The sequence below is a fragment of the Nannobrachium achirus genome (genome assembly GCF_963921795.1).
Source record: "Nannobrachium achirus genome assembly, chromosome: 5".
Classification (NCBI taxonomy): Eukaryota; Metazoa; Chordata; class Actinopteri; order Myctophiformes; family Myctophidae; genus Nannobrachium; species Nannobrachium achirus.
The window spans coordinates 71,130,502-71,274,680 of NC_137814.1; the positions used below are offsets into that span (position 1 = coordinate 71,130,502).

Here is a 144,179-nt window from a genome sequence, read left to right on the forward strand (position 1 = left end):
ATCCTGGGATCTGACTGTGGTGTTGGACTCTCTTTGTAAGCAGCCCTTGGAAGCGTTGGAATCAGTGGATTTGAAAATCCTCTGCACTCCAGAGCATGAAAAGCTCTAAATGAGAAGAATGATCAAATGAGTGCATGAGCAGAGTGAAACATTGCATAAAACATGAAAGAGAAGAAGACATTAGAATAACATTAGGATCACATGAGGACATAAAGACTAGCAAATCATCTGTCAGGTGGAAACCTCATATGTCCACAACTGGTACTTTTCAGGATTCTATTTAAAAGAAACAGCAGAAGTAGCAGATCTACAAGTTCAAAAAGACGTCGAGTCGCTCCACGCTTTGAGCTTGTAGATCTGCTACTTTTGACATTAATATGAAAAACACAAACAGTTAACATATGGAGATAAGAGGTTTCTGCCAGACAGCATGGATATCCTTTAAATCACTTCTGAAAACGTCTATGTTCAGAAAAAGCTTCTTTTAAATCACCTGTCCATGTTAGGCCTACAAAACCTCTTTCTCTTATGACATCACTATTTAGATATTTATAATGTCTTTATGTAATATTTATATCAGCATTGTGTGATTTAATCAAAGTAAGATTAGTTTTTTTCTTATTCAAAGTCAACCATTAACTATTGATCCGTTGCTGTGTAACCGTGTGTGTGTGTGTGTGTGTGTGTGTGTGTGTGTGTGTGTGTGTGTGTGTGTGTGTGTGTGTGTGTGTGTGTGTGTGTGTGTGTGTGTGTGTGTGTGTGTGTGTGTGTGTGTGTGTGTGTGTGTGTGTGTGTGTGTGTGTGTGTGTGTGTGTGTGTGTGTGTGTGTGTGTGTGTGCGTGCATGCGTGTGTTAAGGCTATGGAGGGGTCGTATCAGGACACAGTGTCCTCTTGTCTGGGACTAACGTTAAGATCGTTCAGGTCAATGACCCTTTAGCTGAGAGAGAGATGAAGCAGGGACCCCCACTACATATTGTATAGATGAGAGATGAAGCAGGGACCCCCACTACATATTGTATAGATGAGAGATGAAGCAGGGACTCCCACTACATATTGTATAGATGAGAGATGAAGCAGGGACCCCCACTACATATTGTATAGATGAGAGATGAAGCAGGGACCCCCACTACATATTGTATAGATGAGAGATGAAGCAGGGACCCCCACTACATATTGTATAGATGAGAGATGAAGCAGGGACCCCCACTACATATTGTATAGATGAGAGATGAAGCAGGGACCCCCACTACATATTGTATAGATGAGAGATGAAGCAGGGACCCCCACTACATATTGTAGATGAGAGATGAAGCAGGGACCCCCACTACATATTGTAGATGAGAGATGAAGCAGGGACCCCCACTACATATTGTATTGGTGAGAGATGAAGCAGACAGGGGCGTCACAAGGGTGGGGGGGGGGGGGGGGGGGGCTGAGTTACCAGGGCCCAAGGTGGAGGAGGGCCCTTAATTATTTTATACTTTAGCAATTGACAATTAGCAGATAAACAAGCTCACAACGCGGAAGTGCCACGCAGCGAGCTTGTAGATCTGCTATTTTTGAAAAGTCGTGAAAATGTGTGCAAATCTTTGAATATATATTTCTTTGTGAACATCTGTAACTCAAATTTTGCTTCTGGGGGTCCCTGGGACTAAATCTTTTGAGATGGGGGTCCGTGGCCACATTTTGGGGGTCTTTCAGATGAAAAGGTTTGAGCACCACTGACATAGGAACATAGTTTTTTTCAAAAAACCTTAGAAGGATTTGAAATATTCCAAGACTTTCACGATTTAAAAAAAAAATAGCAGATCTACAAGCTCACAGCGTGGCACTCGTTGCAGCGTGGCACTCAAAGCAGGGACCCCCAATACATATTGTATAGATGAGAGATGAAGCAGGGACCCCCACTACATATTGTATAGATGAGAGATGAAGCAGGGACCCCCACTACAAACTGTTAGTTTTCAAGATTATTTTTCAAAAAATCACACCCAGAGTGAAGTGACCTGGGTCCCCCACTACATATTGTATAGATGAGAGATGAAGCAGGGACCCCCACTACATATTGTATAGATGAGAGATGAAGCAGGGACCCCCACTACATATTGTATAGATGAGAGATGAAGCAGGGACCCACACTACATATTGTATAGATGAGAGATGAAGCAGGGACCCCCACTACATATTGTATAGATGAGAGATGAAGCAGGGACCCCCACTACATATTGTATAGATGAGAGATGAAGCAGGGACCCCCACTACTTATTGTATAGATGAGAGATGAAGCAGGGACCCCCACTACATATTGTAGATGAGAGATGAAGCAGGGACCCCCACTACATATTGTAGATGAGAGATGAAGCAGGGACCCCCACTACATATTGTATTGGTGAGAGATGAAGCAGACAGGGGCGTCACAAGGGTGGGGTGGGGTGGGGGGGGGGGGGGGGGGGGGGCTGAGTTACCAGGGCCCAAGGTGGAGGAGGGCCCTTAATTATTTTTTACTTTAGCTATTGACAATTAGCAGATAAACAAGCTCACAACGCGGAAGTGCCACGCAGCGAGCTTGTAGATCTGCTATTTTTGAAAAGTCGTGAAAATGTGTGCAAATCTTTGAATATATATTTCTTTGTGAACATCTGTAACTCAAATTTTGCTTCTGGGGGTCCCTGGGACTAAATCTTTTGAGATGGGGGTCCGTGGCCACATTTTGGGGGTCTTTCAGATGAAAAGGTTTGAGCACCACTGACATAGGAACATAGTTTTTTTCAAAAAACCTTAGAAGGATTTGAAATATTCCAAGACTTTCACGATTTAAAAAAAATAGCAGATCTACAAGCTCACAGCGTGGCACTCGTTGCAGCGTGGCACTCAAAGCAGGGACCCCCAATACATATTGTATAGATGAGAGATGAAGCAGGGACCCCCACTACATATTGTATAGATGAGAGATGAAGAAGGGACCCCCACTACAAACTGTTAGTTTTCAAGATTATTTTTCAAAAAATCACACCCAGAGTGAAGTGAGCAGTGCCTTTTATGAGTTCATTTCATTAAACGTCCAGTGAAACCTGGCCAATGCCCTGCTTTGTGGGACGGACGGACATACGGACGGATGGACTTACATACACACAAAGCCAGATGTAGGAGCGGTTAGCACCGCTCAACAATATCAAAAGTAACCGATCTACAAGTTCAAAAACACGTTGAGTCGCTCCACGCTTTGAGCTTGTAGATCTGCTACTTTTGATGCTGTTGTGTGACTCTGTACAATGATCAAGTAAATGACATTAATATGAAAAACACAAACAGTTAACATATGGAGATAAGAGGTTTCTGCCAGACAGCATGGATATCCTTTAAATCACTTCTGAAAACGTCTATGTTCAGAAAAAGCTTCTTTTAAAGCTCCTATCTAAATCTCCTATCTTCTATCAGCGTGTTTTTGTGTGATTTGATCAAAGTGTTATTTGTTTTTCTTATTCAAAGTCAATCATTAATATTGATCTGCTGCTGTAACCATGTGTGCCTGCCTGCCTGCCTGCATGTGCGTGTTCAGGAAGGCTATAGAAGGGTTGTATCAGGACACAGTGTCCTCTTGTCTGGGCCTAACGTTAGAAAATAGCAGATCTACAAGCTCACAACAAGCTCTATATTAGTATAGAGCCCTGAGGGACCCCTTTTCAACTAACATGGTGTAGGTTTAAGTCAGAGGTCTTCAAGATCTTTCAGGACAATGACCCTTGATGTACAAGTACTGTACTGTACCCCCCTGGACATGACGCTAGTATGTCACAGGGACCCCCAATCCAACCCTTGATGCTGAGTGCCAAGCAGAATCTTTGGTATGACCCGTCCGGGGATCGAACCCTGACCTCCCAGTCTCAGGGCAGAATTTAGATGTAGTTTTTACTTCACTTGAGTATTTCCAGTTTTCAGCGCTAGTGAATCGGGCCCTGGCCCCCCTCCCCTCTTTCAAGCCCGGCGGCTCGCGCAAATTGTATAGGTGCGTGAGAGGGTTAATCTGCGCACTAGTGGCCTTCCCCCTGAAGTTGGCCACTATTCAGTGAGCAAGGGCACCTTCCACCAGGTCCTTATATGACATGAAAAGGAAGGTGTTCGAGAAATGGTGCCTGGAACGGTGGCCACTGGTGGTGTCGTTTCAGGCCTCCGTTGGGGCTCTGATTGGCCCCCACCATCCTTGTTTGGACTATATATGTTGGCTCAGTGCCATCTTGCTTCTTTATGCCTGATGAAGGTCTGAACGACCGAAACGTTGTAATAAATCTATTGTGAGTGAAGACAGTGTGCGGGACTCTTCTTTTCCATTCGTCATTGTCACTGTTCCAACGCACCTGTCCCTGTAGGTGTGCATAAGGCCTTCTCCTCCAAGTTTGCGCCTTTGGCTTCTCTCCCTTTTTGCACCCTATTCACTCTAAGATGAGCTCGTTTCAAGAACTAAACGAGCTCACACAGAACATTGCTACTACCTTTGAATTCTCTAATGAAGACGCACAAAGGATCCTGCTTCCAAACATGGATTTGGACAACGCGCTCTCCTCCAGCGATATGAAAATGAAGCTGGAGAAACTCCACTTGAAAGAAACCAGACTCCTGATGCATGGATCCACACTCAGTGAGTACTGGAGAAATAAAAGGATACCGAAGGGACTGAGACACCAAAAGGCCCCCACAATAGGAAAGTCAAATCCTGATTTCCTAAAAAAATGGGGAGAAATTTTGAATAAATGCTCCCTTGACCTAATGCTACTCATTATTGAATTTGTGTCTACCGAGGCCCAAGAGACACGAGCAGAAATCAACACTCAGGAAGATCTCCACAGTTTGGTGACGATTACGCATCTGTGGATCAATCAATCAAAGACTCAGTTGCGAAATACAAGAATAAACTACAAGTCATCAAACTCAAGAAATACAAGAGAGACATCGAGGATTATCAGAACAACGAAGTGTACGACTGGGAGATACAGACAACGGAACAACAGGAACAACGGCCCGCGCCTTCATCCGACGCACCAAGACGCGCACCGAAGCCACCAGTACCGCCGCCCACACAGCGGGCCAAACCCAAACCCCAGCGGAAAAATGACCGGAGGGGCGACTCATCGATGGAAAGCGACTTCACTTTTGATAGTGACTCATCCTCACAATCGACGAGCAACGCTCCTTTTTTATCCACACGCCGGCATCACTACCCAAGAAGAGGTGCCGACGGGGCAAACGCACATCCAAGCACAAACCAACGGCCATGGATGCGCAACAGCAATGCGAAGAGACGGTAATAAACATTTCATCCAAAGAACTGACAGATACTCAGTTGTCTCTTCTTTCCAAGGGACTTTCGTTTGTACCTTCAAGTGGTGTCAATATGTTTGGTTTAAAGGTGGACTTATTTAAATGTTTTAGGCAAATCAAATTAAGACATTTTTTCTCTAAGAATACAGATTCTGCCAACACCACCACAGACCTTTCCACCACTCCTTTCAAACGAAAAAGTACTTTTTGTCCCTTTACAATTAACCCCTCTATTAACACTTTTTGCAGGATTGTCGAGCAAGATATTATGAAAATACATGAGCAGCCTAACCGTATTTTACATAATTTATCCAAAGCAGAAAAGCAAGAACTTGATATTTTGACAACTGAAAAAGAGATTGTAATTAAACCTGCAGACAAAGGAGGGGCTATAGTCATTCAAGACACTGCTAAATATAAAGCTGAGATTTTGTCCCAATTGTCCAACACACTGTTTTACCGTAAACTTAAGGGTGACCCTACTGTTGATTTCCAAAAAGAAATAGTCACTTTTTTGGAAACTGCTAAAGAGAGGGGATGGATAACTAAATCTGAATTTGATTTTCTGCATTGCCAACACCCCATTAGACCTGTTTTTTACACACTCCCCAAAATACACAAATCCTTAATAAATCCTCCTGGACGCCCTATCGTGGCACAGACGGATTCATTATTATCTCCTCTATCGGCTTATGTTGATTTTTTCATCAAGCCTTTTGTTCATGCCTTGCCGGCATATATTAAGGATTCCACTGACTTTATTAATAAACTTTCTTCTGTAATTGATCTTCCCAGTGATACTTTTTTGCTTACTTTGGACATCACTAGCCTGTATACGAACATACCACATGCAGAAGGCTTAGAAGCCCTGAATCAGTTTCTAAACAACCGGGACCAGACTGTTAATCCTCCTAACAAATTTATTGCTGATTTAGCCACCTTTGTTATGGAGTACAATTATTTTTGTTTTGATGGTGATTTTTATTTACAGACCTCTGGGGTCAGTATGGGCACTATTTGTGCGCCTAATTATGCAAACTTATTTATGGGTTCATTTGAGAATAACTATGTCTTCAACTCAGAGAAGAATGTGTTCCTCCCACGAATTCTAAAATATTACAGATATATTGATGACATTTTCTGCATTTTCCAGGGTACCATAGAGGAGTTACATAGCTTTATAGATTTACTAAATAGCTTTAAGAGACATTTGGTTTTCACTTGTGACTTCAGCCATGAAAAGGTACATTTTTTTGGATATGTGGGTTAACATTGACAATGGCGGCCTATCTACCACTCTTTATAGAAAGGAGACAGATAGGAACACTTTATTGCTGGCCAACAGCGCACACCCAACTACTTTAAAGAGAGGTTTGCCCAAAAGCCAATTCTATAGACTCCGGAGAATATGTCACACCACAGATGACTACTTGAGCAAATCTGTCGAAATGAAGCACAGATTTGCTCAAAGGGGCTACCCCTCAGAATGGGTTGAACAGGGGTTCACTGCAGCTCTAGACAAACCCCGGACTGAATTACTTAAAAAGAGTAAGAAACAGGATAAGAACTTTTCAGTCACCTGTATTACTACTCATTCCCCAAACTCCATCACATCCGATCAGTTTTTAAGAAACACTGGCATCTGTTACAGTCTGATCCTGAATTAACACACACATTTAAATTTCCCCCCCTTTTTGTGAACAAACGAGAGATTCTCTCATAAAAGCACACTTTTCTAGTGGCAGACCAGCGCAACTGACACAGACCCTACTCAGCCCCATTCCGAACGGCAATTATCCTTGTGCACAATGTAACAATACCAACAAAGCATCAGTCTTTTATCATCCTTTAACCGGCAAATCATTCCCTATTAAAAGTATAATCACTTGTGCTTCCACACACGTGATTTATATGTTACGATGCCCCTGCGGTCTGGCCTATATTGGCAAGACCACCAGAAAACTCAAAACACGCATCAGCGAGCACAAAAGCTCCATCCGTAGGAATGACAGGGATTATCCCGTGGCCGTTCATTTTAATGACATGAAACATGACATTTCCGCTTTACGCTTTGTTGGGATGGAGGTGGTTTCTTTGCCACCTAGAGGGGGAAACCATGACCTACTTTTAAAGAGAAGGGAGGCCTTCTGGATTTTCACCTGCAATACCTTAGCTCCTAAAGGTCTAAACGATGAACTGCTATTAAATGTGATGTTGTGATTTTCTAACATTTCTCTTTTTTCTATATAGTTGTTGAGAATGTTTTTAATACCTTTTGTGTGATGTCCATATATGGCACTTGCGATTCTGACCCTTACTCCTGTAATTTTATTTGGTCTGATCCCAAGCACATATTGGATTCTTTTGTTATATCCTGCTTCCCTTGTAGACTGTAAAAGGTTTTACTCTTGATTTTTTATTCTTGATTGTATGACCTTCTTGATTGACTAATTTAATGTTCTTTCTATGAATTATTTGTGGCTATGATATTGTCCTTTCAGAATAGCACTTTTTACTGTGGGCAAAACTACCTTGTGCACCCACCTGTAAAGGCCGCCTCTCAGCCTAGGTATCAGAGTGGTGTGGGGCTCTGATTGGCCCCCACCATCCTTGTTTGGACTATATATGTTGGCTCAGTGCCATCTTGCTTCTTTATGCCTGATGAAGGTCTGAACGACCGAAACGTTGTAATAAATCTATTGTGAGTGAAGACAGTGTGCGGGACTCTTCTTTTCCATTCGTCATTGTCACTGTTCCAACGCACCTGTCCCTGTAGGTGTGCATAAGGCCTTCTCCTCTAAGGCCTCCGTTGGAGACATCCTCTGCTTTCTGCATAGCAGATTGGACCTGGGTTGGTCTCTAGACCACTGTTCCCAGCCTGGGATCTGACTGTGGTGTTGGACGCCCTTGGTAAGCAGCCCTTGGAAGCGTTGGAATCAGTGGATTTGAAAATCCTCTGCTTCAAAAGGTTTCTGCTGAGGGCTCTGACCAGGACTAACAGGGTCAGTGACATTCAGGCTCTCTCTGTGAGCCTGGAGTGCAGGAGATTTGCTGCTGATTACAGTGAGGTCTGGCTTAACCCTTAAGTGCTGTTCGGGTCATTTTGACCCGTTTTAAATTTTCATTTGGAAAAAAAAGGTAGAAGTTAAAAATGTTTCCACCTGAAACTCACTGGCCTTAAAGATTCTTCTGAGATGAACATGTAAAAAAAATATTTTTGCACTACACCCATGCTACACCCCCCTCATATTTTTTGAACCTTAAGTGCTGTTCGGGTCATTTTGACCCGGAAGCACAGAAATACACAGTATTATGCCAAAACACAGACACACAGTCACCCCCACTTCTAACACCCCCCTTCCGAAGCCCCATTCCGAACCCTCCCCCCCTTCCTATAAGCATGAGCAATATTGCCCAGTATTAAATGAAGTGTTTTTTTTTACATGGATTTCAGCTAAATCAGTAAAAACGCCTAGCTCTTTCAGTGTTTAATGTGATATAGCAAAGCAGAAATGCAAACATTTACCAAATATATCATATGAATTGTTTGGTATTGAGTCAAAGTCAATGTATCATGATGATTTGGTAAGTTAAAATTTATATTAGTGTTGTTTTTTTTAAACCAAATATCCACCGGGTCAAAATGACCCGAACAGAACGAAGGTGTAGTGAATCTGAACAGAACTTAAGGGTTAAGCGCCGATTGAACTGGACGCTTTTCACCCATCACCTTTAGCATCACTGGGAGACAGTAACCCTTTACTAGATTCTTTATAGATTCTATCCTATCCTATCGGCCCCTGAACTACACCACATTACAGTCTAAAACACAATATACACATGTTTTACAGTGTAAAACACAACATACACATGTTTTACAGTGTAAAACACAACATATACATGTTTTACATGCTGAAGCAGAGTGAAACATTGCATAAAACATGAAAAAGAAGACATTAGAATAACATTAGGATCACATGAGGACATAAAGCCCTGCAAATCATCTCTGTCAGGTGGAAACCTCATATGTCCACAACTGTTACTTTTCAGGATCAAAAACACATCGATTACTCCACACTTTGAGCTTGTAGATCTGCTACTTTTGATGCTGTTGTGTGACTCTGTACAATGATCAAGTAAATGACATTAATTTGAAAAACACAAACAGTTAACATGGAGATAAGAGGTTCTGTACACACACACCTCCCCGCTCTGCTGCTCAGCCTCAGGTTGGTGGGAGGAACCAGTCACCCTTTGCATCTAGCTATATCTCCCAGTGGGAGCTACACAAGAACGCCGCGGGCGAAACCACTAGTGGCGTTTTTGGAAGTATACAAGGGGGCTGCACTTGGAGCCAAGAGCCCCAATGCAGCCTCTCTGCTGTGGGGTCCTCCACACGTCACAGGTGTCCCTCCGGTGCCACATGCTCCTCTCCAGGCAGACGGGCCACACAGCGGTGCAGCACCATGTGCGGCTCCACGGCCAACCTCCCTGCTCTGCATCCAAGCCGTGTCTCCCAGGAGGAGCTACAAGAGGACCACTAGCAGGATGAGAAGGTTTACAGGCAGGTTGCACGTGGAGCCAAGAGACCCTCACGTATCTCTTCAATCTCTCCCTGAGGACGGGGAGGGTACCACAACTTTGGAAGTCCTCCTGCATTGTCCCGGTGCCTAAGAAGACCCGTCCCTCGGTCCTCAATGATTACAGACCAGTTGCCCTGACATCACAAGTCATGAAGGCCTTTGAACGGCTGGTACTGAACCAATTGAGACTGGCGGTCAGTGAACACCTGGACCCCCTTCAGTTTGCCTACCAGGCTGACATTGGGGTTGACGACGCCATCACCTACATGCTCCACAAGGCATTCACCCACTTGGAAGATCTGGGCTGCACGGTCAGAATCATGTTTTTTGACTTCTCCAGTGCTTTCAACACTATCCAACCTCCTCTGCTGGCAGAGAAGCTTGCGCTGATGGGGGTGGACAAGGGCTTGGTGGCATGGATCACAGACTACCTTTCAGGCAGACCACAGTACGTGAGGCTGCAGAGTTGTCGGTCTGATGTGCTGGTGAGCAATACGGGTGCCCCCCAGGGCACTGTGCTCTCACCTTTCCTGTTCACTCTCTATACATCGGACTTCCGCTTCAACTCCAAGACCTGTCACCTGCAGAAGTTCTCAGACGACACTGTGGTGGTCAGCCAGATCTCGGGTGACAACACGGCTGAGCACGATGGTGTGGTTAAGGACTTTGTGCAGTGGAGTGAGGCCAACCACCTCAGGCTCAACGCGAGCAAGACCAAGGAGATGGTGGTGGACTTCCGCACTTCCAAGAGAGTCCCCCCGGTGCCAAGCACCATTAATGGAGAGGTGGTGGAGTTTGTGGACAACTACAAATTCCTAGGAGTGCACCTGAACAGTTCACTGGACTGGTCGAACAACGCGGAGGCGATTCACAGCAAGGGGAAAAGCAGGTTGTTCTTCCTGAGAAGACTGAGATCGTTTGGTGTGTGCAATAGGATGCTACAGATGTTCTACCAGTCTGTCATGGCAAGTGTCCTCTTTTTTGGAATAACCTGCTGGGGTGGCAACAACAGAGCGGGCGACACCTTTAACCTAAATAGACTGGTGAGGAAAGCAGGCTCTGTCGTTGGGTCCTCTCTGCAGGGGGTGGAGGAAGTTGCCAAGGTGCGAACGGCTAGGAAGTTGGACTCCATCTTGAACAACTCCTCCCACCCCCTCCATCTTGAGATATTCAGTTACTGGAGTAAGAGAGGAAATGACCGTTTTGTCTACCCAGGGCGGAGATGCGAGAGACTAGGAAAGTCTTTTGTACCGCTTTCTCTCAAGCTGTACAATGAGACACACAACGGTCGATTGACAAGGACTACCTTCCTAACGTAAGACGACGGTAGCCTTTTTTTCCTTACTGGAACTATATCTGCACTGACTTTGACCTCTAAGGACCTTCCAGGGAGGGTGTTTTTTTGTGCGTCTTGCCGCATCACCCTTTCTTGTTTTTTTTCATTCTTTTTTGCTAGTTGTTTTTATCGCTCTGACCTTTGGACACTGCACTATTAGGTTGTGTTAGTAATTTTCTTTTAGTATTTCTGCTTGTGTTTGACTTGATGTAGAGATACTTGTTGCACTAACTAGCATTGACTGTATGGTCACTTTGATTTGGGCACTGTATTATTTTTTGATAGTCGTGCTTTAAGACTTTATGTATATATTATTCATTCCCTTTCCTGTTGTACCTTGTTCTTACTGTACTTACTGTACTCTGTTCTTGTTTTTTCTTTTTATCTTTTTCATACTTCTCTGTAACTTTGTAAATAACCTTATACTGCTGTGCTGCCTCTGGGCAACACATTTTCCCCCTTGGGATAATAAAGGTATCTATCTATCTATCTATCTATCTCAATGGAACCTCACTGCTGCATGCAGGGTTCTCTCATAGACATTACCTGAGGAGGTCGGAGGTCAACCGTCCTCTCTGCACGTAGCTGAGTGATGGTGGTCCACCCCGCTCTGAATCCTTCTCACCGGGCAGACGTGCCACACAGCGGTGGGCATGGAGCTGTCTGCTATGCCCCCATGGACCCAGTGCTAGTGGTTGGCATGGGGCTGTCTGCTATGCCCCCAATGGACCCAGTGCTAGTGGTGGGCATGGGGCTGTCTGCTATGCCCCCAATGGACCCAGTGCTAGTGGTGGGCATGGGGCTGTCTGCTATGCCCCCCATGGACCCACTGCTAGCCCAGATCTTCACCGGGCACTTCCGTGGCTCCCGAGACAAAAAAACCTTCACCATGGTAAGCAAGACGTTTTTCTCTACGTTCTACTTACTATGTAAATCTGTTTCAAGTTTTCAAATGTATTACAATCTTTTGAAAATAGCAGATCTACAAGCTCACAGTGTGTCGAATGGCAACGTATCGTCGCACGTATCACGTTGATACTGTAAGTACGTCATGAGCCTACTGTACTTTTAATTGGCTACTGTATATCAGGTCAGTTAGAAGCTCTTCTCCTCATGCTAGCCTGGTGTGCAGACACACAAGAAATAAACTAATTTCAGATGAGGTTCTGTGGACAAATACACATTAATGCGGGGGTCCCTGGACAAATACACATTAATGTGGGGGTCCCTGGACAAATACACATTAATGTGGGGGTCCCTGGACAAATACACATTAATGTGGGGGTCCTTGGACAAATACACATTAATGTGGGGGTCCCTGGACAAATACTACACATTAATGTGGGGGTCCTTGACATGAAAATGTTTGTTTTAAATAACAATACATTTTTTGAAGCAAGCTCAAATAAGCAACTACAAAACAAGCCCAAAAGACCACAACCAATATTTAGAAGCAATTTGACATAAAAAAATAATAATAATAATAAACAAAAAAAACAAAAAAATCCAAAGTCAAAGGGGCATCAGTGCACCAAAGCATTCTGGGCATTGTAGTAAAACAGCAGTCCTATTAAACCCCAGATACAACACACAGACTACATTATCTTTCTGGCCATAGGCACATTTCAAAGCCCAGGAGATCATTATGTCCAGAACTGTTAGATTTCAAGATTATTCTTTTCAAAAATCACACCCAGAGTGAAGTGAGCAGTGTCTTTTATGAGTTCATTTAATTAAATGCCCAGTGAAACCTGGCCAATGCCCTGCTTTGTGGGACGGACATACGGACAGATGGATGTCCATGTTAGGCCTACAAAACCTCCCTTTCTCTTATATAGACTAATCTCCCTGCTTTCATGGTGAATTCTGTGACAACGTTTTATGTTGATGTTTTATTGTTGCTCTTTATGTCTTTATCTTTGTCTCTAGGTGAGGTTTGGACAGAGTCAGTAGGAGTCTGTACTAGTAAGACATGTGTTTTACAAACATTACCTGCAGTCTAAACAGTCTAATATTAAAACATGTATAATCTGTACATTGAAACCATACAAACTATAGGATGTCAGGTCAACTAAAATGATCACATCAACCCGACATCACTATTTAGATATGTATAATGTCTATATGTAAAATTTATATCAGCATGTGTTTTGATCAAAGTGTGTGTTTTTCATATTCAAAGTCAATCATTAATTATTGATCTGCTGCTGTAACCGTGTGTGCCTGTGTGTGCGTGCATGCGACGTGTGTGCATGCGTGCCTGCGTGTGCTTGTGTGTGTTTAGGAAGGCTATGGAGGGGTCGTATCAGGACAGCGTCCTCTTGTCTGGGCCTAATGTTAGAAAATGACAGATCTACAAGCTCACAACAAGCTCTAAATGGTAGCCTAAATAAATGGTAAATGGTGCATTTGTTTAGCGCTTTTATCCAAGGCGCTTTGCATAGATTGTGCATTACATTCACTTATTTAAAAAAACACATTCATACACCGATGGCAGAGGAAACCATGCAAGTCACCAACCTGCTCATCAGGAGCAGTTAGGGGTTCAGAGTCTTGATCAAGGACTCTTCACTGACACTTGGGGAGCCCGGGATCAAACTGGGAACCCTTCGTGCTCTAATAATTCTCTACCACTGAGCTATGCCAGCCCCTGTTCTATACTAGTATAGAGCCCTGAGGGACTACTTTTCAACTAACTGGTTTAGGTTTAAGTCAGAGGTCTTCAAGATCTTTCAGGTCAATGACCCTTGATGTACAAGTACTGTACTCTACTGTACTGTACTGTACTGTACTGTACTGTACTGTACTGTACTGTACCCCCCTGGACATGACGCTAGTATGTCACAGGGACCCCCAATCCAACCCTTGATGCTGAGTGCCAAGCAGGAGGCACTGGCTCCCATTTTTCATAATCTTTAGTACAACCCGGCCGGGGATCGAACCCCGACCTCCCAGTCTCAGGGCAGAATTTATACGTAGTTTTTACTTTACTTGAGTATTTCCAGTTTTCAGCGCTAGCGTTGCGGGCCCCGGCCCCCCTCACCTCTTTCACGCCTGGCGGCCTGCACAAACCTGCCCCCCCCCCCCCCCCCCCCCCCCGGGGGCTGGGGGCGAAGCGGTCGTGCCACACAGCGGTGTACAACCACGGGCGGCTCCACAAAACACCTCCCGGCTCTGTTGCTCTGCCTCAGGTTGGTGGGAGGAACCAGTCACCCTCTGCATCTAGCTGTATCTCCCAGTGGGAGATGCACTAGAACGCCACGGGTAAAAGCACTTGGAGCCAAGAGCCCCAATGCAGCCTCTCTGCTGTGGGGTCCTCCACACGTCACAATGCAGCTTCTCTGCTGGGGGGTCCTCCACACGTCACAATGCAGCCTCTCTGCTGGGGGGTCCTCCACACATCACAATGCAGCCTCTCTGCTGGGGGGTCCTCCACACGTCACAATGCAGCCTCTCTGCTGGGGGGTCCTCCACACGTCACAATGCAGCCTCTCTGCTGGGGGGTCCTCCACACGTCACAGGTGTCCCTCCGTCACCAGGTGCTCCTCTCCAGGCTTGCGGGCCACAGCGGTGCAGCACCATGTGCGGCTCCACGGCCCTCCTCCCCGCTCTGCATCCAAGCCGTGTCTCCCAGGAGGAGCTACAAGAAAAGCGCTAGCAGGAGGAGCTACAAGAGGAGCGCTAGCAGGAGGAGCTACAAGAGGAGCGCTAGCAGGAGGAGAAGGTTTACAGGCAGGTTGCACCTGGAGCCAAGAGCCTCAATGCAACCTCACTGCTGCAGGGTTCTCTAGTAGACATTACTTGAGGAGGTCGGAGGTCAACCGGCCTCTCTGCACGTAGCCGAGTGATGGTGGTCCACGCCGCTCTGAATCCTTCTCACCGGGCAGACGTGCCACACAGCGGTGGGCATGGAGCTGTCTGCTATGCCCCCCATGGACCCAGTGCTAGTGGTGGGCATGGAGCTGTCTGCTATGCCCCCCATGGACCCAGTGCTAGTGGTGGGCACGGCACCCATGTTTCTCCCACACATTTTGCTAGCCTAAACTGGCTCAGTGTTGAAGACAGTGTTAAACAACAAAAAATGGGATTGACTTTCAAAATAGTCAACGCAAATCTTCCCTCCATCCCCTCAGTACCCGCATATCTGACCAAACATCTCCAAAAAGAACACCCACAGCCACAACACCAGAGGGAGTGCACACAACGATCTGATAACACAAAACCACAAGACAAATATGGGTAAATTCTCCTTCTACATCAAGAGACAGCCGCTGGCGGCTCTTGCTGTCTACATCACTGCCACCCAGGTGTGGAATTCATTGACTACCTCAATTAAAACATGTAGCTCGCTGGCATCCTTCAAAACTGCCCTGAAAACTCACCTTTCAGGAGGTCAGAGAAGGAGGTAGTTATTACTTCTCCCATAGACAGGTGAAAACTCACCTTTCAGGAGGCCAGAGAAGGAGGTAGTTATCACTTCTCCCATAGACAGGCAAGAAGTGAGCACCCCTACCCTTTGTTTCCCCTATCCTGTACATAGTGTTTTTTGTAACTGCGATATTATTGAATCATTTCTTTGCTTGCTATTTATTATGTTCATGAATAATAATAATGTCCAATGTAAAAAAGACAGTAAAAAGTCTTATTTGGGATGTTCCTTTTAGGCAGGGTGTTTAACTGTACTTGTACTGTACTACATTTCTATTGTATTGACTATACTTGTACTGTTTTCCATTTTTGTCTAATAAAATAACCCATGCCCTCCATGGACCCATGCTAGCCCAGAGCTTCACAGGGCACTTCAGGGGCTCCCGAGACAACCCTTCACCATGGGAAGCAAGACATTTTTTCACCCCCCTTTGACCTCCTCCTACAGGGAAGCCCGGATCTGGGTCACTGCACCAATGTAACGGAGGTGATCCAAACCTCCCCACACGGGCTTCGAACCCGGGCCTCCCATGTGAAAGTTCAATATCGTAACCATCACTTCCAAAGGGATATCCTTTGGAACGAGGGAGATACTAGACTTTTGAGGCCTCAAGGCTGGGGCTGCGACTCTCTCTGCCACACCAAGGACAAGGCAGCGTCCTGAAGCAGAGTGAAACATTGCATAAAACATGAAAGAGAAGAAGACATTAGAATAACATTAGGATCACATGAGGACATAAAGCCTAGCAAATCATCTGTCAGGAGGAAACCTCATATGTCCACAACTGGTACTTTTCAGGATTCTATTTAAAAGAAACAGCAGAAGTAGCCGATCTACAAGTTCAAAAACACGTCGAGTCGCTCCACGCTTTGAGCTTGTAGATCTGCTACTTTTGATGCTGTTTTGTGACTCTGTACAATGATCAAGTAAATGACATTAATATAATAAACACAAACAGTTAACATATGGAGATAAGAGGTTTCTGCCAGACAGCATGGATATCCTTTAAATCACTTCTGAAAACGTCTATGTTCAGAAAAAGCTTCTTTTAAATCACCTGTCCATGTTAGGCCTACAAAACCTCCCTTTCTCTTATATAGACTAATCTCCCTGCTTTCATGGTGAATTCTGTGACAACGTTTTATGTTGATGTTTTATTAAATTTTTGTCTTGTCATGTTGTATCAGCATGTTTTTGTGTGATTTGATCAAAGTGTTATTTGGTGTTCTTATTCAAAGTTAACCATTAGACATTGATCTGTTGTTCGGGAAGGCTATGGAGGGGGCGTATCAGGACACAGTGTCCTCTTCTCTGGGCCTAATGTTAACAGAAAATAGCAGATCTACAAGCTCACAACAAGCTCTATACTAGTATAGAGCCCTGAGGGACTTTTCAACTAACTATGGTGTTGTAGGTTTAAGTCAGAGGTCTTCAAGATCTTTCAGGTCAATGACCCTTGATGTACAAGTACTGTACTCACTGGGCACTTGATGCTGAGTGCCAAGCAGGAGGCACTGGCTCCCATTTTTCATAATCTTTGGTACGACCCGGCCGGGGATCGAACCCCGACCTCCCAGTCTCAGGGCAGAATTTAGACGTGGTTTTTACTTTACTTGAGTATTTCCAGTTTTCAGCGCTAGTGTAGCGGGCCCCGGCCCCCCTCCCCTCTTTCACGTGGCACGACCGGGGGTCGGTCGTGCCACACAGCGGTGTAGAACCGTGTGCGGCTCCACGACACACCTCCCCACTCTGCTGCTCAGCTGCTGCTGCTCTGGTTCAGGTTGGTGGGAGGAACCAGTCACCCTCTGCATCTAGCTGTATCTCCCAGGGGGAGCTACACTAGAACGCCACTCTTAATCCTTCTCACCGGGCAGAAGTGCACCCATCGACCGCAACACAGTGGTGGGCATGGGGCTGTATGCTATGCCCCCCATGGACCCAGTGCTAGTGGTGGGCATGTCTGCTATGCCCCCATGGACCCAGTGCTAGTGGTGGGCATGGGGCTGTCTGCTATGCCCAATAGCGGTCTGTGGATACACGCACATCCAAAAAGCACTGCGACAGGTGCTGGACCAAAAAAATAATACTAGAAAAGAAGAAAAGGTCCGCACACTATAAGCTCCCCAGATATTTATTAATAGAGCGGAAAAAACACAACGTTTCGGCCTACATTGGCCTTCTTCAGGTGTAAACTGTCTGCTATGCCCCCCATGGACCCAGTGCTAGTGGTGGGCATGGGGCTGTCTGCTATGCCCCCATGGACCCAGTGCTAGTGGTGGGTATGGGGCTGTCTGCTATTCCCCCATGGACCCAGTGCTAGCGGTGGGCATGGGGCTGTCTGCTATGCCCCCCATGGACCCAGTGCTAGCGGTGGGCATGGAGCTGTCTGCTATGCCCCCCATGGACCCAGTGCTAGCGGTGGGCATGGAGCTGTCTGCTATGCCCCCCATGGACCCAGTGCTAGTGGTGGGCATGGAGCTGTCTGCTATGCCCCCATGGACCCAGTGCTAGTGGTGGGCATGGGGCTGTCTGCTATGCCCCCATGGACCCAGTGCTAGTGGTGGGTATGGGGCTGTCTGCTATTCCCCCATGGACCCAGTGCTAGTGGTGGGTATGGGGCTGTCTGCTATTCCCCCATGGACCCAGTGCTAGTGGTGGGCATGGAGCTGTCTGATATGCCCCCATGGACCCAGTGCTAGTGGTGGGCATGGGGCTGTCTGCTATGCCCCCCATGGACCCAGTGCTAGTGGTGGGCATGGAGCTGTCTGATATGCCCCCATGGACCCAGTGCTAGCCCAGAGCTTCACCGGGCACTTCAGGGGCTCTCGAGACAAAAAGGCCTCACCTGAGAAGCAAGACGTTTTTCTCAGACCGAAGGACAAGGCGGTGTCCGCGGGCCTGGAGAATGTGTACTTGAAATGTACTTGAGTGAACTTACAAAAGTATCGAAAATATACCCAAAGTAACACATTTAAGAGTAGGCCGACTCATTACGCAAAATGTCCGTTTCAAAATGTCAAATGTATAAAGATCTTTTGAAAATAGCAGATCTACAAGCTCACAGTGCATCGAATGTTGAAGGTGGAGTGACATGGCCAAAACAGCTAATTAAGGCTATCAAATTAGCCAATTGTTTTTAATGATGTCATGTACCCCCATGTTAAATGACCCAATCAAATTAATTTATTGTAGTTACTGTACTGAAAGTACTACTTTCTGTACAGTAACTGAAATAAATTAATTTGATTGGGCTAATATGGGGGGAGGGGCGGAGTCGATTATCGATATCATTATCTTTTGAAACTGCCCCAAAAAAAGCTGTCCGAGCCATAAGTAGCCTATAATGCAATTGAAATTAAATTAAAAGGTTACATTTCAGGATTCCGATTAAAACATATCAAAAGATAATTCAGGATTCCAATTCAAAAGTAGCAAAAATAGCAGATCTACAAGCTCAAAATGCATCGCAGTGCAGCACATTTTTGAGCTTATGGATCAACTATTTTTGCTACTTTTGTGTGACATAGAATGTAGAGCATTCATTTGTATCAAAAAGTTAAAATACAAGATAACTGCCCGATATTATGTGGCCCTCTGGAGTGGGTGTGGAAATGTAGTGGACCTCTCCATCATTAAAGTTGCCCACCCCTAACTAATCTAATCTAATTTAATTTAATAGGTATCAGACAGACTGCTGACAACGTGGTCAGCGATGGGCGAGGGAGGGGTGCCCTCTCTTAAAATGTTCCTCTTTACGCAACACTGGAAGTTCCCCATGACGCAACAACACTGGTTTCAATCTGACTTTTGTGTGTGTGTGTGTGTGTGTGTGTGTGTGTGTGTGTGTGTGTGTGTGTGTGTGTGTGTGTGTGTGTGTGTGTGTGTGTGTGTGTGTGTGTGTGTGTGTGTGTGTGTGTGTGTGTGTGTGTGTGTGTGTGTGTGTGTGTGTGTGTGTGTGTGTGTGTGTGTGTGTGGGCGGGCGGGCGGGCGGGCGGGCGTGCGTGCGTGCGTGCGTGCGTGCGTGCGTGCGTGCGTGCGCGTGCGTGCGTACCTACATGCGTGCGTGCCTGCATGCGTGCGTGCGTGCCTGCATGCATGTGCGTGCATGCATGTGCATGTGTGCATGTCTCCATCTGGTTTCCAGGCGGTCATGCTCCTTCACAGGGGCGTCAATTGGGTATGGCAGGGTTATGCAGCTGCCATACCCTGGAGCCAGGGGGGGGGAAATAAAAGTTACTTTTAAATATAAATCCATGAATGTCTCTTTGTCCATCTGTGCTAGTTTTATGTTGTTAAATTACAGTAACATTTAATAAAATGGTCACTTTAAGTCTTTAACAAGGTATTACATTATATTATCCACACTTGTATTCTCCCCATCTTGACAAAATGGTATATTCCCAGATTCCGCAGGTCAGCTGCACAGGTGCAATGTATTATTGTTAATTGTGGCACCTTTACTAACATGCCAAGTTTGGCTGCACTTGAACAACCGTTCCAGGCTGCCATATCCAGCCCAAGAAACCATAGAAACCTGGGGAAAAAACTGACAAACCCCATTTTTTTCCCTCACGCCTCATGGTCATCATGGGGAAATTTACCATATTCACACAGTGGCCATCTTTCCATTAAGTCAGGGTTCTTCAACATGTTCAGGCCAAGGACCCCTTAGTTGAGAGAGAGATGAAGCAGGGACCCCCACAAGGTCGCAGTTTCTATCAAAACTCTTCCACCGGCTGTCAGTCTGTCTGGCCGTCACACATCACACGTCACGCCACGTGTCAAGTCACACTTTTGCCCTACTCATATCTCCGCCACCGCCACCCCTATCCATGCCAAACTTTGCACTTGGTTGCCAAACCACAACCTCATTTCTCACATGGCCCTCTTCTAGCACCACCATGAGGCCGAGACACTGCTCCTACAGATTTTGCCTTAAAATCACGCAATTTCATGTCATCAACATGGATCTGTCCCATTTCCCATATTCCCTCCTGATTGCCTACCATTGCCTTCTAGAGTTTGTATATGCAACCTGACGGTCGCTTATGCCCCAATTAGGGAATCTTACTGGTCATAGATTCCATATAATTTCATTGTTTGATGGCACAATTGTCAGTGTATGTTAATTTGTGTTTTCAGATTTTTAGCCACTTGAACCGTCAACACTTAATACACTTGACCTTTCACTCTGTACTTAGTCTTGCAGCATGAGGTGTTGTGAGCTTGTAGATCTGCTACATTTTACTTTCCATTTTCTCAGAATATGGACAGTGGGATTCAAGTGGTTAATGTAAAAAAGGAGAAAAAAGCTTTCTATCACTCAAAGATTTGGAGGACCCCCTGTAGTAACTCTGAGGACCCCCTAGGGGTCCCGGACCCCCGTTGAAGACCCATGCATTAAGTCAATGAAATGCCACCCTAGTTGCCACCCTGTGTATGTACAGTTTTCAATGCAAATTTCAAACACGGCCGCCAGCTGAATATGGTCAATAGCTGAAACAAAACCATGTTCCACATCATCCAAGCAACTGGTGGCCCGTGGGCCACATCCTGCCCCCACCTTCACTTAATGTGGCCCGCAGGTTAATATCGGAATACTGATACATTATTGATTTCAGCTGTTACAATTTCAATTTCATTACTTCAGTCTATATTAGTATTTGATGGACTATAGTATTAAAATGTATATATGTTTGAAGTCCAATGTATTTCTATTTAATTTCATAAAGTTAACATAAGTAGCTCATAACTAAATGCATTTAAACTAAAATGTTACATTTCAGGATTCTGATTCTGAAAAAAAGAACAAAAGATAATTCTGGATTCCAATTCAACTCAGTAGCAAAAATAGCAAGCTCAAAACGTGTCGCAGCGGGGCGCGTTTTGAGCTTGTAGCTAGTCTTACTGGATATAGGAATTTTCTGCTCGACAGAACCAACATACAATGTGGCCCACTGGAGTAAGTGTGGAAATCTCCATCATCAAAGTTGCCCAACGCTGATCTAATTCATCAATGACAAGCGCCAGACTGCTGTCTTTTAATGTTAATGTGAATTAGTGGGAGAAATATGTGAAAAAAGGTGTTCACTTATGGCAGAAAGCGTGAAAATTTGCACCTAGAGGTATTTTTGTGCGCTGAATTCAAAAATGTATGGATCCAAGCACCAAGCACAGAGCCACCAGATCCCATGGGAAAAGTGCTTGGATCCGTACATTTTTTAATTCAGCGCACAAAAATACCCCTAGGTGCAAATTTTCATGCTTTCTGCCGGAAGTGAACACAATAGCCTATTTTTGTTACACATTTCTTCCACTAAATGGGCTCCTCATAATATGGGAATAATATAAATACATTGCATTGTAGTGACTCTTGACTCAAGAGGACTCGGCAGGGGAAGAGTCCCGGATCTCTTTAGTCCCAGACCGAGTCAAGAAAGAGTCAAATCATGGGCGAGACGAGACCGAGTCAATGAAAACATCTATGATAACGTCCCCCAGTGACTCCGGTGACGTTCAGAATGAGGCCAGATCAGGCCTGGGCCACAGGGTAGTGGTCCAGGCACCTAGGTTGGTATTCCAGACAAGCTTTGCAGCGTCGAGTCCCGATCCTGATGAACTTTGCTGCGTGTCACCCCCCATCTCTCTCCCTGTCTCCTGTCAGCCTACTAATACATCTATCAATAAAGGCAGAAAAAGCCCCAAAAAATATCTAGAGAGAGAATTAGGCCAGATCACAGCCCATATGGGGATGATCTTGACATCATTACCAGGACGTTATATGGACTATAGGATTATTGTTATTGTTTGTAATGTTAGTTGAAATATTAGCATGTAAGGTTATATTCTGGGATCTGACTAGATATGATATTTATCTGGCCTCGATTGGACTCTCTCTGCTTAATCCAGGACGTCCGTTTTCATGGGCAGGTTTTATGTTGGTTGAAATCAGGTGACATTCTAGGCCAGATCTGACTAGTCATGGTTTGACTTGATCTGGCCCCAATCGAGACGTCACTGATTGGTCCAGGTCCTGACCGTTCTTGCTGCATGGGTAACACATGCACACGCACGCACGCACACGCGCGTGCACACACACACACACACACACACACACACCTAGCCGCATGGTGGTCATTGCGGCGATAAAGATTATTGCCTTGAGTAGAAAGAAACAGACATTTAGACATGCAGTAGCCTACCGTTGTTTTGGGTTGAGATTGGCACATTTCCTGGGGCAATCTGCCCAGATCATGCATGTCACACGTGCCTTCTTCTTCTTTTTTAATTTTTTTACTCTCAAAAAGCGCCTGCAATGTAGTGCATTTGAAACTACAATGCCGTGCACATCATGGGGTGATCACTGCTTGCCTCCTGTGTATTGTTTTATTTATTTTTATTTCGTTGCTGAGTGAGGTCAGCAGACAAAGTGACATGAGTGAGATGAAAAAATCTGAGTGAAATGTGCCAATGTCAACCAGAAACATCGGTACCTCTGAAAGTCAGAGACGAGAGGAGAGGAGAGGTCCCATTGACTTTAGTTGCTTCATTGTCTGACCACACCATATGAATCCATTGACTTAAGTTGCTAAATTGTCTGACCAAAATGAATTTTCAGGAAATTAAGATATTGTTATTATCAAAAACATTACTATTTCGAATTCTATTTTTCTCTATGAACCAGGCACGTGCAGAGGGCATTGGAGGGGCAGGGGCTGGAACTTGAAAAGGGCACGTATGGCAGTTTTTTTTATATTTCTACCCAAATTTAGAGGAATATCTCATTTTAAATTAACGCGAGGAATAATATTCATACAATTGTTATAAGAAAAGCCACAACCCCCAGCCTGAATTACTGATAACAAAGTTAAATTAGCAGGTGCTGTCATTAACTATTAGCATTTGCTTGATTACCTAGATAGTGCCTGTTAGAAATGTTGAGAGAGAGAGAGAGAGAGAGAGAGAGAGAGAGAGAGAGAGAGAGAGAGAGAGAGAGAGAGAGAGAGAGAGAGAGAGAGAGAGAGAGATTTTATTACAACCATCTTCCCAATTCAGCTCAAGTTACAGCAAAACACAAAGCCAATATTCATACAATTCATATATGACTTTATATTAAAAGCAAAGACAGTAACCAGCTCTCCCCCTTCCTGTGGTAGGCACAACACCCCCCAAACAGCCCAGATGTCATTGAACCCTTGGCAGGTTATTAGTTAGTGTATAGTATGCATGCTCAACTCAAGTGGAGCAGCTACCATCCCTGTTAAAACCTGAACTGGATCTGTGGACCCAACTCCCTTTATCTTGTTTCTCCTTGTGATCCAGATTGCAAGTTTGGCCATTCCGGGCATATAATTGAGTACCTGAGACGAATAACAGTCTAAGTCCGTATTTTAAGATTTTGTATAAAGATATATTTTTTGATTTACCAGACTGTAAAACACAAACTAGACGTTTTTAATCTCTTAAAGTCTTAATTTACTCCCCTCTCATTTTGTTGAATTAGATTTTTTAACTCATATATATTAGGAATTATAAGACATATAGGCCTAATGGAAAGTGGAAAAACAGTATATCTCCAGCAGTTTGTGGAACAACAGTCTAAGTCCGTACAAGCAATATCCAGCAGACAAAGGGAGCAGATAACATTAAAGCCGACAATTAAACAAAATATGGGGGGATATATGTTCTGTCACAGAACAATAGAGACAGAGAGAGAGAGAGAGAGAGAGAGAGAGAGAGAGAGAGAGAGAGAGAGAGAGAGAGCTGTGTCCATGTGATTTCTCGTAAGAGCCGTTGATGATTGCGCAAACTTCCTCAGCCTTGACTTGTATTGCAAAACCAGTGAGTCACAACAGTGCACGCTGTATATCCTGCCACTTTGCACTTTCCCAGTAAATGTATTGTCCATACATGTCATACTATAGTCTACATTCTATATTGTAATAGTTGCATAACAGTTCCAAGCAGTCATCATCAGCTAGAAACCAGTGTTTCTCAACTCTCCACCACATCCCCCTTCACAGACTTATTTAAAGCTGTAAGTGGTCTGTCCCTAATGTCATTTGGAACTCTCTGTCCAACACAATGCATCTCACCATCATCATGCTCATCCTTGGACTCACGCTGTCACCAAAAGGTAAGACCCTTTCAAATTAATGTTTTTAGAGTATGATCGGTTATCTTGTCTGTACACTAGTCTCTCCAGGAGGCGGACTTTTGCTAAACGTTTATTTAATTTTGTTATATTAATCCTTAATTTTGTCCAAACCTCATGCAAATTATTTCTATAGCCATGTGATCATGTGATCATGATGTATCTGTGAGATTTATCATATTCCATTGGCTTCTAAAGTGTGCAGGAGAGGCCTTTTTTTGTGTGCAGAGTGCAGACTGTGCACGCGTCTGCATGTGTTTGGAGGGAGGGCGAGTGCCAAAGTGCGGCATTACTGTGTGTCTGTGTGCATGCAGAATAAGGCTATACATTATATCGTCGTTGTCGGGTGGAAACCTTGTACGTCCAAAACCGTTAGTTTTGTATTTATGATTTTAAAAATGATTTAAACTAGTGAAAACAGCCGATCTACAAGCACACAACGCCTCGCACCGCGAGGCATTGTGTGCTTGTAGATCGGCTGTTTTCACTACTTTTGTGCGACGGCCTAGCTGATGAAGCAGGGTTTTACTTCGAGAAAAAAAAAAAAAAAAAAACACGACAGTGACGATATGTAAGAAGCAAGCGTATAGCCATGGTTAATCAGGCTGGCCCTCAATGTTTAAAGTTACTGAGTGAAGATGAGGAGTTGAGCAATAAGTATGTGTGTTCCAGAGTAAAGAACCTCAGTGTTTAAAGGACAACTTGTTTTTTTTACAGCGAGGGTTCATATTTTAGATAGTAATTAAAGAATATAAAAGATGAGAGTTATAATGTTTTCATTTACTCCTTTCTATTGTTTTAGATATTTTAATTTTTTTGATGTCAGTGGCTGGGGCATGCGCACAAGTGCGAGATTCTATTGTGTTATAACCACTATTATAATCTATTAAAGTGTATTATGATTATCATAGTAATACATTAATACTTTATAGTGTATTATACTCACAGTTATAATTGCTGTGTATTATAATTTAGGATAGTTGTAATACAAATTTATATTATATTATATTCACAGTTAAAATGGTAAATGTGTTTCTTACTGATCGGGGTACTCTTGTGTAATGGAACATGCAGATATTTTTATGTGGTGTAGTGTGGTGTGGTGTGGTGCTAAAGCTGCAGTCGAGAAGGGGCTATAGGCTACTTCGCCCCCGCAGCAGCATTGTCCACGAGAACAGCTGATATACAAGCTCACAGCTCATTGCGGATGCGACTGTTGGGAAGGAAGGAAGAATATTGACGAATGGTTTTACTTTTGAGGACAACTGCTTTGAACATAAGCGGAGGCTGGGCAGCTGGTATTGGTAGGCTACTAGAGGCGGCTGCCCCCCCCAGCACCCCTTCCCTCGTGTTCAATACATTTTAAATCAAAACATATTCGCTTAGTGTTTCCATTGCCCTTTTGCGCATTTAGTTTTTTCAATTAAGCCCCAAAATTCACCTCCTCCAAGCGTAAGTTTTCGCGAAACATTTCGATTTTTGCGAAACTTCCCCTAGGGGGTCCTGGCTCAGAGTCACTACAGGGCGTCCTCCAAATCTTTGTGTGATAGAAACTTTTTATCTCCTTTTTTATATTAACCACTTGATATTCTGAGAACAGCGCAAGGGCGTTTGTGAGCTTGTAGATTTGGAGGCCCCCCTGTAGTAACTCTGAGGACCCCCTAGGGGTCCCGGACCCCCTGTTGAAGACCCTTGATGTAAACAAATCAAATTCAGCTTGTAGATTGGCTGTTTTCTGCAAAGTGGTTTGGTGTAGAGGGGGAAAAAGAGCACACTAAGTACAGAGGGAAAGGTCAAGTTTATTAAATATTGACGGTTCAAGTGGTTAAATATCTGAAAACACAAATTGACATGAATCCAAAATACTCTGACGATTGTGCTGTCAAACGATGAAACTATATAGAATCGAACAGGTTGTGGGGGTCCCTGGCCTGAAAACGTTGAAGACCCCTGCATTAAAATATTCATGCGCAAAAGCCAACATGCGCATAAAAAAGGCTTTATGTAAATGCAGCTTATGAGTGGTAGGGCTCATGTGGTTTTGTGTTCTCTCTCCATGGCCAGAATGCAGAGGAACTGGGCCTGAACTCCAGCCCCAGTGGTACCCTTCACTGGCCAACTCATGGCAGGAGGTCCCATCCACATCTACTCCACCTGCACCATCACCATCTGCATCATCACCCTCTGCACCATCTGCTCCACCTGCACCATCTGCACCATCACCATCTGCACCATCTACACCACCTACACCCCCTGCAGCTGCAGCATCCACACCATCCCCATCAGCACCATCAGCATCACCTGCATCTACAGGTACACCTACCCCTGTTCTTTTTGAGCGCTGCTAACCGCCCCTACATCTGGCTTTGTGTGTATGTACGTCTGACCGTACGTCCGTCCCTCAGAGCTCAGGGATCAATTCATCTCCATACTGTCGTGTGGTGTCAAACGTTTCTGTCACAAAAAGATAAATACAATTTAAATTAAAAAATAAAAATGTCACAGACTGGCCCTGAATGGTCCCTTATGGGTCCATTTGGTTCCAGTACACTCTCAGAGTTAAGGGGCTCCTTGCAAGTTGGACTCCTAATATGCCATAGTGTCATAAATGAGTGTCATAGATATGCAGACTTTTGTTAATTGGGTCGAAATAAGATTATAATATAAGTTTCTGACAAGCCTATATGTTTCTATGTCACTGGTGCTCAAACCTTTTCAAAAAGGACCCCCAAAATCTTCAAAAATAGCAGATCTACAAGCTTGCAGTGCGGCACTCGGTGAAGCGCTGTGAGCCTGTATATCTGCTATGTTTTTCAATAGCTAAAGTATAAAATAATTCCAGGTCAATGAACTCATGAAAGGCAATGCTCACTTCACACTGTGTGATTTTTTTCCTCATTAAACTTTCAGAAAATACAAAATACAGACGGTACATAGAGTAAAGGACCTTTTTTAAATCTAATAGTGTGATTAATCAATAGACTACTCCTTTAAGTACACTTTTTGAGGTACTTTACATGAGTATTTCCAAATTTCAATACTTTTACTTCTACTCCATTAAATCTCAGATGGAAATATTGTACTTACTCCACGTCAATTATATGAAAACCAGTTTGTTTTAGGAGGTTTGGAGGTCTTTATGGCATTTTGATGTTGCAGTACCATGAGTGCTAGCATAGTCAAAGAGGGGCCGGGGGCGTCACAAGGGGTAGGAAAGTGGGACTGAGTTATACCAGGGCCCAAGGTGGAGGGGCCCTAGTAACTTTAGCTATTGAAAAATAGCAGATATACAAGCTCACAGCGCGGCACCGAGTGCCGCGCTGCGAGCTTGTAGATCTGCTATTTTTGAAAAGTCTAGTGAAAATGTGTGCAAATCTTTGAATATATGTATTTTTTTAACTCAAATTTTGCTTCCGGGGGGGTCCCTGGAACAAAATATTTTTAGATGGGGGGGTCCTTCACGTGAAAAAGTTTGAGCATCACTGACATGGAAACATAGGTTTCTTGGCACACATTTTCACGATTTTTCAAAAATAGCAGATCTACAAGCTCGCAGCGCGGCACTCGGTGCCACGCTGTGAGCTTGTATATCTGCTATTTTTCAATAGTTAACATTCATGGGGGGCCCGCAGTGAATCCTTGTACCCAGGGCCCAGAATTTGGTGTGACGCCCCTGAGAGGGGCTGAATGATGGAACCCGGCAAGAGTCCCGAGGGCACTTGTGTTGAAAAAAAGTATCAATTCTTTTTTTTTATGATTTTTATAATTTGTATTTAATTTTTTCTTTTTACAATACAGACATAGGGGCTGACACAGTAGTAGCCAGATCATATCAGTATGGATGGATCATGTCCACATAAAAAAAGACAACAAGAACAGAACAAACAAAACGCATACTCCACAGTCTGACAAGACCAAACCTAGCCTAACCAGTAGGACTCCATAATCGGGAAATAAGTGACCGTCAGGTCACCCCGGTCGCTGGGGGGCCGAGTTACAGCCTTTTTAGCGGGCTGCAGTGGCGGGGGTCCGCCACTAGGCTGTCTCAGTGCCGGTGAGGTGGGTGGGTGGGGACCGGCCCCGGCTCTCCCGGTCGTTCCTAAGCCGAGTTACGGCATTTCATGTGCGCTCCAGTGGCGGGGGTCCTCCACTAGCACGTTTGCATCCGTTCTGGAGCACCAGGAGTCTGTGGTCCCCGGGAATTCCCCGTGAGCAGCCCCGTTGGGGTGGTATTTTTGTACTTTTTAGCGAAGGCGAAAGGGGTCCCTGGGGGGGGGGGGGGGGGGGGGTCGGTCCCTGGGAGGGGTGTAGGTTGTGGTGTGGCAGGCAAGGAGTGTGTGTGCAAAGTTTGGCATGGATTGGGGCAACGGTGGCGGAGATATGAGTTGGGGAAAAGTGTGATGTGACGGACAGACTGACTGACAGACAGGCGGTGGAGGTTTTGATAGTAACTGCAACCCGATGGTCGCAACAAACACATAACACATACCTTAAACACACTTTTGCATTGCACCTCTATCACGATAAAGCGATCGTACAATCAGTCCACAACATTCTTACTTAACAGGATCAATATACATTATTATGTGTCACACCTACGTCGAGCATTAATGCTCAGAGGGGGCTGATATCCCGGACCGGCCTGGGGCCCCTCCGTCTGCACAGAATTTTACTTTTTGTGATCACCTTTGTTGCCATGCTATCCCCAGACAGGTGTTTGTCAAGAATACAGCCCAACATAGGTAATCTCTTGCTAGATATAGACGGGTTTCTTGTTTACAAACATTGAGACTAAATGCACAGCTGACTGTATCATGTAATCAATTCCGTCCAATCCCCAACCTGTTGTTTTGGGGAGCGCTGGTTTCATTGGCTAATTTTGGTACCGGACCCTGCGCACGCATCTACTTTTATCAGTGTAACGTGGACCAGAAACCCGTCTATTACAGTGTCATCAACTTTGACTTTGAAATCGTTTACATTTATCTCACTTAGAGAATGTCTGGTCCAGAAAGGAATGGATTCTCTTTTACCAAGATGTAGTGACAGTTTGTTATCGGTAAGCCAAGTATGGAATTTGGTGACTTCTGAGCTGAGAGCTTCCTCAACCTGTAATTTGTCGTCTCCTGAGATCAGTAGTGCCGAGTCATCAGAGAACAGTTTGCAGTTACAGGCAGCATTCATGTCGTTAATGTACAGAAAAGTGTATAAATGGTGACCCAAATGATGAATAAATAATGGACCTTGACATGTGATCTAATCTACCGCAATTGCTGGACTATTAAGCCGCACCTGAATATAAGCCGCAACAAAAAACAAATGTTTACATGTATATAAGCCGCACCTGACAATAAGCAGCAGGTGTACTTCCTGGTTTCCGCTAGAGCGCCCCTGGTGGCCATTAGCTGTAAAAATCTATATATAAATCCTTGTTAAAGACCATGGTAAAACGAACTAACTGGCCGTTAGCTCTAAATCTCTATATAAGCCGCACCGTTGTATAAGCCGCAGGGTTCAAAACATGGGAATAAAGCTGCAGCTTATAGTCCGGCAACTGGCTAAAAGTTGATCCGGGACGACATAATGGCTGCACTAGAACAACAGTGACTCCCACTTCACACTAGGGCATTAACGAAAAGGTCGACAAGCCGACTCAGTCGACTTCATTACACAAGTCGACTCCCACCAGAAAAAGTCGAAAGTCAAAGTAAAAAAGAAAATAATAATAATAATCTGTTGTGAAAATAGCAGATCTACATGCTCACAACGCCTCGCTTCGAGTAATTGTATAAGTCGTTAATGCCCTACTTCATACTGAGTGTGATTTTGTTTTCTTTCATGTTCAGGTTCAGTGAGGCTGGTGGGTGGTAGTACGCGGTGCTCTGGTAGGGTGGAGATCTATCACAACAACACCTGGGGAACAGTCTGTGATGACAGCTGGGACCTGAACAATGCGGATGTGGTTTGCAGAGAGCTGAGCTGTGGGAGGGCGCAGAGTGCTCATCCCTCGGCCCGTTTTGGCCAGGGGACTGGTCCAATCTGGATGGATGAGGTGCGTTGTTCAGGAAGTGAAAGGTCTCTCACTCAGTGCCCACACAGTGGAATTGGCGCACACAACTGTGGTCACGATGAGGATGCCGGTATGATCTGTACAGGTAAGAATGGATTTTGAATCTTTCATTTCATCAGTGGTGGAACAAGTACTCACATTTTCTACTTAAATGAAAGTATCAGTACTGCATTGTAGAAATACTCTGTAACAAGTAGAAGTCCGGAATAAAAAATGTACTTGAGTAAAAGTACAAAAGTATTGGCGTCAAATTTTACTTAAAATACTAAAAGTTTTTTTTTTTTAAATAGCCGATCTACAAGCTCACAACGCATTGCATCGCGCCACTTTAGCTCTATAAAATAGAGCTAAAGTGGATTCATCATTAATGTATGTTTTATAATATAATAATTTATATCTGAAAAGTAACTATTAACTAAAGTTTTCAAACAATTGTAATGGAGTAAAAGTACAATATTTGGATCCGAGATGTAGTGTAGTAGAAGTAAAAGTATTGGAAATACTCAATTAAAGTACAAATACCTCAACATTTTACATAAGTACAGTACTTAAAGGGGGCGTGACATGGCCAAAACAGCTAATTATGGCTATCAAATTAGCCATTTTTTTTAATGATGTCATGTACCCCCATGTTAAATGACCCAATCAAATTAATTTATTGTAGTTACTGTACTGAAAGTAGCCAATCACTGGAGCCAGTTTTCACGCCGACATGCCCAGGCAGCCGACATGCCCATGGCCAGGCGGTCAGTTAGTAGTGAATCCTCCTGGGCATGTCGGCCCCGCCTCCTTTTCAGACTGTTTGAAGGAACACCATGTGACCTACTGTATCATAATGTTAAATTTTGTCCGGTGTCGCCACTCCTTTAAGTAAATGTACTTACCCGTAATTGCCGGACTATAAGCCGCAGCTTTTTTTCCCATGTTTTGAACCCTGCGGCTTATACAACGGTGCGGCTTATATAGGGATTTTTACAGCTAACGGCCAGTTAGTTCGTTTTACAATGGTCTTTAACAAGGATTTATATAGAGATTTTTACAGCTAACGTCCAGTTAGTTCGTTTTACAATGGTCTTTAACAAGGATTTATATAAAGGCCACAAGGGGTGCTCTAGCAGGAAGCAGGAAGGACACCTGAGGCTTATAGTCAGGTGCGGCTCATATATGTAAACATTTGTTTTTTGTTCTAAATTAAAGGTATATTCAGGACTTCGCTTTCATTCAAATAAAAATAAAATGTGTACATTTTCCACTAATGCACCTGACTATAATGTGCGCTGACCATATAAGGACTTCCACTCTGTCCCCTGTTACGAGCTTAGCTGGATTTGATTTTCAGAGGCGACCAGCCAAACCTCCACCAATCAGGATAGAGTATGGCCTCAGTGCGCGTTCTAGTCTGTTCCTCTGCGCGTCCACCATTAGTGAAGCGCGGGTGCACAGTTCCTCCATTCTGTAAACAATGGCACTGGAGCCACTACGCTACATTCCGCGGCAGTTTTAACTGCTTTAACTTGCTATTTTTTAATTTACTCTTTCTATTTCAAGTCTCTGCTTGTAGACTATGTTTACTTTATTTCGCGTTCGTTTTTTATCGATTAGTGTCTTAGACAGTTTAACTTTTTACAAAGGGAAGAGTTTCAGGAAGCTGAATGTGGACAACAGGCTGAGATGCTGAACAAAGAAAGGAGGTAAATAAGAAATATTTTATAATTGTCATAGTGCAACAATCTATTTCCTAAGTAAACGTTTGTTAGGTGGGTTTGTCATTGGGATCTTTGAAGGGGTTGGGGCTATATTTCTTGTAAAAAGTTTCGTTTTAAAGTTAGCCACATTGTGGGTGAATCCGCCCTAAAAACAATACATTGATCTAATAAACAGGGGCCATTAAATGAGACATATGTCTTGTCTATAACTTGTAAATGATTTCAATGTCCACACAAAGGACAAATAGACTTTACTTGTAAGTTACTTCTAGCCCATAGCTTCAGCCATGAATAAACACAACGTGAGTCACAACATACGGCTGACGTAAAACGCATCTACAGAACTACTTTTAGCATCGTAAGGTACATTCACAACATAGCCCATATTATCAAGTCATCCTATATTTTATACCTCTATGATATCAACGCCGCATTTGTTAGACCCACGCTTGCTATTCCAGAAAGATCTGAACGTTATTCTGTTTGTTTATATATTAGAGCATTTTATAAAAGACGAATTGTTGTCCCAGTGGTGCAGTATAGTGATAGGGGGTCGCTCAACACCTAGCTACTATTGATATGCATAGGTACTGTGCATGCTTGTTTCTTTGTTCAAACATCCCATTGTGATACTAAAGCCTTAGCGAGGTGCGAATTGGGGGGGTTTGCATGTCAATGCATACAAGTCTGTAACTCTGTCTGGACCCTGAAGGGTTCATTTGGTTCCATTTATACACTGTCAGATATAAAGGGAGACCTTGACATCTGCTTTGAGAAACACTGCACTAGGCCATTAGATCAATGTATTGTACTGTACTGTTTTATGACAAATTGTAAAATGTACTTTTGTGTCTATTTTAGTCTCACCAATTCAAATGTACTTCTAGTTTCTACATAAGAGATATACCGATTCTGCAAATCTATTCTGCATGAAAATCTAATCTAAGCATCATCTCCTTTATTTCTATACAGGCAGGGACCCCAATTTGATGTCTGAAGAAGAGCAGCTGTACATCCGATCACACTACAATTATGACACCAATAAACGTTGAACATTTGAAAAATATATATGTATATATAATGAGGCAATCTATACACACAAATAGGGTAGGCTATTCTACAGTCTGGAAGATGCAAGACTCCACTCCACTTCCCATTTTTACCTGCAAACCGTTTCCTAAATAAACAAGTTTGTCAACCTGAAACTTTTGTTTTATTATTACAAATGCCAGAAATGTTATGCAGCTAAACGATATGATATTGCATTTAAATGGGGTTTCATACCAAAATGCTTTAGTGTATGAAACAATACAATATAGCGTTTTCACAATGTTTACAACTTCCCATCATTGTAAGCTTCCAGGTCAGAACACATTCAAATAACTTTGAAACATTTACCATTGACTAGATCAAAATGAAATCGAGACATTACAGTTTATGTATATCAAAGCATCATTTTATTAATCATGTTTAGATCATGTCAGTCTTTCATGCAGATCATTAGTGATGGTAACGCCTGCTCAGAAAATAAAAGCCCTTTAGTTAGCATATGTATGCTTTCTTGTTGTGCTCTTCACGAGCGAAGATCAATCCAGATCAACAGTAACAGCGATGATGAAACAAGCTACCTGTATGAAAAAAAGGGTAAAGAATGATTAGATTAGCAGTCATAATAAATGCCTCAGTCTATTGAATACTGCAGTGTTATTCATTTATCGTTAGACCCACAGCATAGATAATTTAGCAGCTCCAAAGTTATTAATCCAGATACAGGGTCGTCGTCATGTTGGCTTGTGTGGACATACTGTGTCAAATATTTTTTTTTGCCCCAGACATAATTTACCAGACAGTATTATTTACCAGAGAGGCAGAGCGCTAGCCCTGAATGATCAAACAGTATCATACATATTCTAAAGCTGGAGAAGTAGGCCTACCGAATACTCAGTAATTGTGTCTTGTGATCAAAATGAGAACATTATAATGGTGTAATAAATAAATAAACATTTCCGAAGCTGTAAGGCCAGCAAGATGACTATAACACGGCCGCATGCCCAGCGATACGGTAGCGTTAGTTAAATGTAATTGTTACATGTTTGCATTTGTAAATAAAGATGACTTTTTATTTCACTTACCGATTGGAATGTGTAGAGCTTAATCGATCCATGCTGTATAGAGTAAAGATGTTAGTTTGTTTGTTTCAGTTTGTTTATCTGGGCGCCATTACAGGAAACGGCTGGGCAAAGCGCGTCCTTGTGATGGGGCAAAAAACTCCCCTCCCGCGCCCTCTGCTGGAGAGGAGCCACATTTTCATTAAACCTGAATATTCCTTTAAGCTTGTGTGGCTTATATTCAGGTGCGGCTTATAGTCCAGCAATTACGGTAGTTACTTTACACCACTGCATTTCATATACGGGTATGTGTAAATCAATGACATCAACTGTGCTCTGTATACTGTATGTGGGTGGGAAAGTTGGCACTCTGCTGAGGTGCCAACTTGCTCCCTGTATATCACATTTCTTCTCAACATCTAATGCAGGGGTTCAACAGGGGGTCCGGGACCCCTTTGGGGTCCTCAGAGTTACTACAAATCTGTGTGCGATAGAAACTTTTTTTCTCATTTTTTATATTAACCACTTGAACCCTAGTGTCCATATTGGGAGAACTTTAGGCATAGCAGATCTACAAGCTCTCAACGCCTACAAGCTCTCAACGCCTTGCGCTGCGAGGCATTGAGGGCTTGTAGATCGGCCATTTTTGGCAAATAGATTTGGTGTAGCGGTAAAACAGAGCAGACCAAGTACAGAGAGAAAGGTCAAATTAACTAAAAATATGAATCCAACATAGACTGATGACAGTGCTGTCAAACAAGTCTATGAAACCGATGAAAATATACATCACAAATTTATACCATATGTAAAGGGGGTCCCTGCTTCATCTCTCTCTCAGCTAAGGGGTCCTTGGCCTGAAAACGTTGAAGACCCCTGGTCTAATGAATCAAATTAAAATAAGCATCACAGTACATAGAGTATTAATTTGATTCGATGTCCTGATTGATATTTCTACGTTTCATTATTTCGACCAAGGGTTAGGGTTAGGTTTTAGGGTTAGTTTTAGGCATAGTTTTACTGAGGTTAGGGTTAGGGTTTGGGTAAGGTTTAGGCATAGTGGTTAACATTCACCAGGTTAGCATTCTCCAGCGTTGGCAGGTTAGCATTTCACCAGGTTAACGTTCACCCGCGTCGAACAAACGGAACGCCGAACAAATGTTATGTCGCAATATCGACACACTCCCGAATCAATTGATAAACCACCATGTCCTTCTATCTCCTTTCTCACCCGGTCAGTGGGTCATCAGTGCCTCCCGGAGCAGTTCAGGTGCAACAACACCCGGTGTCAGCCTCTGGCCTATAAGTGCGACGGGAAGGACGACTGTGGAGACAACTCTGACGAGAACCCTGAGGAATGCGGTGAGTTAAAACCTCTCTGATAGAACCCTGGGGAATGCGCTGAGTACCAGGGGCGGCCTTAGGAATCTGGAGGCCTGTTTCAAGAGTAATTGATGATCAATTATAGACATTTCCAAGGTCAAGCTCCAGAAGTGTCAATACTGTTGCGCCGACACAAACGGCATAATCTGTTTAAGAGTGCTGCTCTGTGGGTCCTCAAAATAAGGTAAAAGTATCCCCTGACTAATCTCTCTCTCTCTCTCTCTCTCTCTCTCTCTCTCTCTCTCTCTCTCTCTCTCTCTCTCTCTCCCCCCCACCAACAGCAACGTTCCAGTGTCCGGCCACTAGGCCGTTCCGATGTCACAATGATCGCGTGTGCCTCCCCATGTCCAAGAGATGTGACAGAGTCAACGACTGTGGGGACAACAGTGACGAGCTCAACTGCAGTGAGTTTATCTATTTATTTTCAACACGTTGGTTGATCTCTATTCACCACCACTCTGATAGAACCCTGGGGAACGTACACCGGTCCGCCACCAGAAGCGTAGCCACGTACTGTAGAGGCAAGGCAGCTGCCTGACCAAGTGAGCTCTTGCACACGCAACGTCCCTATTTAACAATAGATGGACGGGCCGCAATTCATCTCCCAACGACTCCAGACGTGTACATACCGTTGCGCCGACACAAACGGCACAATCTGTTTAAGAGCACTGACACTGTTTAGGCGACTGATATTGATCAACAAAAGACTGGGCAAGTTGGCAGGCAGGACAGCAATTCACACCCTCAACACCTTCACTGAAATGAGTCACTAAAATGATTTAACTGAAGGTTTGAACTACGATTCAATTAACAAATTTTCAATGTCAAGGTATGAGTCGCCTCATGGTGTAGACTAAACGTCAAGCTTGAATATTATTTTATTTGATAACTTTTGTTATACGATTTCAAATGACTCAATGTTCGTGCGGGATAGCATGTTCGCCTTTCAGTCAGTGCAGTGCAGACTGCAGAGTAGCGAGTGAGAGAGGTGGACAGGATACTTTAACTTTACTACAAGGTGAAGTTGATTTGAGCAAAACAAATCTGTGATGATCACACACACACACACACACACACACACACACACACACACACACACACACACACACACACACACACACACACACACACACACACACACAGTACACACAGTACACATACTGTACACATGCACACATGCATTTCATTGTATTTTATTATTGGTGATTGACAGATGCTCGCTAAGCACTGTCAGTATTAAGAAAGTATGTTTACAGGTTTCAGTCAGTGTTTTACTGTTAGGAGGAGTCACTATGCATGCACATTTTTGCGTGTCAATCTTATTTTGTTTCTTGTCAATTACATTTTCACTACATGCTTTTTAGTTAAATATTGATTAGTTAGTAGGCCTACCCAAGTACCCATTGTTGTGGACAGAGAAATTGTGGGTACGTATTAGCCAATTTATACAATACTCTTATAAGATTATGGAATGAATGTATAATACCAGATGTTTGCCTTTTATGTTTATTTGTTCATTTGCAGTTACAGATATCGTGATATATCGTTGATGAGACATTTCTTGCAATAATATAATTATATTGAATATCGCAATATATTAAATATAGTGATATTATTGTTATCGAGAGCCAAATGTCGCGATATATATTGTATCGTGAGATACCAATATCGTCACACCCCTAGTCTGTATATCCTGTATACAGACTAAGTATGTCCCACACTTATTGTCTCATCGGCCAAGCTTTGTGGGAAACTTAATGAAATGAACTCGAACTCGACTGAATATAAAAGCACCGCTCACTTCACACAGGGTCCGCTCAATATGCCGACGGGCCACTGTTCCGACTAGCGTCGGCAGGTTAGTTACTCGTCACGGTTACTGAGGTTATGTTTAGGGTTAGGATTAGGGTTAGTTTTAGTGTCGGAATACCGGCCCGTCGGCATATTGATGCGGACCCACTTCACACTGGGTGTGATTTCTTTCTTTTTTCTTTCATGTTCAGATGTGAGGCTGGTGGGTGGTAGTACAGGGTGCTCTGGCAGGGTGGAGATCTATCACAACAACAGATGGGGAACAGTCTGTGATGACAGCTGGGGCCTGAATGATGCTCAGGTGGTTTGCAGAGAGCTGAGCTGTGGGTTGGCACAGGATGCTCCTACAGGCGCCTCTTTTGGCCAAGGGACTGGTCCAATCTTGATGGATGACGTGCGCTGTTCAGGAAGTGAAAGGTCTCTCACTCAGTGCCCACACAGAGGATTTGGTGTACACGACTGTGGTCACGGTGAGGATGCTGGTGTGATCTGTACAGGTAAGAATGGACGTCATATCTCTCATTTCAAATTCATTTAAAAATATAGCTGCAAGCAGCGATAAAGTGGCCATGCCAGGAAAAAGTAGGAAAGCAAAAAAGTAGCAAGGGAAGGAAAAGAGGAAAAGACATAAAAGTGTGAAAAGAAATCAAAGACAAAACTAGAAGCATTGTTCTTCCGAGAGCAGGTTTCAGGCAGGTCAGGTAGGTTTTTCTGGCTTCCTTTTTGGCCCCACGTGTTCTTGGGCCTTTCACAGCAATTGGACGCAAGAAGAGGGGCATATCTGTTCCTTGACCCAGTGGGATGTGCATGTTTATTATTATTATTAAATAATATAAATATATGTATTTATTTTGTTTTGCACTTCATAGGCATATTAGATAAAGGTCCTTAGATTGCGTGTAGAACGTTTCAAGCTAAGTCCTCAAAAATCCCAGGATAAAACGGGTTTAAGCGTTTTACAAACTGCTGAAAATGGCAGCAAGAGCCGCTGATACAAACGACCTACGGCCTGGTCGCGACTTAGGCCACGACTTGGAGGTCGTAGGTCCCGGTTCTGGAGGTTTTGCGCGATCTCGGTCGTAATTCAGCGACCTGGGAAGTCCGCGATCGAAACTCTACGCTTGCTAAGGGAAGGGACGCGAGTTTAGAAACTCTACGCTTGCTAAGGGAAGGAGCGCCGCGATCGAAACTCTACGCTTGCTAAGGGAAGGGACGCGAGTTTAGAAACTCTACGCTTGCTAAGGGAAGGAGCGCTCGTTTTCAACAGCGTCGGCAGGTTAGCTACTCAGTGTCGGCAGGTTAGGGTTAGGGTTAGGGTTAGGGTTAGGGTTAGGGTTAGGGTTAGAGTTGGGGTTAGGGTTAAGGTTAGGGTTAGAGTTAGAGTTGGGGTTAGGGTTAAGGATAGGTTTTGGTGCACCTCGCGCGGTCCAAGTGACTACAATGGAGCGCTTCCTACCTCCGGTTCAGCCAATCACAAGCTTCAAAAGGTTGAATAGCGCTGCTGCTCTAGAATATTCTGCAAAAAGACCTTTTAAATACGACCGCGGACTTCCCAGGTCGCTGAACAACGGCCCGATCGCGCAACAACGGCCCGGGGACGACCGAGGTGGCGCAACCACGGCCGGGGGTCGCGAAACTAGACCGGCCGCGACCTAACAAGTATGTACCGCGAACTACGACCTCCAGAACCGGGACCTACGACCTCCAGGTCGTGGCCTAGGTCGCGACCAGGCCGTAGGTCGTTCGTATCAGCGGCTGTCTCTCGAAAATGGCGGAAAACCTAAGGCCAGAGCTTACTTGAAAAAGACAAAGATGTGTTCCTCTTGAGTCAAGGCACGCATGTACGCAAGTTGCATGTCTTCAAGCCAAACGAGGCATGACTGTCCGTTTAAAGTTTGAATTTAATTTTCAAACGCTTCGTATAGCGCCCCCCCTTTGGCAAATTGGAATAAGAATTTGGACTAACCCTCTACATTTTTGGCAAAGGTCATGAACATGTGATTCCATGTATGTTTTAGAGGCAGAAGAATAATTTGCATAAAACTGCAATATTCATTGAATTATTAAAAAAAAATGTTTCAATTAAAAAAATATATATATCTGCCCAACGGATCTTAGATATTGTTCCAAAGTTCATGTAAAAAAAAGTTTTGTGCATGTGACGCGAAAATCCCAGGAGGAGATAGATTTTAACAGTTTTTCATGTAATTCAAAATTGGTGGGAGATCTAAAGGTCAGAGGTAAAAAGTCAGAGTGGCAAAGTTGCTCGTCATGAGGAGACGCATAATATGTATACAGGTTTCATGGCTGTATGTCAAACAGAGCATGAGCTATACCTGTTCAAAGTTTGCACTTTCAAAGGATTCCTACAGCACCACCCTTTGGCCAATTGTTGTGAGCTTCGTGTTTTCACCGTTTGGCATAGTCCTCTACTATATTGCCGGGTTTCTTAAGAGGCGACTGCACGGTCAAGCCAGGACAGAAAAAGTGTTGGAAGAATAATACAAAAAAACACCAATATCAATAGTGGCTTACAAGCCCATTCCAGGGCTTGGCCACTAATAATAGAAAATACAATCTCAATAGTGGTTTACAAGCCCCTTACAGGGCTGGAACTGTTTTGTCATTTCTCACCTGTGTCTCTCCCCGTCTGTTGGTCAGTGGGTCATCAGTGCCTCCCGGAGCAGTTTAGGTGCAACAACACCCTGTGTAAGCCCCTGGACTTGAAGTGCGACGGGAAGGACGACTGTGGAGACAACTCTGACGAGAACCCTGATGAATGTGGTGAGTTAAAACCTCTCTGATAGAACCCTGGGGAATGTGCTGAGTACCAAGGAATCTTGCCTGGCTCCAGCCGATAGACCCACCCACTCTCTGAGCGGACTGCTTCTCTTGGTCTGGTGTTGTGTAATTAACCTAAAGTTTCTTCGGTATCAGGCAGTACCAGGCCAATGAAATCAATAAACGTCGGAGGAGGGGGTGGGTCTAACGAGACAAGCAAATCAGGGACGTGAGGAAGTGTAGCGGTTTACAGACTCAGCTGCTTACAGCCAGTCAGTGTGGGCTCGGAGGAGAGGAGATTAAAGACTGACTGATCGATCGCATCCAGTCTGATTCATATGTTAATTTGCGCTATTAACACTCCGTTAACACACCATTATTTTAATCTTTGATATGTTAGTCCCCCGTCTGAAACGGCCGATGTGAATGGTACGTTATGTGCGTGTGTGCAGCTCAAACAAGCATGCACAGGCAGGTCTGTGTACTTTTAAAAGTTGTTTTTTGTATTAAACCTTAAGAACAACAGTACGGTATGTACACAATCACACACTGTCTGCTGTGTGGACTCGCACGCAGCCGTCAGTCAAACACAACCCCTCCCACCTAACCCCACCCCTTTGAAATTGCTTACAATGGAGACAATGTCAGACTCAAGCTCCAGCGCTGAGTCCGAAATCAGGCTATAAGGAATCTGTAGGCCCGTTTCAAGAGCTATTGATGATCAATTATAGATATTTCCAAGGTCAAGCTCCAGAAGTGTCCATACTGTTGCGCCGACACAAACGGCACAATCTGTTTAAAGGACAACTTTGTTTCTTCGGTTCATATTTTAGATAGTAATTAATGAATATAAAAGATGAGAGTTAAAATGTTTTCATTTACTCCTTTCTATCGTTTTAGAGATTTTAATTATTTTGATTTCAGTGGCTAGGGGCGTACAAGTGGCTAAATATGTCTTTTTACACAGAATTCCCAAGATGTCTTTCATGGGCAGATGTGACTTCTGGGGCTACTGTAAATAGCAATAAAGAAATTGCAGGCTTATTGTCTCTAAAAATACATATTTAGCCACTTTTACACATGCCCCCCCATTTTATTACGCTAAACGTGCTAAAACGATGGAACGTAAATTAAAACATTTTAACACTCACGTTTCTCTAATTACAATCTAAAACATGTAGACTACCCTTGCTGTAAAAAACAAAGTTGTCCTTTAAGAAATGAGGCTTCCATGGGTCTTCAAAATAAGGTAATAATATCTCTCTCTTTCTCTCTCTCTCTCTCCCACAGCAACGTTCCAGTGCCCGCCCACCAGGTCGTTCCATTGTCACAACCACATGTGTCTCTCCATGTCCAAGAGATGTGACAATGCCAACGACTGTGGGGACAACAGTGACGAGTTCAACTGCAGTGAGTTGATTTATTTATTTCCAACACGTTGGTTGATCTCTATTCACCACCACTCTGGGGAATGTGGTGAGTTGTACACCGGTCCGCCACCAGAAGCGTAGCCACTGCATAGGCAAGCCTGCCAAAGTGAGCTCTTAATGATAGATGGACGGGCAACAAATCGTCTCCCAATGACTCCAGACTCGTCCATACTGTTACGCCGACACAAACGGCACAATCTGTTTAAGAGCGTTGCCAGGTAAGGTAAAAATATCCCCTGACTAATCTCTCTCTCTCTCTCTCTCTCTCTCTCTCTCTCTCTCTCTCTCTCTCTCTCTCTCTCTCTCTCTCTCTCTCCCACAGCAATGTTCCAGTGCCCGCCCACCAGATCGTTCCGATGTCACAACCATGTGTGTCTCTCCATGTCCAAGAGATGTGACAGTGTCAACGACTGTGGAGACAACAGTGACGAGTTCAACTGCAGTGAGTTTATTTACCGTATTTCTTATCTCTATTCACCACCACTCTGAACCCTGGGGAACGTACACCGGTCCGCCACCAGAAGCGTAGCCACTGTATAGGCAAGGCAGCCTTCCCAACTGAGCTCTTGCACACGATAACATCCCTGCTTAACGACAGATGGACGGGCAGAAAATCGTCTCCCAGCGACTCCAGACGCGTCCATACTGTTTCACCGACACAAACGGCACAATCTGTTTAATCCTTAAGTTCTGTTCGGGTCATTTTGACCCGTTTTACATTTTCATTTGGGAAAAAAAGGTAGAAGTTTAAGTTTTTTCCAAATGAAACTCACTGGCCTTAAAGAGGTGGTGCCATAGTTTTGTACTTTTTTCTGTTTTTCATGTGTCTAGGAGGTTGAAAGTACTTCATTACACCCCCTGTGTGGTTTTTATGAGCAATTATGTATTCTCTTGGTATTTGTTTGTTTTCTCTTGGAGGCTGGTTAAAAAAACACACATACTTATTACATCACAGAATCAACTCCTCCCCTAATTACCATTCACCCAACACTGTGGGGTGTGGGGTGTGGTCACCACCCACCATGACATCCATGCATACTTAATGAACTGGGGGTGTGGCCACATAAAAACCCAATTTTAACTCTTTCTGTATACTTTTTTGGAAAAAATCTTCCTCCTAGATAATCATAATACCTGATAATCATGTTTTAGAGAGGGGAAAAATCTCTTTAAACCACCTCTTTAAAGATTCTTCTGAGATGAACAAATATTTTTGCACTACACCCATGCTACACCCCCCTCATACTTTTTGAACCTTAACTCATTGAGTGCCAGCCTATCACCACTAGAGGGCGCCCAGTGACCAGAGAATAATAGAGATATGCTGGTAATGCATGCCCAAGCCCTGGAGCCATGACTTTTTTTACAAAGGAAAGGACACTTTCCTTTGTGCATGTACAGGAAGAGGATGAAGTTAGCTTGAAGTTAGCTATTGGCTACCAAGCATTTTAGAAGCCTTATTTTCGTCAACTTAGCCATGATTAAACCTTGCACACCTCATGCATGGGAAAAAAACAGAGAAGAATGAGCTCTAAAAAATCCAATGCAATCCTGGATTGCATTGGAGTGGATTTGTGCAGTTTGTTCACAGCTTTCAAACAAAAAAATCCGATTGGAAATCCGTTCAGGCATTCTTGAGATAATCGCCATTATGTTTTACATGTAATGTAAACAAAAATGGCTGCCCTGTATGTTAGATGGGGTTGTATGGGGGTGGAACATGCAAAATCGCGATTGAAATCATGTTCACCAGATTTGATGGGGTCCAAAAAAAAAAAAAAAAAAAATCAAAAAAATGTTTTTCAAAAAAAAAAAAAAAAATTTTTTTTTTTTTTTTTAAAAGCCGAACTTGTTCGGGATCGGCACACTACGATACGCTAATAAAGCCGAACTAGTTCGGGATTGGCACTCAATGAGTTAAGTGCTGTTTGGGTCATTTTGACCCGGGAAGCACAGATGCACAGAAATACACGGTATTATGCCAAAACAGACACACAGTCACCCCCACTTCTAAGGCCCCTTTTTACATTAAAACGAGCTCCGTGGAAAACGGCTAAGAGCCGTTTAGTTTTCATTTTTTATGTGGTCTTTTAGATGAAAACACAATTTGTCCGTAAACGCGGTAATTTGCATGCCAGGTCGCTAGGTGGCGCATGTCGGCATGACCGCACTGCCGAAGTTCCGTTCTACTTCCTAGCAGCCAGAGGACTCGCGGATGTAAACAAACAAAACCCATAACTCGCAGGCAGCAGCATGGCGAAACATCGCACCAAAGCAGATATTTTTCAATGGACAACCATTCAACTATACGCGCTGTGGTCACACATTTCTGGACACCAATGTCTGTGTAACATCCATGCATTCACGCAACAGCGAGTCTGCGACGAGTCGTACACGCTGAATTGTTCAACAAATGCTCCGTCGTCGATTGGATTTTACAAAACAGACCCCCGTCACATTGAATCCCGTTTAAGAAGAGCTTGAAACACAACTTTCTAATGTTACATGTTGATGACGTGAGGAACGCTAAAGTCGTCTTGTTTACAGTAGGATATGCGAAAATAACAAAGCTCAGAGTCGCAAATTCAATGATCGCTGCATCAGCACACACAAAACACGGGCGAGAGAGAAGAAAATGAATGAAATGGACATCACGTTTAGCCGATTCAACCATTCCAAAAGTCATACGATTGAAAGTTATTGCTCTACATGCGAGCATCTCGCTGCGGCTGTTTTGTTAGGCGACAGCCAGCCTGAGCCAGGGAGTGCACAGAATGTTAGAGAGGCATGGGCTGAAGGGCCTTTTGGTGGACAATTCTGTTGATAAAACAGCCCCCTTTGCTGTATGTGCGCACGTGCCTGGTGACAGCGCATCACATTACAGACTGATAATTTCAATCCCACCGTTTCTTTGCAAAAACACATTTCTTTTAGAAAACATTTGTATTCTTGTTTCTCCTAGTTTTATTGTTTTTAATGTGTAAATATGGCACTTTATTATGGGGAAAAACGGGTGTATTTTCCCTTTTTAAATCGCTAAAATAGCGCATTTTTGAACACATTTCCTTAACGGTTAACGGTTAATTAACTGATAACGATTGTCACCTATACTGACATGCCAAAACTAGGAAAACAAAGGAAACAAGATGGCTGCCGGTTTTGTTTGGTGTTCCCTTGCAGACCTGGTAATCTGTTAAATATCATAGATTCTACCAACCATCCGTGTATCTGTTGTGTGCAGGGTCTTTTATTACAGTCCTTGCTAACAGTGTTGCAATATCTTTGCTTTTTTTATACACGGCTGCATAGTAATCCACTGCTGTTTTCAGTAACTGAAAATGCATGGGAGCCATCTTGTTTACCTCCAGTTCTGTGGTTGATTGTTTTTTATGTCTACTTGTGATCTAGCGCCCTTGTTTGGCTGCTGTTTTATTTATTTTGAATGAGAGGCCGCTCTTTTTATGACCATTGTGTAAATGTTTTGTTTTGTTAATTGATATTTAATAATAATAATAATAATAATAATAATAATAATAATCAAAGTCGTGTACGCTGTAGGGGGAGCTACAATGGAAAAAACTATGGCTCGTGGACCAACCGGTGACTTTGTACACGACTTCGTACATTTCCCATAGATTCTATGGGACTTGACCACTTGCTCCTGCCCTTCGTGTACACGGTCTGTGCCGTCTATAGTTTCTTAATGGGGGGCAGCAGAGAGCCATATGTACACAGGCCCTAGGTGGTGTCCACGACCAGTAGTTTTACATGAACCCTCAGAGGGACACTGTGGGCTTATCAAGTGGTCCGTGGTGGTTCTCAAAGTGAGGTCGGGGGACCCCAGAGGGACACTGTGGGCTTATCCATACCTTGGCTACAGGGGGGAAAAAATTAAATGTACTTTTCATCGTGCCTGTTGCTAAGGTATGGCAACATGATTGGTGTCTTGCAAGACACCAGTCATGTTGCCATACCTTAGCCTTTCCTGAACTGACGCCGCTGTGAACATGTGTACACAGCCAGCATATTACTCAATGCCAAACTTTGCACACACACTCCTTGCCTGCCAATCCACAACCTCCACCCCTCCAGGGACCCCCAGGGCTTATCTCCCGATTAGGACACTTTCCAGCATAGTGACATGCAGAACAAACTGTCCATATAGTATGGTTTACATAAAAGTCAGTTGTCTTTCACACACACACACACACACACACACACACACACACACACACACACACACACACACACACACACACACACATATATATATATATATACATACATATATATATATATATATATATATATATATATATATATTTCATTTATTTATTTCATAAATATTTTTCATCACAATTGGGTTTGTGGGGAGCCATCCCTGCTTCAAGCTGTCACAGCACGGCACCAACACTTCAAACTAGTTAAAAAACCCAATACAGCAGATCTACAAGCACCTCACAGATCTACAAGCACCTCGCACATGCCAGGGACAGAGTAGGTTGGCCTGCATAAGCCTTGCTGTCAACACACTATACTACACCACTCAGGCCACCAAGCCAGGTGTGGTCAATTAGTGCCTTCTTTTGATCAGTGGCTTCTGCTTGATGAGTGGCACCAGTCGGTCTTTGTTCCCTGGTCAGTCAAGTTCACTGGGAGAGAATGTTTCAGATCAGTGCAAGTGTATTTGTTTTCCATTTGGACTTACTGTGTTTTGTTGGTACAGTATGCGTGCGACTAACTAATATTTCTGATAATTCCAATTTGTTTGTTGTTTAATTAGCCGGATTGTGAATGCCCTGCATTTTTCTTTCATCTTTAGAACCACACGTGTGTAACAAAACAGAGTGGTGATCATTTGGTGTGGGTGAAGAGAAGAAAAACATTTCATTAAAGGAGTAGTTCACCCCCAAAGTGACTTTTTTTCTATTGAACTCAAGTCTCCATGGCGTGAGTAATACATTGAAAAAATAAGTCATTTTGGGGGTGAACTACTCCTTGAATGTCAGTTTTGTGGTGTTTTGACTGGACACCCTGAGGATATTGCCAGATAGATAGACAGACAGACAGACAGACAGACAGACAGACAGACAGACAGACAGACAGAGAATTGTAGGCCTTGCATTTATTTGACTTGGTTCCAACAGATGGCGAAAATAGCTAATCTTCAAGCTCACAATGCCTCACTGTTTGGACAAAGAGTTGAGGCGTTACATTTTGTAAAACACGGCCTTGTGAAAATAGCAGATCTACATGCTCACAACACCTCACAACGCAGGGCGGCGTGAGCATGTAGATCTGATATCTTCACAATTTCTGCCCCTAATATTTAATTTATCATTTTAAAAGTATTAAAAAGTCCTTAAATTGTCTCTTTAGAAATGTGCAGATAGCCTCTGTATACTGTTGAGTGGAAAAACAATGTTTCACATTAAGCTAAACATTTGGGACCACCCAAGATCATTTGGAGACCCCTCTAGGGGTCCCATAGTTGAACCACTGACTTATAAGGGGAGTATGGAGACCCCTCTAGGGGTCCCATAGTTGAACCACTGACTTATAAGGGGAGTATATGAGGCTGGATCCATCTGGAACACTGCACTAGGCTCTCGCCAGCTCTGTAGCTCTCCACACTTGAACAGTTGTGTCCTTAAATTCAATTATAATAATTAACCCCTGTATATACGGGCATTAGTTTTACATGACTTTGTGTACACAGCCAATAGTTTTACATGAACATGTTCAGGCTTTAGTACTGTACTGTCTCGTGTAGCCCAACAGAGCCCATCACAGCACAACACGGCCCACCAGAGCCCAATACAGCCTACCAGAGCCCAATAGACTCCAGCAAACCTAAGTCCAGCCCAGTCCTGCCCAATAGGAGTATAGACCAGGGAAGGGGGGTAGTTAGATGACTGCACCAGACTCCACCAGGCTGCTCCATGCTCCAGCCAGCTCTGTAGATCCTGTGTACACGGCACTCCTAACTCGAAAGGTCAAGGAAAAGGGTCGTTTTAGGCGTCAAAACAGGCCCTTTGTCCTTAAAATGAATAAAAAAATCAAAAAAATATGTTTTGTTTCAGGCAGGACACACGTTTCATATTTGAAGCATGCCCGATCTGATGGAATGGGTTTCGTGTCTCTCCGACACTTTGAACCCTTTACGATTGCGAAAAAGACACCGAAACCCGGATTTTTGTCCTTAAAATCAATAAAAAAATCTAAAAAAATCTGTTTGTTTTACGCAGGAAACACTTTTCATATTTGAAGGATGCCTGATCCGATGGAATGGGTTTCGTGTCTCTCCGACACTTTGAACCCTTTATGATTGCGAAAAAGACACGAAATTTGCACGCCACCAACACGATTACACATTCTTTCGGATAAAAGACACTTATTCTGACTTACTTTTTGACACTGAATCCAACAAACCCCGTCTCGTGTCTCTACGACACTCCTAACTCGAAAGGTCAAGGAAAAAGCCACTGTGTACACAGGCAATAGTTTTACATGACTTTGTGTACACGGCCAATAGTTTTACATGAACATGTCTAGGCTTTAGTACTGTACTGCCTCGTATAGCCCAACAGAGCCCAGCACAGAACAGCACAGCCCACCAGAGCCCAATACAGCCCCCCAGAGCCCAACAGAGTCCAGCAAACCTAAGTCCAGCCCAGTCCTGCCGAGTAGGAGTATAGACCGGGGAAAGGGGGTAGTTAGATGACTCCACCAGGCCATTACTGTCCAGATCTGGCTTGAATAGGCCAGACCAGGGTAGACAGGACTGCACCAGACTCCACCAGGCTGCTCCAGCCAGCTCTGTAGATCCTTGCACATGCGATTAACCACTGTGTACACGGGCAATAGTTTTAAGTTTTACATGAACCCTCAGAGGGACACTGTGGGCTTATCAAGTGGTCCATGGCCGGTTCTCAAAGTGAGGTCGGGGGGCCCACAGTGTCTCTCTGAGGGGACACGGCACAGACCGTGTACACGAAGGGCAAGAGCAAGTGTTCAAGTCCCATAGAATCTATGGGAAATGTACACAGGCGTGTACAAAGTCACCAGTAGTTTTACATGAACCCTCAGAGGGACACTGTGGGCTTATCAAGTGGTCCATGGTCGGTTCTCAAAGTGAGGTCGGGGACCCTCAGAGGGACACTGTGGGCTTATCAAGTGGTCCATGGTCGGTTCTCAAAGTGAGGTCGGGGGACCCTCAGAGGGACACTGTGGGCTTATCAAGTGGTCCATGGTCAGTTCTCAAAGTGAGGTCGGGGGACCCTCAGAGGGACACTGTGGGCTTATCAAGTGGTCCATGGTCGGTTCTCAAAGTGAGGTTGAGGGACCCTCAGAGGGACACTGGGCTTATCAAGTGGGAGCACAAAGTTGGTGAGGGGGGTACTAGCTATAGTAGGATGATCAGGCTTGTCGAGGCCAAAGGGTGTACTAGAGTCTTAATAGGCACCATTAGGTTGTTCTAGGCCGTTGTCTGCCCTTTAGCTGCTCACACAATTGAGACCAAACACTGTGTACAGGAGCCTTAGTTTGTGTGTACATGACCAATAGTTTTAAATGGATATTTCTAGTCCATCGCACACCGCTGCCTTGTGCACCCTTGGTTGGTTCGTCTTTGTTTGGGAAGGAGGGACTTTGAGGATGTACCTCACTTTGAGAACCGACCATGGACCACTTGATAAGCCCACAGTGTCCCTCTGAGGGTCCCCCGATCTCACTTTGAGAACCGACCATGGACCACTTGATAAGCCCACGGTGTCCCTCTGAGGGTCCCTCGACCTCACTTTGAGAACCGACCATGGACCACTTGATAAGCCCACAGTGTCCCTCTGAGGGTCCCCCGACCTCACTTTGAGAACCGACCATGGACCACTTGATAAGCCCACAGTGTCCCTCTGAGGGTTCATGTAAAACTACTGGTGACTTTGTACACGCCTGTGTACATTTCCCATAGATTCTATGGGACTTGAACACTTGCTCCTGCCCTTCGTGTACACAATCTGTGCCGTGTCCCCTCAGAGGGACATTGTGGGCCCCCCGACCTCACTTTGAGAACCGGCCATGGACCACTTGATAAGCCCACAGTGTCCCTCTGAGGGTCCCCCGACCTCACTTTGAGAACCGACCATGGACCACTTGATAAGCCCACAGTGTCCCTCTGAGGGTTCATGTAAAACTACTGGTGACTTTGTACACGCCTGTGTACATTTCCCATAGATTCTATGGGACTTGAACACTTGCTCCTGCCCTTCGTGTACACGGTCTGTGCCGTGTCCCCTCAGAGGGACACTGTGGGCCCCCGACCTCACTTTGAGAACCGACCATGGACCACTTGATAAGCCCACAGTGTCCCTCTGAGGGTCCCCCGACCTCACTTTGAGGACCGACCATGGACCACTTGATAAGCCCACAGTGTCCCTCTGAGGGTCCCCGACCTCACTTTGAGAACCGACCATGGACCACTTGATAAGCCCACAGTGTCCCTCTGAGGGTTCATGTAAAACTACTGGTGACTTTGTACACGCCTGTGTACATTTCCCATAGATTCTATGGGACTTGAACACTTGCTCCTGCCCTTCGTGTACACGGTCTGTGCCGTGTCCCCTCAGAGGGACACTGTGGGCCCCCCGACCTCACTTTGAGAACCGGCCATGGACCACTTGATAAGCCCACAGTGTCCCTCTGAGGGTTCATGTAAAACTTAAAACTATTGCCCGTGTACACAGTGGTTAATCGCATGTGCAAGGATCTACAGAGCTGGCTGGAGCAGCCTGGTGGAGTCTGGTGCAGTCCTGTCTACCCTGGTCTGGCCTATTCAAGCCAGATCTGGACAGTAATGGCCTGGTGGAGTCATCTAACTACCCCCTTTCCCCGGTCTATACTCCTACTCGGCAGGACTGGGCTGGACTTAGGTTTGCTGGACTCTGTTGGGCTCTGGGGGGCTGTATTGGGCTCTGGTGGGCTGTGCTGTTCTGTGCTGGGCTCTGTTGGGCTATACGAGGCAGTACAGTACTAAAGCCTAGACATGTTCATGTAAAACTATTGGCTGTGTACACAAAGTCATGTAAAACTATTGCCCGTATATACAGGGGTTAATTATTATAATTGAATTTAAGGACACAACTGTTCAAGTGTGGAGAGCTACAGAGCTGGCGAGAGCCTAGTGCAGTGTTCCAGACGGATCCAGCCTCATATACTCCCCTTATAAGTCAGTGGTTCAACTATGGGACCCCTAGAGGGGTCTCCATACTCCCCTTATAAGTCAGTGGTTCAACTATGGGACCCCTAGAGGGGTCTCCAAATGATCTTGGGTGGTCCCAAATGTTTAGCTTAAGTGTGAAACATTGTTTTTCCACTCAACAGTATACAGAGGCTATCTGCACATTTCTAAAGAGACAATTTAAGGACTTTTTAATACTTTTAAAATGATAAATTAAATATTAGGGGCAGAAATTGTGAAAATATCAGATCTACATGCTCACGCCGCCCTGCGTTGTGAGGTGTTGTGAGCATGTAGATCTGCTATTTTCACAAGGCCGTGTTTTACAAAATGTAACGCCTCAACTCTTTGTCCAAACAGTGAGGCATTGTGAGCTTGAAGATTAGCTATTTTCGCCATCTGTTGGAACCAAGTCAAATAAATGCAAGGCCTACAATTCTCTGTCTGTCTGTCTGTCTGTCTGTCTGTCTATCTGGCAATATCCTCAGGGTGTCCAGTCAAAACACCACAAAACTGACATTCAAGGAGTAGTTCACCCCCAAAATGACTTATTTTTTCAATGTATTACTCACGCCATGAAGACTTGAGTTCAATAGAAAAAAAGTCACTTTGGGGGTGAACTACTCCTTTAATGAAATGTTTTTCTTCTCTTCACCCACACCAAATGATCACCACTCTGTTTTGTTACACACGTGTGGTTCTAAAGATGAAAGAAAAATGCAGGGCATTCACAATCCGGCTAATTAAACAACAAACAAATTGGAATTATCAGAAATATTAGTTAGTCGCACGCATACTGTACCAACAAAACACAGTAAGTCCAAATGGAAAACAAATACACTTGCACTGATCTGAAACATTCTCTCCCAGTGAACTTGACTGACCAGGGAACAAAGACAGACTGGTGCCACTCATCAAGCAGAAGCCACTGATCAAAAGAAGGCACTAATTGACCACACCTGGCTTGGTGTGTTGACAGCAAGGCTTATGCAGGCCAACCTACTCTGTCCCTGGCATGTGCGAGGTGCTTGTAGATCTGTGAGGTGCTTGTAGATCTGCTGTATTGGGTTTTTTAACTAGTTTGAAGTGTTGGTGCCGTGCTGTGACAGCTTGAAGCAGGGATGGCTCCCCACAAACCCAATTGTGATGAAAAATATTTATGAAATAAATAAATGAAATATATATATATATATAAATATATATATATATATATATATGTATATATATATATATATGTGTGTGTGTGTGTGTGTGTGTGTGTGTGTGTGTGTGTGTGTGTGTGTGTGTGTGTGTGTGTGTGTGTGAAAGACAACTGACTTTTATGTAAACCATACTATATGGACAGTTTGTTCTGCATGTCACTATGCTGGAAAGTGTCCTAATCGGGAGATAAGCCCTGGGGGTCCCTGGAGGGGTGGAGGTTGTGGATTGGCAGGCAAGGAGTGTGTGTGCAAAGTTTGGCATTGAGTAATATGCTGGCTGTGTACACATGTTCACAGCGGCGTCAGTTCAGGAAAGGCTAAGGTATGGCAACATGACTGGTGTCTTGCAAGACACCAATCATGTTGCCATACCTTAGCAACAGGCACGATGAAAAGTACATTTAATTATTTCCCCCCTGTAGCCAAGGTATGGCAGCTGCCATAGCTTGCCATACCCAATTGACGCCCCTGCATGTTCACCTCCAGTAGGTTGGGAAAGTAGCCTGCCACCCTGTGGAAATAGGCTTGAACTGCAAGATAGGACCCTAAAACAAATAAAATGGAATAAAAAAGCATCCGTAAGACGGATGGGCGAACAAGTGGTGTCCATACGTAGATGGGGTCCCAGAGGACATGTAGAGCCCACCCCCTTATTTTTCACGCCCCCAGGGAACACACAGCGGGGTTTGGAAATTTGTCGTGTACACCAGCCCTAGGACCTCGGCTTCGTGGACCGATTTAACGATAGGGGTAATAATAATAATAATAATAATAAAGCTTTATTTGTATAGCACCTTTCATGACATGAAATGCAGCTCAAAGTGCTTTACAGAGCAGAAAATGAAGCACAGTTACTTAACTATTTGTTATAGTTGTATAGTGTTGAGTCTATTGCTTCTGATTATTGCATTGTAGCTTGTGTTGATATAATGATAAGCAGAACAGAGCTTATGAAATTATGTAACTCAAGGACCGATAGTATTAGTTTACAGAATCTTAGATGGTCACTTGCAAAGCATGGCCTGTTAAGACATGTAAGGGGTTGCAGAGGAGGCCAAAAAACCACACTGAGGATACCTGTGCTGGCCTGTGGACGTACAAAGCAGCCTAAGACTCCCCACCCTATTCAATCACGGTGCTTGGTTTATCCTGATCGAACCATGGAGGGGGTCAACAATAGTGCTGTTAAATCAGTAAAGGATGTGCTTCCTAACTTTTTATTGTGTAACATTAGAGTGCTCAAACATAAAGTTGATGAATTGCAGACTGTGGCTCTAGTTAATGAAGTTGCAATTGTAGCTGTGACTGAAACCTGGCTAAAGGAAACTGTTCCAGACTCAATAGTCAGTCTTCAGGGGTATAGTCTGCACAGAAATGACAGAGATACTCATGCTGGAGGTGTAGCCTTGTACATAAAGCACAACATTCAACATCAACGGCTACTGGACCTTGAGGATGATCACTTTGAATGTCTATGGATGTGGATGAGGCCAGCCCGGCTGCCACGTGGCATAAATTGTTTAGTGACTGCTGTTCTTTATAACCCTCCGAAATCTTCTAAGGAGGCTCTATCTGATGCCCAGGTTTTGGAGTATCTTAAGAACTGTTTAGGCACCATTCAAAAAAGATACAGTCTGCCAGGCATTGTGATACTAGGTGATACAAACACCCTGAAACTTGGCCCATTATGCTCCCAGTTTCATCTGAAACGAATTGTGTCTAAACCTACAAGAGGCCTCAATCAACTCGACTCTATTGTAACTAATATCCAAGGCCTGTACTCGGACCCAATTCATCTGCCCCCAGTCAAAGGTTCTGACCACCAGGCCATACTGCTGACGGCGGGACAATGGCCCCATGACCCAGTGGGCACGGTTTTCCGTAGACGCTGCACTGTAGAAAGCAAGAGGTTGCTAGGCCTGCACTTGAACACCGCAGACTACAGTGCAGTCTATGTAGAACCTCAGGCTCAAAAAAAGGTTGATAACTTTTACAGTGTTTTCAATCCTATCCTCAATACTGTACTGCCTATTAAAAGGAGTAAAATAACAACAGTGGATAAGCCATGGATAACACCACTAATAAAGCAACTCATAATTGACAGACAAAGAGCCTTTAAATCTGAGGACAAAACAGAGTTTAAGAGGCTACGGTCTAAAGTGACCTATTTGATCCAAAATGCAAAGAGGAGGTATTATGAAGATGAAGTATCTCATCTCAGGAACAACGACAGTGGCAACTGGTACAAGTCCATCAAAAAATTGATGGGAGCTGCAGAATCACAGGTTGAACACACAAAGACTGGGGAGGAATGTGAAACTCTGAGTCTCCACTTCTCCTCTGTGTGGGAGAATATTACACCTCGCCCCCTCCTGGTTGATGATGGTACCAACCTACCTAGTACACCTGTCACTTATAGCATCGGGCAGGTGAAGACGCTTCTTCGTAGAGTTGATGGGAAAAAGGCAGCTGGAAAAGACGGCATCCCTGCCTGGATTCTTAAAACGTTTAATGAAGAGCTTGCCCCAGTGCTGACTCATCTGTTTAATGCTTGTCTCAAAGAAGGACATTTTCCTACCCAGTGGAAAGACTCTTTAGTCTGTGCAGTTCCCAAGTGCAGTAAACCACGGTTCCCACAGGACTATCGCCAAATCTCTCTTTTGAGCTGTGTTGGTAAAGTGTTCGAGGGAATCCTGAAGAACCAACTCCTGCAGGATACTGAAAATGCTATACTTGCTTCACAGCATGGGTTCATGAAGAACAGATCTACTGTGTCAGCTTTATTGCACATTCTGCAAAGCTGGCATGATGCTGTTGATGCAAAGCCAAAATATGATGTGCATGTCACATACATTGACTTCACTCGTGCTTTTGACACAATCAACCATGGTCATCTTCTTCATTCATTGAAAATGCTTGGTGCATCGAAAAACATCTGGCTAACAGTGCAAAGCTATTTAGAGGATAGGTGGCAAACAGTTAAGTGGGGAAATCATTTTTCTAAGCCGCAGGCAGTCTTAGCTGGCGTCCCTCAAGGTGGGGTACTATCCCCTCTCCTTTTTGTTCTTTGCATGAACTTTCTAGATCACCTGTTGCCAACTAGTGTTGAGCCAATAAAATATGCAGATGATCTAACTCTCACTGAACATCTCATGGGCTCCCTGCCAGGACAGATGCAAGCAGCTGTTGATGCAGTGACAGCCTGGGGTCAGACCTACTGCCTTGCAGCCAATGCTGGAAAAACAAAGGACATGGTTATTAGTCTCAGGGAGCCTCAAAACAGACCAATACCTCCTCCTATTGTTTTGAAAAACCAGGCAGTAGAGAGGGTTGATACATTCAAGCTCCTTGGAATACAGCTCTCCTCTGACCTGAAAAGGGATGCACAAGTTCAGTTTATGCTAAAGAAGGCTCAGCCAAGGGTTCACTATCTGAGCGTGGCCAGACGAGCACAGCTCCCCCCAGATGTGTTGACCCAGGTATACGTGACCTTCATCAGACCAGTGCTGGAATATGCATCACCTGTCTGGGCCGGCCTTCCAAAACACCTGACCCAGGAACTGGAGTGTCTGCAGAGAAGGTGTTGCCGCATTATTGGGATACCAACTAATTCCTTCCCTACTCTGGAGGCGAGGAGAGAGGAGGCCACTCTTAGAGAATTCAAACGACTACTGAGAGAGGGGACCAGTCCGATGATTCAGAGCCTGTCTGCAAACACAAGTCGCTACAACCTGAGGAATGGGAGGACACTCACACAACCTGTGAGTCACACACAAAGGCACCAGATGTCATTCCTCCCAAGAGCATACAAGCTTTACCAGAAGTAATATAAATGTTTTTATTGTTGTATTTTCATATTTGATGATTTCTTTTATTTTTTAGTAGAGCGGTCCTCTTGTTTTATTGATCTGAACTGTAAGAAACATCAAAATTCATATTGTTATGCTATGATGTTTTCTAATAAACTTGAACTTGAACTTGAACTTGATAAGGCCTTACGGTTATCGGTTAAGAAAAAAATCTCCATTTGGCCATCCCTAGCTAGGACGTCCCACATCTTATCATTTTCAGTGGTTTGCTGCGTTTACGGTGTTTAGATGAAAGCGGCAGATACAAAGCGTTTTTACCTTTTCCACTTTCAAAGGGGTTTTCACTTTGTTACGGTTTCACCCCCCGAAGACGCCATTTTCGTCTAAATGACCCCCCACAAACGGCTATAAATCATTACGTTTACAGTGAAGCCCGTTTTAATGTAAAAGGGGCCTAATACCCCCCTTCCGAAGCCCCATTCCCTATCATTACATGGCAATAGAGTTATTGAATCTTGAACTATGATTCAATTAAATACATTTTCAAGGTCAAGCCCTGTCGTCTCATGATGTAAACTACACTACACGTTTGAATATCATTTGATTTGCTAACTTTGCTGCTATATTCGCAGATTTGAAATGATTAGTGCAGGATGTTATGTTCGATTTTAGCTGCCCATAATGCTGCTAGAATGTGCTTCTTTGAAAATATAAACCACAGGCTACAATGTTACGTGCATATTCTTTATTCATTTTTTTAGTGAATTTTCACAACATGGACACGTTTGTGGCTTCCGTGGGTCTTCAAAATAATCTCTCTCTCTCTCTCTCTCTCTCTCTCTCTCTCTCTCCCCCACAGCAACGTTCCAGTGTCCGGCCACCAGGCCGTTCCGATGTCACAATGACCGCGTGTGCCTCCCCATGTCCAAGAAATGTGACCAAGTCAACAACTGTGGGGACAACTCTGACGAGCTCGACTGTAATTATTATTATTATTATTATTATTTTTTTTTTTCAACACATTGGTTGATCACCATTGACAGTGATCAACAGCGATCATAATCTAACGCTTGAATGCCAAGGGAAAAGTCATTTTGGGCGTGAGCTACTTAGTTATGTATGTATGTATGTATGTATGTATGTATGTATGTATGTATGTATGTATGTACTGTATGTCCCACACTTGACTCATTGGTCAAGCTTAGTGTGACACTTAAAGGGGTGCCATGGCATTGGTCTGAAGGTTCATTAGTACGAAGGTTCATTAGTCCGAATTTGTTAAGAATACTATGCCTAACTCTAACCATAACCCTAACCTCAGTAACCCTAACTAAATTCGGACTAATGAACCTTCGGACTAATGAACCTTCGGACATATGTGCAGTCCCCCTTAAAGGCCCTCTTACATCTAACAACTTTGAAAATATAAGTGGGGTCAAAAATGACCCCAGGGGTTGTTATTCTTCAATATCTTTAAAAGTAAAAGTGTTAATATGTTCATATTCCAGGTATTCCTCATGAAACATGTTTGTGACATGAGGCCATTTGCATTTTTATTTATTCTTTCATTAATTTTGAGAAATTGCAGTTTTTGTATCACTACCCCACTCTACTTTGCTCTCACACATAACTCTGCCATACTTTTGCCTAGCAACGTGATTTCAACTTTAAAACGCTCACACGACTTGAGCCTTTTTTCCGCCAAAAGGGATGAGCTGTAATTGTTGAAGCCCCGCCCCCTCTGTCTACTAAACGCATGCAGCAGCTGTCACACTTTGCTGTCACACTTTGCTCTCACACATAACTCTGGCATACTTTTGCGTAGCAACGTGATTTCAACTTTAAAACACTCACACGACTTAGGGTGTCTTACTGGTCTTACTGGTAATAGTAGTAATAGTAGTAATAGTAATATTAGTAATAATAGTAGTAATAGTAGTAATAGTAGTAGTAATAGTAGGAAAAGTAGGAATAATAGTTGCGACCGTAGGTCGCAAGTTTATATGTGAACGGTCACAGCTTGTCCGTATGTATGTATGTAACTGTCACGCCTGAGACTGTGGTTCTATGGGTTTGTCGCTCTGACATCATGCTCTGATGTCACTGCGATGTCAGGGGAACCACTCTAACTGAATGGGTTTGCCTGCTCTGACATCAAGCTCTGTTTTATGCCCATACATGGAGTCATTAATATTAAGGCTATATCTAACAGGTCTTCATATGGGAATACCCATATATGGAGACCACATTGGCCACATACCACACTAACAGAATCCATATATGGCCAAGACAGATGGCCAAGACAGCCCATATCTGGCTGGTTCTACAGACAGGGATCTCTATGTATGGGCATACAAGGGATTATGTTAGTGTGACATCAAAGTGAAGCCAGAGCTTGATGTCAGATTGATGTCAATTGAGGTAATTGTACTTTATTGGTTGTATTATTGTATTTCCAGTTTTCACTTCACTTCTACTCCACTACATCAGAGGAAAATATACTGTACTTTCACTACACTACTTAATTAGTTACTAGTTACTTTGCAGATATACATTATAATATAACACATTAACCACTTTGTCTAAATGAAAACAGCCGATCTACAAGCTCACAACAATATTTCCACCACTTCGCCTCGAGATCCTGTCCATGAATATCACAAACAGGATAGGTGACAAGGCGCAGCCTGGCAGAGACCAACCCCCACCGGAAAGGAATCCGATTTATTACCGAGCACACGGACACAGCTCTCGCTTTGGGAGTACAGAGATTGGATGGCCCTCAACAAGGACCCACTCAATCCATATTCCAGCAACACCTCCCACAGAACATATGACCGTACCCGGTCATAAGCCTTCTCCAAATCTACAAAACACATGTAGACCGGATAGTCATACTCCCAGGTCTTCTCCCTGTCAGAGTGAAAAGCTGGTCAGTTGTTCCACGCCCAGGACGGAATCCACATTGTTCCTCTTGTATCTGAGGTTCGACTATCGGCCGGACCCTCCTTTCCAGTACCTTGGCGTAAACCTTCCCGGGGAGGCTGAGCAATGTGATACCTCTGTAATTGGCACACACCCTCTGGTCCCCCTTTTTGAAAAGTGGAACCATCACCCCGGTCTGCCACTCCCTCGGCACTGTCCCAGACTTCCATGCAATGTTGAACAGACGTATCAGCCACGACAGCCCCTCAACACCCAGAGCCTTCAGCATTTCTGGACGAATCTCATCAACCCCCGGGGCTTTGCCACTGTGGAGTTGTTTAACTACCTCAGTGAATTCCTTCCAGGAGATTGACGCAGACCCTCCATCATCCTCAGGCTCTGCTCCTGTCAAGGATGGGTCTGATGTTATTGGATTTAGGAGTTCCTCAAAGTGTTCCTTCCAACGCCCTACGACTGGTTGTTACATCAATGTACTCATTCAGACTCAGCCCCGATTTGTGAAAATATCAAACCAGTTTGATATTCTCGAAACAGAATCAGGATCTCAAGTCGAGGTAAAAGTCGGACCACTACCTCACATTTAACGATTGAGTAACGACTGAATCACGGGAGCGCGCCGCGACTCGCCTCGATTTTATTACGACTATCTTTTCAGAGTTGTGAGGTGTAAGGCTAGCATAATGAAATGAACTCACAAAAAGACCACTCACTTCACACTGGCTGTGATTTGTCTTTCTTCTTTCATGTTCAGGTTCAGTGAGGCTTGTGGGTGGTAGTACACGGTGCTCTGGCAGGGTGGAGATCTATCGCAACAACAGATGGGGAACAGTCTGTGATGACAGCTGGGACCTGAAAGATGCTGATGTGGTTTGCAGAGAGCTGAGCTGTGGGAGGGCACAGTATGCTCCTACAGAAGCCTCTTTTGGCCAAGGGACTGGTTCAATTTGGATGGATGAGGTGCGTTGTTCAGGAAGAGAAAGGTCTCTAACTCAATGCTCACACGGATCTAGTCACGACTGTACTCACAGTGAGGATGCTGGTGTGATCTGTACAGGTAAGAATGAATGTCATATCTCTCATTTCAAATTCATTTTTGTATATTTAAAAATTCTGATCCAGTGTCCTGATTGATAAACCGCCATGTCCTTCCACACAGTATGTCTGTTCTCACCTGTGTCTCTCCCCGTCTGTTTTCGTCAGTGGGTCATCAGTGCCGCCCGGAGCAGTTCAGGTGCAACAACACCCTGTGTAAGCCCTTGGACTGGAAGTGCGACGGGAAGGACGACTGTGGAGACAACTCTGATGAGAACCCTGAGGGATGTGGTGAGTTAAAACCTCTCTGATAGAACCTCCTCTCTGATAGAACCACCACCTTTAGTTTAGTTTAGTTTTATTAGCACATTGTTATAAAAACATAGAACAATACATATTGAGGATACACAATACTGCAAAAGGAGAGGAAGAAGCCATCAGGCTTATTTGGGATCCTTTCCTTAATTAAAGGTAATTAATTTAACAGATACAAGTTCACTGGGAACTGTGCAATAAAGAAATAAAAACACAGAAACTCCACAAAAGACCAAAAAAAAATACAAAATTAAATAAAACAAAAAACACATTTAGTAAGATAACACACCAGTAGACAAAATCATTTGGACTACAGTAAGGAAGAAATAAGATTTTGTTTCAGACGTTTCTTAACGCATTTGTAGCCGATCCCGAGTATACTCGCGAAAAATACTCGAGTATTTAGAGTGCCGATCCCGCGTATACTCGCGAAATATACTGTATACAGTAAAGCTGGCAAGGGCTACGTAGCGTCCATTGGAAAGTGCTGGCACGGGTGGACTCGCCGATTCATCATCATCGCGCATCCACGTGCACACAATAGTGGTCCCTAAACATGGAAGCCAACGGTCATTCTCATCTTTGATGACCATTTTCTCCAAAAAACATTTTTGATGCCAAGGATGGCATTGGATTCTCGCTAAAATAGTACAAGCTGAAAGGCATCGATCCGCCATTACTGTTTACCCCTTTGACGACAACACTTCCGGGTAAAAAAAAAGGTTGTCAAGTAGGAATTGTTTGCACAATCTACTTCCGGCCTTCAAAATAAGAGATTGGCCGCGGACAGAGCCTGCGAACAGCAGCTTGGACATTTTTACTTGTTCATGTCTGGAGCACTAAATAAATATTGACAAGTATAGTGATGACTTAAGTGATGTACAAAAAAGGTAGATAAAAATCTTCTCTAATCCTTGTGGGATAGGGGTGAATGTCAGAAGTAACCTGAAAGAAATATTAAAAGATTTAATTTTTATTTTATTTAAACATGAATAAGCAGGTTTGAATAACGTTTACTTTGTCTATAGGCACTATTGAATATTTAATAAAGAGAGGAGCCGATGGCTCATATCTATTTGAGTATGAAATCATCCTCAGAAACCTCTTTTGAATGATAAGTAATTTAGATAGGTATGTCGGATATGTTGCAGCCCAAACAATATTACAGTAACTAATATGAGGGAAAATTAAGCTGGGCCTAATAAAGTGTTAAATAAGATGAAGGAAGAAAGAGTGGACAGATTTTTCTCAATATACCAAGCATCTTCATATAGACGTCATGCATACAGTGTCAATCAGCTATTTTCAGTTTAAATGATCATCACTAATGACACCCAAGCATTTAGTATATTATGGAACCTAGGATATTTCTCAGCCATTGATTAAAATTCTAGCTTTTTTCTTTTGCGAATATTTTGTTTATATTGATACAAATCATGAAGTTGCACTTTTGTATATTGAGAGTAAGCTTGTTCAATTGAAACCATTTAAAAACCTCCATCAGTTCATCGTTGACATTTTTAACTAAAGTATTTACATCACTGTTTGAGGCAATGAGATTAGTATCATCGGCAAATAAAACAGGAAGAAACGTTTTACAGATCATGGCTAAATCACTAATATAAGTCAAAAATAATAAAGGACCAAGTATGGAGCCCTGGGGAACCCCGACTAAGATTTTCAATTTCTCAGAGAAGCCTAACCTTAACCCCTGACCCACAGCAACGTTCCAGTGCCCGCCCACCAGGTCGTTCCGATGTCACAACCACCTGTGCCTCCCCATGTCCAAGAAATGTGACAGTGTCAACGACTGTGGGGACAACAGTGACGAGTTCAACTGCGGTGAGTTTATTTATTTATTTTCAACACGTTGGTTGATCTCTATTCATGTTTTCATTTATTTGATGAGGGATGGAATGTTGCGTTTCAAACATAGTACTTAGCCTACAAATGAGACCAACTTACAATTACGCAACAGCTAACAAAAGTATAAACTGCTTCAAATGTAGGCTACATGTTCCTTACCATGCCGATTGCTTACATTATATCTTTAAAACATTTGACATCTCCGGCATGAAATGCTTCTCGGAAAGTTTGCAGTTTGTGTGTTCAGACAGATGGACACAACTTAATCCACAGCCTGCAGTCCAAGGCAGATTTTGGCTTCGGAAAAGAAATAATAAATGCTCCCTTCAAACATTCTGGGTACCTAAAATCGCTAAAATCACTGATGCAGGTCCCCCAGCAGCAGCGTTTCACCATGGCGTTACTGTAATATAAATGTTCCTGATATTAATATCCCTAATCATCATCAATGGGAGGAGGGGCCAACTTGCCGGGGAAATGTTTTGCTACGCTGTGGTCCAATCATCACAGTAGGGAGAGGGGTTTTGCAAAAGGCTAATTGATATTATATGAATGACACTATTCGTCCCATATTCAAAATGTTCTTGAGTAAAAGTACAAAAGCATCTGCAAGAAAATACTCAAAGTACCAAGTAAAAGTACTCATTATGCAACAGAATGTCCCATTTCAAAATGTATGCAATGATCATGAAATCTGTTCTCACGCCATGCTGATGTTGAAGCTGACCTACTCTTCAGCATCAAGGCTTATGAGCATGATCGTCAAGCAGCAAAACATCCACACACCGCAAATGTTTTTCCTCCAGCCTGAAGAAAGGTTCCAAGCTTGTGAAGGAAGAGTTGAAAGCACAAGTTTGTCGGGTGCAGGGTGACATGGTATAGTGTGAGAGAGAAATGTGGCATGCGGGACTATGTCTTCAAGCATCCAGGGGCAGATTCAATGATGCTCTCTACTTACAGTATGCTAAGCTGAGGAATGGGAACTACACTGGGACAGTTGTACTAGATTGCGGGGACACAGACGCGTATGTCCAAGCATGTAATCACTGGCAGTGACCGCACGTCATGGTCCTATGGGTACGGAAGGAGGAAAGAGAGCTCATGAGTGAGAGTTTGGAGTTAGTAGTCCTCCCATAGTCATGGTTGTCATATGCCATGGAATTTTAGCCAGTCCATGAGAGAGCTACCCTACTAAGAAAGTGTTGGCAAAGATCATGTCTGATCCTGAGGCAATAGTTAGAAGATGTCAGAGGAGACTAATGCCTCATTCACACTACAGATATATAGTTGAACGTTTTGCTTGGTAATTCAATGTAATCTCAATGGAAACCAGCTTTAAAGGCTGGGCATGTCGGCTGTCCTTGGAATCCAGCCTTTAAAGCTGGTTTCCATTGAGATTACATTGAATTACCAAGCAAAACGTTCAACTATATATCTGTAGTGTGAATGAGGCATAAGGGCTCTATTATGATCCAGGTCTTATGCCTTATGCCTTAACTTCGTTGCCTTTTTTTACTATTTTGAAAAACATTTTTAAATACTTCAAATGCTGATCTACATCTGCACGTTGTGAGCTTGCAGATCAGCTATTTGAAATATTTAAAAAAATATGTATATATAGTAAAAAAAGGCAAAGAAGTTAAGGCATAAGGCATAAGACCTGGATCATAATAGAGATGAAGTCATGTGTGCTCTTTGTCGTCTATGGTGAGAGTGCAGTTATTACCTGTGGGGAAGTCAGAGCTTCAAAGCGGAACATATAAGAAACGATTCACACTCTCTCTTCCTCCTGATAATGACTCACTGAATCTTCATCTTGAAAGGACTACCTTGAATTTTGCCAGCTCCATTATAACCTGCTAGAGCATCCCTTACCCCTTGGTTATGGTTGGTAGCTTGTGAATTGGAAGTGTCGACCAGTGCATCACACCCTTCCCCACCCTTGCCCCAGCAGCTCCCACCTTGTGACGCTTCAGATGATGATGAGTGGAGCCAGGGTAGAGAATCAACAGCGTCACTGTATAAGACAAAACATGACCTTTTTGACCTTTGAGATGACCTCTGTGTAATTATTTTAGTTGTAGCTTTACTCGAGCTTGTAGTAGAACCTAATATGAAGGTTCTATGACAATCTTAAAAAAGAAAAAAAAACTTTCAGAGCTGATGGTCGGCAGCCATCTTGGATCAGAAGTTTGAAAACAGGTTAATGCAGCTCTTTAGCGCCGCCCTAGTGGCTCCCTCGATCTTTTTCAAAAATGTATGAAAATGGAAAAAGAAGGGGGGAAAAATATATGTTTTTGTTTTAATATGGTTTCTGTAGGAGGACAGACATGACACAAACATTCTTAATGTTTTCCAATGCTGTAAAAATGTGTATAATAAATATTACATTTCAACATTCTCTCCAGCATGCACTGCAGGGAAAATAAACATTTAATCATGAATGCTCAATATGTATTTTTAGCCTACGTAGTCATTTTGATAGTAGGATAATATAGCTAATATAGACACGTACAGCATGTGTTGCCTTCATTATAACGCTTATATAAGGCTTTTAATTTTTTGCGGCTTCAGACAGATTTTATTTTTTATTTTGTCCAATATGGCTCTTTCAACATTTTGAATTATGGATTCCTCAATCCAAACAGTCACAGAAAACAAGTGTTATTCATAACTGATTGTAGCCATTTTATGCAGTGCCGTTTCTCATACAAATAGACACCACTGCATATCAGAGGCTACTACACCAAATGATTTTAAATCACATGTGTTTTTCTCTACTGCTCAAGACTAAAAATATAAACCACACTTCCTACTGCACACTGTACACTGCAACAAGCTCCTAAAATAGAAAGATATTCTCCTTTAGGAGCTATCTGAGTTTAACCTTTTTTAACCTTTCCTTTAAAACAAAATAAGACTTCTCAACACCAATGCCCAGGGCCCATTTGGACATGCTCATCCTTTTCTCATGTGCAAGACAAACAACTACATATTTGGATGATTAACATTTGTTTTGTCTCTGTGCAGAGTCTAATGAGGTCAGGTTGGTGGGAGGAATCAGCAACTGTACTGGTGTAGTGGAGGTGAAACACCGGGGAATGTGGAGACCAGCTGGGCAGAATCGCTGGAACATGAAGATATCATCTGTAGTGTGTAGACAACTGGACTGTGGATCTGCCGTTTCAACAGTTTCTACACGCAGTTCATCGTCGTCAGATAATCCAGATGTATGGGATAGTATATCATCCTGTGATGGATCTGAATCTTCACTGGGGGAGTGTGGAGCATGGAGGTCAAACAGTTACAGTTACGGCGTGGTCGTGACCTGTTCAGGTAACAAACAATGACTTCAAAGATGGCAGTAAACTGTCTGTAATGTAGAGATATCGTATAGGGGTAATGTAAATCTCTCTCTCTCTCTCTCTCTCTCTCTCTCTCTCTCTCTCTCTCTCTCTCTCTCTCTCTCTCTCTCTTTCTCCAGAGTCAGTGAGGTTGGTGAATGGGACTGGTTTGTGTTCAGGCAGAGTGGAGGTGAAGTCTGATCAGTCCTGGGTCTCGGTGTGTGAAGGTGACTTTGACCAGCAGGATGCAGAGGTGGCCTGTAGGGAGCTTGGTTGTGGGGCTCCTTCAGTCGTCCAGCTCTATGGAGAAATGGAGGCTCCAATGTCGACTAAAGAGTTCCAGTGTAAAGGCAACGAGTCTGTTCTCCTGGACTGTGGTACCTCAAACTCAACTAGAAACACCTGCTCACCTGACAAGACTGTTGGACTCACCTGCTCAGGTAACAAACTACACTTTTGTAGTATTGCCTATGATAGTGTAATAATAAAAATGATAGAATAACAATACAAAAGCAAGTAGAGTTTGTCTTTTACTTGAGCAACTTAGTCAAACAGTCACTTTTCACTGCTTACTATCTTGTCTCTTTAAAGTATCCGAAAACGTGAGGTTGGTCGAAGGGAAAAATAACTGTACTGGAATACTGGAGGTGAAACACCAGGGAGTGTGGAGACCAGCGACGTTCTCGGACCAGAAGATATCATCTGTGGTTTGCCGACAGCTGGACTGTGACTCTGCTGTTTCAACAGCAAGGCGTTCTGGTCATCTTCAAACTGTGTGGTCGATCTCATCTATTTCCTGTGTTGGTTCAGAGTCTTCTCTGATGGAGTGTACAACAATGGCGTCTAGTCTCAGCGATGACAGAGTGCAAGTGGTCTGTTCAGCCTCAGGTACCGTAGCAAATAATGACAGTAATCGTGGTATCGCTGAAAGCGAGAACACTATGTTATCTTCATTATTTATCTATCAAGTTCTCCTCAAAAATGACATAACCTATTATGTCAATTTAGTGAGGTTCTCCTCGACAGTACAAAGGCCCTTAGCCAATGAGATGCAGCCAAAGGGTAGATCTTTGTGCCCATACATGTGAGTCCACACTGTTTCGTAAGAACAGTATTTCTAGTTTATCTATTAAAAACAGCCACTGGGACACTTCTGAACCAGTGAGCCCACAGAAGGTACTGGAGCATTATTTTCAGAAATGTTTTTCAACTTCATTTGGGTGCGTTTATTTAAGTATTGAGTTGCATAAAACAATGCATCTCAATACTTCAAAGATCATTTAATGCTACATTAATCATCTTTACCTTTGTGTCTTTATGGGATTTTCTCTGTTGTGTGTAAAGTTCAATATGCAATCGAATTGGCTATGAATGTATCATCTTAGTGGATAACTACAGGTGTATTCTCTATACGCTCTATACACGTACATATCATTGTTGATTATTATTTTACAATCAAAGAATGTTGATTGTAACGCTTGTTCTGTTGTCTCTGTACAGAGTCTGATGTCAGGTTGGTGGGAGTAACCAGTGGGCTGTACAGTGATCAGCACTGTACCGGTACACTGGAGATGAAGCACCAGAGAGAGTGGAAACCAGTGGATGGTTCGTCTTACTGGGACAGGAAGTCATCATCTGTAGTGTGTAGACAGCTGGAATGTGGCCCTGCTGTTTCAACAAAATCGACTGAGTCTACAGCTCAACCCGTATGGAAGATTACGTCTCCCTGCGTTGGATCTCAGTCCTCAGGGAAAAAGTGTGGTCCAGTGGAGTCTGTTACTTCGTCCTCCAGACGGGAGTTGACCTGTACAGGTAAAAATGTCTTCCACAATGATAGTAATCTATATATCTACTACTACTACTACTACTACTACTACTACTACTACAGCTACTACTGCTACTACTGCTGCTACTACTACTAGGCCTACTACTGCTGCTGCTGCTGCTGCTGCTGCTACTACTACTACTACTACTACTACTACTACTACAGCTGCTACTACTACTACTACTAATAATAATAATGATAATATTTATCTAAAGTGTGATGTTTTCATTAAAACACAACATTTTATAGTTAACAAATCTCTGTTGTCTCTTTACAGCACATGATGGTTTCAGGTTGGTGGGAGGAATCAGTCACTGTACCGGTATATTGGAGGTGAATCACGAGAGACAGTGGAGACCAGCTAATTATCCGAGTTGGAACCAGAAGTCAGCGTCTGTACTGTGTAGACAGCTTGACTGTGGCACTGTTGTTTCAACACAGACGACCTTTGTTTCTACAAATCACCCCGTGTGGTTGATCAGATCCTCCTGTGTCGGATCTGAGTCTTCACTGAGGTGGTGTGGAAGCTCTGACGACCGCCATCCAAATCCTTTTGCTTCCACTAAGAAACATGAGGTGATATGTTCAGGTAACATACAATTTCTTTAAAGGAAAAATATGCAAGCTTGTGTATACACAAAAACATTCCCCCCTCCCCTCTATGACAGGAATCAATTGTCTTTGATGCTTTCATTGATCCAAATCCACGTTATAGTAGCCACGTTACTCAACTTACAGTGCTACCGAGCGGCTGGCCAAACCTCCTTTTTTTGTGTTATCTTTGACAACGTGGATAATAACGCAGTACAGTCCCTTTGAGCCGCATTCAGACGCAGAAGCAGTCCCCTGGTAAATATTTACTATTCTGTCCATAACGGCACATAACTCGGTAACAGCTCTGAGTTGTCGCGAGCGGGGCTTAGCGATGCCTGAGACGGCGCGCCTCTGTCGTGGATAGTGTGGCGTGAGCGGTAGCGCCAGGTGGCTGAGAAACCCACGGTAGTCGTTTCAAATCCCACTAGGGGATTCCTTTTTTTTTTTCTTTTTGGTCTGTAGAGCATACACTCGGCTGATAAGAGCTTCAGTCGGCAGAGCATGGCCTTACTAGCTGGATAATATCGGCTGATAAGACGTGATAATCTCCGATGGTATCTGATGATAACTTTCGAATCAGGTGAGAAGTCACCAATATTCTGCTGAATTGGGATGAGGTGATGTCAGAACATGTCGGCTGTATTCTTCTGCTGAGCTGGGATGAGGTGTCATTGAGATGTCAGAAGAGTGACAGACAGATAAACAGACAGACAGACAGACAGACAGACAGACGTGAGCCGGAGGTTTTCATATAAGTAGCGACCCAAGGTCGCAATTATGTTCAAAAGCGAGTAATGTTAATCATAGTACTTATTGTTGTTCGCAGGGTCTAGTGATGTCAGGTTGGACACAGAGAGGGGGGTAAACGGTGGCTGTACTGGAACACTGATGCTGAAACACCAGGGAGAGTGGAGACCAGCGGACGGTCTGTCTTACTGGAGCCACAGCTCATCCTCTGTAGTGTGTAGTCAGATGGACTGTGGCTCCGCTCTGTCAACAGATAGGACTTCTAGTTCTAGGGATACACCTCAACCTGCGTGGCTGACCACATCCCAAAGTGCAAGGGATACAGGTCTTCAACCTGTTTGGTGGACTACATCCCAATGTGACGAGTCTTCACCAACGGAGTGTGGAGCAAAGAAGTCTGTTACTTCCACTGACAGACTGAAGGTGATCTGTTCAGGTAATAAACAATGGGATATCTGTCTACAGAAGTGCATTTGAGACCTTTACACGTCATGCCGTCAGCAAGACAGTGGGTTGTCAATGATTTTTTTTTTTGCTTTTTTTTTTTTTTTTTTTTTACAATGAAAAGATTTGTTTTTAGTAACAAAAGAGAAGAATTAGCAAGGCTAAACAGTGAAAAATGCGGGAAAAGTACAGGAAAGCCTGAAGTGTTGAAATGTTGCCATTTCAAAATGTCACACGTCCTGCCATTGGCCGAGTTTCCCAAAGTGATTTTAGCCCATCGTAGCTCACGCATGCTCGTAGAGACCAAGCCCCGACCGTCATGTCCCCGTGTTTACATGGGTTCGGGCAGAGCGACTTATTTACCCCCCTACAACTACACCATCATTTTTCACAAAGTGCTTAATAAAGTCTCACTCCTGTCTAAATACGGTACGGCATTCTATAATTGCCCGTATCCTCTGTGTTCTTTAATAAGAAGCCTTTTTATCCGATCGCGTTCTGTTTTCCCATGTATTTCCTGGCGTTCCCCATGCGCACCAACCCCATTGAGATAAACAGGCAGTGATCGGATATTACTTTATTAACCCTTAAGTTCTGTTCGGGTCATTTTGACCCGGTTTACATTTTAATTTGGAAAAAAAAGGTAGAAGTTTATGTTATTTCCACCTGAAACTCACTGGCCTTAAAGATTCTTCTGAGATGAACATGTAAAAAAAATATTTTTGCACTACACCCATGCTACACCCCCCTCATATTTTTTGAACCTTAAGTGCTGTTCGGGTCATTTTGACCCGGAAGCACAGATATACACAGTATTAATCCAAAACACAGACACACAGTCACCCCCACGTCTAACACCCTCCTTCCGAACCCCATTCTGATTTTAATTTTTTCCTATAAGCATGAGCAATATTGCCCAGTATTAAATAAAGTAGTTTTTTTTTACATGAATTTTAGCTAAATCAGTAAAAAACGCCTAGCTCTTTCAGTGTTTAATGTGATATAGCAAAGCAGAAATGCAAACATTTACCATATATATTATATGAATTGTTTGGTATTGAGTCAAAGTCAATGTATCATGATGATTTGTTAAGTTAAAATTTATATTAGTGTTGTTTTTTTTAAACCAAATATCCCCCGGGTCAAAATGACCCGAACAGAACGAAGGTGTAGTGAATCTGAACAGAACTTAAGGGTTAAGCACTTTGTGAAATCTGTATGATGGTGTAGTTGTAGGGGGCTAAATAAGTCGCTCTGCTTGAAACCATATAAACACAGGAACATGACGATCGGGGCTTGGTCTCTATGACCATGCGTGAGCTACGATGGGCTAAAATCGCTTTGGGAAACCCGGCCATTGGCAAGACTGTAGATTTGCATAACATTGAGCTTGTAAATCAGCAAATTTTGTAATTTGTATGACCTACTAATGCCTCTCTCTCTCTCTCTCTCTCTCTCTCTCTCTCTCTCTCTCTCTCTCTCTCTCTCTCTCTCTCTCTCTCTCTCTCCAGAGTCAGTGAGGTTGGTGAATGGGACTGGTTCGTGTTCAGGCAGAGTGGAGCTGAAGTCTAATAAGTTGTGGGTCTCTGTGTGTGAAGACGACTTTGACCAGCATGATGCAGAGGTGCTCTGTAGGGAGCTTGGCTGTGGGGCTCCGTCAGTCCTCAAGGGGGCGCTCTATGGAGAGGCGGAGGCTCCGATGTGGCCCAAAGAGTTCCATTGTGACGGCAGTGAATCTGTTCTCATGGACTGTGGAACCTCAGGCTCAACTAGAAACACCTCCTCACCTGACAAGACTGTTGGACTCACCTGCTCAGGTAAAAGACAAAGCACTCTTTAGGTTTGGATTATTATTTTATAATGAAAGAATTATTACATTTTACCTGCTAATTCTATTTTCTCTTTACAGAGCCGGATAATGTCAGGTTGGTGGGAGGAACCAGTCACTGTACTGGTAGACTGGAGATGAGCTATCAGGGAGAGTGGAGACCAGTGGATGGCACTCACTGGAACCAGATGTCATCATCTGTAGTGTGTCGACAGCTGGACTGCGGCTCGGCTGTTTCAACAGAAAGGACCTCTGATTTTGCACATGAACCTGTATGGTTGGTTCATGCATTCTGTGTTGGATCTGAGTCTTCAGTGAGGGAGTGTGGAACAAAGCAGTCTGTTACTTCCACTAAGAGACTGGAGGTGATCTGTTCAGGTAACAAAGTGTTTAACAATTACATGAAACTTACTTTATCAATCAATCAAGCAATCAATCTGCCCACATACCTACTAACATACCGACCGCAGTTGGGTTCTAAATAATTCGACCTGCAAATCTTAGTTGACTGGAGTTCCCCAGGTGTCATATTTCTCCTCACCATCTTCAGTAAACCGACAATCTACAAGGTCACAACACAAGACTCTGTGTGCTTGTAGTGTAGATTTTGCTCAGAATGGGGCATAGCAGTGGGCATGTTTTACTGGTGTCATTCATTTTTCCCATAGAGATTTACAAAGAAGAATTATTGAAAACCGCAAAACAAAGGGTATTTATTAAATGTAGTATATCGTCACTGTCGGGCAGAAACTTTGTATCTCCAAGTTTCAAATTTGTACGTTCTTTCGCAAAGTAAAGCGGCCCTGCTTCATCATACAAGGCCGTCTCACAAAATTAGTGAAAACAGCAGATCGGCTTTGGACATACAAGGTTTTCATCTGACAACGACGATATCATAAAATTAAATATTCAAATATTCAAGTGTGGTGTTAAGTAACTAAGCACGTTTACTCAAGTACTGTACTTTCATTTAATTGTGTATTATGTTCTATTTTCATTACTTTATACTTTAACTTCACCACAACTCAAATGGCAAATATTGTACTTTTCATTTGACAACTTAAGTGACTTTGCATATATATTTATAGCCTGATTTCAGACTCTGAGCTGAGCTTGAGTCTGACGGTAACATTAGGTCGAACACCCTTTGGATCGACCACTAAAACCTAACCCTAACCTCAGTAACCTGCCGACGCTGTTCGACCCAACGGGAGTTCGACCTATGGTGCAGTCCCCGAGTCTGACATTGTCCCATTGACAAGAGATTTCAAAGGAGAGGGGATTTGAAATTCCCAATCACAAGAGATCTGGTGGGAGGGGTTGTGTTTGACTTGTGTGTACACAAAAACATTCCCCCCTCCCCCTCCCCTCTATGACAGGCTTCAAACAGGTTGTTGTCTTTGATGCTAACGAGGTGTGCACAACCCCCTTTGAAGTTCAAAGGGAGCAATTAAGAGCTTTGGCTGAGCTCTCCCTCCCTCCACTGTTTCTGTTGATTTTCAAAAGTTAAACCCACCCCCTCCTCCCAGGCTCCGACTCTCATTAGCTTGGTTCTGCCTAAACCAGAGAAACTTTAGCGTCATATGACAACACCAGACCAAGAGAACCGCTCAGAGAGTGGGCGAGTCTATGGGCTGGAGCCAGGCAAATTTATGTAGGCTGAAGAATTGAGATTATGATTATAGAAAAAAACATCAATTTGCCACTTAAGTCTTTTGCTTTTCAACAGCCCATCTACCGACGCACAACACATCGCACCCTGAGCCTGCAGATCCAACAGCCTCTAACATGACGTCCAACTCCAGCACCACCACACTCACAGTGCTCCTTATGGTCATGCTCTTCATCATCATCGTCATCATCGTCGTCATCGTCCTCAAGCGTCTCAGGGCCAATAGGAAGGTACCGTATGCATCTTTGATTGACCGATAGGAAGGTGTCGTATGCAGGGACGTGCTGGCCATTGGGAAAAGCGGGACAACTCCCGAATGGCCGGTTCATTCCCGGCCGGTCCAGGCCGGCCATTAGGAAAAAATTCAAAATAAAATGTCGGCCTTCGTTCCATTTTGGGGGCTAGGCGGTCAACAAAGTAAATCGTCACTGTCGGGCAGAAACCTTGTATCTCCAAGTTTCAAATTGATACATTTTTTCGCAAAGCAAAGCCCTGCTTCATCATACAAGGCTGTTGCACAAAAGTAGTGAAAACAGCAGATCTACGAGCACACATACGTGTGCTTGTAGATCGGCTGTTTTCACTAGTTTAAATCATTTTAAAAATGATGAATACAAAACAAACGGTTTTGGACATACAAGGTTTCCACCTGACAACGACAAAATATGACTCATGTACAGTAATTGGCCCACTGGCTTGTCACTTGTCATGAAATCTGAAATGGCAAATCTTTGAGTAGCAGCAGCGCTATAGAGAGAGATCTCTCTCTATAGCGCGCAATGAGGGCCTTTCCAACTCTTTTTCCAGGGCTGAATCAGGAGCCCAGCATGTCCCTGGTCGTATGCACCTTTGATTGCAAAGATTTCAGCTGATTTCACCTAAACGTTTACATGCATCCGTATGAAAACAGCAGTTGCCATTATCACGTTTTATCCCTTTAGTTCTGTTCGGGTCTATTTGACCCGTTTTACATTTTCATTTGAAAGAAAATGGTACAAGTTAAAACATGTTCCACCTGAAACTCACTGGCCTTAAAGATTCTTCTGTGATTAACATGTAAAAAATATATATTTTTGCACTACACCAATGCTAACCGCGGGACATTTTGACCAGGGGGATATTTGTTAAAAAAAAAAAAAGTGAAGTGAAAGTGCTGTTCATTGTGTCTCTTTCAGGGTTCAATGTGATATAGCAAAGCATAAATGCAAACATTTACCATACACAAGTTAAAATGTATATTAGTGTTGTTTTTTTAAACCAAATATCGATAGCTGCCTAAAAAGATGTAATCATTTTACATTATGTAAAATGATTACATCTTCTCATGTTAGGATTTATTTATTAAACTAGAAAAATCTTTATTGTATAAACCTGTAGCCTGGGATCAACTCCTTTTTCTGGTTTTCAGCAGGTTTTCAGCTGGTTTTCAGATGGTTTTCAGATGGTTTTCAGATGGTTTTCAGCTGGTTTTCAGATGGTTTTCAAATGGTTTTCAGCTAGTTTTCAGCTGGTTTTCAGCTAGTTTTCAGCTGGTTTTCAGCTGGTTTTCAGCGGATATAACAATAGTTTGGTTGGCCTATATCCATCTGTTATGCTGACACTCAGTGTGACTGATTGATTCGTATTATTGTATGGGAACAAGAACAATGCAGCACCAACCCAACCGGAATGCATTTATTTTATTTATCTTTTAATAGACTGGATCACTCGGCTCGGTTTAGAATGAAAACCATGCGAGGTTAGTGATCCTATAAGATAAACATTGGTGCTGCTGTGTTCCTCCAGGCCTCCAGATGGCAGCGTGTAGGAGAGATGAACACTGAGATGGTTTCCTTTAACCGTCTGGATCAAGAGGCAGCAGAAGAAGTTCTTCTCACGTCATCACATACATCACTCATCAGTGGCAGACGATAGCAACGCACATTTACTTCAGTGCTGTGCTTAAAAATAGCTGCCATTCCAATTCTAATCAGTTTTGTTAACACGTTGGGCACTATTCTATGAAGGGGTGTAACGATATAGTAACTGCATCGAAATAACGTTTTTAACTTAAAAAATCGAAGTATATCGAAATGAAAACAGCTAAACAATCGTATCATTTGATTTTGTATCATATCGAATTGGAGGTGCAAAGAATCGATTGTATCGATACTACCTACTTGTGCATTGCATTTGACATTTTTATGAAGAAATGTTTTAAAGGAGGGGTTTGATTACTTTTCCATTCCATATAGCTACACTGGTCTATCGATAAATGTGTGTAATCTCTGGGTTAATGTCAAGGTACAGGTTTATTTGGCAGATAATCACAGTGTTTACTTATTTATATCCATAATAATACATGTTTCCCTTTAACACCTGCACTCTCTACACCTTTCACATAGATTTAATTTCTTTGCTAAATAGTTACTATATCGATTTTAAATCATTGAATCGAATCGTATCGTATCGCCATGAATGAACCAATGTCGTCCATGTATCGTATCGTCAATCATGTATCGTGATATGTATCGAATCGCTATTAAAATGTATCATACCCACTACCCATTATGCCGACTCCTTTATTTGCCCATGGAGGTGTGTCCGCGGGCGTGTTGTTGCTATTTCCCTAAAATTGGTAACACAGATTTAGGAAAGCGGATTTCGGATGATAAAATCAGCCGCTATGCCACCCGCTATGCCACTAAGTTCCATTTGGTAGAGAGCAAGCGGCGCTGACAATGGAATGCACAGACGTGCTGGCCGGTGCACAATGCAATTCAGAGGTCTCCTTCTGACCCAATTATCCACAAATCTAAGTAGTTCTATTTTTACCATAATCATCAGAAGTGTCAATTCCTTATATGTAATTTGTGTTATAGCCCATAAGATGATAATATAATTAGGGCTGGGATGCGATTAAACATTTTAATCTAATTAATAACAGGCTTTGTAATTAATTAATCGCAATTAATTGCATTTTAATCGCACATCGATATTTGACCCAATCATTTTTTAATGCATTTTGGTATACGAGTGAAACAAAAGATTGTTTATTTTTGAGAAGTGAAATGTATTGTTTGTTTTTTTTTGTTTTTTGAGAAGTGAAATGTATTGTTTTTAGTTTTTTCTACAGCTGACTGAAGGGCTCATCAGTACAATAACATAACATGGTTCTCAAAATTATTCATGCCAAGGACCCACCCAAATGTACACGTATTAGACCAGCCCCAGGGACCCCCATTTGCAAATAAACGCCAGGGAGAGGGACCCCCATAAAAGAGAATATCTTTTATAGACCATCACCTATAGCACTGATTTCCAACCATTTTAATTTCAACGACCCCCAGTTTGACATGCATTAGGCTTATATCTCTAGGACCCCAATTTATATTGTAAAATCTATCTTAATTTAACTCTGAGTGTACAAATGGATCCGGTAGGGTCCATTTGGTTCCATAGACTAAGGGTCAATTTGGTTCCTAACTATCATTTAGCTGGGGACCCCTGGAACTCCCTCAAGGACCCCTGGGGAATGGGGGTCCCTGGAGCCCACTTCGAGAACCAATGTCATAACGTAAAGGAGGACTCCTCTTCACTGTGTTACGTTAAAGGGGTATTTCACTTTAAAAAAAAAAAAACTGTTGGTCATGTTATCGTCTAATCAGGCTTTTATGAACACTTCGAACAGTTTTTAAGTTACTTGATTCAATATTTTGATATTTGATGTAAATGTTATCAGGCCCACTAGGCCCAGGGACCTCCCCATACACACCCATTGTAACTTCAAACTCCATTTTAACCATGATAGATTCATTAAAAACACCCATTATTTTATGGTGACATGTGTGGAAAAGATGACAGCGGTCTCCCCTCGCGTCACTGTTTCCTCTACAGAGCGTTGCCGTCTAAACGGGGCCTATAAGAGTTGCGGCATTACCTTTTGCAGATCTACATGCTCACAACGCCTCGCAACAATAGAAAATAGCAGATCTACATGCTCACAACGGGTGTTGTAGATCAACTATTTTCACAATTTCTGCCTCGAATATTTCACAATTTGGCCAATGTTTAATTTGTCATTTTAGAGGTATTAACTCATTTGCTGCCATTTTAACATTGCACTGTATGGCTTTACTGCCATTTTGTATAATGAATATTTTTTTTTATATTTAGATTTTTCCTAAATTCTGTGTTTGCACGACCATGTCATACATTACTGGAAATGGAAGAGGACAAGCTGTAGTTTCACGAAAAAAATATAATCTTGCATTTACGATGTACCATTCTATAGTTATAGCCATTTCAAAAACCTTGTTTTTTGATTTTCCGAGCTTGAAAATCAAATGAAAAGGAGTTATTTAAGTTTTTGTGAATGTTCTCTTTTCAAGGAAATAACTCACTTGATATCTGTCTTTATGGCTTCAGGCACTTATCAGATGAGTGTACTAGTGTAATAAGTGTAATTGTGTATAACTGGAATTGTGTAATAGTGCTGTAATAGGCCACATCTTGCCCTTAGGGCGTCTTACTTCACACAAAGAGAAATACGCTTTTTATATTGGACTGGCCCACGATGGTCTGCAGTACCTCCTCACACACACATGCACACACACGCACACGCACACGCACACGCACACACACACACACACACACACACACACACACACACACACACACACTCACACTAACTATACTGTAGGCTATACACATACATGTACATAATAGCAGATCTATATATATATATATAAATATATATTGCTAAGCAGGTGGGAATGGTACCCCCTCCAACTGTATTATGTTACCCATTTTCAAATGTTTTTATTTTATTTGTGACACTTGCTTTGGCGAGTACAAACCACTTGCGTTTTCTCATGTCAATAAAGCTCCACCGAATTGAATCTGTTGGGATCCGTTAGTGTGCAGTTGCAGTGGCGTCAGTTCAGAAAAAGGTAAGGTATGGCAACATGACATGTTGCCATACCTTAGCAACAGGCACAATGAAAAGTACATTTTATTATTTCCCCCTGTAGCCAAGGCATGGCAGCTGCATACCCCTGCCATACCCAATTGACGCCCCTGTACAGTTGCCATATGTAGTTGCTGATCAGGTCCGTTTCTATACCGGATGCGGAAACGTTTATGTATGTGATTGTGTAAATAACCGGATATTAGAACGGATCACAAGCATAGAGTTATTGATCACATCAAGAAGAACGCATTACAACATTACAATGCTGTGTGCGATACACATGCTGCAGCTGATCACACTCAGGGGGAGATGCAGGAGCGCCACGATGGATCGATATTCACTTTCTTTTCAGTCTGCACGTTGCGTGCAGGGAACGGGACACCGACACGGGAAGCACAGAAACTTTGGATGAAAACAAAGCAACTTACTTTCAATGAATCGTCGCGATTGCTTACTCCACTGTTCCCGGTGGGATCCATCTGTTAGCGTGCAGACACGGAGAAGACAAGGCTAACGCTCGACGAGGATGTCTTATAAGTTTTACCGACGCGAATAGAGATGTTGTTTGTGGTCAAATCAGCCTCCGGACACGACATGGTTGCTTGACCAGGAGTCCAGGACACGGGGGGACATATACTCTGCCGCGAGCAGTGCCTTGTGATCGGGATGTAGTCGAGGGGACCCCCGCTGACGTGAGGTGAGGTGCAGATGTGTTATCTATTTGTTGTGATGGTTTATTTTGGTTCAGGCAGTCATGAGGCAGAGATGCTTCCAACTCTCTCTAGTTGGCTGCAAATCTGGACAATAGTGTGGTGTGTGGGGTTATGAAGCTGTGGGTTGTGGAGGCTCATAGCAGATTATGGCTTTTGAAGTGAAAATGTCACGGGATTTTGTTTGATTTATGAAGAACGGTCTCATCGAGCTGAACTGTTTAGTTGTTGCTATAGGCTTGGCTGGCTAGCCTCCGCTTGGGGGGCTTCCTACATGGTGCCATTCAGATTGACTTCTGGCAACACTTCCATTGTAGGGCAAGGGCATTGGTGTTGGAATGGGGGTGTGTGTGAATGGATGCATGTTGGAGTGAGGGGAAAAAAAAAAAAAAAAAAAAAAAAAAGAGCCTGGAAAAAAAAAGACGCATTCTGTGTGCTGGAGGCTGCAGCGGTTGCCAGCACTGTTCCTTCTCTGTTGATTTTATTGAGATTTATACATTTATTACACTCTTGTTTTCAAACACACTCACTTTGATGTGTGATATTTTGGTTTCCTTATAAGATAGAAGGCTAAAACTTTTTGAGGAGCTGTGGGAGAGTCTAATTTAGCATTACATCATTTAAAAGCACATTGGCGGGATTCACGGGCGTGGCAGGGACGTACAGCGGGATTTTTACGGGATTCACGGCCATCGCAGCAAATGAGTTAAAGTCCTTGAATTGTCTCTTTAGAAATGTGCAGATACCCTCTATACACTTAAACGTTATGTTGGTTTGTTTACTGTTGAGTGAGAAAACAATATTGCACATTAAGTTAATCATCTGGGGACCCCCCACAAATAATTTGGGGACCCCTCCTGGGGGTCCCGACCCACAGGTTGAGAACCACTGGTCTAAAGGGTCATTCCCACCGGGCAAGATAAAGATAAAGATAAAAAGTATCATTCTCAATTGAAGTGGATGGTAGTGTGCACATTGGACGCTCCCATCCACTTCACCCGGTGAGACTGGCCAAGTTTCCCAAACGGCATTCTATAATTACCTGTATCCTCCGTGTTCTTTAATAAGACGCCTTTTTATCTGATCGCGTTCTGTTTTACCATGTATTTCCTGGCGTTCCCTATGCGCACCAACCTCATTGAGATAAACAGACAGTGATCGGATAAAAAGTCTTCTCATTAAAGAAAACTGAGGATACGGGTAATTATAGAAAGCCGTACCGTATTTAGACAGTTGTGAGACTTTATTAAGCACTTTGTTTGTGAAATCTGAATGTTGGTGTAATTGTAGGGGGCTAAATAAGTCGCTCTGCCCGAACCCATATTAACACGGGAACATGACGGTCGGGGCTTTGTCTCTACGCCCATGCATGAGCTACGATGGGCTTACAATGGGCTAAAATCGCTTTGGGAAACCCGGCCATTGACCCTTTACTTAGAGGATTCAACATGCTAAAGGAGTTATATATTTTATATTTTTAACAAACATAAAGCGGCAAACCATTTAAACTGTGTTCTCTTTCATATACAGTATACAGTGTGGCTTGCTCCCTTTCTAGCAGATTATCTGTGCCCAGTGGTCGGTTTGGTTATGCAAGCAAGCATAGTTCGATTTTATGAGAAATGTGACATGAAGAAATGTGTTTCATTCTTTCTGCACAGTTGAGGATGTTCAATGTGTTCTGGAGCAGTGCCAATATTAGTACAAAACATTCATTAACCACTAGGGGTGTAAAGATATACAGTAGTAACTGAATTGAAAAATCGATTTTCATTTTCAATGATCTACTGTATCATTTGCAAAAGCAACATATCATACCGTTTTGGCCTTGTATCGTATCGTTTTAAAATGCGGTAATCGGTATCGAATTGTTTTGCAATGTAAATAATGGTAACGCTTCCTTTTACGGCACAGTAATGAACATGTATTTACCAGGTAATTATTACTAGTATAATAATTACTAGTACCTAGTACTTACAGGGTAATTACCAAGTCAATTTCAGACAACTACCAGGTAACTACCAGGTAATAAGTAGTAATTACTGTGTAATTATAATGTAACTAGAAGCTCGGCCGCCCTTCCCGAGCGTCTAGTCAGCGACCTGGCCAACTCGGGAACAATGAAAATAGGGAATGAATGCCCCGCCCAAAGCCCATTATACCTGTTGTCATAGGACCCGTTTTGACCATTTGCCTGTGTCCATTTATGCCCATATTGTCAGAATCTACAGAATGACCCAAATGCAGAAAACAACAGGCAGGAAGCAGGATGAATGTAACTTAGTCTTTTACTCAGGTTAGCCAAAACCAATAACAAAAGTCAATACCAGAGGTATATCAAAACTGGCAAACAAGGCAGGCAGGGGCTAGGCAAAGGGGTAATCCGTAAACAGGCAGGCAAGGTCTCAATCCAGGAATAAACAGGTAAGGCTCGGGCTGGAACAGGAGAAGGCAGAGGTTAGGACGACAAACTGACAAATGGATAAGCCGAACCTGACAGAGAATATATACCCCCCCAACTAGTAGAGTAACAGACTGCAGGTGAGTAAATCAGGTGAGGAGTAGGTGATAGGCTGAGACTGATTCCTAGGAATGCAGGGGAGTGAACAGGTGAGGCAGACCTAGAGAGGATTCCTGACAGTACCCCTCCCCTCACGGACGCCCCTGGGCGTCCTAGCAGGTGCCTCAGGATGACGACGATGAAAGTCTTGAATCAGGGCCGGGTCCAAAATGTCCCGAGCAGGGACCCAACTCCTCTCCTCAGGACCATAGCCCTGCCAGTCCACTAAGTATTGCAGCCCACGTCCACGTCGACGAACCTTGAGCAGCCGACGCACTGAGTACACCTCAGAGCCGTCCAACAACCTGGGAGGAGGAGGGGGATTGGAGGGCGGGGAGTATGGGCTTTCGTTGACAGGCTTGACTCTAGAGACATGGAACGATGGGTGGATCCGACGAAGGGGGCGAGGGAGTTTGAGACGGACCGCTGCAGGGCTGATGACCTTAGAGACAGGGAACGGTCCCACAAAACGAGGTGCCAACTTGTGTGATTCTACCTGTAGTGGCAGGTCCCTGGATGACAACCACAGTCTTTGGCCCCTGCGGTAGGATGGAGCTGGGGGACGTCGGCGGTCAGCATAGTGCTTGACCCTGGCCGATGACCGCAGCAATTAGGTCCGGGCAGCCCGCCACACTTTGCGACAGCGACGGATGAACTGCTGGGCAGAGGGCACATTAGCTTCCTCCTCCTGGGAGGGAAACAGAGGTGGCTGATAGCCGAGACAGCACTGAAATGGGGACAAACCAGTGGAGGCAACAGGAAGAGAGTTATGAGCATATTCGGCCCATGATAGATACTCAGCCCACGAGGCCTGGTTGTGAGAGGAAAGGCACCGTAACGTAGTCTCAATGTCTTGATTAGTTCTCTCAGTCTGGCCATTAGTCTCCGGGTGAAAGCCTGAAGACAGACATACAGAGATTCCCATCAGTTTACAGAATGCTTTCCAGAACCTGGAGGTGAACTGTGGGCCTCTGTCTGAAACTATGGCCACTGGTAGCCCGTGCAACCTAAACACATGGTCTATCATGAGCTGAGCAGTGTCTTTAGCAGAGGGGAGTTTGGTCAATGGAATGAAATGAGCAGCCTTTGAGAACCTGTCCACCACTGTGAGGATGACTGTGTTACCTTGTGAGGGCGGGAGCCCTGTAATAAAATCCATGGCTATGTGGGCCCAGGGTCTAGACGGAACAGGCAGTGGTTGCAGTAGGCCAGACGGTGGCTGAGTGGACGTCTTGTTCTGAGCACAGGTAATACAGGCTGCCACAAACTGCTTAACCTCCTCTGTCATCGAGGGCCACCAGAAGCGCTGCTGGACCAGGGAGAGGGTACGTCGCACCCCAGGATGACATGCAAGCAGTGATGAGTGTACCACTGCAGAACCTGTGACCGGGCAGAAACTGGCACAAAGTGTTTATCAGTAGGACAATTACCTGGCCCAGGGTCCTGCAGCAATGCAGACCTGACAGCGTTCTCAATGTCCAGACGAAGAACCCCCACCACACATTCCTTAGGCAAGATGGTGTCTGGTTGTAGAGGGCGATCTGGAGCAGGAAACTGACGGGAAAGTGCATCCGGCTTTCCGTTCTTGCTTCCTGGTCGATAAGAAATGGTGAAGGCAAATCTAGAAAAGAACAGAGCCCAACGTGCTTGCCGAGAGTTAAGGCGTTTAGCAGAGCGCAGGTATTCGAGGTTCTTATGATCTGTCCATACTAAAAAGGGCACTTGAGCACCCTCCAACCAATGTCTCCATTCCTCTAGTGCCATCTTAACTGCCAGCAATTCTCTATTGCCAATGTCATAATTGCATTCAGATGAGTCCAACCGGTAAGAAAAGAATGCACATGGGTGTAACTTGTTATCAACAGGAGAACGCTGGGAAAGAATACCTCCAACACCCACCTCAGAGGCATCAACCTCAACTATGAATTGTAGAGCTGGATCAGGCTGGATCAGGATAGGCGCTGAAGTAAAGCGCCTCTTCATCTCCCGGAAGGACTGCTCAGCAGCTGCCGACCAGTCAAACGGCACATTGATGGAGGTGAGTGCAGACAGGGGGGCGGAGAGGGTGCTGTAGTTCCTTATGAACAGACGATAAAAATTAGCAAAACCCAAAAAACGTTGAATATCCTTCCTGGACTTAGGAGTGGGCCACTCCCTCACCGCCTTGACCTTGGCGTCATCCATCTGAATACTTCCATCCTTGATGATGAACCCCAGAAAGGAGACGGTCTGGCGATGAAATTCACATTTCTCAGCCTTCACAAAAAGCTGATTCTCCAGCAGGCGTTGCAGGACCTGACGTACATGCTTAGAATGTTCCTCAAGAGAAGGAGAAAAAATTAGAATGTCATCGAGATACACAAAAACGAACTTATTGATCATGTCTCTCAAAACATCATTGACCATGCCCTGAAACACAGCAGGGGCGTTTGTAAGGCCAAAGGGCATCACCAAATACTCATTGGGTTAGGGTTATGTCCTCGTGGCGTGTTAAACGCGGTCTTCCATTCATCTCCCTCCTTTATACGGACCAAGTGGTACGCATTGCGTAAATCCAATTTAGTGAATACTGTGGCACCGTGCAACAATTCAAAAGCAGAGGCTAAAAGAGGAAGAGGGTACCTGTTCTTTACAGTAATGTCATTGAAACCTCTATAGTCAATGCAAGGGCGTAAAGTCTTGTCTTTCTTCCCCACGAAGAAGAACCCCGCTCCAGCTGGGGATGATGATGGGCGGATAATGCCAGTAGCCAGAGAGTCATTGATATACTGGTCCATGGCAGCCATCTCAGGACCGGACAGAGAATATAACTTTCCACGAGGGGGTACAGTACCTGATAACAATTCAATGGCACAATCATAAGGTCTGTGAGGGGGCAGTCTAGTGGCTCGAGATTTACTGAAGACTGGTTTCAGATCTAAATACTCAGGTGGCACCATGGATAGGTCTGGGAATTCCTCCTGCAGTGGAGGCACAGCAGTTACAGAACACTGAGCATCCCTGAGACAGTGAGATAGACAATACTGACTCCAGCCTAGTATCACATCCTTGGTCCAGTCAATGTGAGGGTTATGCTTTTTAAGCCAAGGTCGGCCTAAAACAACTGGGACATTAGGTGAGGAAATAAGATGTAAAGCTATCTCCTCTCTGTGATTGCCAGAGATTAACAGATTTACAGGAGCAGAAATATGGTTTACTGTGGCCAGAAGGCGCCCATCGAGGGCATTGGCTGTGAGAGCAGGTTGCACAGGAAAAGTCTCTAGATTAAGCTGTTCTGCCAGCGAAGAATCAATAAAACTCTCATCTGCCCCTGAATCAATCAACACTGAAATTGGCAATTGTTGATTACCATAACTAAGAGTAGCATGCATTGTGGACCTGGTTAAAATAGGAGGGCCTTTGTATGTCACACTCACCAGTAACCCTCGTTCTACTGATGAGCTCTCCCTTTTAACAGACAGGAAGCGATGAAGTGACCAGGCTCCCCGCAGTATAGACAGGACCCTGAATCCATCCTCCTCTTGCGTTCGTCTGCGGACAGCTTGGCCCGGTCCACCTGCATGGGCTCTGTGGCATCTCTGACGACAGCTGAAGATGTCGAGACTGCTGCAGATTGGGATTGGGGGAGGATGGGGAGGCGCTGCAGACGATGACGACTACCCCCCTTCTCCCTCCAGCGGAGTCGCAGCCGGTTATCAAGGCGGATGGCCAAATCCACCAGCTCATCAAAGGTGGCTGGTAGCTCCCGAGATGCCAGCTCATCCTTAAGACACTCAGAGAGGCCGTTCAGAAACGCATCATATAAGGCATCCAGAGATTGCGTTAGACCGGGAATTGCCGGATTTGACCGATATTTTATGGCCAAGACCGAAAAATAAAATTCCTCCCGGACATCCTGACTGATTGAAAAACCAATGGTCATTTATTATTATCGCTGTCTGCTCCTCTGCGCAGGCTGCCTGCCTGCCTCTCTCTCTCTCTCTCTCTCTCTCTCTCTCTCGCTCTTTCTCTCTCTCTCTCTCGCTCGCTCGCCCGCGCGCTCCCCCGTTCTCTCTCTCTCTCTTTCTCTCTCTCGCTCGCTCATTTCAGTGTCAGTTTGCGATGCACGCACAGCATGTAAAGCCATGGGAATTAAGGAATGCACGCACGGTCAGCAATCAACCCATAAACAAACATTATAGCCTACACTTGATTGAAGTTATGAGGAGAGGAGATGGAGTGGAGACAGTAGGAAGAACAAAGCCTTTTCAACTCTCCCAAAGTTGCATAACATGCGCATGGACGCACTGTCACCACTCGACAGTGAGTATTGGATTAATTGCTGGCCAGATGAATCTATCAACCTTTTCATTATTCTGAAGTCAAGACATGGTATTGTATTGTTGGCATGAAACATGATGCAACAGAAAGACGTTGTTATGAAAGCAGTGTGCGTGTGCCACATGCAGACAGCCTGCACGAACAGCGCGATTAGTCCAATATAATTAATTCCCTTATGCAAGATTGAAGCGTTTTTTTCTTTTTAGCCTTCCTAATTTTCATTCAATTTGTTTTCAGTCCCAACTATGCAGTAGGCCTAATACTTTAACTGTTGCTATTGGCTGTTTGTGCACCTGCTTGTAATGTATGCATTAAAATGATTATGTCCGGTATATTCTTCAGATGTCCGGTAAATTTTAATCATGCCGGTCACGGTGACCGGCAGTTAAAAATCCTAGCGCAATCACTGAAGGCATCATAGTTCCAGTTACAAGTAGCAGCCAGAGTGCGAAAATCAATGGCAAAATCTGAAACAGTCTTATTACCTTGCCGCATGTGGAGCAGCTCCCTTGCTGCCTCCCTGCCTGTGAAAGAACGGTCGAATACTTTCCTCATCTCATTGAAAAACCCGTCGACAGTGTTGCACACAGCAGAATTAGCCTCCCATATAGCAGTACCCCACTCTCTAGCTCTTCCAGCCAGCAGGGTGATGACATAGGCGATCTTGGAGCGGTCATTGGGAAATGAGGATGGTTGCAGTTGAAAAATCAGAGAGCATTGTGAAAGAAAGGACCGGCAAGAACCTGGCTCCCCGGAGTAGGTCTCAGGATTCGGGAGCCTAGGCTCCCTAGCTGGTTGAGCAGGAGGGTCTGGCTGTCCAGGAGCTGGTGCTGCAGGCACATCGGCCTGGGAGGCAGGGGGCTGAACAACAATCCCCTGGACCTGCTGTGACAGGGACCCCACAGTATGGGTTATCTTTTCCAAGTGATCCACAACCAGCTTAAGGTCCTTCTGCTGACTAGCCAGTATAGATCCCTGATTAGCAAGAGCAGTCTTCACCTGTTCGTATTCTGCTGGGTCCATTGTCTTGGTCAGTTTGTACTGTCAGAATCTACAGAATGACCCAAATGCAGAAAACAACAGGCAGGAAGCAGGATGAATGTAACTTAGTCTTTTACTCAGGTTAGCCAAAACCAATAACAAAAGTCAATACCAGAGGTATATCAAAACTGGCAAACAAGGCAGGCAGGGGCTAGGCAAAGGGGTAATCCGTAAACAGGCAGGCAAGGTCTCAATCCAGGAATAAACAGGTAAGGCTCGGGCTGGAACAGGAGAAGGCAGAGGTTAGGACGACAAACTGACAAATGGATAAGCCGAACCTGACAGAGAATATATACCCCCCCAACTAGTAGAGTAACAGACTGCAGGTGAGTAAATCAGGTGAGGAGTAGGTGATAGGCTGAGACTGATTCCTAGGAATGCAGGGGAGTGAACAGGTGAGGCAGACCTAGAGAGGATTCCTGACACATATATGGAGATATCTGTCTGACTGCGTCCATATGCCCATGTTGAGATCTCTGTATCTGCCTGACGCTCAGCTGAGTGTCTAGTCCAGGACTGGCCTACTCGGGAACGATGTAAATAGGGAATGAATGCCCCACCCTTTAATGCAAACCCCATTATACCTGTTGTCATAGGACCTGTTTTGACCATCTGTTGCCTATGTCCATTTATGCCCATATATAGAGATATCTGTATGTGTCTGTCTGCATCCATTTTATGCCCATATATGGAGATCTCTGCAGACACAGTGCCAGTTCCGGAAACCCTGATGTCAGACATCAGCTCTGCATACGTAGAATCCGAACCTTTCGCACCGGTTCCAGAAAATCGCGTATCGGGTCGGGTCAAGGCCGGGCACTGCAGTAATCCGCGTATCTTGAGATACGCAGATTACATACATACATACATACACACTCACAGAGATGTTTTTATGTCAGAATGCCCATATATGGAGGTATCTGTCTATCAGAGTCCATTTTATGCCCATATGGAGATCTCTGTAGCTGTCTGTCTGTGTCCCTTTTATACCCATATATAGAGATCTTTGTGATTTGGGTCCATTTTATTCCCATAAATGCCCATATACGGAGATATCTTTCTATCTGCGTTCATATTATGCCCATATATATATGGAGATCACTGTATCTGTCTGTCTGTGTCCCTTGTATGCCCGTATATGGAGATCTTTGTGAATCTGCGTCCATTTTATGCCCATATATGCCTATGGAGGTATCTGCCTATCTGCGTCCATTTTCTCTATGCCCTATATGGAAATATCTGTCTAATCAAACCCCATTATACCTGTTGTCATAGGACCTGTTTTGACCATCTGTTTGCCTGTGTCAATTTATGCCCATATATGGAGATATCTGTATCTGTCAGTCTGTGTCCATTTTATGCTCATATATGGAGATCTCTGCAGACACAGTGCCGGTTCCGGAAAACCCTGATGTCAGACATTATTATCATCCCACAATTTTGTAACCTATTTTTTTTCACCCAGTGCCAATTGCCTGAACTGTAATCCTGGTGTCTGCTCTCCCTCTGCCAACCTAGGGAGGGCCCCGAACTGAGCTCATACTTCCTTCAGTGCATGAGGAGTGAGGAGGCCTCTTATCACCTGACAGGGGAGAGCTTTCTCGGTTGGACGTTGCGCGTGGAAGGAACGCGTTATTCTAACCAGTTCCATTCCAGTCCATAAGGCGCCCCGGCTGGCCTGGGGGAGGCAGTATAGAGACCAGGATTACTGGGTGCCACTCCCATTGATTCCCTATCTCTCAGACAGATGTCTGTCTGTCTGTCAATTTCCAATGGCAGCTGAAACGTTACCCTGGTAAATAAAGTTTCCCAAGGACTATAATGTGCTGCCCTGTTGGGCAAGCACACTAATAAATATCAAATGAGTGGTGCTAACCGCTCCTACATCTGGCTTTGTGTGCATGTATGTCCGTCCTGCAAAGCTGGGCGTTGGCCAAGCTTCACAGGATGTTTAATAAAATTAACCCATGAAAGGCACCACTCACTCCACACTGGGTGTGATTTTCTGGCAAATGGCCAATCAGGTTGAGACAAATTATGTCATCATCACAGCCATGTAATTGTTCTTTAAAATGAATCGTCCGATGCGCTAAACATCAGTTAGCTAGTAGTACCGAGGAAACCAACCTGTCTTCATCCTGGGAAGTTCATCTGTAAATTAGTTGTCAACACTCATTGACGGTGGTTTTGCTGTGTGAAATGTTTCACTGGTTGACATATCTGGAAGGAGAACAGAGGAAGAACCAGGCTGCTGTGGTGGTCGGACACAAGGTGATCTACTGCTTTGGAGGAGACAGAAACCTGATCACCATGGAAGTACATGTCTTCAACACAGTGTCTTTATGCTGGAGGAAGTTGAACCCGGTGAAGAGAGGAGAACATCACCTTGAGGTTCCATCCATGCATCACAGTCACACAGCTGTGCTGATTGAAGACACTGTCTACCTCTGGGGAGGGTTTCCTTACTGCAATGTAATTTATGGATTTGATGTCGAGGCCCACAGTTGGATCAAAGCACAGGTTTCTGGGACTGTTCCCTTGGGGAGGATCAACCATTCAGCCTGTGTCTTGGGGAAGGTCATGTATATTCATGGAGGACTGACCCAGACTGATTTCACTAATGCCATCTACAAGTTGGACACCACCACTATGTCCTGGTCTATAATTAACACCAGAGGAACTCCACCTCCTGTTTCCTCCCATCACTCTGCCACCATCATCGGGACGAAGATGTTTGTATTTGGGGGCTGGGACGGTCAGTTCAACAACACCATCAGAGTGTTTGACACAGAGACCAACTGCTGGATGAACACACCTTCTGCACAGCTTCTTCCAGAAGAACGCTGGGGTCATTCAGCCTTTACCTACAATGGAGAGCTGTATGTATTTGGTGGCAGCAACGATAACCAGGACTTCAATGATCTGTGGAAATGCAGTCCAGAGACGTTCTGCTGGAAGAAGGTTGAGGCCAAGGGGAAAGGACCGTCTCCGAAGTATAGGATGTGCTGTTGCATGATGGGAGATCGTATCATCCTCTTTGGAGGAATCAACTTGTATGTCTTAGACTTGAGTCCTAGCCTTAAGACGTTATGTAAGCTAGCAGTTATTCAGTACAGTTTGGAGCAGTATGGACTCCCACACAACATCCGGTGGGAACTGGCAGCCATCCTGCAAGAGCCGCTGACCGCCGCGTCGGTGTCCATGACCGCGAAAAAAACGTCCGTCGACGCAAAGGGCCGGACGCAAAAGGCCGGCCGCGGACGCAAAAGGCCGGCCGCGGACGCAAAAGGCCGGCCGCGGACGCAAATGACACAAACGGCCAGCTGCTAGTATATTTGGCCGGCTGCTAGTACAAACAACAATCAAAACAAATTGGATGTCTATTGTATGTATTTTTGGATGGAGAATTCAAATATGACCTTATTTCTTGAATAGGATAACCTGCAGAACTAACCTGCATCAATTTGTATTTTTAAATTGCTAATTGTACCCTATCCATCTAAATGTAATTATAAATATATATATATATATATATATATATATATATATATATATATATATATATATATAAATATATATATATATATATATATATATATATATATATATAAAGGAAAAATAGACAAACAAACTGAAACAACAAAAACAAAAGAATAAACATAACAAGCTCAGGCAATAAGATTAATACAGATGAGCGAAGCACACAATCCCCAGCCCCCCCACGACCCCCTCAGAATGGAGAAGGCAGGCACCCGAACCAGATCGGAACTAGATTCACTGAGCACAGTTCAGCACCAGTCAAGAAACTTCAAGACAAGCGAAACAGCGACAGATAGAAGTCAAGGCCGACATGGGAACCCTTTAAGCACAGTAGCAGACAGTGTGGGCCCGATAAATCTTAAGTAGGGGTCCCAGATTTTATAGAAGGCGTCTATCTTGGAGTGTAACATACATGTTATGTATTCACAAGGAATACATTCCATTATAATATTGTGCCATGACTTTTTGGAAGGAGCAACATCCTTGATCCAAAATAGGAGAATATTCTTCCTGGCAGCGAACGTTAACACATTGAATAGCCTCTTATGATTGGCATTGACAATATGACCATCTGGGAGACCAAGTATAAGACACAAGGGGTCTGGTTCTATGGGGACACCGAAAATGGTTGACAGTTCTGTTACGACATCAGACCAGTAGTTCTGGAGCTTCACACATGACCAGAGACAATGAACGTAATTACCAATTTCTGTTTTGCATTTGAGGCAAAGTGGGGACACACTAGGATCCATTTTGTTTTTAAGGACAGAAGTTATATGTATACGATGTAATATGCAGTACTGTATGGATTTAGTCCGATTGCAGACAGAAATCTCCTTTGCGTACGTCCACATTTCATTCCAATCAGCATTATCGATAGATATGTTGAAATCTTTCTCCCATAGCTGTTTGACAGCATGGGAGTTTGTGGTGGAATTTGAATTCAGAACTTGGTAGAAAATAGAGATAAGGTTTTTAGCCAATCGGAGAGAAAGAGTACTTTCCACCTGTGAAGCCGAACAATTGGTTAACAGTGAGGTGTCTTTAGTAATAAAAGCTCTGATTTGGAAATACCTAAAAAGTTCAGGTCTCAATAAACCAAAACGCTGCTGCAGCTGTGCGAAGGACATCAAAATTGGACCTTTAAATAGATCTCCGAGCTTCCTGATGCCCTGTGCCCGCCAGACCTCGAACCCCCCATCCTCATAACCTGGCTTAAAGTCGGGATTACCCACTACTGGCGTAAGAGGAGATGTTAGTTTAGAACGGTTCTCGATAGAACGTGTAGCCCTCCAGGCCCTAATTGAACACAGTGTGATGGGGTTAGAACATAGTTCCTTCACAGATTTAAAGTCTTTGATAAACAATAAGTTCCAAAGTGAGCATCTAGATTGAGAGGATTCAATATCGAGCCAAATTGAAGATGGGTCAGGAATACGCCAGCCAGTAAGCACCCTGAGATGTGCAGCCAGTTGGTAAAGCCTAATATTAGGCAGATCTAAACCACCATCAGCACCGGCCATCTGAAGCTTGGCCATTCTCAGGCGAGGCTTCCTCCCATTCCAAATAAAGGAACTCAACCAACCCTCTAACTGCTTTATGACCTTGTTTGACAGTAACACAGGAACCATTTGTAAGGGATACAGTATTCTCGGGAGAACGTTCATTTTGATAAGGGCTATTCTACCCAGCCAAGAAAGCGGTAAAGGGGCCCATCTGACTAAATCCGTCTTAATGGTTTCTAGGAGAGGAGGGAAATTAGCTTGGTACATCTTATCGAATGTAGGTGTTATAGAAATCCCTAAGTAAGTAAAACCAGCGGGTGACCACCGAAAAGGAAAGGGTTCAGATAAGTTCGGGATAGAAGTTAATGTTCCAAGTGGCATAGCTTCAGACTTAGTTAAGTTAATCTTATACCCCGAGAAGGCGCCAAATCTGGATATCAGTTGCGTCAGACATAAAACAGACGTGCGGGGTCTGGAGAGAAAGATTAATACATCGTCAGCGTAAAGAGTAATTTTGTGCTCCCTTTCACCGATCATAACACCAGGAATCCGGGCAGACTGTCTTATTGCTTCCGCCAGCGGTTCAATAGCAATTGCAAAAAGCAGCGGACTGAGCGGGTCTCCTTGAGGATTCCCCCGTTGGATGGGAAAGTTGCCAGATCTAAGGCCATTTGAACTGCTGCCTTACGAGAATTATAGAGAACTTTGACCCAATTGATAAAATTTTCACCTATGCCGAACTTCTCAAGCGTTAAGAACAGATAGGGCCATTCAACGCGATCGAACGCTTTCTCCGCGTCAAGAGAGAGCACCATAGCGTCGTGATCAAAGCTCTGAGACAGCTGAATGACATTGAGAAGTCTCCTCATATTGTCATGGGAGTTACGTCCTTTAATGAAACCTGTCTGGTCTTCTTTAATAATGAAAGGGAGCACTTTTTCTAGGCGCATAGCCAACATTTTGGAGAGCAGTTTCTGGTCAGAATTAAGCAAGGCAATAGGCCTGTAGGAGGCGCACTTCTCGGGGCATTTTCCTTTCTTGAGGAGAAGGGAGATGTTAGCTTCACGTAGGGACTGAGGCAATATCCCGGTCTCAGCCGAATGATTAAACATAGCCAATAAGGGGTCTAAAAGAATGTTGTTGAATTCCTTATAAAATTCACATCCGAACCCGTCCGGCCCAGGGGCCTTCCCCGAGGGCATACACTTCAGGGCAGCCAGAGCCTCCTCTTTAGTAATCGGGGCATTTAACATAGTATTCTGGGCATCTGTAGTATTAATGAGGCGCAAGTCTTCTAAAAAATTCAACATATCTTCCGGAGGGGCACCATCAGACTGTTCGGTCTTATAAAGGTTAGAGTAGAACAGAGCAAACTCCTTGTTAATAGTTTTGGTATCAAAAGACCCTAACATTATTGGAGTCCGAAATGGCGGCTATTGTTTGAGAGTCAGCTCTCTTTTTAGCCAAGTTAGCTAAATACCTGCCGGGCTTATCCCCAAACTCGTACATCCTCTGTCTGGCATATTTCAAAGAATGCTCAGAGTCTTGAATTAAAAGAGTATTTAAGGCGGTACGAGTGGCAGTAAGTTCTTTAAGTAGGTCCGGGCTTGGTGCAGAAACATGTTGTTTTTCAAGATCAGCCAATTTGGATTCGAGGAGTTTGCGCTGTTCGTCCTTTTTACGTCTCTTGGAGGCAACATAAGACATAATCAATCCACGAGTGTATACTTTACACGTCTCCCAAAGGAGAGAAGGGTCATCTGTGGTTGATGAGTTAATTGAATAGAACACTTTGAATTCCGAGGAAAAGTAAGAAATGAATCTGTCATCTTTAAGAAGAGACGAGTTAAACCTCCAGCGTTTTGATAGTGCCCTTTCCTCAGAAAGAGAGTAAGTCATATATATAGGAGCATGGTCTGATAAAACAATACTTCCGATCGTACAGGAGGAGACCAAAAACAGTTTAGAGGAGGGGATAAAGAAATAGTCTATTCTACTGTAGCTAGTATGAGGAGCACTAAAAAAGGAAAATTTCAAATCGGACGGGCAAAGGGCTCTCCAGACATCAGAAAATCCAACGTCTGAACATAAAGATTTAAGAGTCCTGGCCTGCCTCGTGGGGGGAGTCGTACTAGGTGGGAGTTTATCCATAGAGGGATCAAGGTGACAATTGAAATCCCCCCCCACAAACGAATCCCCAGTGGCCAGGATTGCAAATTCTGCAAAAACCTTGGATAGAAAATCAGGTGAGTACCCAGGGGGTGCATAAACATTCATGAATGTCGTATCTTTACCTTTAAGAACACCCTTGACAATAACATAGCGGCCTTGGCTGTCCACTGTAGTAACAAGGGATTTAAAAGCAAGATTCTTATTGAACAGAATAGCCACGCCCCTACTGAATGAGGAATAAGCGGTAGCAAAAACCTGTCCCACCCAATTCCTTTGAAGCTTAACAATATCCTTGGCCTCCATATGAGTCTCCTGTAGAAAAGCAATAGAAACGTTCTCTTTCTTTAAAAAGGATAGAACCGCCTTCCTCTTAGCTAGTTTCTGTAGGCCCCTGACATTCCAGGAGCAAAGCTTTATATTATCCATATTGGCCATAGAGAATGAGCAATAGATTAGTCAGATTAGGCCTAGAGAGGCCAGGGGACATGTCATCCCCGCCCATCAAAGAGAACAAACCTGCGTCACCTGAGCTAAACAAAAAAGAAACATATAACACATACAGTACGTAGAACACATAGAAACATAGAAACGCCCTACAAGAGAGGGGCATGTCCCCAAATGTACAGGGACCAAACATCTTATCAGAAAACCTTCAAACACACCCAATGCAAGACTACACCTCTCAAAAGCCGCACTCCCGCACTGGTAAATACCACAAAAGAGAAGGATGAAGAAAAGAAGTATAGGTTGTTATAAAAAAATATATATATATATAAAAAAAAGAAAGGATGTACACCCATGTACCCATATGTACTCTTAATATGCACAAGGATGCGCATACATGCACACACAGCGTGAGCACAAGCATGCGCACCCATGCACCATGAACAGAGCAAACAAAGATATTTGTAGAAAGAGGATAAATAAAAAATAAAAAAACCAACAGGATGTACAACCATATATAAATGTGTAAACAAAACATATACATGAATACATGAGTGCGCACGGATGCGCCCACAAGCGTGGACACATGCATGCGCATCCACGCACCAAGAATAAAGCAGCTCGAAATGCTTACTTCTTCCAGTAAGAGAACCAAAACAATCCCCCACCCCCCACCCCCCCCAACAAACCCCTAAATACTGTGAAACTGTTGAAAGTATATACGGGTAATTATAAATAATAAAAACAGCATTGGTTATAAAAAAAATGAAAAACAAATAAATATCAGAAGTTCCAAAAAGTAAAATAAATAAGGCATTAAACAAGCTATTCCACTTAGAAATATATCCAGTCTGTCAAAAAAGGCACTTAAACATCCCTAAGGCTATCAATCCCAAAGCCAAAAAAAAACTAGTCTCAAAGAGCCAGGGTTACCACCGTAACCTGCAGTATAATGTGGTGCAATTAGTCCGTCGAAACGAGAGGGGGCGCTATGTTGCCGGCACATAGAGTTCACGGGTGATGACGTGGCCGGACGGCCGCGACCCGGAAGCGGAAGTCAAGCAAGCGGCTAGCAGCCACGATGTGGCTAACAACAATGCTAATAAAAAAAACGTATAGGCTAAGTAAAAAGGGGCCGCATTTATAAAAAGAAAACGTCAATAAAAACATTCCAACGGCATCGGACAGAAACGTAAAGCACCACATGCTCTTGTACTATTGTCCACGAAACAGGAACATTTAAATAGCGACAGAGGATTATGAATAAATAAAAACAAAACACGGGAAGTATGGCGGTTAGCTCCCCCAGCAATGCGAGAGACAGAGCAAATGTCGTAATAATAAAGATATCAAAAAGTGGAAAAGAAACAAAACAAATGTCGACGTGTACAAGCTATATTAGTCCTAGTACCATCCATAATGACAAACATGAACTAAAACGTCAATTAGGTAAATAAAAGGGGAAAGTATGGTACTAGGCGCGATAGTGGTAGCAAAGTGAAAACAAAGAAAAAAGTGGACCAGAAAAAAATAAATGTCGACATGACCTGGCTATTTAAGCCATATTACCGTCCATATTAACTAATACGTTCTAATAGGTAAAAAGTGGGAGAATAAAGAGAGAAAACGTTACGCTCAGTAGGTTAGCTGGAGGCTAGCAGGTCTGGAGGGTGAACTCATCGTCGGTGAGAGAGCGAGGCTTCGCCCCGGAGACGACGCTGGCGGCCCCGTAGGCTTCGATGTCGATGCGGCCACATCATCCCTCCTTCCCGGCTCCGCTGGTGTCGAGGTAGCGCCGTCATCTCCTCCTCCCGGTTCTGTTGGCGGCGAGGTGGTTCTCCCGTCCTCTCCTCCCGGCGGCGGTGACGCTGAAGCAGCTCTGGTCTGGGATTTCAAGAAAGCAGCAGCCTCCTTGGGGGACGATAGTTGTTTCCTCTTGCCGTCTTTGGTGGTAATGGAGAGCCGTGCAGGGTAAAGCAGAGACGGCTTGAAGCCCTGGCGCCATAGGCCGCTCATTACTTCACGGTATTTAGATCTTTGCTCCAGCACCTCCGGGCATAGGTCTTCAAAGATTAGAACTGGTTTACCCTTGTAGGATAGGGAACCTCTCTTCTTCCGAGCCTCTCGCACAATGGCCTCCTTAACTTTGTAGCGGTGTAGACAAGCAATGACCGCTCGGGGCTTGGAGCCGGGGGGTCGCTTGGCAGTCAGCGCCCTGTGACAACGGTCCAGTTCTGGCAGCGAGGGAAGCACGTCCTTGCCCAGAATGTCCACCAAGACCTCTGCAAAGAAATCAGTGGGCTGTACACCACTACCAGGCATAACTGACTCATCCAAACCAACTAAAATTATGTTGGAGCGCCTGCTTCGTCCCTCGAGCGAGATCATCCTGGACATCAGCTTGTTGTAGCTTTCTTCCATGGAGGAACACCTAGCCTCCACCTCCTCCATGCGGTCGCTGTAGCGGTTTAGCCCGTCCTCGACTGTAACCAGGCGCTGGTCCTGGTCAGAGATGGCCATCTGATGGTTATCTAGTCTGGATTCGAGGGCGGCAAAGGTATTTCTGAATTCGTTGGTGAGAGCGACTCGGAGTTGTTCCATTGATTGCTCAATCATCTTAGCAACGGCGGCTAGCTCGGAGGAGCCAGTGCTAGCAGCACCCTCAGGCCTCCTGCTATCCTGCCGCGTCGGCGGTTTGTTGCGGTCAGACATCTTCTGGAAAGTTCTGGTCAAATAAAAACCCAACACAAGTAGACGGGGTCGTGTGGGGAAGGGGTTAGCGAGGAAAAATCAACCAAATGTGGTAAAAGGAGTCAGTTTTATCGTAAAATTAAAGTTGCGGGAGCTCAGCGATGCAACGTGCGTCTTACTCCATTTGCGACCCCTAGTGGTCTCTGATTGTTGTTTTTTGAGCGGTGCTAACCGATCCTACATCTGGCTTTGTGTGCATGTATGTCTGTCCCGCAAAGCTGGGCGTTGGCCAAGCTTCACAGGACGTTTAATGAAATTAACCCATTAACTCTTTTACCGCCTTGGACGTTCCCATTCGCCCCATTTTTCCTGGCGGCGCATCGCCAATAGTACGTTCTTTGGCTCGTTCTTTTGTACCTTGTTTTGATGTCTGTAAACTGATGAGGGGTCGCGCGGGTGTGTACCGTATAAGCATCTCCCGTAATCCTGCTTTGAAATCTCCACCTCACGTAAACATCAATAATGTCCAAATTCACTTCTTGGCTGCTAGCTGTTCATAGCTCTGATGCGACTCTGCACCCTGAATGTATGGAAGCTGCAGCGGCCCATTTCACATTAATTCTTGCATGAGGCTGCCCTCTACTGCAAGTATAGCGAAAGTACACCTATTTAAGGAGAAAAGAAAAATACATATATAAAAAAAAATGAATACATCTTTGTCTATAACGTCGCAAAGGTAGGCTGCTTTGCTGGCACAAGACCCAATAAATAAATAATAACATCTGGCAGTAATACAGTTAAAGGCACCACTCTAACACAGCCTTCAGAAAAATAAAAACACAAGCTACACGCATAAAACAAATTCCCTCAAAACAGCCTGGCCAACGTAATGAGTCTCAACATGAAAAAAAAGAAGACAGGAAAAAAAGCAAGAATGTAGGAAAATAACTGTGGAGCAGTGTCCAGATAGGTCTTCCCACCTATAAACTAGCCTTACCGGTACATTAAGACAGTGGTTTTCAAAGTGGGTGACGGGGCACCCTGGGCAGGGGGTGCCGCGACGGCAGTCCAGGGGTACCGCAAGATAATTTACAAGTACAAAGTTATTTTGAGTCAGTTCTAACCAAAATGGCTATTATCTCATTGTTTTCCTCGCAACATAATCACTAAAATATCGTCACTGTCAGGGAGAAACCTTGTATCTCCAAGCTTCAAATGTGTATGTCTTTGGTAAAGCAAAGCCCTGCTTCATCATACAAGACTGTCGCACAAAACTAGTGAAAACAGCCGATCTACAAGCACACTGTGTGCTTGTAGATCGGCTGTTCAAGTGGTTATGGTACTCTGTGGGAATGTATTTTTGATGATTAAAGTACAGATATTGATAACATCAGATAAGACTTTTTCTATCTTTTTATACATTTTAATCTTGTGCTTTCAGTAAAGGGAAGTACCATTTACAGTAAGGAACATAATCTACGCACATACTCCCTCACACAACTACCGCAATATTTACATACTGGCTCATGCTTCACATGTTAACACATTCCCCGCCATTTAACAATACCTTTGTACTCTACCCTGCCCCTGTCTCCATAGACTTCCATGTAATTCATAGTGCACGGATCATGCACACCCATGCCTAGATAATGCACCACGTGTGTCCACATTGCTCACAGCTTTCAAACAAAAAAATCCTAATGGAAATCCGTTCAGGCATTCATGAGATAGCAGCCATTATGTTTTCCTAAAATGTAAACAAAGATGGCTGCCATGTTTGAAAGATGGGGTTGCTATGGGGGTTAAACATTTTTTGAAAAAAAAAATTTTTTGAAAAAAAAATTTTTTTTCTCTGGATTATCGGGCCTGGCGGGGAAAGACATTGAAATAATCTCGGGACTATCGGGCCTGGCATGCAATGAGTTAAGACTGCACGCACATGCACGCACACGTACACACGCGCACACACACACACACGCACACCCACAGTGGCGGTTGGTACCTATATTGCGCCCTATGCGAGGTAGTATAGCGCCGAAAAATCGGGGTTTTATGGGCAAATTATGCATTTTTTCAAGTTAAAAGCGGTTCGGTTCTACACGGCGGCAGAACCATTTTGGGCTTAATATAATAGGGTTTATAAAAGCATGATCTGACTGTCTTAGTCTTACCTTGGGCTGGTCAGGAGAAATGGTTCTTTCACAGTCACGCACAGTGAGACAAGACTATAGAGTTCCTATATCCTGGCTGATAGAGGTCTGTGTTTTGTAGAGGAAAGTCAGGAACAAAATGATCCTCTCCATGTGATGTTTCAGGGCAAGCAGCTATATTATAATATCTAGCCATGTCCATAGTAGTGAAGAACTCGAACTCCATGCTTTCTTTTTAACAGATGTTTTCTCGACAACATATTTTCAATTTCAATACTGGCGCGTGGATATGACATCACATCCTGTTTCTACTGCAAACATTGTGAAATACCAGACTATTACCAAATGCAATACCACCATCTAGGGTCCAGAATAGGTAATGTCAGGCCAAAATGATATAAATGACATAACATAAATTAAACATAGATTATATTCAGAAATAGACCAGTAGTGCAGAAAATGTATTAATTTAACAATTACATAATAGCCCTAGGTCCCTAGGGGGTCCTCAGTTACTACAGGGGGTCCTCCAAACTTTGATAGTAACATATTCTGCATCCATATTCTGAGAACAAGCTCACAACACCTCGCACTGCGAGGTGTTGTGAGCTTGTAGATCAGCTATTTCCGGCAAAGAGCTTTGGTGTAGAGGGGAAAAAAAGCAGACCAAGTACAGAATGAGAGGTCAACTTTAAATATTGACAGAAGTGGTTAAATCGTTTGACATGAATCCAAAATACACTGATGATTGTGCTGTCAAACAATGAAACTATATGGAATGTATGAACAGGTTGTGGGGGTCCCTGCTTCATCTCTCTCTCTCTCTCTCTCTCTCTCTCTCTCTCTCTCTCTCTCTCTCTCTCTCTCTCTCTCTTCTCTCTCTTCTCTCTCTCTCTCTCTCTCTCCCCCTCTCTCTATTAAGGGGTCCTTGACCTGAGAAAACATTGAAAACCCTGCTCGAATAGGCTGACAAGACAACCCATTGCTCAGACGTCTGCAAGTTAGTCACTACTCATACCAGAGATAAAAATACAGACAAAGCTTCATAATAAAATAAAAAATAAAAAAACAAATAAATAAAAAGACATAACAGACAAGGGGAGCTGACAGAACAGTGTGAGGCCCTTAGTAGTACACTGTTAAAGGTTAACTCTTCTTGCCTTCACCAATGCAAAGTCATCAATGACATCATCATACGAAATATGACTAGCAATTTGGTGGTTGATGGAGATGACAGCAGGGCCACTGAGGCGTTCTTGTAACATTGTTGACCTCAGATACGTTTTGATCAGCTTTATCTTAGAAAAGCTCCTTTCTGCTGTAGCGACGGTCACAGGAAGCGTAAGACAGACTCTGAGCGGACTCTGTCCACAGATTTGGCCGCATTTCTGAGAGATCCTTTTCATGAATGAATTCCAGCAGCTCGAGCACAGTCATCGTCTTCGACGGCAAGTCAGGCAAGTTCTTCAAATCGAGTGCGAGCTCTCTCCCATCGAGGTCAGAGTGGTTTCCATAGTGCAGTGTATTACTTAGGGCCTCACACTGCTCTGTCAGCTGGTCATTGGATAGACTTTGGAAGGTTGACAGCACTTTAAAATTCTCTCCCACATTTTCTAATGTGCTAAATCTTTCCCGAAGGGATGCGCATGCTGCATCAACAACAACAACATTAAAACATTTTACCTCTAGCTTCTTCAGGGCATCGTTCAAAGATTCATCAGCTGATTCGTATGAAAATAACCGTTTTGTAGACCTCAACCTTTTTTGTTTTAGAACAGCCTCTACATTCATGCTCTCGCAAAGCTCCATGGCTGCTATCTGTGCACTCACAAAGCCTGTTGCCCTGAGGTCACGGAGGTGTCTCTGTCTTTCTCAGAAGACTAATTGCCACAATTACCTGCATCTTCGGGGACTGCATATCCTTGCTCACACGTTTGATATTGCACAAGATGTCATACCACACCACTGTGCAGATGCTGAATCGGTATGACCCCACCTCCTATGATAAAGACTGCGCCTCAATCCTTATCACTTGATCTTTGGTCTGATCTCTCACTTCAATCAGCGCCTCTCTCACCTCTGCTGCGTGATACCTCAATGGCTCGACACTCTTCACTTTACTCTCCCACCTTGTGTCTGACCACATCTTCAAGGTGATAGTCACATGTTTTTTGAGTATGGCCCATCGCTGGGTAGAGGCTGAGAAGAGGGTGTACAGTTTCTGCAGGTACCCAAAGTAAGTTGTGGCATCAAGGGAATCCTTAGCTGAATCTGCCACCATCAGGTTCAACGTGTGTGCTGCACAGGGCACATACAGAGCAAGAGGGTTGATTTCCAGGAGTCTTGCTTGCACACCTTTATTTTTGCCTCTCATGTTCGCACCGTTATCGTAAGATTGTCCCCTACGATCTCCGAAAGGAATGCTGAGCTCCTGTAATCTCTTGAGGATCATGGATGCCAAGTGTTGGCCGGTGGACTCCTCTGCTTCCAAAAAACCTAAAAAATGTTCTACTATGTGGGGCTCCCCCTCTAGTGACACTATCCTGATCACAACAGAGAGCTGTTCACAGTGACTGACGTCTGGCGTGCAGTCCAGAATGATAGAGAAGAACTTCGCCTGCTTTATCTCAACCACTATTTTGGCTAGACATCTGTTGCTCAACATTTCAATTAGCTCATTTTGTATGTTTTTTCCAAGGTAGCTAGGGAGGTGTGCATGCTGCCGTTCAACACGGACAAGGTGCTCCTTCATGATGAGATCAAACTTAGCCATAAGTTCAACTTCTTTGAGGAAATTTCCATTTGATGGAGAGTAGAGTTCTTCTGTGTGCCCCCTAAATGCAAGATTTCTTAGTGCTAGAGACTGCACAATAGCTATAAGGCGTGTCAGCACCTCTCTCCATCTTTTTCTCTCAGCCTCCATCAATGACATCTCCTTCTTGTCAATCGTCTCCCCTTTCTTCATCCTCACTGCCAGCTCCTTCCATGCAGTTTTGATGATCTGGACTTCTCTCATGTGTAGTCAGCCTACCTGATTTACCAGTTGCATGCCTCCAGTCTCCCATCCCTGACTTTGTAAAATTGTTGTCTTTCTGAGAGAACAGTTTGCAGCAAAAACAGAAGAGCCTGTCTTTGCTCTCTGAATAGACCAACCAACTCCTAAGTACCTTTTCACCGCTCACCAAGGTTCTCTGAAAATATTGGTGGTGACAACTTCTTGATTTTGCATTTCTCGGGAAAACAAAAGTGTCTTTGACCCGACTTGGTCCTTTGCTGACAATCAAGGTCCGAATTCTGTCCGTCAGTGAAGGCCAGTTAGCAGGATCGGTCAGGTCTTGAACCTCAGCTGCAGGGTTAGGTGGTGGTGGGGACGCTGCTACAAGTGTTTCTACGGGAGAGAACATGGGTATTAGTTTTATTCACAGCATTTACAGTGGTGGAACATCACACACACACAGCAGTAATAACATCATCATTGTTCCCTACAATATTAAAATGTAAAAATGTATTCATTGACATTTTGTTTATGTTTAAAGCACTAGGAACTCCAAGTGTACACACGCGCGTGCGCGGCGCGCACACACACACACACACACACACACACACACACACACACACACACACACACACACACACACACACACACACACACACACACACACACACACACACACACCTGAATCCTGCTGGGGAGATGGTTCTTCATCCTCAGCGTCACTCTGGTCAGACTTGTCACTCTGGTCAGACTTGTCACTCTGGTCAGACTTGTCACTCTGGTCAGACTTGTAAGAGTCAGACAGTGCCTCTGAAATTGCAAAAGAAATATACAGTATATTAGTCTTCAGGTGAGGAGTCACTCAACCTCCTTGAGCTAATTGAGTATCTGAGACGAATAACGGTCCATATTTTAACATTTTGAAATAAAGACATAATATTTGGAAAGTGGAAAAACAGTACATCTCCAACAATTTGTGGAACAACAGTATAAATCCCTACAAGCAATATTCAGCAGACAAGGGACCAGATAACATTAAAACAGACAGATTAAAACAGAATTGAACAAAACGAGGGGGGAGTGCATTAACAATTTAACAGATTTAAAACAAACTGAATCAGACAGATTAAAACAGAATTGAACAAACTGAAGGGGGAGCGCATTAACAATTTAACAGATTAAAAATGACTTGTTTGTGGTCATTATCTGCCCTTTCCCCATGTATCTCTTGTTTATGTCACAGTACAGAGGGATGCATCACATGTTTAATGTGCACACAAACACACCTGGAGAATCCTGCTGGGAAGATGACTCTTCAATCTCAGCTTCGGCCTGGTCACAGTTAGACAGAGTCCCTGAATTTGCATTAAAATATACAGTATGAGTTATAAGCATAAAAAACAACAGACTAAACAGTAGCACTCATGATAAATCATTAAGCTTCACAGCCTTGAGTAGACGGTGTGAAACAGGGAGTAGGTGCATAATCTACCCTTTCGCCATATATCTCTTGTTTATGTCAGGGTCTTCAACAGGGGGTCCGGGACCCCTAGGGGGTGCTCAGAGTTACTACAGGGGGTCCTTCAAATCTTTGTGTGATTGAAGCTTTTTTTTCTGCTTTTCTATATAAACCACTTGAACCCTAGCCTCCATATTCTGAGAACTTTAGCAAAAAATAGCAGATCTAGAAGTGCTGCAAGGCGTTTTGAGCTTGTAGATCGGCTATTTTTTTGGAAAAGAGGTTTTGTAAGTATAGAGTGATTAAGTATTGACGGTTGAAGTTATAAATTATTCTGGAAACACAAATTGACATGAACCAAAAATACACTGATGATTGTGCTGTCAAACAATGAAACTCATGGCATCTATGGGTTGTGGGGGGTCCCTGCTTCATCTCTCTCTCGACTAAGGGGTCTTTGGCCTGAACACATTGAAGACCCCTGTTATAGAGGGATGCATGATGCATCACATGTTAAATGTGCACACAAACACACCTGGAAAATCCTGCTGTGGAGATGACTCTTCGACCTTAGCTTCGCCCTGGTCACAGTCAGACATTGCACCTGAATTTGCATTAAAAAATACAGTATGAGTTATATAAGCATAAAAAAACAACAGACTATATAGCACACATGATAAATCATTAGGCTTCACAGCCTTGAGTAGACAGTGTGAAACAGGGAGTAAGTGCAAAATCTGCACTTTCCCCATGTAGCTCTTGTTTATGTCACAGTACAGAGGGATGCATCACATGGTTAATGTGCACACAAACACACCTGGAGAATCCTGCTGTGGAGATGACTCTTCAACCTCAGCTTCGGCCTGGTCACAGTCAGACAGAGTCCCTGAATTTGCATTAAAATATACAGTATGAGTCCTCAGATAGGAATCACTCAACCTACAGTATGTCAACTCAACTAGCACACACATGATAATCATACCTAATCATACCTGGAGAATCCTGCTCCTCAGATGACCCTTCAACATCCGGATATTCGTTGTCACTTTCCTCAGATATGAGCTGAGCTTGCTGTGACGTACCAGCTGGCTGTGTGGCTGGGTTCTGAGTAGATTCAGTTCCCTCACCCTGGCCAGTGGTCTGTCCTTCAAAAAAATTCAGAATTGATCCTGAATTTGCATTGAAATACAGTATGAGTCAAACATTTAGGATATAGGAATTAAATGAGACACTCAAACCTTGTTAGCCAATATGTATAAATACCAGTAAGACTCCCTAATCGGGAGATAAGCGACCGTAGGTGGCTTATCTCCACAAATAGGGCAAAAATGTGTTTTTCCAAAATCTTCCTGATCCATGTTGATGACATGAGTGTAGACATGCTGTGTAGTGATATTCGTGATTTTAGGGCAAAAACTGTAGGAGCAGTGTCCAAAAATGTGTTTTAAAAATCGGCCTGAAGGTGGCGCTAGAATAGGGCCATGTGAGAAATGAGGGGTGGGGTCTCCGCGTTGCCTTGGCGGACGAATAGGTACCGGCCCCGGCTCTCCCGGACGCTCCTAGCCCGAGTTACGGCATTTTATGTGCGCTGCAGTGAAGGGGGTCCTCCACTGGGGGCGTCACCACTTTTGCATCCGTTCTGGAGCACGAGGAGTGGGTGGTCCCCGGGAATTCCCCGTGAGCAGCCCCGTTGGGGTGGTCATTTGGTCATTTTTGCACATTTGGTAATTTTTTACACTTGGGGGTCCCCCAGGGAGCTGGGGGTCCCTGGGGCTCGGGGGGTCCTTGGAGGTTGTAGTTTGGCAGGCAAGGAGTGTGTGTGCAAAATGTGGCATGGATCGGGTCAATGGTTGCGGAGATATGAGCAGGGAAAAAGTGTGACGTGTGACGTGTGACCACATTTGGTCATTTTTTACATCTGGGGGTCCCCCAGGGACCTGGGGGTCCCTGGGGCTCCGGGGGTCCTTGGAGGTTGTAGTTTGGCAGTCAAGGAGTGTGTGTGCAAAATTTGGCATGGATGGGGGCAACGGTTGTGGAGATATGAGCAGGGCAAAAGTGTGACGGACTGACTGACTCACTGACTCACCCACGGACAGCCTGTGGAGGTTTCTACAGTAAGTAGCTCCCTGCGGTCGCAACCAGTAAGACTCCCTAATCGGGAGATAAGCGACCGTAGGTGGCTTATCTCCACAAATAGGGCAAAAATGTGTTTTTCCAAAATCTTCCTGATCCATGTTGATGACATGAGTGTAGACATGCTGTGTAGTGATATTCGTGATTTTAGGGCAAAAACTGTAGGAGCAGTGTCCAAAAATGTGTTTTAAAAATCGGCCTGAAGGTGGCGCTACAATAGGGCCATGTGAGAAATGAGGGGTGGGGTCTGCGCGTTGCCTTGGCGGACGAATAGGTACCGGCCCCGGCTCTCCCGGACGCTCCTAGCCCGAGTTACGGCATTTTATGTGCGCTGCAGTGGCAGGGGGTCCTCCACTGGGGGCGCCACCACTTTTGCATCCGTTCTGGAGCACCAGGAGTGGGTGGTCCCCGGGAATTCCCCGTGAGCAGCCCCGTTGGGGTGGTCATTTGGTCATTTTTGCACATTTGGTCATTTTTTACATCTGGGGGTCCCCCAGGGACCTGGGGGTCCCTGGGGCTCGGGGGGTCCTTGGAGGTTGTAGTTTGGCAGGCGAGGAGTGTGTGTGTAAAAACTGGCATGGATCGGGTCAACGGGTGCGGAGATATAAGCAGGGAAAAAGTGTGACGTGTGACGTGTGAGCACATTTGGTCATTTTTTTACATCTGGGGGTCCCCCAGGGACCTGGGGGTCCCTGGGGCTCCGGGGGTCCTTGGAGGTTGTAGTTTGGCAGTCAAGGAGTGTGTGTGCAAAATTGGGCATGGATGGGGGCAACGGTTGTGGAGATATGAGCAGGGCAAAAGTGTGACGGACTGACTGACTGACTCAGCCACGGACAGCTGGTGGAGGTTTCTACACTAAGTAGCTCCCTACGGTCGCAACCAACAGACAGTAATAGCATGCACAAATGATAATCATCATTACATCCTACAGGCAGATTGTATATATCCATCCATCCCATTATAACTTTGGTTCTTAAAGTGGGGTCCGGGGACCCCCCAAGGCAGCAAGAGCCGTTGGCCGCCGCGTCCGTGGGACGCGGGACGCGGCCGTGGGACGCGGGACTCGGCCGTGGGACGCGGCCGTGGGACGCGGCCGTGGGACGCGGGACGCGGCCGTGGACGCAGACGGCCGGCCATGGACGAGGCCATGAAAAAAAGGCTGCGAAAAAAAACAAATTGGGTGTCTATTATATGTGTTTTTTGATGGAGAATTCAAATATGACCTTCTTTTTTGCATAGGACAACTCTAACCTGCATCAATTGGTATTTTATTATTGCCAATTGTACCCTATCCATCTAAAAAACAAATTGGATGTCTATTGTATGTATTTTTTGATGGAGAATTCAAATATTACCTTCTTTTTGGGATAGGACAACTCTAACCTGCATCAATTGGTATTTTATAATTGCCAATTGTACCCTATCCATCTAAAAAACTAATTGGATCTCGATTGTATGTATTTTTTGATGGAGAATTCAAATATTACCTTCTTTTTTTAGATGGGACAACCTGCATCAATTGGTGCATCAACCTGCTATCTATCTGTCTGTCTGTCTGTCTGTCTGTCTGTCAATCAATCAATCAATCAATCAATCAATCAATCAATCAATCTATCAATCAATCTTATCAATCAATCTTATCTATCAATCTTATCAATCAATCTTATCTATCTATCTATCTATCTATCTAACTATCTATCTATCAATCTATCTTATCAATCAATCTTATCAATCAATCTTATCAATCAATCAATCAATCAATCTTATCTATCTATCTATCTATCTATCTATCTATCTATCTCATATCTATCTATCTATCTATCAATCAATCTTATCAATCAATCTTATCAATCAATCAATCTTATCAATCAATCAATCTATCTTATCTATCAATCAATCAATCTTATCAATCAATCAATCAATCAATCAATCAATCAATCAATCAATCAATCAATCTATCTATCTATCTATCTATCTCATATCTATCTATCTATCAATCAATCTTATCAATCAATCAATCTTATCAATCAATCAATCAATCAATCAATCAATCTTATCTATCTATCAATCAATCTTATCTATCAATCTTATCAATCAATCTTATCAATCAATCTTATCAATCAATCTTATCTATCTATCTATCTATCTATCAATCTTATCAATCAATCAATCAATCAATCAATCTTATCAATCAATCAATCAATCTATCTATCTATCTCTCTATCTATCTAGCTATCTAGCTATTCTATTCTATCTATCTATCAATCAATCTTATCAATCAATCAATCAATCTTATCAATCAATCAATCAATCAATCAATCAATCAATCTTATCTATCAATCAATCTTATCAATCAATCAATCAATCTTATCAATCAATCTTATCAATCTATCTATCTATCTATCTATCTATCTATCTATCTATCTATCAATCAATCAATCAATCAATCAATCTTATCTATCAATCAATCAATCTAATCAATCAATCTAATCAATCAATCAATCTTATCAATCAATCAATCTTATCAATCAATCAGTCTGTCTGTCTGTCTGTCTGTCTGTCTGTCTGTCTGTCTGTCTGTCTGTCTGTCTGTCTGTCATATCAATCAATCTCATATCTATCTATCTATCAATCAATAAAATCAATAAATCAATCAATCTATCTATCTATCTATCTATCTATCTATCTATCTATCTATCTATCTATCTATCTATCTATCAATCTTATCAATCAATCAATCTTATCAATCAATCAATCAATCAATCTTATCAATCAATCTTATCTATCTATCTATCTATCTATCTATCTATCTATCTATCTATCTATCAATCAATCTTATCTATCAATCAATCAATCTTATCACTCTATCTATAGGACTTATTGCCTAGAACTCCTAGAATACCAGGGGCAGAATATATGCTATACATTAAAAAAAAGATCTATTGCTAGTAAGTAAGAAACCAAAAGTTCTCCACGTGTCATTGGCACAAGTAATAGTAATCGGTGTTTCGGTGCCAGAACTATTTTCTTATGCTGCGTGGTGATATTTTAACTCGCGTAGTAGTATTTTCAAGGAGGTGGTGCGGTTTTGGTCACATGGTCCAATAGGAGCGTGTCTCGTTTCCATAGCTTCAGAACACAACAAACATGGCGGCGACCACATCTTCGAGCGAGGAAGAAGAAAGGAAAGCGAAAAAAAGAAAAAAGCCTGCAAAAGTCCACAAAAAGGGGTCAAAACGGTGCTATATGCACCTTTTATCTGTCCTAAATGAAGACGTCCAGGATTTTACACAGACACGGTGGGAAACGTACAGAACCAGCCTCAGACGGTGGCTGTGTCTGCAGGGTGAGACTAAGGACCTTGCGGAAACTTATAAACATTGTGTTGATATCGATTTTGACAATCGTCCCGAGGACGCTGGATTTCACGCTACATGCTACAGGCGTTTCATTGACAAGAAGCGTTTGTGCGCGGCCGAAAAACGCATCGCAGAGACAGAGGGAGAACAACAGGTGGACACCGAGGCTGGCCAGGCAGTCCCTTCGAGCAGCACTCTCACTGCATCCACATCAGAAACACCCCGAAAGAAACTTCGGTCCAGGACAGGTCTGCCTGTACCCTCCGCTGGCCCTGTCCTTCCAGTGCTGTGCATCATTTGTAAAAAGGTGGACAAATTTGTCAAAGACTTTAAAGTGACCGGCAAAAGGCTGAGAGATCCACTCGTACAAACAGAGACTGTGTCAGCAGGTAAGAATGGAGCACACACACACACACACACACACACACACACACACACACACACACACACACACACACACACACACACACACACACACACACACACAAGACTGACATTTTAAACAAGTATTGTTTTTCCATGTTATGCTAGATTATGTGGGTGCTGTTACTATTTATTTCATTGGGGGTCTTGTTTTATTGTGTGTGTGTGTGTGTGTGTGTGTGTGTGTGTGTGTGTGTGTGTGTGTGTGTGTGTGTGTGTGTGTGTGTGTGTGTGTGTGTGTGTGTTACAGTATATGAGCTAAAGGGATGGGGGATGATCTCCATGCTCCCTTTTTTTTAAATACAAAGTTCAGATCAAAGATCTTAAACACTTATGTGTGAATTCTGGGCAAGAATGTGTAATTAGTCTTGTGATGAAGTGAATGTATAATATATTGTATTTCTTAGAATTGATTGCTTAGCTAATATGAGTGAAAAGTGAAGAGTTTGAGACCTGCAGAGAGAGAGATGGTTGCTTTGTGGGGGGAGGGGAGGAAAAGGACAGAGAGAGATACTTTAAATGTCACTTTTAAAGTATATCATTGTTATATAATGTTCCACTTCCACTTGGCATGTGTCTCATGCCAATTAAAGCCATTGGCTTTTAATTTAATTTAATTGAAAATAGAGAGAGGAAGGGTTTCAAGGAAAGAAGAGGGATCTGATAAGACTGTAATGTGTGTGTGTGTGTGTGTGTGTGTGTGTGTGTGTGTGTGTGTGTGTGTGTGTGTGTGTGTGTGTGTGGGGGGGGGGGGGGGGGGGTTCAGGTCAGCAGGAGGCCAGCTGCAAAAGCCCATTTAAAGAATTTTTATTGCTGTGCTAGGCAGAAAAGAAACCTCTGCCCCCCTCCAACACACACACACACACACACACACACACACACACACACACACACACACACACACACACACACACACACACACACACACACACACACACACACACACACATTTGAATACTTTTATTTGGATCTACAACAACAATTAACATGCCAGATCCAAACATTTATGAAGAGGGTTTCAAATGATGGCAAAACCAGACGCAGTATGCAGTATGTTTAACATACAGAATAATAATGTGGAATGCAATGATTATACTCTATCTAAGAAAATGTCCACTCAAGGATAGACAAAGCATCGCCTCTTCCAGATTGAGAGACTGCCAATCGTTGAAGAGACTGAGCAGTATTTGGCCAGTCTTTTTGCAGCAATCTTCTGCAGTCCTCCGAGTTGCAGTCCACGGAGCACAAGTCTGTGGACATGCCCCAGACTTCCAAACACCAGCACAATGAATTGGCAATTATAACCAAGTGACTTAATGCGCTCTACCAAGGGCTGATATTTCATAAGTTTTGATATAAAGCAAGTGTCCATATACAGATCGAAAGAACAGCCCATTTCAAAGATGACAACTGATTTACTTGTTTCGTGAATGAAAATAATATCTGGAGCATTTGGAATATTACAAAACATATTGTCATCGGTAGAATTGTGTTCAAACCAGTCCAAATTAACAGTGCTGTGCAAATACATGTTAGATGTTATGTCCTGTACCTCTCTGATGTCACTAGAGATTAGATCCACCAGCCGATCATGTCTGGCAATGTACAGTCCTCTGTAAAAGCTGCAGCCGTTGAGGATATGAGCCACTGTCTCTTTATTACTTGGGGTTGGATGTGGATGGAGGATACAGTGTGGTTCATGTTGGGATGGGTACCAGGTTGCCAAGTTGTATTTAGTGGGCAGAACCTGTAAGCGGGCCTTGATGGTGAATATGAGAATGTCCTCTCCAATGGTGGTGTTTGAGAGGATGGAATGTGACAAAGAGTGATCTGCAAAGGGTAGATGTGCCAGCTTTCCTTGCAGGCTTAAGCTAGTCCAATGCTGGGCGCTCTGAGATCGCTTCATTCTCAATATTGAGGCTCTCGCAGTTTTGACGGACAGCTCTTGTTGCGCACCGTCATCCAGCGCGTAGGTCGCGCGCGCATGGATGAGCGGATCAGTGATGGTGTTGTCTAGCGCAGCAGTGGAGCCGTCGCGCGTCGCCCACTTGAGCTGAAGTCCAGAGCGGTGACACAGGTCGTTTAGATCCATCCAGTCGGAACGCACACCGAACCCCGGCGTTCTGATGTCCAGTTTTCCATTTTCTTTTATTTTAAATCCGAGAAATTGCGAGTCACTCTCCTCCGCAGGTGGTATTTTGCGTCGCCGCAGGTGCATGAGGAGGGACTGTCGGGCCATTTCTCTAACACTTGTGTCATCGCTGTTGAGCATGTTGAGGAGATGGTGGGTTCTGGTGGCGGTGTAGATCCATTCAATATTCGGCACACCCAGTCCTCCCTCCCCGCGGGGCTGAAAGATGATGTCGCGGGTTGAATGGGTATTTAAACACAGCCACTTCCTCACCAGGCTCACCGTCTTGTTGTTCAACTCTGTCAGGGTGTTCTGTGGTACATGGATGTTTGCAAACAGATGTTGGATCTTTACTAGTGCCAGTTCTATGATGGCCTGTAATTTCATCAGGATGGGGAGAGGAGATGTATCAATAAGGTCGAGTCTGACAGAGTAGTCATTAGTCAGCTCTCCGACCTGCTCATCCCAATCCCCCGCAACATTGAAGTGGTGGCCTAGATACGGGTATGTCTCGTGTCGTGCATAAACACGGATGGGTGTCTGCTGGATGGTGAAGGAAGGGGGGCGGTCGCTTTTGGCCTTATACCACCTATTCCCGCCGCTGCGTCTTTCATAGAAAGTGGCGCATTTAGTGTGTTTTACTTCCAACCTTGACCACTGCATAAACTCCTCGGTGCGGGAAAGCATTGAGTGGATTACGCTTTCCTCCCGTGAAGCGATCATGACGTCATCGGCGTATCCTTGTACTGGGTTTGGGGATCGTATGCCCTCTGGTGCGCATTGGCGCATCCATTTCAGCCAGTGATTGATAGCCAGGATGAAGTTGACCGCGCTCCAGGGGCACCCGGTTTTAATACCAGTATCTTGTGAGATGGAATCTGTTAAAGTATTCCCACAGATGACTTGGATGTACGATGTTGCATATACATCTGACACGATGTCAATATACACCTGTGGCAGCTTTATTTCCTTCAGTGCGTAAAGCATGACGCTGTGGGGTAGCGTTCCAAACGCGTCGCGGAAATCAAGGAAAACAGCATAGAACTTAGCCGAGTCGTGTTTAAAGTCATCAATAGCCGTCTTTAAACAGAATGCATGCTCATCCATGCCCCGACGGCTAATGTAGGCTTTCTGGTCGGGTGAGAGAGTCCCAGTTTCAGTGAGCCATGGTAGAATGCGGGCTAGCACACATTTCATGAAGATTTTATAGATTGATGGTAAGAGTGATATGTCTCTCCATGTGGAGGGGTCCTCCGGTATATTGCCTTTTTTGGGGGTTCTATATATCAGAGCACCTTTCCATGACTCTGGCACTTTACCATTTAAAAGGCAGATGTTAAAAATTTGCGCCAGGGTTTGGATAGACACTTGCCTAGTAGCTTTGAATGTCTCGTAGGTCACTCCGTCAGAACCACAGGCTTTATTATTTGGCAGATTGGTGATCACTTCTTCCACCTCACTATCTGTAAAGAGGGCAGTCTCACACACACACACACACACACACACTCAGAGCATTTACTGGTATTGTTTTCTTTTAAAGGTAAGCTGCTGATGGCTGCTGAGTTGAAGGAAGACTCTACTGTGCTTTTGCATATTAAAGATAAAGACTGTGTGGCCTTGGAGGTGCGGTACCACAGGACCTGTTTCAGGGCGTACACCAGGTTTTTGTCCAAGCATACAGCAACAAGTACTGCAACTACAGATGAAGTGTGAGTTATTACAATATCTACTGTATTTGCCCACATTGCACATTTCAAAAGTAAGGTATTGAGTATTGACCAACAACACAGTATAGTCTGTATTTTGTCTCTTTAGATACAAAGACCTATTTGATAATTGTATGTGTGTAAAATTTATTTTAACGTGTGAAAATTGTTCAACACATAAACGATTATGATGATTATGCAAAGATAATTGTGATTATCAAAAATAATTGTGGTTGGATGATTATTTAATAATTTTGACATGCCTACAACTCTGCATACAGTATGTTAATGTGTGTGTGTGTGTGTGTGTGTGTGTGTGTGTGTGTGTGTGTGTGTGTGTGTGTGTGTGTGTGTGTGTGTGTGTGTGTGTGTCAGAAATGAAAGACCCTTCGCTGAAAGCTACAAGTTCTTCTGCGAAAGAGTCATCCGCCAAAGGCTTCTAGTTGACCAGGAGGTGCTAAAAATGAACCAGCTACGAAAGCTTTTCATAAACACTGTGAAGGAGCATGAGAATGTTGATGCTTCAGACTACAGGTAACTGAAATAAAAAAGTGTGTCTTTGACAGTTCTTGGAAACAAAACAATGTTTGTGCTTAGTTCAACAAACAAGGCAATCAGAGTATGATTAAACACAATTTGCTGTCATTGTGGAGAGAGAGAGAAAAAAAGTGTTCAAACACTTCTACTCATCTTTCCCTATCATTCTTATGTTGCAGGCAGGATAAACTGAAGAGGCGGTTGACCTGTGACTTCCCCCAGCTCGTTTTCCACTGCCCTACCAAGCGGAACATCTGTGAAATGGTTTATGCTGAGACACTATCAGCAGATAAACTGTTAGACTGGCTACCTCAGCAATCAGGTACATCAACCACAACCGAGTCTACCGAGGTAAGCCAGGCTGAAAGCCAAGCTGAAACTGACAGTGAACACATGGCTACCACATGTTCTGGACAGAAAAATACTGAGGACACAAGGACACTGTATACTGCGGGATTGCTTTTAAAGGGGCTTCTAAGGGACTGTCCTGGTATGGCATGCCCGTGGCCTCCCACAGCGGAGAATTTAAATGTGTCTGATGCCAAATCTGTTGTTCCAGTTGAATTGTACAATATCATTTCCTGGATTATAGGTGCAACAGATGAACCAACATTAGCATGTTTTGTTGATATTCCTTATGATGTGAACCTAAAGGTTTTATCTGTTTGTCAAGACATTGTGTACCTGGCATCTAAAGGTAGAAAGCAGACACCCAAGTCATTGTGTCTTGGAATGACTGTTCGCCATTTAACAGGTTCATCTAATGTTCTGTCACTACTGAGTAGATTAGGACATTGTGCTTCATGGAACACAGTTCTCAGTCTAGACACTAGCCTAGCTGAACTACAACTAGTAGAGAACAGAGACAAAATCCCAAAGGGATTCTCAAAGAAGGCACCTACAATACTGGTGTGGGACAACATTGATTTTGGGGAGGAGACGCTGTCAGGTCATGGAACTACTCACCATACAAATGGCATTATGCTGCAAAGTTCTGTCACTGAAACTGTGTCAAGAACAGACAGACAGCCACTACAGAAAAGAGTTTACACTTTCAAAGCACCCCCTAGCTTACCTGTAGAACACTACCAGCAGTCTAAAAGACAGGGGCCACAAAACTTGTTTCACCATGAAAGTGTTCCATTGCAGGCAGAAACATACAGGTTGAACACTGTGTCTGCTGCCAAAACTGAACTGGCATATGCTTTAGTAAAGTATGCAGATGCAGGAGAATGCACAGTTCCAAGCTGGACAGGTTTCCATACAATGCTTCAAAGTGATGCGACTCTGCAAAAGTCAGCACTGTATTATCTTCCAGTCATTGAGGCTTCACCGACCGAGATGTCAACAGTTAACACTATCCTAAAGAGAAGTGTTGCAGTTGCTGATCAGCTAGAACTTGACCATGTTGTGTTAGTTTTTGACCAAGCTATATATGCCAAAGCTCAACAAATCCGCTGGAAAGATGATGACTTGACAAAGCGTCTGGTGATTAGACTAGGTGAGTTTCATACCTGCATGTCCTTCCTAGGCATTTTAGGAAAGAGGTTTGGTGATGCAGGACTGCAAGATATACTCATTGAGTCTGAAGTTGTTGCCCCAGGATCCATGAATGGGGTGATCAGTGGTCATCATTACAACCGTAGCATGAGGGCACACAAACTTATGTACGAGAGTCTGCAACGTGCCAGGTTTGGCACATTCCTTGACTCTTTGACACCACAGGAGAGGGATGAAAGCATGGCTGTCATCAGAGAGCTCAAAGATGCATTCCCAGACAGAACAAATGATGTTTTGTATGCAAATTAGAAATTTGAAAAAATGTTTTCAAATTATGCAGTCTTTGTGGAAAAGAGAAGTGCAGAAAATCCAACGTTTGCCTTCTGGAGTTCATACATCGATATGGTGCAAATACTCCTTCTTTTCCTGAGAGCAACACGTGAATCTGACTGGCAGCTTCACCTGTCAACCGTGCGCTTAATGATGGCATGGTTTTTTGCTTATGATCGTGTGAACTATGCTCGGTATTTGCCTGCATACTGGCTAGAAATGGTAAATTTGCCACACACACATCCTTCTTGTCACAAAGAACTCAGTGTAAAAGGCCAGTGGACTGTCCAACGTCAAAGTGCCCATGGATTTGCCTCTATTGCTTGTGACCAGGCTATTGAGCAAACATGCAACAGAGATTCCAAGACAAAGGGTGGTTGGATAGGGATGACACAGAATCGGGCTGCAGTGTCTCGTTGGATTTTGTCACAACATGAAAGAGCTGCCATAGCTAGACAATGTGAGTCAATGGCTGGTAAATCTCCTGAAACACAGAGACGAAAAGACCTAGACAGCACACGGATTCGTGCTGATGAGAAGGCTGTGATCAGCATAAATTCCACCATAGATTCCATGCTGAACCCATTTGACGTACACCAAGATGGCATTGTTTGTCTTAGCTCAGGGACACTAGCAGCTGACGATGTCAGCAAAGATTTGCTAGGAGCACAAGAGAGGGGCGAAAAGGCAGTCAAAGCGTTTATGGACGATAGACTGTTAACAAAATCAGTTGACATATTTGCCCCCATCAAGGCACAAAAACTGAAGACCTTCAGTGACCAGGCTAAAACCAAGAAGAAATCTGCAGCAGGCAAAGATGTGATTCTGCGTGCAGACAAAAAACTGTTCTCCAGACTACTGATTATTGGTCAGAGTAGACAGATAGACCTCAGGGAAATTCTGTCCTACTCCTTAGGAACAGTTTCCTATCCTTTAGCCAGTACTGACGGGTCTCTAGCTAAAACAGACAAATCAGCTCTGATGAATGTCTTGGAGGACAAAAGTGGAGACTGCTTAGTTCAAGAAGTTCCGTCAGATGGAGCTATTCTTTTTGATGGTATGGCAGTCATTCAAGCCATTAGTTCCAGACCGGCTACCTTTGGAGAGTTGGCTGACAACGTACTGCAGTACATGGTTAAGCTATCTCTGAAGCACAAGTGCACACGGATAGACTTTGTCATTGACCAGTATCCAAAGATAAGTATTAAAAATCTTGAGCGGTCACGCAGAGCTGGGGGAGGCACACAACAGGTGCACATCTATGGGCGGGATCAGAAGGCACCAACACAATGGAAAAAGTTTCTATCAGATGGAACAAACAAAGCAGCGCTGGCAGAATTCCTCTATGTTGCATGGCAAGATGCTGACCTCACCGTTTTGGGCAGGGACTTAAGCTTGTACATAGCACATGGGCAACTCTGTCACTGTGTAACTGTAAAAGCAGGTTCACAAACTGTCAGCGCTGTTCAAGAACTGACATGTGATCATGAGGAATGTGACACTAGGGTGTTTTTACACGCACAGCATGCTGCACAAGAACATCAAACTGTGGTAATCAAAAGCCCTGATACTGACGTGGCAGTGATTGCTGTAAGTCTGCAGAGAGATTTACAATGTAAGTTGTATTTTTTCACTGGAGTAGGCAACAGAACAAGGATCATTGATGTGGCTAAGGTGTCGGCAGCTCTTGGTACCAGTGTTTGCTCAGCACTCATTGGCATCCATACTTTCACAGGTTGTGACTCGACCAGTGCATTTCATGGAAAGGGCAAAAAAAAGACATTTTCTGTTGCTTGTCAGAAAGATGAATTCCTCACTGGGTTCACAAATCTGGGCAGCAGTTTTGACCTTGACATGTCGACGTTTGACACACTGTGCAAATATGTGTGCCACTTGTATGGCCAATCATCTGCCAAAGATGTTAATGAGGCAAGATATAAATGTTTCTGCATGGCCTCGTCAGCTTTGCCTGAACTGTCCATTCCCCCAACAAGAGACACCCTGTACCAACACTGCAGGAGGGCAAACTACCAAGCAGCAGTAATGAGGCATTGTCTGACTGGTAGAATGTCTGCCCCTTCACCAATTGGCAATGGGTGGCACATTGAGAGTGAGGAGATAACAGTCACATGGATGACTAAAAATCCTGCCCCTGATAGTGTTTTGCAGGTAGTACACCTTAGCTGCAAGACAAGCAGATGTGAGACTGAAAGATGTTCCTGTAGGTCTGCAAGACTGTCTTGTACTGATTTATGTCGCTGCCAAAACTGTGAGAACGTTTCAAAGGAAACAGAAGAAAGAGCTATATCAGATGATGACTCTGATGAAAGTGATATTGATGAGTAATACTGTATATGCCATGTCACCTTGTAGAATTTCTGTTTCAAGAATTGCTACACTACAACTGTTTAACACATTTAAATGCTATGCATACATGTGTGGGAAAAGCTTAAATTAGCTGTAATTTGTCATAGCACAGCCAAACAAAGTCTGATGTTGCACTGAAGTTTTAAGAAATGTGATGCACTGTATGCCTTAAGCCTTTTTTTTTGTGCCTGTACTTTTATATGGGGGGGGGGTGCACAAATAACCGAAGCTGTGACTGTGAAACACTGTAACTTCAATAAATGTTTTATATGTTTAATAATTATTGACCTTTTAGTGCATTTATTTTAGTCTTGTCCGTTTGTGGCATTATACCAATTTAAGAGGTGTGGTCGAAATGTCATTGATTTTCAGCCATTTTTGGCCAAGGAGTGTCTTTTTTTATCTTTTCATTACACAGCAGGTTGTGCCATTTTTCATGAATGAAGAATATTGTTCTATGTGTATGTTTCATTGTGCTGGGGGCCCATCAGTTAGGTTCATACTTTTCGTCAACAAATTTGCTACATTTCATGATCTGAATTCACAAATGTGTATACCAAGCCACCAATACTAGTTTCAGATGTTATGTAGATGTATATATGATATTTTAGAAAGATTTTGAGTTGCAAAAATCAATATAGTAGATTTTACAAGCAAAAACAGCAGCACAAGATTTTCGTTTTTTGTTATTCACTTGTATATACAATTCTGGCTGGTGACAAGAGTCGTGCAAGTTTGGTGCGGAGAACTTTTAACCCAAAGTCCACAATGGTATTGTCTATGCAAAAATGCATTGAATGAGTAGTGCCCAGGCGTGGGAACGAAATCCATTTTCTAAGGACTTTTTCTCATAACGCAATACAGCCTATAGGTGATAGTTATATCTATCAAATATGGTTTTATATAAAGCCAATCAAAGCTCAGAGCTTTGAGAATCTAATGTCGGGAAATAGATTGTCTATTTTCAAATAGCCAACCTTTCAATATTTACAGATTTAATAGGGACACAATACATGGGTCATGGAAGTGGACTTTACAAGGAATATGGAGACGTTTTAAAAATCACTTCATAATTGACCGTGCTATGACCAGATCAAACTGTGGTGTCTTTCTTTGCTTCCTACGTCCTAGATGCGCCACACCAAAATAACAGACTTAAAAGCTATCAACGCACGTGTCATGACGTGTCAACAGGTTCTCACCCCTAATGCTTCATACAACCGACGCGATCTTAAATACCGAATGCTTCTCACCATAGACGCGGACGGATTGCCTAATGTCTCAAGGGACAGACGCATTGGGTGGTCTAAGAAGAAAGAAAAAAAAGTAGTTCCTGATGCGGGATTCGATACCGCTCTGAAGGCTTCTTGGTTTACCAGCCACCCGTCGCTACCGTTCACGCCACTATAAACGACGGAGCAGTGCCGTCTCAGGCGCCGATGACCCCCGTGAGTCGCCACCGAGGCGAGCGATAGCGAGCCGAGTTGCCGCGTCGAGCGGTGGGAACGGCGCATGAGCCGACACAGCCACGTTACCGAATTACGTGCCGTTATGGACAGAATAGTAAATCTTGACCAGGGGACTGCTTCCGCCTCCGAATGTGGCTCAAAGAAGGGACTACGTTATCATTCCACGTTTTGTCAAAGATAAAAACACAAAAAAAAAGGAACTTCCCAGTCACTCTGGTTAGCTCAGTCGGTAGAGCATGGAGATACAAATCCAGGGACCGGGGTTCGATTCCCCGTGACGGCCGTCAGTGAAAAATATTCCAGTGAACACATGTCTGCGCATGCGTACTAAGACTCTGTCTCGTCCAAAAACTCTCTGTCCCCGTCGCACCTTAGACGCAATAGTCACTCCCAAAACTTCACAGGGGTGAAGCAAAGGAAAGTAAAGACACGATGTCGGGAGGGTGAAGCAAAGGGAGTGAGAATGGGTTGGACGTGTTGACAGCTTATACATCTGTTATTTGGGGCACATTTATGGAAGCACATCAAGCTGAGCATTTCATTGAATTAATCCAGAAGCAGCAATGTGTGAGTGATAATTCTCTGTGCAGTAATATTCTATCAATATAAATGTATTCTGAGGAAACACCTCTCTTTCATGCAGAGAGAGGGAAAGGGCTCAATTGAGGATTCAGGAGATCCTAAATCCTCATTTAACAGGTTGTGGGTCTTCTCTTAAAGGCACTGGCATCTGGCACAGTGATTAGTTATATTATTATAACACCCAAACCACACCTATGCATAATGAGGGTCCATGTCAAAAAACGTGCACCAATTAACAATAATGCATTGCACCTGTGCAGCTGATCTAGTAGTTTTTTTTTGAGTATCTTTACTTTTAAAGTAATTTTTAAATGCTCTACTTTTACTCTTACTTTTGAGTAATTTAAAAAGTAAATACTCGTTACTTTTCATCTGGACAAGAGTAGTAAGAGTAGTTTAAATTCAGTAAATAAGTAAAGTAAATTCAGGTGTTTGACGTACTGTGAAAGCAATATGGGACTGCTGGTTTCCAGCAGGTGGCAGTAGTGCAGGATTAGGATCATATTGGCAATGAAGAAACAAAACTATTGGTGGCAAAACATGTATGGGAGAACGGGGTAAGATGAACCGATGGGTAAGATGAACCACCCCCTTTATCTTTAAAACTATACACATGAGTTGTCATTTGACCTTAAAATAAGAACGCAAACATCCTTTCTACCTGGCTGTGGAGTTGACAAACACATGGGCAAAGTGGAAAGAATATATTTCTACCCCAAAAAGGGTTTTTTTTCTGGTCAAAGTAAATTCTTTACTTGTATGGTATAATGATTTTTATGTTAAAACAAATGTAAGGTCTAAACTTATATCATGCATGTTGGTGATATCTCAATGTATAAAACTATGTGAATCATTTAGCTAAAGATGAGCCTTAAAGTGATAGTTCACCTATTTTTGACATGAAGCTGTATGTTAATACTTCCATTAAAATAGTGGTTACAAATGTATTAATCCATTACCAGAGTCCCGTGTCCAGAGTTCTGGTCCGTTTTAGATGAATATAAAGTAGTTCCGGTGATTTGGCAGGAGCTCATGGCCCAATCATTAAAAATAGATGAATCCACAAAACTAGCTTCATTTGTATTGTTGACCTATTTCTACCAAATAGACCAACTTTCGTTCAACTTTGACCCCTCTGTCACATGGTACTATTTTTTGTGTCCAGTATCACTACGCCGCTGCAACGTATTTCCCCAAAACAAGGTGCTTTGGAGGCAGCTGATCAGAACGAAACCTCGCTCTATATGGTAGAAATAGGCCAACAATACAAATGACGCTAGTTTTGTGGATTAATCTATTTTGATTGGGCCACGCCAAATGGCCCCCACCCCATTGGAACTACTTAATATTCATTAGAAACTGACCAGAACTCTGACCACGGGACTCTGGTAATCAATTAATACATTTTTAACCACTGTTTTAAATGCAAGTATTTCACACAGCTTTATGTCAAAAATAGGTGAACTATCACTTTAAGCATTAAGCTAGCCAGGTTTTGTCAAAATGGTGGCCGTGGGGCAAGATGAACCACATGCCTTGGGGTAAATTGAACAATGTGAATCATCATTCATATTTTTATTAGGTCTTTGCTACTCAAATTATGCTGTATGATCTTTCATTTTGATGAATACACTAATTTAAGAGAAGTTTTTAATATTATATTAATAATTGCAAATATTAAAAGGTTCTGAATAACAAACTTCATTGAATTGGTTTTAATATTTTTTCTTACATTTTACATAACCGTAAGAAAGGAAATAAGACTATTTGCAAATGGGAAATGTGTTATTAAAATATTTCTGATTAGTACATACATTCTTTGTTCAAGTTTAAACTGTGAAAGTTTAGAATATCACATGGGTCAAGCACAAAGTGGTTCATCTTACCCCGTTCTCCCCCTAACAGTATTTAACTTAACCCTAGGATGCATGAGTGGGGTCAAAAATGACCCCAGGGGTTGTTATTCTTCAATATCTTTAAAATTAAAAGTTTAAATATTTTCATATTCCAGGTATTCCTCATAAAACATGTTTGTGACATGAGGCCATTTGCATTTTTATCATTCCTTTCATTAATTTTAAGAAATTGCAGTTTTTGTATCACTACCCCACTCTTCCATGAGTGGGGTCAAAAATGACCCCAATTAAAATCAATGCATTTTTGCAATAAACTACTTCGCTCTCACACATAACTCTGACATACTTTTGCCTAGCAACGTGATTTCAACTTTAAAACACTCACACGACTTTGGCCTTTTTTCCGCCAATAGGGACGAGCTGGAATTGTTGAAGCCCCGCCCCCTCTGTCTACTAAACGTGTGCAGCAGCTGTCACATTTTGCTGTCACACTTTTCTCTCACACGTAACTCTGACATACTTTTGCGTAGCAACGTGATTTCAACTTTAAAACGCTCACACGACTTGGCACTTTTTCCGGCCAATAGGGACGAGCTGTAATTGTTGAAGCCCCGCCCCCCCTGTCTTCCTATTGGCTGGGCTTTAAACATCCATAACTCCAGTTCGCAGCATGGTACCGTCTCGAAATTTGGTGTCTGGACTTAGACCGCCATAGGGATGAGTTGCAATTGTTGAAGCCACGCCCCCTCTTCCCTCCTATTGGCTGGGCTTTAAACATCCATAACTCCAGTTTGCAGCATTGTATACAGTCTCGAAAATTGGTGTCTGGACTTATATGGACGAGCTGTAATTGTTGAAGCCCCGCCCCCTCTTACAAGTCTGCTGTTTCCACCCGCCCTGACGGTCGCTTACTGGTAATAGTAGTAATAATAGTAATAAAAGTAATAATAGTGTAATAGTTGTAGTAATAGTAGTAATAATAGTTGTGACCGTAGATTGCAAGTATGTGAACGGTCAAAGCTTGTCCATATGTATGTATGTATCTCTGTCACGCCTGACACTGTGGGTCTATGGGTTTGTCGCTCTGACATCAAGCTCTGATGTCACTGTGATGTCAGGGGAACCACTCTAACAGAATGGGTTTGCCGCTCTGACATCACGCTCTGGCTTCACTATGATGTCAAACTAACAGAATCCCTTTTATGCCCATACATGGAGTTCCCTGATGTCATTAATATTAAGCCCATATCTAACAGGACTTCATATGGGAATACCCATATATGGAGACCACATCGTCCACATACAACACTAACAGAATCCATATATGGCCAAGACATAAAGCCAAGACATCCCATATCTGTGTGGCAGGTTCTACAGACAGAGATCTCCATGTATGGGCATAAAAACGTTTAGTGTGACATCACAGTGAAGCCAGAGCGGCAAACACATTCTGTTAGAGTGGTTCCCCTGACATCACATTGACATCAGAGCATGGTGTCAGAGCGACAAACCCATAGAACCACAGTGTCAGGCGTGACAGAGATACATACATACATACATACCTACCTACAAGCATACCTACCTACCTACCTACTTACTTTAAGTAAAGAACGTGAGTACTTTTTCCACCACTGCTCTTGTGGCTGACATGCGTCCCCATCAGTGCAGAGAGCCTACAGCAACTGTGTGTTCAAACATGTGGTGAGCGGCCTGCACCGGAGCCCTTCAGAGCGGCTCAGAGTTCTGCTCTGACCTTTTTATAAACTCCCTGCTACACAGTGTGCATGTGCGTGCATGCATGCATGCACACACATGCACATGCACACTAGGTGCATGTGCATGTGTGTGCATGCATACATTAGTGTGCGTGTGACGTGTGTTCGTGCAGCATGCATGTGCGTGCATTAGAGCTGGGATACCCAACTGAAAACCCGTGGGGCCCATCGGAACCAGAGGGGTTCGGGCTTGGGCCGGACGCATTTTCATAATTAAATGTCGGACGTCGATTCGGGTCGGACATATCATACACTCTCTCTGATGATGCGCGCAGTGCACAACTCCCCTGTGTGTGGCAATGTGTGTGTGTGTGTGTGTGTGTGTGTGTGTGTGTGTGTGTGTGTGTGTGTGTGTGTGTGTGGATCAAGGATAACATTAAAACAAACTTAAAGAAGTGCCACATAGATCTAAAAGCTTGGGAGGACATGGCAGCAGACAGGGCGACCTGGAGAAACACTGTCCGTGAGGGTGCTGCACTGTACAACAAAGACCTCCACCATGCTGCACAAGACAAGCGCAGAATCAGAAAGGAGAGAACAACCACCAAGCAGGCCCAACCCAAACCCACTAACACTACTACATTCACCTGTCCACACTGCTCCAGAATAATCGGGTCCAGAATCGGCCTCTATGCCCACCTGAAGACCCACAAGGACCAAGAAGGAGGACAGTCATACTCGACTACGAGTGACCGCCGATGATGATGGTGTGTGTGTGTGTGTGTGTGTGTGTGTGTGTGTGTGTGTGTGTGTGACTGAGTGCTGCTCGCACTAATGCTGCAGGCATGGAGACATAACTCTAAGCATGGAGAAAGTAGCCTGGCAAGCCAGCCCTGATACGTGCTCAGTCACTCATTCCTTCCCCAGTATCAGGTCTGGACTTCGGGCCTATAGGCACAGAGTATGAGAAATCAGAAAATGATTGGGCCAGTTTCAAAACAACAATGGCTGCCCTTGATGCAATACGTGTAACAGTTAACGCTGAAACAATAAAACAAGCAATAAGTGAAGTTATTTCAGAGTTGGAATCAATTCCAACAATTAAAAAGGAACAGGAGTATGCGCTAGCTAGCGGAATTTCATCTGCCAAAAAGATGTGTTTCTTTGCCGTTCTTCCGACTGGCTGCACTGTGATGATAGATGTTTTGCTAAGCTGATTGGTTAGAGGAGTCTGTCTGTCAAGGCAAGTACTCCCACCCACTTTTCAAGCTGCCTATAGCCCAAAGTCCAGACTCATATTGTGGGAAGGAACGAGTGAGTGAAAGCACAGTACGAGGCTGGCTTGCCAGGCTATGGAGAAAGTCCCAAACACTGAGGTAAACGTGTTGTTGTGCCGAAGGGAGCTCGCTGCTTAGTTGTTCCCCACTACTGTCCCTTGAATTGGAAGTTTATTTTGCGATGGTTGTGTGCAGTGCACTGTGCAAGCCTCGTCCGTTCAACACACAATACCAAGTAAATCCTGGCTTATACTCCGTCGTCAAGGCGTGTTCCGTGCCAAAAGTGGCTGATGGACAAGCTCACAACGGCTCGCATCCGCGACGCGTTGTGAGCTTGCAGATTGGCTATTTTCCAGACGCCGAAACTTGCAGGATGAGCGTGCAGCCGGCAGCGAGTCACTGCAGTCAGTCATTATTTATATAATTTAATAATCTACGTACTATTTAAACACTTTCACAAGCCACAGTGTGGCTTAATATTCAGAATGATAGTAACAAGCAGCCACTCTGCATGCACTGCACATTAGAACAAGTTTGTGTGGTAATTTGTGTGCGTGCGTGCATGCATTAGTGTGCAAAATGTAAATGTACTTATATGTTGGCTCTCCAGTTTATGTAAGAAACCTGTGTGACCTTTCATTTAGACTCACAGGGGCCCCTACAAGGGCCAATTATTTTTGAGGGCCCCCCCATGCTACCCAGAATAGGCAGTCAGGTGTGTTGTGTTGTGTCTCGCAAACACAGTACTTGATGGTAAGGCATTTGTGGGTCAAGAAAGCACCTGTGGCAACACTTTTACAGGATCTGCAGTCTAAAAGGGCCCTACAGGAGGGCCAGGGACCCTGTTAGGTCCATATAGGAGCTAACAGTCTGTTATATACATGACAGGTTGCCTATAGCAGTGGTTCTCAACATTTTCAAGCCGGAACAGGTGTTATAGTTGAAGTCGAGACCAGTTTAACTCGAGACGGCATCAGTCGTCGTCCTAGTAACAGGCTGAGGAGACCGTGCAATTGCTGAAAAATATGGATTTACACATTCCGGAGAGCTTGCTGATGGATAGATTACACTTATTACCATTACCCTTGTTCATGAGAATATGTTTATTTATGTTTATTTATTGAAATGGCAAAATCGCTAGAATTCACAGAGAGGGGATGTTGCCCCTCGCCAGGAAGCAGGGCTCTAAAAGCGGGGGGCTTGCCACCTTTTTCCGCCCGCTCCCCGTAGCCCCCGCTAGCCCCGCCTCCCCGTTCACCCTCCAAGCTCTGTCTCTGTCCTCACTCGCACACGCTCGCAAAGACAGGCTGTTTCTGAGCGAGGAGTTGGAGGGGGCTGCAGGCGATGATGGGATCATTGGATTCAGATTGTTCTCTGATAGACCACGTGACCTACTGTATAATACCATGATCATTTTGGGGCGTGTCAGCGGTACTTTAAGGACATTTAATATCAGATACAGGGGTCCCCATCCTACACTGTAGTATCAACATCTGTTGTTCATTGGCTAGTTGAAAATAGCAGATCTACAAGCTCACAGTACCTACTCTCTCCCTCTCTCACACACATTCTCTCACTCTCACTCTCACACTCACACACACACACACACACACACACACCATGGGGCTGGCTGACACACTCCCTCAGAGTGAGTGAGTGAGTGAGTGAGTGAGCGAGAGAGCGTGCGTGCGTGCGTGCGTGCGTGCGCGTGCGTGCGTGCGTGCGCGCGTGCGTGCGTGCGTGTGTGGGCAGAGCATGTGTGCAGGGGGAAATACCGCTCCACGCTCAAGGAGGCTGTTGGCATGATAGCTCTCTGATCACATCCCCTGCAGTTACTGTAACAATATCTAACCCGTCTCTTGTCCCAGTTAAGGAGGCCTAGCATAAACATATTTAAATTCTTCAGACACTTCAGCTCGGGAATCAGGATTAATCCTCCTCATACGTTTTGGAGCGGTGCTCCTGGAAAAGCAGCTAGAGCTCCAACATTTGGCTTTTTCCGGTCAAAAAACTAAGGGAAAAAACCTGTGAAAAAACGTGTTAAAAAATGTGCGGGGCTTAAGTAAACTGAAGTGCGGCTACATGAGGCCTAGATATGGCCTACATCCTGGCACAAACACCTCTAAGTTTGTTGTGTAAAATGTCTGGTAAAAACTCGGGGGGGAAAGTGTGTTAAAAAATGTCTGTGGCTCAAAGTTTGTAGTATGCCAGGGTCTCATTGGCCAAGCTTTTCAGGACGTGCTGTGATTGGTTAGCGAGCGCTTGAGGATAACTCAATAAATAGCAACGCTCACTTCACAGTAGGTGTGATTTTTCATGTTTTAATGGAAAATGAAACAATTATATAACATACAATAAAATAATTCAATTCAATTAATGAAAAAAACTAAAGTAATGGGAAAAAAACACATCCCACACATATTAGGAGGGCAGTATGAGTCTACCAGAACCATGGACAGGTGTTTTCAATGAATCTGTCATGGTTAAAATGGAGTTTGAAGTTACAATGGGTTTGTATAGGATGTGTCTGATCAAATGAATATCAAATATCTAAATACTGAATAAAGGAACTTAAAATCTGGTTTGCTCCCAAAAGCCAGAGCAGATGATAAAATTACCATTTTTTAAAGTAAAATATCCCTCTACCATTTAAAATGTTATTTAAAATGTACACATTCTGTCATATGCAAGGATGCTATTAGGACAGGGACGTTCAACAGGGGGTCCGGGACCCCTAGGGGGTCCTGAGAGTTACTACAGGGGGTCCTCCAAATCTTTGTGTGATAGAAACCTGTTTTCTCCTTTTTTATATTAACCGCTTGAACCCTATTGTGTTAGGGCTTGTCTAAATTGACCCAAAAGCTCAGCAAGGAAGAGGCAGTGGTTGGTGAAAGCCCACAAGGGCGGATTTATTCACAAAGTGAAAGACAAAAAGTCAATGTGGGGGAAAGGGAATGTGGCTTCGCTGTCGGCTCAGCTCAGGATCCGGAAAAACTGGGGAGGAGATGAGAGACAGCGTTAGCAAAGAATCCAGCAGGAAAAACAGCGCACAGCAAAACTAAGAGGAAACTATGCGATGCTAACTGCTATACTGGGAAAGCTAGGTCTGGCTATGTAACTTTACCAACCTTGACTGGTGAAGCTCTGGCAATCGCGCGCAGAGAAGACTGGGTCCTTGTAGGCAGCTGGTGATTGAGGAATGGAGAACAGGTGCGGTGATAGGTGAGGGGAAGCAGGTGTGCTGAGCTGAGCCAGGAAGCAGTCAGTGAGGGGGGAGGTGGTGAGAAGGGCCAGTATGTGAAGGGGAGGAGGAGCGAGCCGTAACATATTGTGTCCATATTCTGAAAACTTTAGCCAAAAATATCCGATCTACAAGCTCAGAGCTTTGGTGTGGAAGGGGAAAAGTGCAGGCTAAGTACAGAGACAGAGTGAAAGGTCAGGTTTATTAAGTATTGACAGTTCAAGTGGTCAAATATCTGAAAACACACATTAACACAAATCCCAAAATACACTGATGATCGTGCTGTCAAATGATGAAACTATATGGAATCTGTGGAAGGGTTGTGGGGGGTCCTTGCTTTATCTCTCTCTCAACTAAGGGGTCCTTGGCCTGAACATGTTAAAGACCCCTGCTATAGAACAAGACATGCATTTTATTAATTCACTATTCATGCATACGACAAACTCTGCAATGAACCGCAGTCTCTCTTCCAAAAAGAGGAAGGAAGAGCAGATATGAAGTTGAATTTGTTGTTGATGATCTCATCACAAGAAATGCAGCATCTTTTTCACACCTTTCCTCCCTCCTCTCTCTCTCTCTCTCTCTCTCTCTCTCTCTCTCTCTCTCTCTCTCTCTCTCTCTCTCAGCAGTATATCATATAAGTGTATCAAGGAAGTAAAAGTTGTTCAGGGCTGCTCATCTCAAGACGTAATGGGACGTGCTCCGTGCTTCGTTCTCTTCTGTGAGTATAAATATTATATTACTGGCTCCCTCTGTTATATGACTATTATAACTAGTAGATATATTGAAGTAGTGTTTTTAGTGTTTCAAGTTCAATGTAGAAATATGTGGCTGTACATAGACAACAATGTTTTGTTATTAAGCTGCTGAGCTAGCATCAAAACATTTTGACAAAATATCTAAAAAATATTATTGTTCAACAACATCAAGTCTGAAACTAACTTTAATGTGCAGCGTCAGATTGTAAGCTTGTTATCGTCATAATGTTTTATTAAATGTTTCACGTTTTCATAAAACCACAGTCAGAACACGGACTACCCAGAGCTGTGTGAGTCGCGGGTTGCAGGAAATGAGGACACTGTGTGTGCGTGTGGGTGTGCGAGCGCATGCGTGGGTATGTGTGTGTGTGGGTGAGGGCGTGCGTGTGTGGCATAAAAAGTAACTAAGTACATGTACTCAAGTACTGTACTTAAGTACAATTTGGAGGTGTTTTTACTTCCTCCAGTATTTCCCCCATTAGGGTTAGGGTTAGGGGTACCTGCCTAACACTCCCTCCTGACATGTACCCCCCCCCCCCCCCCCCCCCATTACCCATGTTTCTCCCACACATTTTTCTAGCCTAAGTTGGCTCAGCATTGAAGACAAGGTTAAACAATTAAAAATGGGATTGACAATAGTCAACTCAAATTTGACCTCCATCCCCTCAGTACCCGCATACCTGACCAAACATCTCCAAAAAGTTAGCGACACCCACGGCCACAAGCGCACACAATAATCTGATAACACAAACCCATAAAATATGGGTAAATTCTCCTTCTACAACACTGCCACCCAGGTGTGGAATTCCTTGACTACCTCCCTTAAAACATGTACCGGTAGCTCGCTGGCATCCTTCAAAACTGCCCTGAAAACTCACCTTTCAGGAGGCCAGAGAAGGAGGTAGTTATCACTTCTCCCATAGACAGGTGAGAAGTGAGCACCCCCCCCCCTTACCTTAGCCCCACCCCCTTGTTTCCCCTATCCTGTACATATAGTGTTTTTATAACTGCGATATTATTGAATGTTTTCTTTGCTTGCTATTTATTATGTCCATGAATTAAATACAGAGGGCTTCCAAAAAGACCGTAAAAGGTCTTATTTGGGAAGTTCCTTTTAGACTGTACTTGTACTGTACAACATTTCAATTGTATTGAATCAATCAATCAATCAATCAATCAAGCAATCAAGCAATCAAGCAATCAGGCAGATAGGGCCTATGTGTGTATGTGTGTGTGTGTGTGTGTGTGTGTGTGTGTGTGTGTGTGTGTGTGTGTGTGTGTGTGTGTGTGTGTGTGTGTGTGTGTGTATGTGTGTGTGTGTGTGTGTGTGTGGGGGGGGGGGGGGGGGGATTATCGCACATCTTAAGGTTCAAGAGTTATACTTCATAATGTGAGGTGTGTTACAGCACCACATGAGGCTGATTAGCAAGATTTAGAGGCCACTTCTTCCTTGGCCTACTGCGAGTGTGAGTGCAAAGTTTGTCGGTTCATGAATTGTGGCATTTTAGGCAAAATTGACAGGTAGCCTACATTGTGATCACATGACCACGCCTGGACTCAATCTGTAGGAGTAGCAGCAAAAAGTGTGTTTTGAAGAAAACTCAAAATGTAAGGCAGAAATGGGCGTGGCCTACAACATGGAGTCCTGACAACTGTAGGTTGACTAGGGTTCAAAGGTTATTGGCTAAAATATGAAGTGTACTGTTATAGGACAGAGCAGTGGGCATGGTTTTCTGGTGCCACTCAAAAAAACGCCATTAATCGGCCAGATTTACAGTTCATAAAATTTGGGTGGGGCCAGTGGTGAAAGTGAGCCGGAACGGCCGGAACCCCCGTTCCGTTAAAACATTTGGGGCCGGAACGGCGTTCCGTTAAGAAAGGGAGAAGCCTGATGTCAAAAATCCCATGTTAAAAATAACCTGCCACAAACGCACGTCCAGGAAGAAAACAATAGCCTATACTAAAGTCAGATTAACATACAGTAGGCTACACAAGTGTTACTAGTTAGACTATATTTTCTGATAAAGTGCTTCTAAATTATTCCCGTGGGTTTGTGTAGGTCAGTGTAATCGATTCGGTTTGTTTCAGTGTTTGACACGGAGCAGGTAGAGGTGGGACGTTCGTGAACGAATCGAGTCATTTGAACGGCTCTTTGAAATGAACGATATAGGATTCGGTTCACAGTAGGGAGCCGTTCCTTCGAATGAGCCAGTCTTTTGAACGGCTCTTTGAAAGGAACGGATCCTAGAGATCCGGCTCACTTCAAAGAGCTGCCATGGTGCCTGCATGCGATGCAGCCTTAAGCTGCAGAATAGACCAAAATGATTCTATTCTGCATCTTTGGAAATACCCCAGTAAAGTAGGCCAGGCTATACTTAAAACCTGTACTTAAATACAGTACTTTAGTAAATGTAGACTACTTAGTTACTTTAGATAACTGGTTAGAATAATATTAATAATAATATATTATATTATCTGGAATGTATAGAGCTTTCAAACATGCTTTACATGTGTGTGGGGGCCTGGGGAGACAACAAATAAGAGAGCAGGATATGGTGACAGGATAGAATAATGTTGCTCTATCAGCATTTCTTTCTTTGTTGATGCTGCTACTGTATGATTGTGTTTATGTGGATATACTAAACAAAATGTTGTTGTACAGTGACCATAAACATCTTATCTTAGGTGATTTTGCTAGCCCTACTGCTTACCCTTCTGTATGGAACAATGAACAATATGAAGAGTCTTATTATAGATAGGCCTATTTCCTTTAGGATTTCAATCATGTTTCATGTTACAGTTAGTGTAATGCCGTTGCCTTTCAGGTGTAGGACCTGTAGTGTTTTTATTGTGTGTATAACTATGCCAAAATGCAGTTTTCTATGCATTTCAGGGGTTTTGGGGGATTAGAGCCTCCCAATTTTTTCCGGCCGCTAGGCGATTTTGGGACAGTTCCGGCAAGAATTTCAAACCACTTTCACCACTGGGTGGGGCCAATTTCTTACACAAACAGCATGTATTTTCAATACATAAGTCCCAACTGGCTGGGTGTTGAGGGCTCTCTATAGAGTGCACCTCCAAAAGCCTCTTTACCTTTGTCCATAGGGGGGCGCCACAAACAAAAAGTTGCACCATTTGTCATATAAACTATTTCCCCCACAGCGTCCTCGTGTCGGCTGACAGAGCCTTGGGTAGGCAACCTGGCCTGGCAGGGAGATCTGTGCTCAGAGCACACGTTTTATTTTGCTGTTTGTTCTTAATGACCTTGAGTCAACTGTAGCTGTCTATGTTGGTGTTGTGTTCATTAGGAATAATTAAAATGCTAATATTCATGTCATGTTGATGTTGTCTCATCAAATATCTTTCAGTGCTGAGTATCTTCATCTCCTGTGGACACGGTCAAGGTGAAGATGAATTTAATTCATTACATTTATTCACTCAATCACTCAATAAATATTTTCACCTTTTTTTACATATACTTCATTATATCCGTTATTACATATATTTATGGCAGGTTATTATCATGCATTAAAGGAAGACTTCACTCATTGTAAACTTATCTTCACTAATGCTCACTATAAGATGGCACCATTTCTGTCTACTCTCTCTGTTTCTCATTGGTGGTCTGGGGGCAGGCAGGCAGGCAGGCAGGCAGGCAGGCAGACAGACAGACAGACAGACAGACAGACAGACAGACAGACAGACAGACAGACAGACAGACAGACAGACAGACAGACAGACAGACAGACAGACAGACAGACAGACAAACAGGCAGGCAGGCAGGCAGGCAGGCAGGCAGGCAGGCAGACAGACAGACAGACAGACAGACAGACAGACAGACAGACAGAAAGGTAAAACTATTTCAACTAGACTGCACTCTGTCGAGGTGCCAACTTACTATCAAGTCAGTCACACTTGTTGTTTGGTGGTGACTTCACAGAGAACGCTGCTCCCTCATTGGCTAAAGGCCCTCTTCCATATAACAACTTTGAAAAGACAGATTTCTAAAGATTTCTAAAAGACTACCCTCTCACACTTTAAGATTTGAAAAAGATTTTCCAAAGACTTAATGATGATTTTAAAAGATTGCAGTTGTTAGATGTGAGATGCTTCTAAAGATTTTGTAAAGACTGGTTCAATATTCCCTTTTATTTGCTGCCCCTATTTGTACTTTACTTGATTATTTCCAGTTTCAGTACTTTTACTCCTACTCCTCTACATCAGAAGAAAATATTGTACTTTAGTTAGGCCTACTAGTTACTTTACAGATATAAATTATAATATCATTAATCACTTTAGCCCAATTTGGCTAATGAAAATAGCCGATCTACAAGCTCAAAACGCGTCGCATTGCAGTATCCAGTATTGATACTTTTACTTAAGTAAAACATGTGAGTACTTTTTCCATCACTGCATGCACACACAACGAGCTCCGCCCTCCTCCCTCAGTCCTATCTCGTTCTCTCCTCTCCTCTCAGTTGAGTCTAGCCGGTGCAGATTGATCCTGTCAACTTATTTTCAACTTCGAATGTTTGGAATAATGAACTATTATGATACGCGGTGAAATAAAGGAATGTCGCAGCCGCACCAACAGCTACTAGTAGCGACCAGGCCAGTGGCGTCAGTTCAGCAAAAGCTAGGGTATGGCAAAGATGGGAGTCCACATGGAAAAGAGGCATTACATTTTGGATAACACGGTTCTCTTGTGAAAAAAGCAGATCTACATGCTCACAACATGCTCACAACGCCTCGCGCTGCGAGGCGTTGTGAGCATGTAGATCGGCTATTTTCACAATGTCTGAAAAAAAAAGTTCTGTTTTTTACACAGGTTTCTCCGGTTTCTTGGGCTGGATATGGCATCTGTAGTTATTTTACTGTAATTTAACAACATAATAACCAGTGCAGATAGACAAAGAGACAACGGCCACAATGAAAAAGTTGACCATAGCTCCTTTAAAAGTAACTTTTATTTCCCCCCCCCTGGACCCAGGGTATGGCAGCTGCATACCCCTGCCATACCCAATTGACGCCCCTGGACCAGGCTGGCAGCTCAGCGTTTGGGGAGTGACTGGCTTTTGGCTCACTAGCGTTCTGTTTTGGTTGTTTCATCATTGTATTCATTCAGACTCAGCCCCGATTTGTGAAAATATCAAACCAGTTTGATATTATCGTAACAGAATCTGGGTCTCAAGTCGGGGTAACAATCGAGTCGGACCACTACCTCACATTTAACGATTGAGTAACGACCGAATCACGCGAGCGTGCCGCGACTCGTCTCAATTTTATTACGACTGAGACATATTTTCAAAGTTGTTAGGTGTAAGGCTAGCTTAAAGGCCCCAGCCAACCAGATACAGCCACATACACACCCACATACACACAGACAGCTATCATCTTAAAGTAAAAATGTATGTATTTATAGTGCAGAGCGAGGTTATTATAGTTAGATAAAACTAAGTTACTACAAGCATTTTCTTTACTGTTTTCCCTTTTTGTATTTTGTATTTTGTTTTGTTTTGTTTTGTTTTGCATCTTCATCAACATTTTCAACTCCTCATTCCCTAGAGCAGGGGTCTTCAACAGGGGGTCCAGGACCCCTAGGGGGTCCCCAGAGTTACTACAGGGGGTCCTCCAAATCTTTGAATGATAGCAACTTTGTTTTCTCCTTTTTTATATTAACCACTTGAACCCTAGCGTCCATATTCTGAGAACTTTAGCCAAAAATAGCCGATCTACAAGCTCACAACGCCTCGGTGTAGAGGGGAAAACTAAGTACAGAGTGAAAGGTCAAGTTTATTAAGTATTGACGGTTCAAGTGGTTAAATAACTGAAAACACAAATTGACATGAATCCAAAATACACTGATGATTGTGCTGTCAAACAATGAAGCTAATGGAATCTATGAACAGGTTGTGGGGGTCCCTGCTTCATCTCTCTCTCAATTAAGGGGTCCTTGGGCTGAAAACGTTGAAGACCCCTGCCCTAGAGTAGTTGTGTGGAAATTAGAAAAAAGTCCCCTCCTTCTTTTTTAAAATGGGTGGTTTTATGAGTAGGACAAATTATTTGAATCGATCTTTCATTGAGTGCATTTTTGAGCGGTGGTACACCGTCTCCTTAGCGTGACCGTGTGTGTAGGTTAGTATTCGGGTGTGTGTGTGTGGGTTTGTATGTAGCCTGCAATACCGCAGGTGACCAAATTGCGCTGTTCCGTCACACACACACACACGTGCATGCTCACAAACGCTCACGCGCGCACACACACACAGACAGACAGACAGACAGACAGACAGACAGACAGACAGACAGACAGACAGACAGACACACACACACACACACACACACACACACACACACACACTCGCACTGAGTCGCACACACACACACAAACACACACACACACACACACACACACACACACACACACACACACACACACACACACACACACACACACACACACACACACACACACACACACACACAAGAGACACACACACAAGAGACCCTAAAACTAACCCATGCATGCGCGCGCGCACACACACACACACACACACACACACACACACACACACACACACACACACACACACACACACACACACACACACACACACACACATGTTCACTTCACACTTGGTTACATTTTGTTGACTTTGTCTAGGAATGGAAAAGGTGCATTATGAACCCTGAACCACTTAATCTCTATTTCAAATATGGTGAAATAGCAGATCTACAAGCTCACTATGCGTTGTATCTATGTGTTGAGAGATAAATTAATATCTTCAACAGACATTTTTCATGTTAATTAACAGATTGTGTTTTAATCCAGAGAAATGTGCTTTCCAACAGACCGACCCAGGCCTGTTCTGAGTGTGTCTCCTAGATGGTTGAGTCCTGGAGCTTCAGTGACTCTGAGCTGTGAAGTTAAACAATCACCTGCAGGATGGAGGTTCTACTGGGGGAGGCGTGTTCTTACAACATCAGGCTGGACCTCTGAGCGTAGCCTCCATGGGACTGTAGAAGGTTCCTACATCATTCATCCTACAGGCACAGGAGGATATTGGTGTAGAGCTGGGAGAGGAGACCCAGTTTATTACACTCACCACAGTATCGATCAGATGGTGTTTTCTGGTGGTGAGTGTGACTCATAATTCATCATTCATAATTCTTCTAGATTGTTTTATAAACAACAGTGGCTCCCACACTTTACAGTTCCAAACCCAAATACATTCTGTCTCCCTGAGACCCAAACGCACACAAATACATTAGTAGCCTAATTAACCACTTAAAGCCTATTTAGTAGTGAAAATAGCAGATCTACAAGCTCACAACACGTCACAGTGTGAAGCGTTGTGAGCTTGTAGATCGGCTATTTTCACTACTGTTGAAACCCTTTTTTTGTTATGTGTATTGGAAATATAATTTCAGAAATATCAAGATGGGAACTGGGGACCCCCACAAAATAATCATAATTTAATTGGGGACCCCTGAAATAATCATATTTGAACTAGGGTACCCCCAAAGTAATCATATGACCCTCTCCTCTCCTCTCCTCTCCTCTCCTCTCCTCTCCTCTCCTCTCCTCTCCTCTCCTCTCCTCAATGTTAAATGACTCAATGTAGTTGAGTAACATTTGACCAGGAGTATCTCTACTTTGACTCGAGTACTGAGGTTGAGTACTTTGTCCACCAACAGTGCTCTTTGTCTGACCTCTGTTGTTGTGTTTTAGATGGTCATTCTTCAGCTTCTCTCACAGTGAGTCCAGACAGAACTCAACACTTCAGCTCTGAGTCTGTTTCACTGACCTGTGAGGGAGAGTCTGCTAGATGGAACGTGAGGTGGTTCACTGAGGGAGGAGACTGGGGGGGGCAGTGTTACTCTGACTCAGTGTCAAGGACCAGATTTACATGTGATGTCAGCAGCAGTAAACTCCGTGGTAAAGTGTTCTGGTGTGAGTCTGGACTGGGAGAGTTCAGCAATGCTGTCAACATCACAGCACATGGTGAGTCCAGTTCCTTCATTCACTACCTAACAACACTGCAGCATTCCATCAACTCATTAGAAACATGCTGTTTAAAGACATGGTGCCGTGATGGGGACCCAAAAATGCATTTGGGTCCCCATCCATAATCAATAGGGGTGCATTTATTGTTGTTTATAGTCAAATTATTGGCTTAGGAATGCGATAAAAAACAAGAAATATTATTGAACTCAAGTCTCCATGGTGTGAGTAATCATTAGAAAAAAAGTCATTTGGGGTGTGAACTTCTCCTTTAAGTATACCTTGTTTACAGGCATGTAGCACCAAATTCTGGGCCCTGGGTACAAGGATTCACTCACACTATTGAAAAACAGCAGATATACAAGCTCACAGCGCCGCACTGAGAGCTTGTAGATCTGATATTTTTGAAAAATCTTGAAAATGTGTTTTCTTTTTTTTTAAGAAATAATATAGTTTCTATGTCAGTGGTGGATTCTCTACTTTAGCTATTTGTCAATAGCTAAAGTATAAAATAGTTAAAGCCCCTGGGCCCCCCTCCACCTTGGGCCCTCCCCCCCCCCCGTTGGTGCTGAAGTCAAACCCACAGTGTTGCTGTATGATAAAAAGGGGAGGTGTTGATTTTATGATTTCGAGAGGGCCTTTTGACTCCAGCTTTAAAGCTTTCAGGAAGATACCAAAAATACACAGGGAAGCAGTGGTGTGTTCTAGACTTTTTTTGAGGGCATACTATAATCTATGATCCGTGGCTATTCGTGTGACCAGGGCAGACGCAAGTTCATAATGCCTATCAAATACTCTTTGAAAGGTTCACGAGGGCAGACGCTATTCATATTTTTATTTCCGACAGCAGACGTCGTATACGTGCGCTACAGGTAGAACACAGCACTGCAGGGAAGAAATATTTGCATATTATAACCACATCTGGGGGTCTATTAGAGTAATGTTAACTCCATAGACACATACAAAACAGAATAATATAAAACTATGGCACCACCTTTTTAAATGAGTTCAGTGTGAATGCTAACACTGTGTTTTTAACGTGTTTTACAGACGGTTCTGTCATCCTGGTGAGTCCTGCTCGCCCTGTGACTGAGGGACATTCTGTCACTCTGCAGTGCAAACACAGAACAGACTCGTCACTGTCCAACGTGGACTTTTATAGAAATGAACAACTGGTCCAAACTAGAACCAATGGACAGATGATCATACCTGCTGTGTCTGCGTCTGATGAGGGATTCTACAAGTGTACATATTCTGGAGAAGCATCAGGACAGAGCTGGATGGCAGTGACAGGTTAGTATACTGACAACTATTCACAGTTGTCAGTGCGGCAGTGGCTCAGGGGTAGAGTAGCCGTCTTAGAACACAGAGGGTTCCCAGTTCGATCCCGGGCTCCCCCAGAGTTAGTGTTGAAGAGTCCTTGAGTAAGACTCTGAACCCCTGGTTGCTCCCGTGAGCAGATGTCTTGCAAGGTTTCCACTGCCATCGGTGTATGAATGTGTGTGTGAATGGGTGAATGTAATGCACAATCTCTGTAAATCACCTTGGATAAAGGTGCTATATAAATGCACCATTTCCGTTACCATTTAAAGGGGGTCCCCGTTAAAATTAGGTAGTATAGCATCACAATGAAAAGAAGAAAAAAAAATCTCGACTGGGTAGTTCGGGCCACATCGGTGTCAAAACTAGCAACACATCAGTGAGACCAATATATCAGTCAGTAACCAGGCTCTAATAATTTCATAACAATCTCTGTGTTTCCACCTTCAGTTACTCGATCTCCTCCACCTTCAGTGACTGCATCTCCTCCACCTTCAGTGACTGGATCTCCTGGCGCAAGGCCTACTGCATCTCCTCCACCTTCAGTGACTGTACCTGCAGAACCCGGTTCTCCACATGTAGTTGGTCTGATTGTAGGACTTCTGGGTGTGATTCTACTGGCCATCCTGCTGATCCTGTTGTGTAGATACAACACTTGTAAAGGTGAGAAGTGAGAACCACTACATAACATGGATTACATCTGTCTTTGTGTGTGTGTGTGTGTGTGTGTGTGTGTGTGTGTGTGTGTGTGTGTGTGTGTGTGTGTGTGTGTGTGTGTGTGTGTGTGTGTGTGCGTGTGTGTGTGTGTGTTAGGGCATTCACCGAATATTCGAGTATTCGAATATCAAAACACTATTCGATTACTATAAACACTATTCGAATATTCGCTGAAATTTATTTTAATATTAGTTTTTTTATTTTTTTATTTTTGTTGACAATATTTCTACAGCAGACATGCAGCTGTGAGCTCTGGTGTTAGTATTTCTCCTAATCCATTCATGTTTGATTGTTGTCAAATCCAACAACACTGTAGTGGCTAGCTTATGTGATTGATGTGCCGACTGCCGGCATACACTGCTGGCCCGTCACTATAGATGACACAGTCACTGTAGTGTAGGAGGGGAGGGGAGGGGCGCTCCAGAACAAGCAAGCTCAATGCTCGTTGCTGACAAAAGTGTGTAATACTTAATACTTTAGGCTACTTTACTTTATTGCTGCTGAGTTTCGTTCCTCTTGCCGAGTATATCCAGTTTAGAGGACACCCTTCTCTTTACAGTAGCTCTTTCGGACCACGCTTCACCGCAACCGCGTTGATGTCATGCTTCATATTCAAATGTATCTCATCTTAAACCATAAAGGTACAAGCGTCCGGCGTTTTATTTATGATAACGGGTCGAGAGTTTCGCGACACAGATTGGAGTGGAATTGATGATCTTGTAAAGCTTGTGTTGTTACATACTGTATACTTCTATAGCATGTAATCATAACCCATCTTAGCCTTGTCTGTTGTACTTGTCGAGACTCGAGTCACACCAGCCTTCATTAAAGTGATCCCTGACTAATACGACAAATATGCCTTAATACATTATAATTGTCCTCTATAACTACAATGTAAAATTAAAAACACCTTCAATATTTTATTTCTTCAAGAAATAGCTAATCTTTCACTCAACAGGAGAAATGCCTGTCGCAAGTTGATGATGTCATAAATGTCATGTGTGATCTAACCCTATGGAATTTATGGAATGCATGTGCAAAAACACATTTGAAATATTGAGTTGATGCTCATATTAACCATATGAAGTATTAAGTTTGTTTTTATTTGCACATGCATGCCATAAATTCCATAGGGATAGATCACACATGACATTTATGACATCATCAACTTGCGACGGGCATTTCCCCTGTTGAGTGAAAGATTAGCTATTTCTAGAAGAAATAAAATATTTAAGGTGTTTTTAATTTTACATTGTAGTTATAGAGGACAATTATAATGTATTAAGGCATATTTGTCGTATTAGTCAGGGATCACTTTAACATTGGAATGAGTCTCGGTACATATTAATGGCCTGCTAAGTAGCGTAGGTGTCAACGACATGCGTGTGAAGTCATTAACATAGCGACAGCGTGCATCCCATCAAACAATCACTATAATGCCTGAATCCCGATTCCCGAGGCTAAACAATTCACAATACAACACTGCTTGTAACGAACAAAGGATGGACAGTATACTGTCAATGTGGTTGTTGTTGAACATAGAAGATAGGATAGGCTTGAACAGCTATTTTCGTCGCAAGTTTCATCAGCATGTTTATGCTATGTTCAGTCGTAAGACAGTGCAGCGTGTCAAAAATAGCAGATCTACAAGCTCACAACGCGTCTATCCGCGACGCATTGTGCATTGTAGGTCTGTTCTCTCTGTGCTGCTTGAGTTCCGCATCCACCAGTGAAAACCTCTCAATGGCCAATCGATGGCTGTTATTTCACGAACCCCGCATTTTGTCCAGCCTACAAAGGTTAACCCGTTAATTGCTGGTTGTTTTTAAGGCTCGCAAAGGAGCGTTTTAATGATTTATTAGATTACAAAAATACCCGTCGAATACCGAATATTCGAATACTTTGAGGTTGAATAATTTGAATTCTAAAAATCACTATTCGTGAATGCCCTAGTGTGTGTGTGTGTGTGTGTGTGTGTGTGTGTGTGTGTGTGTGTGTGTGTGTGTGTGTGTGTGTGTGTGTGTGTGTGTGTGAGCGAGCGTGTGTGCGTGCATGCCCGATTGTATGTTAAAATGAGTATTAAATAATGTAAAAATGTAATTAACTTTTTAAGAACAGAACGTTTTAACCAACCAGTAACACTGAAGGTTTGTGTACATGGAAGCATTTATTGTATGTGATTATTTCACCTTAAATTAAACTTCTGTTTATATCTAAGATTATATGCTAAGATTATAAGGCTATAAAGAGACATTTATTTTCTGAGATGAGGATGATTTTTTAATACAAATTAAATTGTTCACCTGTAATCCAAAGACACATTTATATTGTACATTTAGACTACCTTTAAAATCACTCAGCAACTCCCCTTAAAATACTATGAAATTGTAAAGCTCAAATATTTATGGTACAACCTTTTTTCTTTCTTTAATTCTTTTACAGATGCATGTTTTGTCAGGTAAGTTTTACTCTGTCTATTCATCAACATCACTGCAGTAGATTACTAAGTATAGATTAGGCCTACATCTTGTTAAGTATTGCTAACTAAGTATAGATTACGTCTTGTTAAGTATTATTAAAGTTATACCATGTAACTTTTTTTATAAAACAAAATCTTAAAATTGTCCTAACTGTTAAATCGCTAAAGTTTTAGAACCCCCACTCTGTTAATTTCAGCTTCTAAAGCCTTCTCTTTATATGTTTTCTATGAGCCGTGAGGGGGGTAGAATTTCGCGGCAAAATTACGTCATCTGTGTCATCTGTATACGTTGTGTATACGTTGGCCAATCATATCGCGGATCATAAACACATGGTACACTACCGGCCAATCACAGGCGTATCTGCCGTATCTTCAGGAAGTAGCTTCCCTCAGCTACAGTGTTTACCATGGTGAAGGATTCTTAACGACGATCAACAAATCCTGGCCAGAAAAGTACGTTCTACCCCTCCACGGATTAGTATCGTTGCGGTGGTTTGCGGCGCCGCTCCGGTGGTCCGCGGCGGTGGTCCGCGGCGGTGGACTCCGGGCAAAAAAACGGCCGAAAAAAGCAATACCGCTACTGACCACTAGTTTAGCAACTTACACAGTATAGCTTTAAGTATTACTTTGTCTATATTTATGATATGTTATGATTTTTTTCTTTTTTTTTTCTTTTTCAAATACAGACCTCAGGGAACCAATCAGATTTCAGCAGCACAGCAGACAACCAATCCTGGCCCAGCTGTAGCCCAGCGTGGGGATGGTGATAATGTTTACTGCCCACTGCAGCACGGTCAGTCTTTCAACCAATCAGGTTGAAGACGTTCTCTTTTTTCCGATAATGAAAATGTATTCTTATTTGAATCTAAATTAATTTAGAATTTCAAATTAAACACATAATCTCCTCCACTGATAAATTAATGAATGTTGTTTTTTGGAAGTATGTTAAAGTTTGTCAGTTTGTTCAGTGTGTGTTGTTCTTAATTAGCAGAATAATTACCTGAACTGAAACCATGATTGAAATAAGTACCACATTAATGCTTTGTTTACATTTAGGCGACACCCACGTGTATGGAGTCATAAGTCACCCCGATGACTATGAAAATGGTACAGTATATGCTTTTTAAACATCCAATCAAATGAGATAGAGCAGTGGTTCTCAACATGGGGTCCGGGGACCCCCAGGGGTCCTTGGGAGGGTTCGAGGGGTCCCCAGATAAAGTAGTTTTATACCGTCACGATCACTTAAGCCACTTTGGCGATAATTTATACTTTGGCTATTCAGAACATAGCAGATCTACAAGCTCATAGTGTGGTACAAAGTGTCACGCTATGAGCTTGTAGATCTGCTAAGGCAACGATCTGGGAGATGGGGGTTTCTTCCCTCTCCAGATTCATTCAGGTTTTTCTCTGAGGTGGGGATTGTTAGCGCTACGTATCCTATCCTAGCTGATATAAAATGATACTTGTAAGGTTTTATTTGGGCCCAATATTTAACTTATCACTTATTGCTTTTATTTGCAGATCCGGCTTATGTCATGTAAGTACAATATTGATTTATTTAACATAGCTGTAGATTACACCTTGTTCATACTTCTTTTCTGATGAACATTTTTCTTCTAATTACAGACCCATTGACACTGATGAATATGAAAATGGTACAGTAAATAGTTTTTAAACATCCAATGGAATGATTTTAATCTAGTTTCATGAAGAAACCGCTATAAAACATGTATGAGAAACTCATATAAAATGATACATGTATGTTTTTATTTGATTCAAATATTTAAATTAACACTTGTTGTTTTTATTGTACAGATCCAGCTTATGTCACGTACGTACAATATTGATCTCTGTGACAGCAGTAGATTATCACACCTTGTTTTACTTCATTTCTGATAAATATATTTGTCTTTTATTTACAGACCCATCGGCCCTGATGACGATGTAAATGGTACCGTATCTACTTTTATAAACATCCAATTAGTCATTTATTTTCAGCTTCAAATTAATTTGCTATAAATTAAACAGTTGTTGGGGGTTGAGAGATCTCCAGATGATTTTCCTTCCCCATCGTTTTATGGGTCCATTTTCTGCCCAAGTAAAGTGTTTTGTGCAAAACAAAGACTTGCAATGGATTCAAATCATGACAAACCCCTAGTTAGACCCCTCACATGCTACTTAAATACAGAGAAGAAAGGAAAAAAGGCCTCCGACTATTGTAGAAAAAACTCAGATAAAATGATACAATTATGTTTTTATTTGATTCAAATATTTAAATTAACACTTGATTTTAATTTACAGATCCAGCTTATGTTATGTAAGTACAATATTGATCTCTGTCTATTCATCAACATGACAGCAGTAGATTATTACACCTTATTTAATCGTATTTATTTACTGATAAATATTTGTCTATTATTTTCAGACCAATCGGCCCTGATGACGATGTAAATGGTACTGTATATACTTTCATAAACATCCAATCAAATTATTTTCATCTAGTGTCATTTTGTGTTATTGTGGAATATTAATGTCAGGAGAGTCATTTATTTTCAGCTTCAAATGAATTTGTTAGAAATTAGACAGTTGTTGGGAGTTGAGAGATCTCCAGATGATTTTCTACTGGGATGATGTGAGAGAGACACCATGTTTCTCATGTGTTGTTTTCTATGAGAACCTTTTGTTTTGTTTACTGTGTGACATCATGTTGTTGACACACTTTAATGTGCTGATATAAAATGATACTTGTATGGTTTTATTTGATTCAGATA

General features: G+C 43.5%; 1 protein-coding gene across 1 annotated transcript; it reads left to right on the forward strand.

The window, feature by feature from the left end:
- Positions 1-26,941: 26,941 nt before the first annotated feature.
- LOC308285286 (scavenger receptor cysteine-rich type 1 protein M130-like) lies at positions 26,942-75,411 on the forward strand (the record flags this gene model as incomplete). The annotated part of the gene is made up of 22 exons (XM_080726002.1): positions 26,942-27,132; positions 30,666-30,679; positions 35,940-36,062; positions 36,365-36,487; positions 38,087-38,392; positions 40,557-40,679; positions 41,967-42,086; positions 42,429-42,548; positions 57,212-57,331; positions 60,050-60,352; positions 60,499-60,621; positions 62,368-62,487; positions 65,542-65,847; positions 65,996-66,295; positions 66,447-66,743; positions 67,356-67,667; positions 67,958-68,269; positions 69,101-69,457; positions 70,977-71,282; positions 71,375-71,671; positions 73,023-73,195; positions 74,751-75,411. 22 exons carry the CDS (start codon positions 26,942-26,944, stop codon positions 74,877-74,879), a joined length of 4,575 nt encoding a protein of 1,524 aa, XP_080582128.1. The 3' UTR covers positions 74,880-75,411.
- Between the last annotated feature and the right edge of the window lie 68,768 nt (positions 75,412-144,179).